Below are 137,293 nucleotides of genomic sequence, written 5' to 3'. Positions count from 1 at the left end.
GGCGGGGAGCGGCTTGGGGGCGGCGCAGGCGTGGGGGTTGGGTGCGTGCAGGGGAAGGGAGCGCGCAGGGACTGTGGAGGGCCGCCGCGAGCGTGGGGGCCGGAGGTGAGGATGGCAGCGGAGCCCCGGCTGAGAGGTTGAAGTTAGGGTTCGTTTTGAGAGGCAGCAAGAGGGTGGATGGGATCCCTTGGAAAAGTGGAGGCGAGGTCTAGGAGAGGTCCTAGGAAGGGTTGGGCCTGTGCGGGTGCGGGGAGCGTGGAGGCGGGCGGGCACCCCTTGCCCCCAGAGCGTGCGTGGGGGTTGCGTGGGTGCAGGGGAAGGGAGGCGGGAGGGAATGGAGAGGGACACGGAGAGCCTGGGGCCCTGCGGGGAGGTTGTGAGGGGCATTCTAGGGGACAGGTTCAAGGTAGGTGTTTGTGGCGGCTGCGGTGGTGGTGGTGGTGGGTGGTGGTGGTTTTTGTTGTGGGTTTTTGGTTTTTGTTTGGTTGTTGTGAAGGGGGAAGAGGGCGGAGGATGAGGACCCCTTAGCAAATGGGAGCGGAAGGATGTCAGGAAAGGAGCCCAGAGGGGTTCGTGTGGGAATGGGCCAGGGCAGCTGGGAGGGGCTTGTGGGTAGTGCCTGAACAGAGGGGAAGGGAGAGCTGAAGGGAGTGCTGAGGGCCAGGGCGAGCAGGGGGGGACTGAGGTAAGGCTGTCAGCGGAGTTCCAGCAGACAGGTTCAAGTGAGGATGTTTTGGTTTTGGTTTTTGGCTTGCTGTGTGTGTGTGTGTGTGAGTTTGATTGTTTGTTTGAGAAGGGGGTAGAGGGGTGGATAGGTTGGATGCCTTTGAAGTGATGGGGAAAGTTCCCAGGAAGGGGGGGGTGTAGGTGGGTGGGGGCAGGGAGGGGCGAGGGGGGCGGGACCCGGTTGTGCAGAGCGCCTGCGTGGGGGTTGCGTGCGTGCCGTGGCGTGCGTGGGGGTTGCGTGCGTGCCGGGGAAGGGAGTCCCCGGAGCGACTGCTGAGGGCCACCGCGGCGAGCGAGCGTGGGTGAAGGAGCTGAGGATGTGAGCAGGGCTGCAGCGGGCAGGTGCAAGGTAGGTTTGAGTTTTATCTTTGTGAGAAGGGAAGAGGGTGCCTAGGATGCTTGGGAAAAGGGGGATGGAAGGTCCCAGGAAGTGTTTGGGGGAAAGGTGCGTGTTTGGGGCGGGACGAGGGGGGCGGGGAGCGGCTTGGGGGCGGCGCAGGCGTGGGGGTTGGGTGCGTGCAGGGGAAGGGAGCGCCCAGGGACTGTGGAGGGCCACCGCGAGCGTGGGGGCCGGAGGTGAGGATGGCAGCGGAGCCCCGGCTGAGAGGTTGAAGTTATGGTTCGTTTTGAGAGGCAGCAAGAGGGTGGATGGGATCCCTTGGAAAAGTGGAGGCGAGGTCTAGGAGAGGTCCTAGGAAGGGTTGGGCCTGTGCGGGTGCGGGGAGCGTGGAGGCGGGCGGGCACCCCTTGCCCCCAGAGCGTGCGTGGGGGTTGCGTGGGTGCAGGGGAAGGGAGGCGGGAGGGAATGGAGAGGGACACGGAGAGCCTGGGGCCCTGCGGGGAGGTTTTGAGGGGCATTCTAGGGGACAGGTTCAAGGTAGGTGTTTGTGGCGGCTGCGGTGGTGGTGGTGGTGGGTGGTGGTGGTTTTTGTTGTGGGTTTTTGGTTTTTGTTTGGTTGTTGTGAAGGGGGAAGAGGGCGGAGGATGAGGACCCCTTAGCAAATGGGAGCGGAAGGATGTCAGGAAAGGAGCCCAGAGGGGTTCGTGTGGGAATGGGCCAGGGCAGCTGGGAGGGGCTTGTGGGTAGTGCCTGAACAGAGGGGAAGGGAGAGCTGAAGGGAGTGCTGAGGGCCAGGGCGAGCAGGGGGGGACTGAGGTAAGGCTGTCAGCGGAGTTCCAGCAGACAGGTTCAAGTGAGGATGTTTTGGTTTTGGTTTTTGGCTTGCTGTGTGTGTGTGTGTGTGTGTGAGTTTGATTGTTTGTTTGAGAAGGGGGTAGAGGGGTGGATAGGTTGGATGCCTTTGAAGTGATGGGGAAAGTTCCCAGGAAGGGGGGGGTGTAGGTGGGTGGGGGCAGGGAGGGGCGAGGGGGGCGGGACCCGGTTGTGCAGAGCGCCTGCGTGGGGGTTGCGTGCGTGCCGTGGCGTGCGTGGGGGTTGCGTGCGTGCCGGGGAAGGGAGTCCCCGGAGCGACTGCTGAGGGCCACCGCGGCGAGCGAGCGTGGGTGAAGGAGCTGAGGATGTGAGCAGGGCTGCAGCGGGCAGGTGCAAGGTAGGTTTGAGTTTTATCTTTGTGAGAAGGGAAGAGGGTGCCTAGGATGCTTGGGAAAAGGGGGATGGAAGGTCCCAGGAAGTGTTTGGGGGAAAGGTGCGTGTTTGGGGCGGGACGAGGGGGGCGGGGAGCGGCTTGGGGGCGGCGCAGGCGTGGGGGTTGGGTGCGTGCAGGGGAAGGGAGCGCGCAGGGACTGTGGAGGGCCACCGCGAGCGTGGGGGCCGGAGGTGAGGATGGCAGCGGAGCCCCGGCTGAGAGGTTGAAGTTAGGGTTCGTTTTGAGAGGCAGCAAGAGGGTGGATGGGATCCCTTGGAAAAGTGGAGGCGAGGTCTAGGAGAGGTCCTAGGAAGGGTTGGGCCTGTGCGGGTGCGGGGAGCGTGGAGGCGGGCGGGCACCCCTTGCCCCCAGAGCGTGCGTGGGGGTTGCGTGGGTGCAGGGGAAGGGAGGCGGGAGGGAATGGAGAGGGACACGGAGAGCCTGGGGCCCTGCGGGGAGGTTGTGAGGGGCATTCTAGGGGACAGGTTCAAGGTAGGTGTTTGTGGCGGCTGCGGTGGTGGTGGTGGTGGGTGGTGGTGGTTTTTGTTGTGGGTTTTTGGTTTTTGTTTGGTTGTTGTGAAGGGGGAAGAGGGCGGAGGATGAGGACCCCTTAGCAAATGGGAGCGGAAGGATGTCAGGAAAGGAGCCCAGAGGGGTTAGTGTGGGAATGGGCCAGGGCAGCTGGGAGGGGCTTGTGGGTAGTGCCTGAACAGAGGGGAAGGGAGAGCTGAAGGGAGTGCTGAGGGCCAGGGCGAGCAGGGGGGGACTGAGGTAAGGCTGTCAGCGGAGTTCCAGCAGACAGGTTCAAGTGAGGATGTTTTGGTTTTGGTTTTTGGCTTGCTGTGTGTGTGTGTGTGTGTGTGAGTTTGATTGTTTGTTTGAGAAGGGGGTAGAGGGGTGGATAGGTTGGATGCCTTTGAAGTGATGGGGAAAGTTCCCAGGAAGGGGGGGGTGTAGGTGGGTGGGGGCAGGGCGGGGCGAGGGGGGCGGGACCCGGTTGTGCAGAGCGCCTGCGTGGGGGTTGCGTGCGTGCCGTGGCGTGCGTGGGGGTTGCGTGCGTGCCGGGGAAGGGAGTCCCCGGAGCGACTGCTGAGGGCCACCGCGGCGAGCGAGCGTGGGTGAAGGAGCTGAGGACGTGAGCAGGGCTGCAGCGGGCAGGTCCAAGGTAGATTTGAGTTTTATCTTTGTGAGAAGGGAAGAGGGTGCCTAGGATGCTTGGGAAAAGGGGGATGGAAGGTCCCAGGAAGTGTTTGGGGGAAAGGTGCGTGTTTGGGGCGGGACGAGGGGGGCGGGGAGCGGCTTGGGGGCGGCGCAGGCGTGGGGGTTGGGTGCGTGCAGGGGAAGGGAGCGCGCAGGGACTGTGGAGGGCCACCGTGAGCGTGGGGGCCGGAGGTGAGGATGGCAGCGGAGCCCCAGCTGAGAGGTTGAAGTTAGGGTTCGTTTTGAGAGGCAGGAAGAGGGTAGATGGGATCCCTTGGAAAAGTGGAGGCGAGGTCTAGGAGAGGTCCTAGGAAGGGTTGGGCCTGTGCGGGTGCGGGGAGCGTGGAGGCGGGCGGGCACCCCTTGCCCCCAGAGCGTGCGTGGGGGTTGCGTGGGTGCAGGGGAAGGGAGGCGGGAGGGAATGGAGAGGGACACGGAGAGCCTGGGGCCCTGCGGGGAGGTTGTGAGGGGCATTCTAGGGGACAGGTTCAAGGTAGGTGTTTGTGGCGGCTGCGGTGGTGGTGGTGGTGGGTGGTGGTGGTTTTTGTTGTGGGTTTTTGGTTTTTGTTTGGTTGTTGTGAAGGGGGAAGAGGGCGGAGGATGAGGACCCCTTAGCAAATGGGAGCGGAAGGATGTCAGGAAAGGAGCCCAGAGGGGTTCGTGTGGGAATGGGCCAGGGCAGCTGGGAGGGGCTTGTGGGTAGTGCCTGAACAGAGGGGAAGGGAGAGCTGAAGGGAGTGCTGAGGGCCAGGGCGAGCAGGGGGGGACTGAGGTAAGGCTGTCAGCGGAGTTCCAGCAGACAGGTTCAAGTGAGGATGTTTTGGTTTTGGTTTTTGGCTTGCTGTGTGTGTGTGTGTGTGAGTTTGTTTGTTTGAGAAGGGGTAGAGGGGTGGATAGGTTGGATGCCTTTGAAGTGATGGGGAAAGTTCCCAGGAAGGGGGGGGTGTAGGTGGGTGGGGGCAGGGCGGGGCGAGGGGGGCGGGACCCGGTTGTGCAGAGCGCCTGCGTGGGGGTTGCGTGCGTGCCGTGGCGTGCGTGGGGGTTGCGTGCGTGCCGGGGAAGGGAGTCCCCGGAGCGACTGCTGAGGGCCACCGCGGCGAGCGAGCGTGGGTGAAGGAGCTGAGGATGTGAGCAGGGCTGCAGCGGGCAGGTGCAAGGTAGGTTTGAGTTTTATCTTTGTGAGAAGGGAAGAGGGTGCCTAGGATGCTTGGGAAAAGGGGGATGGAAGGTCCCAGGAAGTGTTTGGGGGAAAGGTGCGTGTTTGGGGCGGGACGAGGGGGGCGGGGAGCGGCTTGGGGGCGGCGCAGGCGTGGGGGTTGGGTGCGTGCAGGGGAAGGGAGCGCGCAGGGACTGTGGAGGGCCACCGCGAGCGTGGGGGCCGGAGGTGAGGATGGCAGCGGAGCCCCGGCTGAGAGGTTGAAGTTAGGGTTCGTTTTGAGAGGCAGCAAGAGGGTGGATGGGATCCCTTGGAAAAGTGGAGGCGAGGTCTAGGAGAGGTCCTAGGAAGGGTTGGGCCTGTGCGGGTGCGGGGAGCGTGGAGGCGGGCGGGCACCCCTTGCCCCCAGAGCGTGCGTGGGGGTTGCGTGGGTGCAGGGGAAGGGAGGCGGGAGGGAATGGAGAGGGACACGGAGAGCCTGGGGCCCTGCGGGGAGGTTTTGAGGGGCATTCTAGGGGACAGGTTCAAGGTAGGTGTTTGTGGCGGCTGCGGTGGTGGTGGTGGTGGGTGGTGGTGGTTTTTGTTGTGGGTTTTTGGTTTTTGTTTGGTTGTTGTGAAGGGGGAAGAGGGCGGAGGATGAGGACCCCTTAGCAAATGGGAGCGGAAGGATGTCAGGAAAGGAGCCCAGAGGGGTTCGTGTGGGAATGGGCCAGGGCAGCTGGGAGGGGCTTGTGGGTAGTGCCTGAACAGAGGGGAAGGGAGAGCTGAAGGGAGTGCTGAGGGCCAGGGCGAGCAGGGGGGGACTGAGGTAAGGCTGTCAGCGGAGTTCCAGCAGACAGGTTCAAGTGAGGATGTTTTGGTTTTGGTTTTTGGCTTGCTGTGTGTGTGTGTGTGTGTGTGAGTTTGATTGTTTGTTTGAGAAGGGGGTAGAGGGGTGGATAGGTTGGATGCCTTTGAAGTGATGGGGAAAGTTCCCAGGAAGGGGGGGGTGTAGGTGGGTGGGGGCAGGGCGGGGCGAGGGGGGCGGGACCCGGTTGTGCAGAGCGCCTGCGTGGGGGTTGCGTGCGTGCCGTGGCGTGCGTGGGGGTTGCGTGCGTGCCGGGGAAGGGAGTCCCCGGAGCGACTGCTGAGGGCCACCGCGGCGAGCGAGCGTGGGTGAAGGAGCTGAGGACGTGAGCAGGGCTGCAGCGGGCAGGTCCAAGGTAGGTTTGAGTTTTATCTTTGTGAGAAGGGAAGAGGGTGCCTAGGATGCTTGGGAAAAGGGGGATGGAAGGTCCCAGGAAGTGTTTGGGGGAAAGGTGCGTGTTTGGGGCGGGACGAGGGGGGCGGGGAGCGGCTTGGGGGCGGCGCAGGCGTGGGGGTTGGGTGCGTGCAGGGGAAGGGAGCGCGCAGGGACTGTGGAGGGCCACCGCGAGCGTGGGGGCCGGAGGTGAGGATGGCAGCGGAGCCCCAGCTGAGAGGTTGAAGTTAGGGTTCGTTTTGAGAGGCAGGAAGAGGGTAGATGGGATCCCTTGGAAAAGTGGAGGCGAGGTCTAGGAGAGGTCCTAGGAAGGGTTGGGCCTGTGCGGGTGCGGGGAGCGTGGAGGCGGGCGGGCACCCCTTGCCCCCAGAGCGTGCGTGGGGGTTGCGTGGGTGCAGGGGAAGGGAGGCGGGAGGGAATGGAGAGGGACACGGAGAGCCTGGGGCCCTGCGGGGAGGTTGTGAGGGGCATTCTAGGGGACAGGTTCAAGGTAGGTGTTTGTGGCGGCTGCGGTGGTGGTGGTGGTGGGTGGTGGTGGTTTTTGTTGTGGGTTTTTGGTTTTTGTTTGGTTGTTGTGAAGGGGGAAGAGGGCGGAGGATGAGGACCCCTTAGCAAATGGGAGCGGAAGGATGTCAGGAAAGGAGCCCAGAGGGGTTCGTGTGGGAATGGGCCAGGGCAGCTGGGAGGGGCTTGAGGGTAGTGCCTGAACAGAGGGGAAGGGAGAGCTGAAGGGAGTGCTGAGGGCCAGGGCGAGCAGGGGGGGACTGAGGTAAGGCTGTCAGAGGAGTTCCAGCAGACAGGTTCAAGTGAGGATGTTTTGGTTTTGGTTTTTGGCTTGCTGTGTGTGTGTGTGTGTGAGTTTGTTTGTTTGAGAAGGGGTAGAGGGGTGGATAGGTTGGATGCCTTTGAAGTGATGGGGAAAGTTCCCAGGAAGGGGGGGGTGTAGGTGGGTGGGGGCAGGGCGGGGCGAGGGGGGCGGGACCCGGTTGTGCAGAGCGCCTGCGTGGGGGTTGCGTGCGTGCCGTGGCGTGCGTGGGGGTTGCGTGCGTGCCGGGGAAGGGAGTCCCCGGAGCGACTGCTGAGGGCCACCGCGGCGAGCGAGCGTGGGTGAAGGAGCTGAGGATGTGAGCAGGGCTGCAGCGGGCAGGTGCAAGGTAGGTTTGAGTTTTATCTTTGTGAGAAGGGAAGAGGGTGCCTAGGATGCTTGGGAAAAGGGGGATGGAAGGTCCCAGGAAGTGTTTGGGGGAAAGGTGCGTGTTTGGGGCGGGACGAGGGGGGCGGGGAGCGGCTTGGGGGCGGCGCAGGCGTGGGGGTTGGGTGCGTGCAGGGGAAGGGAGCGCGCAGGGACTGTGGAGGGCCGCCGCGAGCGTGGGGGCCGGAGGTGAGGATGGCAGCGGAGCCCCGGCTGAGAGGTTGAAGTTAGGGTTCGTTTTGAGAGGCAGCAAGAGGGTGGATGGGATCCCTTGGAAAAGTGGAGGCGAGGTCTAGGAGAGGTCCTAGGAAGGGTTGGGCCTGTGCGGGTGCGGGGAGCGTGGAGGCGGGCGGGCACCCCTTGCCCCCAGAGCGTGCGTGGGGGTTGCGTGGGTGCAGGGGAAGGGAGGCGGGAGGGAATGGAGAGGGACACGGAGAGCCTGGGGCCCTGCGGGGAGGTTTTGAGGGGCATTCTAGGGGACAGGTTCAAGGTAGGTGTTTGTGGCGGCTGCGGTGGTGGTGGTGGTGGGTGGTGGTGGTTTTTGTTGTGGGTTTTTGGTTTTTGTTTGGTTGTTGTGAAGGGGGAAGAGGGCGGAGGATGAGGACCCCTTAGCAAATGGGAGCGGAAGGATGTCAGGAAAGGAGCCCAGAGGGGTTCGTGTGGGAATGGGCCAGGGCAGCTGGGAGGGGCTTGTGGGTAGTGCCTGAACAGAGGGGAAGGGAGAGCTGAAGGGAGTGCTGAGGGCCAGGGCGAGCAGGGGGGGACTGAGGTAAGGCTGTCAGCGGAGTTCCAGCAGACAGGTTCAAGTGAGGATGTTTTGGTTTTGGTTTTTGGCTTGCTGTGTGTGTGTGTGTGTGTGTGTGAGTTTGATTGTTTGTTTGAGAAGGGGGTAGAGGGGTGGATAGGTTGGATGCCTTTGAAGTGATGGGGAAAGTTCCCAGGAAGGGGGGGGTGTAGGTGGGTGGGGGCAGGGCGGGGCGAGGGGGGCGGGACCCGGTTGTGCAGAGCGCCTGCGTGGGGGTTGCGTGCGTGCCGTGGCGTGCGTGGGGGTTGCGTGCGTGCCGGGGAAGGGAGTCCCCGGAGCGACTGCTGAGGGCCACCGCGGCGAGCGAGCGTGGGTGAAGGAGCTGAGGACGTGAGCAGGGCTGCAGCGGGCAGGTCCAAGGTAGGTTTGAGTTTTATCTTTGTGAGAAGGGAAGAGGGTGCCTAGGATGCTTGGGAAAAGGGGGATGGAAGGTCCCAGGAAGTGTTTGGGGGAAAGGTGCGTGTTTGGGGCGGGACGAGGGGGGCGGGGAGCGGCTTGGGGGCGGCGCAGGCGTGGGGGTTGGGTGCGTGCAGGGGAAGGGAGCGCGCAGGGACTGTGGAGGGCCACCGCGAGCGTGGGGGCCGGAGGTGAGGATGGCAGCGGAGCCCCGGCTGAGAGGTTGAAGTTAGGGTTCGTTTTGAGAGGCAGCAAGAGGGTGGATGGGATCCCTTGGAAAAGTGGAGGCGAGGTCTAGGAGAGGTCCTAGGAAGGGTTGGGCCTGTGCGGGTGCGGGGAGCGTGGAGGCGGGCGGGCACCCCTTGCCCCCAGAGCGTGCGTGGGGGTTGCGTGGGTGCAGGGGAAGGGAGGCGGGAGGGAATGGAGAGGGACACGGAGAGCCTGGGGCCCTGCGGGGAGGTTGTGAGGGGCATTCTAGGGGACAGGTTCAAGGTAGGTGTTTGTGGCGGCTGCGGTGGTGGTGGTGGTGGGTGGTGGTGGTTTTTGTTGTGGGTTTTTGGTTTTTGTTTGGTTGTTGTGAAGGGGGAAGAGGGCGGAGGATGAGGACCCCTTAGCAAATGGGAGCGGAAGGATGTCAGGAAAGGAGCCCAGAGGGGTTAGTGTGGGAATGGGCCAGGGCAGCTGGGAGGGGCTTGTGGGTAGTGCCTGAACAGAGGGGAAGGGAGAGCTGAAGGGAGTGCTGAGGGCCAGGGCGAGCAGGGGGGGACTGAGGTAAGGCTGTCAGAGGAGTTCCAGCAGACAGCTTCAAGTGAGGATGTTTTGGTTTTGGTTTTTGGCTTGCTGTGTGTGTGTGTGTGTGAGTTTGTTTGTTTGAGAAGGGGTAGAGGGGTGGATAGGTTGGATGCCTTTGAAGTGATGGGGAAAGTTCCCAGGAAGGGGGGGGTGTAGGTGGGTGGGGGCAGGGCGGGGCGAGGGGGGCGGGACCCGGTTGTGCAGAGCGCCTGCGTGGGGGTTGCGTGCGTGCCGTGGCGTGCGTGGGGGTTGCGTGCGTGCCGGGGAAGGGAGTCCCCGGAGCGACTGCTGAGGGCCACCGCGGCGAGCGAGCGTGGGTGAAGGAGCTGAGGATGTGAGCAGGGCTGCAGCGGGCAGGTGCAAGGTAGGTTTGAGTTTTATCTTTGTGAGAAGGGAAGAGGGTGCCTAGGATGCTTGGGAAAAGGGGGATGGAAGGTCCCAGGAAGTGTTTGGGGGAAAGGTGCGTGTTTGGGGCGGGACGAGGGGGGCGGGGAGCGGCTTGGGGGCGGCGCAGGCGTGGGGGTTGGGTGCGTGCAGGGGAAGGGAGCGCGCAGGGACTGTGGAGGGCCGCCGCGAGCGTGGGGGCCGGAGGTGAGGATGGCAGCGGAGCCCCGGCTGAGAGGTTGAAGTTAGGGTTCGTTTTGAGAGGCAGCAAGAGGGTGGATGGGATCCCTTGGAAAAGTGGAGGCGAGGTCTAGGAGAGGTCCTAGGAAGGGTTGGGCCTGTGCGGGTGCGGGGAGCGTGGAGGCGGGCGTGCACCCCTTGCCCCCAGAGCGTGCGTGGGGGTTGCGTGGGTGCAGGGGAAGGGAGGCGGGAGGGAATGGAGAGGGACACGGAGAGCCTGGGGCCCTGCGGGGAGGTTGTGAGGGGCATTCTAGGGGACAGGTTCAAGGTAGGTGTTTGTGGCGGCTGCGGTGGTGGTGGTGGTGGGTGGTGGTGGTTTTTGTTGTGGGTTTTTGGTTTTTGTTTGGTTGTTGTGAAGGGGGAAGAGGGCGGAGGATGAGGACCCCTTAGCAAATGGGAGCGGAAGGATGTCAGGAAAGGAGCCCAGAGGGGTTAGTGTGGGAATGGGCCAGGGCAGCTGGGAGGGGCTTGTGGGTAGTGCCTGAACAGAGGGGAAGGGAGAGCTGAAGGGAGTGCTGAGGGCCAGGGCGAGCAGGGGGGGACTGAGGTAAGGCTGTCAGCGGAGTTCCAGCAGACAGGTTCAAGTGAGGATGTTTTGGTTTTGGTTTTTGGCTTGCTGTGTGTGTGTGTGTGTGTGTGAGTTTGATTGTTTGTTTGAGAAGGGGGTAGAGGGGTGGATAGGTTGGATGCCTTTGAAGTGATGGGGAAAGTTCCCAGGAAGGGGGGGGTGTAGGTGGGTGGGGGCAGGGAGGGGCGAGGGGGGCGGGACCCGGTTGTGCAGAGCGCCTGCGTGGGGGTTGCGTGCGTGCCGTGGCGTGCGTGGGGGTTGCGTGCGTGCCGGGGAAGGGAGTCCCCGGAGCGACTGCTGAGGGCCACCGCGGCGAGCGAGCGTGGGTGAAGGAGCTGAGGAGGTGAGCAGGGCTGCAGCGGGCAGGTCCAAGGTAGGTTTGAGTTTTATCTTTGTGAGAAGGGAAGAGGGTGCCTAGGATGCTTGGGAAAAGGGGGATGGAAGGTCCCAGGAAGTGTTTGGGGGAAAGGTGCGTGTTTGGGGCGGGACGAGGGGGGCGGGGAGCGGCTTGGGGGCGGCGCAGGCGTGGGGGTTGGGTGCGTGCAGGGGAAGGGAGCGCGCAGGGACTGTGGAGGGCCACCGCGAGCGTGGGGGCCGGAGGTGAGGATGGCAGCGGAGCCCCGGCTGAGAGGTTGAAGTTAGGGTTCGTTTTGAGAGGCAGCAAGAGGGTGGATGGGATCCCTTGGAAAAGTGGAGGCGAGGTCTAGGAGAGGTCCTAGGAAGGGTTGGGCCTGTGCGGGTGCGGGGAGCGTGGAGGCGGGCGGGCACCCCTTGCCCCCAGAGCGTGCGTGGGGGTTGCGTGGGTGCAGGGGAAGGGAGGCGGGAGGGAATGGAGAGGGACACGGAGAGCCTGGGGCCCTGCGGGGAGGTTGTGAGGGGCATTCTAGGGGATAGGTTCAAGGTAGGTGTTTGTGGCGGCTGCGGTGGTGGTGGTGGTGGGTGGTGGTGGTTTTTGTTGTGGGTTTTTGGTTTTTGTTTGGTTGTTGTGAAGGGGGAAGAGGGCGGAGGATGAGGACCCCTTAGCAAATGGGAGCGGAAGGATGTCAGGAAAGGAGCCCAGAGGGGTTCGTGTGGGAATGGGCCAGGGCAGCTGGGAGGGGCTTGTGGGTAGTGCCTGAACAGAGGGGAAGGGAGAGCTGAAGGGAGTGCTGAGGGCCAGGGCGAGCAGGGGGGGACTGAGGTAAGGCTGTCAGAGGAGTTCCAGCAGACAGCTTCAAGTGAGGATGTTTTGGTTTTGGTTTTTGGCTTGCTGTGTGTGTGTGTGTGTGTGTGAGTTTGTTTGTTTGAGAAGGGGTAGAGGGGTGGATAGGTTGGATGCCTTTGAAGTGATGGGGAAAGTTCCCAGGAAGGGGGGGGTGTAGGTGGGTGGGGGCAGGGCGGGGCGAGGGGGGCGGGACCCGGTTGTGCAGAGCGCCTGCGTGGGGGTTGCGTGCGTGCCGTGGCGTGCGTGGGGGTTGCGTGCGTGCCGGGGAAGGGAGTCCCCGGAGCGACTGCTGAGGGCCACCGCGGCGAGCGAGCGTGGGTGAAGGAGCTGAGGACGTGAGCAGGGCTGCAGCGGGCAGGTCCAAGGTAGGTTTGAGTTTTATCTTTGTGAGAAGGGAAGAGGGTGCCTAGGATGCTTGGGAAAAGGGGGATGGAAGGTCCCAGGAAGTGTTTGGGGGAAAGGTGCGTGTTTGGGGCGGGACGAGGGGGGCGGGGAGCGGCTTGGGGGCGGCGCAGGCGTGGGGGTTGGGTGCGTGCAGGGGAAGGGAGCGCGCAGGGACTGTGGAGGGCCACCGCGAGCGTGGGGGCCGGAGGTGAGGATGGCAGCGGAGCCCCGGCTGAGAGGTTGAAGTTAGGGTTCGTTTTGAGAGGCAGCAAGAGGGTGGATGGGATCCCTTGGAAAAGTGGAGGCGAGGTCTAGGAGAGGTCCTAGGAAGGGTTGGGCCTGTGCGGGTGCGGGGAGCGTGGAGGCGGGCGGGCACCCCTTGCCCCCAGAGCGTGCGTGGGGGTTGCGTGGGTGCAGGGGAAGGGAGGCGGGAGGGAATGGAGAGGGACACGGAGAGCCTGGGGCCCTGCGGGGAGGTTGTGAGGGGCATTCTAGGGGACAGGTTCAAGGTAGGTGTTTGTGGCGGCTGCGGTGGTGGTGGTGGTGGGTGGTGGTGGTTTTTGTTGTGGGTTTTTGGTTTTTGTTTGGTTGTTGTGAAGGGGGAAGAGGGCGGAGGATGAGGACCCCTTAGCAAATGGGAGCGGAAGGATGTCAGGAAAGGAGCCCAGAGGGGTTCGTGTGGGAATGGGCCAGGGCAGCTGGGAGGGGCTTGTGGGTAGTGCCTGAACAGAGGGGAAGGGAGAGCTGAAGGGAGTGCTGAGGGCCAGGGCGAGCAGGGGGGGACTGAGGTAAGGCTGTCAGAGGAGTTCCAGCAGACAGCTTCAAGTGAGGATGTTTTGGTTTTGGTTTTTGGCTTGCTGTGTGTGTGTGTGTGTGAGTTTGTTTGTTTGAGAAGGGGTAGAGGGGTGGATAGGTTGGATGCCTTTGAAGTGATGGGGAAAGTTCCCAGGAAGGGGGGGGTGTAGGTGGGTGGGGGCAGGGCGGGGCGAGGGGGGCGGGACCCGGTTGTGCAGAGCGCCTGCGTGGGGGTTGCGTGCGTGCCGTGGCGTGCGTGGGGGTTGCGTGCGTGCCGGGGAAGGGAGTCCCCGGAGCGACTGCTGAGGGCCACCGCGGCGAGCGAGCGTGGGTGAAGGAGCTGAGGATGTGAGCAGGGCTGCAGCGGGCAGGTGCAAGGTAGGTTTGAGTTTTATCTTTGTGAGAAGGGAAGAGGGTGCCTAGGATGCTTGGGAAAAGGGGGATGGAAGGTCCCAGGAAGTGTTTGGGGGAAAGGTGCGTGTTTGGGGCGGGACGAGGGGGGCGGGGAGCGGCTTGGGGGCGGCGCAGGCGTGGGGGTTGGGTGCGTGCAGGGGAAGGGAGCGCGCAGGGACTGTGGAGGGCCACCGCGAGCGTGGGGGCCGGAGGTGAGGATGGCAGCGGAGCCCCGGCTGAGAGGTTGAAGTTAGGGTTCGTTTTGAGAGGCAGCAAGAGGGTGGATGGGATCCCTTGGAAAAGTGGAGGCGAGGTCTAGGAGAGGTCCTAGGAAGGGTTGGGCCTGTGCGGGTGCGGGGAGCGTGGAGGCGGGCGGGCACCCCTTGCCCCCAGAGCGTGCGTGGGGGTTGCGTGGGTGCAGGGGAAGGGAGGCGGGAGGGAATGGAGAGGGACACGGAGAGCCTGGGGCCCTGCGGGGAGGTTGTGAGGGGCATTCTAGGGGACAGGTTCAAGGTAGGTGTTTGTGGCGGCTGCGGTGGTGGTGGTGGTGGGTGGTGGTGGTTTTTGTTGTGGGTTTTTGGTTTTTGTTTGGTTGTTGTGAAGGGGGAAGAGGGCGGAGGATGAGGACCCCTTAGCAAATGGGAGCGGAAGGATGTCAGGAAAGGAGCCCAGAGGGGTTCGTGTGGGAATGGGCCAGGGCAGCTGGGAGGGGCTTGTGGGTAGTGCCTGAACAGAGGGGAAGGGAGAGCTGAAGGGAGTGCTGAGGGCCAGGGCGAGCAGGGGGGGACTGAGGTAAGGCTGTCAGCGGAGTTCCAGCAGACAGGTTCAAGTGAGGATGTTTTGGTTTTGGTTTTTGGCTTGCTGTGTGTGTGTGTGTGTGTGTGAGTTTGATTGTTTGTTTGAGAAGGGGGTAGAGGGGTGGATAGGTTGGATGCCTTTGAAGTGATGGGGAAAGTTCCCAGGAAGGGGGGGGTGTAGGTGGGTGGGGGCAGGGAGGGGCGAGGGGGGCGGGACCCGGTTGTGCAGAGCGCCTGCGTGGGGGTTGCGTGCGTGCCGTGGCGTGCGTGGGGGTTGCGTGCGTGCCGGGGAAGGGAGTCCCCGGAGCGACTGCTGAGGGCCACCGCGGCGAGCGAGCGTGGGTGAAGGAGCTGAGGAGGTGAGCAGGGCTGCAGCGGGCAGGTCCAAGGTAGGTTTGAGTTTTATCTTTGTGAGAAGGGAAGAGGGTGCCTAGGATGCTTGGGAAAAGGGGGATGGAAGGTCCCAGGAAGTGTTTGGGGGAAAGGTGCGTGTTTGGGGCGGGACGAGGGGGGCGGGGAGCGGCTTGGGGGCGGCGCAGGCGTGGGGGTTGGGTGCGTGCAGGGGAAGGGAGCGCGCAGGGACTGTGGAGGGCCACCGCGAGCGTGGGGGCCGGAGGTGAGGATGGCAGCGGAGCCCCGGCTGAGAGGTTGAAGTTAGGGTTCGTTTTGAGAGGCAGCAAGAGGGTGGATGGGATCCCTTGGAAAAGTGGAGGCGAGGTCTAGGAGAGGTCCTAGGAAGGGTTGGGCCTGTGCGGGTGCGGGGAGCGTGGAGGCGGGCGGGCACCCCTTGCCCCCAGAGCGTGCGTGGGGGTTGCGTGGGTGCAGGGGAAGGGAGGCGGGAGGGAATGGAGAGGGACACGGAGAGCCTGGGGCCCTGCGGGGAGGTTGTGAGGGGCATTCTAGGGGATAGGTTCAAGGTAGGTGTTTGTGGCGGCTGCGGTGGTGGTGGTGGTGGGTGGTGGTGGTTTTTGTTGTGGGTTTTTGGTTTTTGTTTGGTTGTTGTGAAGGGGGAAGAGGGCGGAGGATGAGGACCCCTTAGCAAATGGGAGCGGAAGGATGTCAGGAAAGGAGCCCAGAGGGGTTCGTGTGGGAATGGGCCAGGGCAGCTGGGAGGGGCTTGTGGGTAGTGCCTGAACAGAGGGGAAGGGAGAGCTGAAGGGAGTGCTGAGGGCCAGGGCGAGCAGGGGGGGACTGAGGTAAGGCTGTCAGAGGAGTTCCAGCAGACAGCTTCAAGTGAGGATGTTTTGGTTTTGGTTTTTGGCTTGCTGTGTGTGTGTGTGTGTGTGTGAGTTTGTTTGTTTGAGAAGGGGTAGAGGGGTGGATAGGTTGGATGCCTTTGAAGTGATGGGGAAAGTTCCCAGGAAGGGGGGGGTGTAGGTGGGTGGGGGCAGGGCGGGGCGAGGGGGGCGGGACCCGGTTGTGCAGAGCGCCTGCGTGGGGGTTGCGTGCGTGCCGTGGCGTGCGTGGGGGTTGCGTGCGTGCCGGGGAAGGGAGTCCCCGGAGCGACTGCTGAGGGCCACCGCGGCGAGCGAGCGTGGGTGAAGGAGCTGAGGACGTGAGCAGGGCTGCAGCGGGCAGGTGCAAGGTAGGTTTGAGTTTTATCTTTGTGAGAAGGGAAGAGGGTGCCTAGGATGCTTGGGAAAAGGGGGATGGAAGGTCCCAGGAAGTGTTTGGGGGAAAGGTGCGTGTTTGGGGCGGGACGAGGGGGGCGGGGAGCGGCTTGGGGGCGGCGCAGGCGTGGGGGTTGGGTGCGTGCAGGGGAAGGGAGCGCGCAGGGACTGTGGAGGGCCACCGCGAGCGTGGGGGCCGGAGGTGAGGATGGCAGCGGAGCCCCGGCTGAGAGGTTGAAGTTAGGGTTCGTTTTGAGAGGCAGCAAGAGGGTGGATGGGATCCCTTGGAAAAGTGGAGGCGAGGTCTAGGAGAGGTCCTAGGAAGGGTTGGGCCTGTGCGGGTGCGGGGAGCGTGGAGGCGGGCGGGCACCCCTTGCCCCCAGAGCGTGCGTGGGGGTTGCGTGGGTGCAGGGGAAGGGAGGCGGGAGGGAATGGAGAGGGACACGGAGAGCCTGGGGCCCTGCGGGGAGGTTGTGAGGGGCATTCTAGGGGACAGGTTCAAGGTAGGTGTTTGTGGCGGCTGCGGTGGTGGTGGTGGTGGGTGGTGGTGGTTTTTGTTGTGGGTTTTTGGTTTTTGTTTGGTTGTTGTGAAGGGGGAAGAGGGCGGAGGATGAGGACCCCTTAGCAAATGGGAGCGGAAGGATGTCAGGAAAGGAGCCCAGAGGGGTTCCTGTGGGAATGGGCCAGGGCAGCTGGGAGGGGCTTGTGGGTAGTGCCTGAACAGAGGGGAAGGGAGAGCTGAAGGGAGTGCTGAGGGCCAGGGCGAGCAGGGGGGGACTGAGGTAAGGCTGTCAGCGGAGTTCCAGCAGACAGGTTCAAGTGAGGATGTTTTGGTTTTGGTTTTTGGCTTGCTGTGTGTGTGTGTGTGTGTGAGTTTGATTGTTTGTTTGAGAAGGGGGTAGAGGGGTGGATAGGTTGGATGCCTTTGAAGTGATGGGGAAAGTTCCCAGGAAGGGGGGGGTGTAGGTGGGTGGGGGCAGGGAGGGGCGAGGGGGGCGGGACCCGGTTGTGCAGAGCGCCTGCGTGGGGGTTGCGTGCGTGCCGTGGCGTGCGTGGGGGTTGCGTGCGTGCCGGGGAAGGGAGTCCCCGGAGCGACTGCTGAGGGCCACCGCGGCGAGCGAGCGTGGGTGAAGGAGCTGAGGACGTGAGCAGGGCTGCAGCGGGCAGGTCCAAGGTAGGTTTGAGTTTTATCTTTGTGAGAAGGGAAGAGGGTGCCTAGGATGCTTGGGAAAAGGGGGATGGAAGGTCCCAGGAAGTGTTTGGGGGAAAGGTGCGTGTTTGGGGCGGGACGAGGGGGGCGGGGAGCGGCTTGGGGGCCCGCGCAGGCGTGGGGGTTGGGTGCGTGCAGGGGAAGGGAGCGCGCAGGGACTGTGGAGGGCCACCGCGAGCATGGGGGCCGGAGGTGAGGATGGCAGCGGAGCCCCGGCTGAGAGGTTGAAGTTAGGGTTCGTTTTGAGAGGCAGGAAGAGGGTGGATGGGATCCCTTGGAAAAGTGGAGGCGAGGTCTAGGAGAGGTCCTAGGAAGGGTTGGGCCTGTGCGGGTGCGGGGAGCGTGGAGGCGGGCGGGCACCCCTTGCCCCCAGAGCGTGCGTGGGGGTTGCGTGGGTGCAGGGGAAGGGAGGCGGGAGGGAATGGAGAGGGACACGGAGGGCCTGGGGCCCTGCGGGGAGGTTGTGAGGGGCATTCTAGGGGACAGGTTCAAGGTAGGTGTTTGTGGCGGCTGCGGTGGTGGTGGTGGTGGTGGTGGTGGTTTTTCTTGTGGGTTTTTGGTTTTTGTTTGGTTGTTGTGAAGGGGAGGATGAGGACCCCTTAGCAAATGGGAGCGGAAGGATGTCAGGAAAGGAGCCCAGAGGGGTTCGTGTGGGAATGGGCCAGGGCAGCTGGGAGGGGCTTGAGGGTAGTGCCTGAACAGAGGGGAAGGGAGAGCTGAAGGGAGTGCTGAGGGCCAGGGCGAGCAGGGGGGGACTGAGGTAAGGCTGTCAGCGGAGTTCCAGCAGACAGGTTCAAGTGAGGATGTTTTGGTTTTGGTTTTTGGCTTGCTGTGTGTGTGTGTGTGTGTGAGTTTGATTGTTTGTTTGAGAAGGGGGTAGAGGGGTGGATAGGTTGGATGCCTTTGAAGTGATGGGGAAAGTTCCCAGGAAGGGGGGGGTGTAGGTGGGTGGGGGCAGGGCGGGGCGAGGGGGGCGGGACCCGGTTGTGCAGAGCGCCTGCGTGGGGGTTGCGTGCGTGCCGTGGCGTGCGTGGGGGTTGCGTGCGTGCCGGGGAAGGGAGTCCCCGGAGCGACTGCTGAGGGCCACCGCGGCGAGCGAGCGTGGGTGAAGGAGCTGAGGAGGTGAGCAGGGCTGCAGCGGGCAGGTCCAAGGTAGGTTTGAGTTTTATCTTTGTGAGAAGGGAAGAGGGTGCCTAGGATGCTTGGGAAAAGGGGGATGGAAGGTCCCAGGAAGTGTTTGGGGGAAAGGTGCGTGTTTGGGGCGGGACGAGGGGGGCGGGGAGCGGCTTGGGGGCGGCGCAGGCGTGGGGGTTGGGTGCGTGCAGGGGAAGGGAGCGCGCAGGGACTGTGGAGGGCCACCGCGAGCGTGGGGGCCGGAGGTGAGGATGGCAGCGGAGCCCCGGCTGAGAGGTTGAAGTTAGGGTTCGTTTTGAGAGGCAGCAAGAGGGTGGATGGGATCCCTTGGAAAAGTGGAGGCGAGGTCTAGGAGAGGTCCTAGGAAGGGTTGGGCCTGTGCGGGTGCGGGGAGCGTGGAGGCGGGCGGGCACCCCTTGCCCCCAGAGCGTGCGTGGGGGTTGCGTGGGTGCAGGGGAAGGGAGGCGGGAGGGAATGGAGAGGGACACGGAGAGCCTGGGGCCCTGCGGGGAGGTTGTGAGGGGCATTCTAGGGGACAGGTTCAAGGTAGGTGTTTGTGGCGGCTGCGGTGGTGGTGGTGGTGGGTGGTGGTGGTTTTTGTTGTGGGTTTTTGGTTTTTGTTTGGTTGTTGTGAAGGGGGAAGAGGGCGGAGGATGAGGACCCCTTAGCAAATGGGAGCGGAAGGATGTCAGGAAAGGAGCCCAGAGGGGTTCGTGTGGGAATGGGCCAGGGCAGCTGGGAGGGGCTTGTGGGTAGTGCCTGAACAGAGGGGAAGGGAGAGCTGAAGGGAGTGCTGAGGGCCAGGGCGAGCAGGGGGGGACTGAGGTAAGGCTGTCAGCGGAGTTCCAGCAGACAGGTTCAAGTGAGGATGTTTTGGTTTTGGTTTTTGGCTTGCTGTGTGTGTGTGTGTGTGTGTGAGTTTGATTGTTTGTTTGAGAAGGGGGTAGAGGGGTGGATAGGTTGGATGCCTTTGAAGTGATGGGGAAAGTTCCCAGGAAGGGGGGGGTGTAGGTGGGTGGGGGCAGGGCGGGGCGAGGGGGGCGGGACCCGGTTGTGCAGAGCGCCTGCGTGGGGGTTGCGTGCGTGCCGTGGCGTGCGTGGGGGTTGCGTGCGTGCCGGGGAAGGGAGTCCCCGGAGCGACTGCTGAGGGCCACCGCGGCGAGCGAGCGTGGGTGAAGGAGCTGAGGACGTGAGCAGGGCTGCAGCGGGCAGGTCCAAGGTAGGTTTGAGTTTTATCTTTGTGAGAAGGGAAGAGGGTGCCTAGGATGCTTGGGAAAAGGGGGATGGAAGGTCCCAGGAAGTGTTTGGGGGAAAGGTGCGTGTTTGGGGCGGGACGAGGGGGGCGGGGAGCGGCTTGGGGGCCCGCGCAGGCGTGGGGGTTGGGTGCGTGCAGGGGAAGGGAGCGCGCAGGGACTGTGGAGGGCCACCGCGAGCATGGGGGCCGGAGGTGAGGATGGCAGCGGAGCCCCGGCTGAGAGGTTGAAGTTAGGGTTCGTTTTGAGAGGCAGGAAGAGGGTGGATGGGATCCCTTGGAAAAGTGGAGGCGAGGTCTAGGAGAGGTCCTAGGAAGGGTTGGGCCTGTGCGGGTGCGGGGAGCGTGGAGGCGGGCGGGCACCCCTTGCCCCCAGAGCGTGCGTGGGGGTTGCGTGGGTGCAGGGGAAGGGAGGCGGGAGGGAATGGAGAGGGACACGGAGGGCCTGGGGCCCTGCGGGGAGGTTGTGAGGGGCATTCTAGGGGATAGGTTCAAGGTAGGTGTTTGTGGCGGCTCTGATGGTGGTGGTGGTGGTGGGTGGTGGTGGTTTTTGTTGTGGGTTTTTGGTTTTTGTTTGGTTGTTGTGAAGGGGGAAGAGGGCGGAGGATGAGGACCCCTTAGCAAATGGGAGCGGAAGGATGTCAGGAAAGGAGCCCAGAGGGGTTCGTGTGGGAATGGGCCAGGGCAGCTGGGAGGGGCTTGAGGGTAGTGCCTGAACAGAGGGGAAGGGAGAGCTGAAGGGAGTGCTGAGGGCCAGGGCGAGCAGGGGGGGACTGAGGTAAGGCTGTCAGCGGAGTTCCAGCAGACAGGTTCAAGTGAGGATGTTTTGGTTTTGGTTTTTGGCTTGCTGTGTGTGTGTGTGTGTGTGAGTTTGATTGTTTGTTTGAGAAGGGGGTAGAGGGGTGGATAGGTTGGATGCCTTTGAAGTGATGGGGAAAGTTCCCAGGAAGGGGGGGGTGTAGGTGGGTGGGGGCAGGGCGGGGCGAGGGGGGCGGGACCCGGTTGTGCAGAGCGCCTGCGTGGGGGTTGCGTGCGTGCCGTGGCGTGCGTGGGGGTTGCGTGCGTGCCGGGGAAGGGAGTCCCCGGAGCGACTGCTGAGGGCCACCGCGGCGAGCGAGCGTGGGTGAAGGAGCTGAGGAGGTGAGCAGGGCTGCAGCGGGCAGGTCCAAGGTAGGTTTGAGTTTTATCTTTGTGAGAAGGGAAGAGGGTGCCTAGGATGCTTGGGAAAAGGGGGATGGAAGGTCCCAGGAAGTGTTTGGGGGAAAGGTGCGTGTTTGGGGCGGGACGAGGGGGGCGGGGAGCGGCTTGGGGGCCCGCGCAGGCGTGGGGGTTGGGTGCGTGCAGGGGAAGGGAGCGCGCAGGGACTGTGGAGGGCCACCGCGAGCATGGGGGCCGGAGGTGAGGATGGCAGCGGAGCCCCGGCTGAGAGGTTGAAGTTAGGGTTCGTTTTGAGAGGCTGGAAGAGGGTGGATGGGATCCCTTGGAAAAGTGGAGGCGAGGTCTAGGAGAGGTCCTAGGAAGGGTTGGGCCTGTGCGGGTGCGGGGAGCGTGGAGGCGGGCGGGCACCCCTTGCCCCCAGAGCGTGCGTGGGGGTTGCGTGGGTGCAGGGGAAGGGAGGCGGGAGGGAATGGAGAGGGACACGGAGGGCCTGGGGCCCTGCGGGGAGGTTGTGAGGGGCATTCTAGGGGATAGGTTCAAGGTAGGTGTTTGTGGCGGCTCTGGTGGTGGTGGTGGTGGTGGGTGGTGGTGGTTTTTGTTGTGGGTTTTTGGTTTTTGTTTGGTTGTTGTGAAGGGGGAAGAGGGCGGAGGATGAGGACCCCTTAGCAAATGGGAGCGGAAGGATGTCAGGAAAGGAGCCCAGAGGGGTTCGTGTGGGAATGGGCCAGGGCAGCTGGGAGGGGCTTGTGGGTAGTGCCTGAACAGAGGGGAAGGGAGAGCTGAAGGGAGTGCTGAGGGCCAGGGCGAGCAGGGGGGGACTGAGGTAAGGCTGTCAGCGGAGTTCCAGCAGACAGGTTCAAGTGAGGATGTTTTGGTTTTGGTTTTTGGCTTGCTGTGTGTGTGTGTGTGTGAGTTTGATTGTTTGTTTGAGAAGGGGGTAGAGGGGTGGATAGGTTGGATGCCTTTGAAGTGATGGGGAAAGTTCCCAGGAAGGGGGGGGTGTAGGTGGGTGGGGGCAGGGAGGGGCGAGGGGGCCGGGACCCGGTTGTGCAGAGCGCCTGCGTGGGGGTTGCGTGCGTGCCGTGGCGTGCGTGGGGGTTGCGTGCGTGCCGGGGAAGGGAGTCCCCGGAGCGACTGCTGAGGGCCACCGCGGCGAGCGAGCGTGGGTGAAGGAGCTGAGGATGTGAGCAGGGCTGCAGCGGGCAGGTCCAAGGTAGGTTTGAGTTTTATCTTTGTGAGAAGGGAAGAGGGTGCCTAGGATGCTTGGGAAAAGGGGGATGGAAGGTCCCAGGAAGTGTTTGGGGGAAAGGTGCGTGTTTGGGGCGGGACGAGGGGGGCGGGGAGCGGCTTGGGGGCGGCGCAGGCGTGGGGGTTGGGTGCGTGCAGGGGAAGGGAGCGCGCAGGGACTGTGGAGGGCCACCGCGAGCGTGGGGGCCGGAGGTGAGGATGGCAGCGGAGCCCCGGCTGAGAGGTTGAAGTTAGGGTTCGTTTTGAGAGGCAGCAAGAGGGTGGATGGGATCCCTTGGAAAAGTGGAGGCGAGGTCTAGGAGAGGTCCTAGGAAGGGTTGGGCCTGTGCGGGTGCGGGGAGCGTGGAGGCGGGCGGGCACCCCTTGCCCCCAGAGCGTGCGTGGGGGTTGCGTGGGTGCAGGGGAAGGGAGGCGGGAGGGAATGGAGAGGGACACGGAGAGCCTGGGGCCCTGCGGGGAGGTTGTGAGGGGCATTCTAGGGGACAGGTTCAAGGTAGGTGTTTGTGGCGGCTGCGGTGGTGGTGGTGGTGGGTGGTGGTGGTTTTTGTTGTGGGTTTTTGGTTTTTGTTTGGTTGTTGTGAAGGGGGAAGAGGGCGGAGGATGAGGACCCCTTAGCAAATGGGAGCGGAAGGATGTCAGGAAAGGAGCCCAGAGGGGTTCGTGTGGGAATGGGCCAGGGCAGCTGGGAGGGGCTTGTGGGTAGTGCCTGAACAGAGGGGAAGGGAGAGCTGAAGGGAGTGCTGAGGGCCAGGGCGAGCAGGGGGGGACTGAGGTAAGGCTGTCAGCGGAGTTCCAGCAGACAGGTTCAAGTGAGGATGTTTTGGTTTTGGTTTTTGGCTTGCTGTGTGTGTGTGTGTGTGTGTGAGTTTGATTGTTTGTTTGAGAAGGGGGTAGAGGGGTGGATAGGTTGGATGCCTTTGAAGTGATGGGGAAAGTTCCCAGGAAGGGGGGGGTGTAGGTGGGTGGGGGCAGGGCGGGGCGAGGGGGGCGGGACCCGGTTGTGCAGAGCGCCTGCGTGGGGGTTGCGTGCGTGCCGTGGCGTGCGTGGGGGTTGCGTGCGTGCCGGGGAAGGGAGTCCCCGGAGCGACTGCTGAGGGCCACCGCGGCGAGCGAGCGTGGGTGAAGGAGCTGAGGACGTGAGCAGGGCTGCAGCGGGCAGGTCCAAGGTAGGTTTGAGTTTTATCTTTGTGAGAAGGGAAGAGGGTGCCTAGGATGCTTGGGAAAAGGGGGATGGAAGGTCCCAGGAAGTGTTTGGGGGAAAGGTGCCTGTTTGGGGCGGGACGAGGGGGGCGGGGAGCGGCTTGGGGGCCCGCGCAGGCGTGGGGGTTGGGTGCGTGCAGGGGAAGGGAGCGCGCAGGGACTGTGGAGGGCCACCGCGAGCATGGGGGCCGGAGGTGAGGATGGCAGCGGAGCCCCGGCTGAGAGGTTGAAGTTAGGGTTCGTTTTGAGAGGCAGGAAGAGGGTGGATGGGATCCCTTGGAAAAGTGGAGGCGAGGTCTAGGAGAGGTCCTAGGAAGGGTTGGGCCTGTGCGGGTGCGGGGAGCGTGGAGGCGGGCGGGCACCCCTTGCCCCCAGAGCGTGCGTGGGGGTTGCGTGGGTGCAGGGGAAGGGAGGCGGGAGGGAATGGAGAGGGACACGGAGGGCCTGGGGCCCTGCGGGGAGGTTGTGAGGGGCATTCTAGGGGACAGGTTCAAGGTAGGTGTTTGTGGCGGCTGCGGTGGTGGTGGTGGTGGTGGTGGTGGTTTTTGTTGTGGGTTTTTGGTTTTTGTTTGGTTGTTGTGAAGGGGGAAGAGGGCGGAGGATGAGGACCCCTTAGCAAATGGGAGCGGAAGGATGTCAGGAAAGGAGCCCAGAGGGGTTCGTGTGGGAATGGGCCAGGGCAGCTGGGAGGGGCTTGTGGGTAGTGCCTGAACAGAGGGGAAGGGAGAGCTGAAGGGAGTGCTGAGGGCCAGGGCGAGCAGGGGGGGACTGAGGTAAGGCTGTCAGCGGAGTTCCAGCAGACAGGTTCAAGTGAGGATGTTTTGGTTTTGGTTTTTGGCTTGCTGTGTGTGTGTGTGTGTGAGTTTGATTGTTTGTTTGAGAAGGGGGTAGAGGGGTGGATAGGTTGGATGCCTTTGAAGTGATGGGGAAAGTTCCCAGGAAGGGGGGGGTGTAGGTGGGTGGGGGCAGGGAGGGGCGAGGGGGGCGGGACCCGGTTGTGCAGAGCGCCTGCGTGGGGGTTGCGTGCGTGCCGTGGCGTGCGTGGGGGTTGCGTGCGTGCCGGGGAAGGGAGTCCCCGGAGCGACTGCTGAGGGCCACCGCGGCGAGCGAGCGTGGGTGAAGGAGCTGAGGATGTGAGCAGGGCTGCAGCGGGCAGGTCCAAGGTAGGTTTGAGTTTTATCTTTGTGAGAAGGGAAGAGGGTGCCTAGGATGCTTGGGAAAAGGGGGATGGAAGGTCCCAGGAAGTGTTTGGGGGAAAGGTGCGTGTTTGGGGCGGGACGAGGGGGGCGGGGAGCGGCTTGGGGGCGGCGCAGGCGTGGGGGTTGGGTGCGTGCAGGGGAAGGGAGCGCGCAGGGACTGTGGAGGGCCACCGCGAGCGTGGGGGCCGGAGGTGAGGATGGCAGCGGAGCCCCGGCTGAGAGGTTGAAGTTAGGGTTCGTTTTGAGAGGCAGCAAGAGGGTGGATGGGATCCCTTGGAAAAGTGGAGGCGAGGTCTAGGAGAGGTCCTAGGAAGGGTTGGGCCTGTGCGGGTGCGGGGAGCGTGGAGGCGGGCGGGCACCCCTTGCCCCCAGAGCGTGCGTGGGGGTTGCGTGGGTGCAGGGGAAGGGAGGCGGGAGGGAATGGAGAGGGACACGGAGAGCCTGGGGCCCTGCGGGGAGGTTGTGAGGGGCATTCTAGGGGACAGGTTCAAGGTAGGTGTTTGTGGCGGCTGCGGTGGTGGTGGTGGTGGGTGGTGGTGGTTTTTGTTGTGGGTTTTTGGTTTTTGTTTGGTTGTTGTGAAGGGGGAAGAGGGCGGAGGATGAGGACCCCTTAGCAAATGGGAGCGGAAGGATGTCAGGAAAGGAGCCCAGAGGGGTTCGTGTGGGAATGGGCCAGGGCAGCTGGGAGGGGCTTGTGGGTAGTGCCTGAACAGAGGGGAAGGGAGAGCTGAAGGGAGTGCTGAGGGCCAGGGCGAGCAGGGGGGGACTGAGGTAAGGCTGTCAGCGGAGTTCCAGCAGACAGGTTCAAGTGAGGATGTTTTGGTTTTGGTTTTTGGCTTGCTGTGTGTGTGTGTGTGTGTGTGTGAGTTTGATTGTTTGTTTGAGAAGGGGGTAGAGGGGTGGATAGGTTGGATGCCTTTGAAGTGATGGGGAAAGTTCCCAGGAAGGGGGGGGTGTAGGTGGGTGGGGGCAGGGCGGGGCGAGGGGGGCGGGACCCGGTTGTGCAGAGCGCCTGCGTGGGGGTTGCGTGCGTGCCGTGGCGTGCGTGGGGGTTGCGTGCGTGCCGGGGAAGGGAGTCCCCGGAGCGACTGCTGAGGGCCACCGCGGCGAGCGAGCGTGGGTGAAGGAGCTGAGGAGGTGAGCAGGGCTGCAGCGGGCAGGTCCAAGGTAGGTTTGAGTTTTATCTTTGTGAGAAGGGAAGAGGGTGCCTAGGATGCTTGGGAAAAGGGGGATGGAAGGTCCCAGGAAGTGTTTGGGGGAAAGGTGCGTGTTTGGGGCGGGACGAGGGGGGCGGGGAGCGGCTTGGGGGCGGCGCAGGCGTGGGGGTTGGGTGCGTGCAGGGGAAGGGAGCGCGCAGGGACTGTGGAGGGCCACCGCGAGCGTGGGGGCCGGAGGTGAGGATGGCAGCGGAGCCCCGGCTGAGAGGTTGAAGTTAGGGTTCGTTTTGAGAGGCAGCAAGAGGGTGGATGGGATCCCTTGGAAAAGTGGAGGCGAGGTCTAGGAGAGGTCCTAGGAAGGGTTGGGCCTGTGCGGGTGCGGGGAGCGTGGAGGCGGGCGGGCACCCCTTGCCCCCAGAGCGTGCGTGGGGGTTGCGTGGGTGCAGGGGAAGGGAGGCGGGAGGGAATGGAGAGGGACACGGAGAGCCTGGGGCCCTGCGGGGAGGTTGTGAGGGGCATTCTAGGGGACAGGTTCAAGGTAGGTGTTTGTGGCGGCTGCGGTGGTGGTGGTGGTGGGTGGTGGTGGTTTTTGTTGTGGGTTTTTGGTTTTTGTTTGGTTGTTGTGAAGGGGGAAGAGGGCGGAGGATGAGGACCCCTTAGCAAATGGGAGCGGAAGGATGTCAGGAAAGGAGCCCAGAGGGGTTCGTGTGGGAATGGGCCAGGGCAGCTGGGAGGGGCTTGTGGGTAGTGCCTGAACAGAGGGGAAGGGAGAGCTGAAGGGAGTGCTGAGGGCCAGGGCGAGCAGGGGGGGACTGAGGTAAGGCTGTCAGCGGAGTTCCAGCAGACAGGTTCAAGTGAGGATGTTTTGGTTTTGGTTTTTGGCTTGCTGTGTGTGTGTGTGTGTGTGTGTGAGTTTGATTGTTTGTTTGAGAAGGGGGTAGAGGGGTGGATAGGTTGGATGCCTTTGAAGTGATGGGGAAAGTTCCCAGGAAGGGGGGGGTGTAGGTGGGTGGGGGCAGGGCGGGGCGAGGGGGGCGGGACCCGGTTGTGCAGAGCGCCTGCGTGGGGGTTGCGTGCGTGCCGTGGCGTGCGTGGGGGTTGCGTGCGTGCCGGGGAAGGGAGTCCCCGGAGCGACTGCTGAGGGCCACCGCGGCGAGCGAGCGTGGGTGAAGGAGCTGAGGAGGTGAGCAGGGCTGCAGCGGGCAGGTCCAAGGTAGGTTTGAGTTTTATCTTTGTGAGAAGGGAAGAGGGTGCCTAGGATGCTTGGGAAAAGGGGGATGGAAGGTCCCAGGAAGTGTTTGGGGGAAAGGTGCGTGTTTGGGGCGGGACGAGGGGGGCGGGGAGCGGCTTGGGGGCGGCGCAGGCGTGGGGGTTGGGTGCGTGCAGGGGAAGGGAGCGCGCAGGGACTGTGGAGGGCCACCGCGAGCGTGGGGGCCGGAGGTGAGGATGGCAGCGGAGCCCCGGCTGAGAGGTTGAAGTTAGGGTTCGTTTTGAGAGGCAGCAAGAGGGTGGATGGGATCCCTTGGAAAAGTGGAGGCGAGGTCTAGGAGAGGTCCTAGGAAGGGTTGGGCCTGTGCGGGTGCGGGGAGCGTGGAGGCGGGCGGGCACCCCTTGCCCCCAGAGCGTGCGTGGGGGTTGCGTGGGTGCAGGGGAAGGGAGGCGGGAGGGAATGGAGAGGGACACGGAGAGCCTGGGGCCCTGCGGGGAGGTTGTGAGGGGCATTCTAGGGGACAGGTTCAAGGTAGGTGTTTGTGGCGGCTGCGGTGGTGGTGGTGGTGGGTGGTGGTGGTTTTTGTTGTGGGTTTTTGGTTTTTGTTTGGTTGTTGTGAAGGGGGAAGAGGGCGGAGGATGAGGACCCCTTAGCAAATGGGAGCGGAAGGATGTCAGGAAAGGAGCCCAGAGGGGTTCGTGTGGGAATGGGCCAGGGCAGCTGGGAGGGGCTTGTGGGTAGTGCCTGAACAGAGGGGAAGGGAGAGCTGAAGGGAGTGCTGAGGGCCAGGGCGAGCAGGGGGGGACTGAGGTAAGGCTGTCAGCGGAGTTCCAGCAGACAGGTTCAAGTGAGGATGTTTTGGTTTTGGTTTTTGGCTTGCTGTGTGTGTGTGTGTGTGAGTTTGATTGTTTGTTTGAGAAGGGGGTAGAGGGGTGGATAGGTTGGATGCCTTTGAAGTGATGGGGAAAGTTCCCAGGAAGGGGGGGGTGTAGGTGGGTGGGGGCAGGGCGGGGCGAGGGGGGCGGGACCCGGTTGTGCAGAGCGCCTGCGTGGGGGTTGCGTGCGTGCCGTGGCGTGCGTGGGGGTTGCGTGCGTGCCGGGGAAGGGAGTCCCCGGAGCGACTGCTGAGGGCCACCGCGGCGAGCGAGCGTGGGTGAAGGAGCTGAGGACGTGAGCAGGGCTGCAGCGGGCAGGTCCAAGGTAGGTTTGAGTTTTATCTTTGTGAGAAGGGAAGAGGGTGCCTAGGATGCTTGGGAAAAGGGGGATGGAAGGTCCCAGGAAGTGTTTGGGGGAAAGGTGCGTGTTTGGGGCGGGACGAGGGGGGCGGGGAGCGGCTTGGGGGCCCGCGCAGGCGTGGGGGTTGGGTGCGTGCAGGGGAAGGGAGCGCGCAGGGACTGTGGAGGGCCACCGCGAGCATGGGGGCCGGAGGTGAGGATGGCAGCGGAGCCCCGGCTGAGAGGTTGAAGTTAGGGTTCGTTTTGAGAGGCAGCAAGAGGGTGGATGGGATCCCTTGGAAAAGTGGAGGCGAGGTCTAGGAGAGGTCCTAGGAAGGGTTGGGCCTGTGCGGGTGCGGGGAGCGTGGAGGCGGGCGGGCACCCCTTGCCCCCAGAGCGTGCGTGGGGGTTGCGTGGGTGCAGGGGAAGGGAGGCGGGAGGGAATGGAGAGGGACACGGAGAGCCTGGGGCCCTGCGGGGAGGTTGTGAGGGGCATTCTAGGGGACAGGTTCAAGGTAGGTGTTTGTGGCGGCTGCGGTGGTGGTGGTGGTGGTGGTGGTGGTTTTTCTTGTGGGTTTTTGGTTTTTGTTTGGTTGTTGTGAAGGGGAGGATGAGGACCCCTTAGCAAATGGGAGCGGAAGGATGTCAGGAAAGGAGCCCAGAGGGGTTCGTGTGGGAATGGGCCAGGGCAGCTGGGAGGGGCTTGTGGGTAGTGCCTGAACAGAGGGGAAGGGAGAGCTGAAGGGAGTGCTGAGGGCCAGGGCGAGCAGGGGGGGACTGAGGTAAGGCTGTCAGCGGAGTTCCAGCAGACAGGTTCAAGTGAGGATGTTTTGGTTTTGGTTTTTGGCTTGCTGTGTGTGTGTGTGTGTGAGTTTGATTGTTTGTTTGAGAAGGGGGTAGAGGGGTGGATAGGTTGGATGCCTTTGAAGTGATGGGGAAAGTTCCCAGGAAGGGGGGGGTGTAGGTGGGTGGGGGCAGGGCGGGGCGAGGGGGGCGGGACCCGGTTGTGCAGAGCGCCTGCGTGGGGGTTGCGTGCGTGCCGTGGCGTGCGTGGGGGTTGCGTGCGTGCCGGGGAAGGGAGTCCCCGGAGCGACTGCTGAGGGCCACCGCGGCGAGCGAGCGTGGGTGAAGGAGCTGAGGAGGTGAGCAGGGCTGCAGCGGGCAGGTCCAAGGTAGGTTTGAGTTTTATCTTTGTGAGAAGGGAAGAGGGTGCCTAGGATGCTTGGGAAAAGGGGGATGGAAGGTCCCAGGAAGTGTTTGGGGGAAAGGTGCGTGTTTGGGGCGGGACGAGGGGGGCGGGGAGCGGCTTGGGGGCGGCGCAGGCGTGGGGGTTGGGTGCGTGCAGGGGAAGGGAGCGCGCAGGGACTGTGGAGGGCCACCGCGAGCGTGGGGGCCGGAGGTGAGGATGGCAGCGGAGCCCCGGCTGAGAGGTTGAAGTTAGGGTTCGTTTTGAGAGGCAGCAAGAGGGTGGATGGGATCCCTTGGAAAAGTGGAGGCGAGGTCTAGGAGAGGTCCTAGGAAGGGTTGGGCCTGTGCGGGTGCGGGGAGCGTGGAGGCGGGCGGGCACCCCTTGCCCCCAGAGCGTGCGTGGGGGTTGCGTGGGTGCAGGGGAAGGGAGGCGGGAGGGAATGGAGAGGGACACGGAGAGCCTGGGGCCCTGCGGGGAGGTTGTGAGGGGCATTCTAGGGGACAGGTTCAAGGTAGGTGTTTGTGGCGGCTGCGGTGGTGGTGGTGGTGGGTGGTGGTGGTTTTTGTTGTGGGTTTTTGGTTTTTGTTTGGTTGTTGTGAAGGGGGAAGAGGGCGGAGGATGAGGACCCCTTAGCAAATGGGAGCGGAAGGATGTCAGGAAAGGAGCCCAGAGGGGTTCCTGTGGGAATGGGCCAGGGCAGCTGGGAGGGGCTTGTGGGTAGTGCCTGAACAGAGGGGAAGGGAGAGCTGAAGGGAGTGCTGAGGGCCAGGGCGAGCAGGGGGGGACTGAGGTAAGGCTGTCAGCGGAGTTCCAGCAGACAGGTTCAAGTGAGGATGTTTTGGTTTTGGTTTTTGGCTTGCTGTGTGTGTGTGTGTGTGAGTTTGATTGTTTGTTTGAGAAGGGGGTAGAGGGGTGGATAGGTTGGATGCCTTTGAAGTGATGGGGAAAGTTCCCAGGAAGGGGGGGGTGTAGGTGGGTGGGGGCAGGGCGGGGCGAGGGGGGCGGGACCCGGTTGTGCAGAGCGCCTGCGTGGGGGTTGCGTGCGTGCCGTGGCGTGCGTGGGGGTTGCGTGCGTGCCGGGGAAGGGAGTCCCCGGAGCGACTGCTGAGGGCCACCGCGGCGAGCGAGCGTGGGTGAAGGAGCTGAGGACGTGAGCAGGGCTGCAGCGGGCAGGTCCAAGGTAGGTTTGAGTTTTATCTTTGTGAGAAGGGAAGAGGGTGCCTAGGATGCTTGGGAAAAGGGGGATGGAAGGTCCCAGGAAGTGTTTGGGGGAAAGGTGCGTGTTTGGGGCGGGACGAGGGGGGCGGGGAGCGGCTTGGGGGCCCGCGCAGGCGTGGGGGTTGGGTGCGTGCAGGGGAAGGGAGCGCGCAGGGACTGTGGAGGGCCACCGCGAGCATGGGGGCCGGAGGTGAGGATGGCAGCGGAGCCCCGGCTGAGAGGTTGAAGTTAGGGTTCGTTTTGAGAGGCAGGAAGAGGGTGGATGGGATCCCTTGGAAAAGTGGAGGCGAGGTCTAGGAGAGGTCCTAGGAAGGGTTGGGCCTGTGCGGGTGCGGGGAGCGTGGAGGCGGGCGGGCACCCCTTGCCCCCAGAGCGTGCGTGGGGGTTGCGTGGGTGCAGGGGAAGGGAGGCGGGAGGGAATGGAGAGGGACACGGAGGGCCTGGGGCCCTGCGGGGAGGTTGTGAGGGGCATTCTAGGGGATAGGTTCAAGGTAGGTGTTTGTGGCGGCTGTGGTGGTGGTGGTGGTGGTGGGTGGTGGTGGTTTTTGTTGTGGGTTTTTGGTTTTTGTTTGGTTGTTGTGAAGGGGGAAGAGGGCGGAGGATGAGGACCCCTTAGCAAATGGGAGCGGAAGGATGTCAGGAAAGGAGCCCAGAGGGGTTCGTGTGGGAATGGGCCAGGGCAGCTGGGAGGGGCTTGTGGGTAGTGCCTGAACAGAGGGGAAGGGAGAGCTGAAGGGAGTGCTGAGGGCCAGGGCGAGCAGGGGGGGACTGAGGTAAGGCTGTCAGCGGAGTTCCAGCAGACAGGTTCAAGTGAGGATGTTTTGGTTTTGGTTTTTGGCTTGCTGTGTGTGTGTGTGTGTGTGAGTTTGATTGTTTGTTTGAGAAGGGGGTAGAGGGGTGGATAGGTTGGATGCCTTGGAAGTGATGGGGAAAGTTCCCAGGAAGGGGGGGGTGTAGGTGGGTGGGGGCAGGGCGGGGCGAGGGGGGCGGGACCCGGTTGTGCAGAGCGCCTGCGTGGGGGTTGCGTGCGTGCCGTGGCGTGCGTGGGGGTTGCGTGCGTGCCGGGGAAGGGAGTCCCCGGAGCGACTGCTGAGGGCCACCGCGGCGAGCGAGCGTGGGTGAAGGAGCTGAGGAGGTGAGCAGGGCTGCAGCGGGCAGGTCCAAGGTAGGTTTGAGTTTTATCTTTGTGAGAAGGGAAGAGGGTGCCTAGGATGCTTGGGAAAAGGGGGATGGAAGGTCCCAGGAAGTGTTTGGGGGAAAGGTGCGTGTTTGGGGCGGGACGAGGGGGGCGGGGAGCGGCTTGGGGGCCCGCGCAGGCGTGGGGGTTGGGTGCGTGCAGGGGAAGGGAGCGCGCAGGGACTGTGGAGGGCCACCGCGAGCATGGGGGCCGGAGGTGAGGATGGCAGCGGAGCCCCGGCTGAGAGGTTGAAGTTAGGGTTCGTTTTGAGAGGCTGGAAGAGGGTGGATGGGATCCCTTGGAAAAGTGGAGGCGAGGTCTAGGAGAGGTCCTAGGAAGGGTTGGGCCTGTGCGGGTGCGGGGAGCGTGGAGGCGGGCGGGCACCCCTTGCCCCCAGAGCGTGCGTGGGGGTTGCGTGGGTGCAGGGGAAGGGAGGCGGGAGGGAATGGAGAGGGACACGGAGGGCCTGGGGCCCTGCGGGGAGGTTGTGAGGGGCATTCTAGGGGATAGGTTCAAGGTAGGTGTTTGTGGCGGCTCTGGTGGTGGTGGTGGTGGTGGGTGGTGGTGGTTTTTGTTGTGGGTTTTTGGTTTTTGTTTGGTTGTTGTGAAGGGGGAAGAGGGCGGAGGATGAGGACCCCTTAGCAAATGGGAGCGGAAGGATGTCAGGAAAGGAGCCCAGAGGGGTTCCTGTGGGAATGGGCCAGGGCAGCTGGGAGGGGCTTGTGGGTAGTGCCTGAACAGAGGGGAAGGGAGAGCTGAAGGGAGTGCTGAGGGCCAGGGCGAGCAGGGGGGGACTGAGGTAAGGCTGTCAGCGGAGTTCCAGCAGACAGGTTCAAGTGAGGATGTTTTGGTTTTGGTTTTTGGCTTGCTGTGTGTGTGTGTGTGTGAGTTTGATTGTTTGTTTGAGAAGGGGGTAGAGGGGTGGATAGGTTGGATGCCTTTGAAGTGATGGGGAAAGTTCCCAGGAAGGGGGGGGTGTAGGTGGGTGGGGGCAGGGAGGGGCGAGGGGGCCGGGACCCGGTTGTGCAGAGCGCCTGCGTGGGGGTTGCGTGCGTGCCGTGGCGTGCGTGGGGGTTGCGTGCGTGCCGGGGAAGGGAGTCCCCGGAGCGACTGCTGAGGGCCACCGCGGCGAGCGAGCGTGGGTGAAGGAGCTGAGGATGTGAGCAGGGCTGCAGCGGGCAGGTCCAAGGTAGGTTTGAGTTTTATCTTTGTGAGAAGGGAAGAGGGTGCCTAGGATGCTTGGGAAAAGGGGGATGGAAGGTCCCAGGAAGTGTTTGGGGGAAAGGTGCGTGTTTGGGGCGGGACGAGGGGGGCGGGGAGCGGCTTGGGGGCGGCGCAGGCGTGGGGGTTGGGTGCGTGCAGGGGAAGGGAGCGCGCAGGGACTGTGGAGGGCCACCGCGAGCGTGGGGGCCGGAGGTGAGGATGGCAGCGGAGCCCCGGCTGAGAGGTTGAAGTTAGGGTTCGTTTTGAGAGGCAGCAAGAGGGTGGATGGGATCCCTTGGAAAAGTGGAGGCGAGGTCTAGGAGAGGTCCTAGGAAGGGTTGGGCCTGTGCGGGTGCGGGGAGCGTGGAGGCGGGCGGGCACCCCTTGCCCCCAGAGCGTGCGTGGGGGTTGCGTGGGTGCAGGGGAAGGGAGGCGGGAGGGAATGGAGAGGGACACGGAGAGCCTGGGGCCCTGCGGGGAGGTTGTGAGGGGCATTCTAGGGGACAGGTTCAAGGTAGGTGTTTGTGGCGGCTGCGGTGGTGGTGGTGGTGGGTGGTGGTGGTTTTTGTTGTGGGTTTTTGGTTTTTGTTTGGTTGTTGTGAAGGGGGAAGAGGGCGGAGGATGAGGACCCCTTAGCAAATGGGAGCGGAAGGATGTCAGGAAAGGAGCCCAGAGGGGTTCGTGTGGGAATGGGCCAGGGCAGCTGGGAGGGGCTTGTGGGTAGTGCCTGAACAGAGGGGAAGGGAGAGCTGAAGGGAGTGCTGAGGGCCAGGGCGAGCAGGGGGGGACTGAGGTAAGGCTGTCAGCGGAGTTCCAGCAGACAGGTTCAAGTGAGGATGTTTTGGTTTTGGTTTTTGGCTTGCTGTGTGTGTGTGTGTGTGTGTGAGTTTGATTGTTTGTTTGAGAAGGGGGTAGAGGGGTGGATAGGTTGGATGCCTTTGAAGTGATGGGGAAAGTTCCCAGGAAGGGGGGGGTGTAGGTGGGTGGGGGCAGGGCGGGGCGAGGGGGGCGGGACCCGGTTGTGCAGAGCGCCTGCGTGGGGGTTGCGTGCGTGCCGTGGCGTGCGTGGGGGTTGCGTGCGTGCCGGGGAAGGGAGTCCCCGGAGCGACTGCTGAGGGCCACCGCGGCGAGCGAGCGTGGGTGAAGGAGCTGAGGACGTGAGCAGGGCTGCAGCGGGCAGGTCCAAGGTAGGTTTGAGTTTTATCTTTGTGAGAAGGGAAGAGGGTGCCTAGGATGCTTGGGAAAAGGGGGATGGAAGGTCCCAGGAAGTGTTTGGGGGAAAGGTGCGTGTTTGGGGCGGGACGAGGGGGGCGGGGAGCGGCTTGGGGGCCCGCGCAGGCGTGGGGGTTGGGTGCGTGCAGGGGAAGGGAGCGCGCAGGGACTGTGGAGGGCCACCGCGAGCATGGGGGCCGGAGGTGAGGATGGCAGCGGAGCCCCGGCTGAGAGGTTGAAGTTAGGGTTCGTTTTGAGAGGCAGGAAGAGGGTGGATGGGATCCCTTGGAAAAGTGGAGGCGAGGTCTAGGAGAGGTCCTAGGAAGGGTTGGGCCTGTGCGGGTGCGGGGAGCGTGGAGGCGGGCGGGCACCCCTTGCCCCCAGAGCGTGCGTGGGGGTTGCGTGGGTGCAGGGGAAGGGAGGCGGGAGGGAATGGAGAGGGACACGGAGGGCCTGGGGCCCTGCGGGGAGGTTGTGAGGGGCATTCTAGGGGATAGGTTCAAGGTAGGTGTTTGTGGCGGCTCTGATGGTGGTGGTGGTGGTGGGTGGTGGTGGTTTTTGTTGTGGGTTTTTGGTTTTTGTTTGGTTGTTGTGAAGGGGGAAGAGGGCGGAGGATGAGGACCCCTTAGCAAATGGGAGCGGAAGGATGTCAGGAAAGGAGCCCAGAGGGGTTCGTGTGGGAATGGGCCAGGGCAGCTGGGAGGGGCTTGTGGGTAGTGCCTGAACAGAGGGGAAGGGAGAGCTGAAGGGAGTGCTGAGGGCCAGGGCGAGCAGGGGGGGACTGAGGTAAGGCTGTCAGCGGAGTTCCAGCAGACAGGTTCAAGTGAGGATGTTTTGGTTTTGGTTTTTGGCTTGCTGTGTGTGTGTGTGTGTGTGTGAGTTTGATTGTTTGTTTGAGAAGGGGGTAGAGGGGTGAATAGGTTGGATGCCTTTGAAGTGATGGGGAAAGTTCCCAGGAAGGGGGGGGTGTAGGTGGGTGGGGGCAGGGCGGGGCGAGGGGGGCGGGACCCGGTTGTGCAGAGCGCCTGCGTGGGGGTTGCGTGCGTGCCGTGGCGTGCGTGGGGGTTGCGTGCGTGCCGGGGAAGGGAGTCCCCGGAGCGACTGCTGAGGGCCACCGCGGCGAGCGAGCGTGGGTGAAGGAGCTGAGGACGTGAGCAGGGCTGCAGCGGGCAGGTCCAAGGTAGGTTTGAGTTTTATCTTTGTGAGAAGGGAAGAGGGTGCCTAGGATGCTTGGGAAAAGGGGGATGGAAGGTCCCAGGAAGTGTTTGGGGGAAAGGTGCGTGTTTGGGGCGGGACGAGGGGGGCGGGGAGCGGCTTGGGGGCCCGCGCAGGCGTGGGGGTTGGGTGCGTGCAGGGGAAGGGAGCGCGCAGGGACTGTGGAGGGCCACCGCGAGCATGGGGGCCGGAGGTGAGGATGGCAGCGGAGCCCCGGCTGAGAGGTTGAAGTTAGGGTTCGTTTTGAGAGGCTGGAAGAGGGTGGATGGGATCCCTTGGAAAAGTGGAGGCGAGGTCTAGGAGAGGTCCTAGGAAGGGTTGGGCCTGTGCGGGTGCGGGGAGCGTGGAGGCGGGCGGGCACCCCTTGCCCCCAGAGCGTGCGTGGGGGTTGCGTGGGTGCAGGGGAAGGGAGGCGGGAGGGAATGGAGAGGGACACGGAGGGCCTGGGGCCCTGCGGGGAGGTTGTGAGGGGCATTCTAGGGGATAGGTTCAAGGTAGGTGTTTGTGGCGGCTCTGGTGGTGGTGGTGGTGGTGGGTGGTGGTGGTTTTTGTTGTGGGTTTTTGGTTTTTGTTTGGTTGTTGTGAAGGGGGAAGAGGGCGGAGGATGAGGACCCCTTAGCAAATGGGAGCGGAAGGATGTCAGGAAAGGAGCCCAGAGGGGTTCGTGTGGGAATGGGCCAGGGCAGCTGGGAGGGGCTTGTGGGTAGTGCCTGAACAGAGGGGAAGGGAGAGCTGAAGGGAGTGCTGAGGGCCAGGGCGAGCAGGGGGGGACTGAGGTAAGGCTGTCAGCGGAGTTCCAGCAGACAGGTTCAAGTGAGGATGTTTTGGTTTTGGTTTTTGGCTTGCTGTGTGTGTGTGTGTGTGAGTTTGATTGTTTGTTTGAGAAGGGGGTAGAGGGGTGGATAGGTTGGATGCCTTTGAAGTGATGGGGAAAGTTCCCAGGAAGGGGGGGGTGTAGGTGGGTGGGGGCAGGGAGGGGCGAGGGGGGCGGGACCCGGTTGTGCAGAGCGCCTGCGTGGGGGTTGCGTGCGTGCCGTGGCGTGCGTGGGGGTTGCGTGCGTGCCGGGGAAGGGAGTCCCCGGAGCGACTGCTGAGGGCCACCGCGGCGAGCGAGCGTGGGTGAAGGAGCTGAGGATGTGAGCAGGGCTGCAGCGGGCAGGTCCAAGGTAGGTTTGAGTTTTATCTTTGTGAGAAGGGAAGAGGGTGCCTAGGATGCTTGGGAAAAGGGGGATGGAAGGTCCCAGGAAGTGTTTGGGGGAAAGGTGCCTGTTTGGGGCGGGACGAGGGGGGCGGGGAGCGGCTTGGGGGCGGCGCAGGCGTGGGGGTTGGGTGCGTGCAGGGGAAGGGAGCGCGCAGGGACTGTGGAGGGCCACCGCGAGCGTGGGGGCCGGAGGTGAGGATGGCAGCGGAGCCCCGGCTGAGAGGTTGAAGTTAGGGTTCGTTTTGAGAGGCAGCAAGAGGGTGGATGGGATCCCTTGGAAAAGTGGAGGCGAGGTCTAGGAGAGGTCCTAGGAAGGGTTGGGCCTGTGCGGGTGCGGGGAGCGTGGAGGCGGGCGGGCACCCCTTGCCCCCAGAGCGTGCGTGGGGGTTGCGTGGGTGCAGGGGAAGGGAGGCGGGAGGGAATGGAGAGGGACACGGAGAGCCTGGGGCCCTGCGGGGAGGTTGTGAGGGGCATTCTAGGGGACAGGTTCAAGGTAGGTGTTTGTGGCGGCTGCGGTGGTGGTGGTGGTGGGTGGTGGTGGTTTTTGTTGTGGGTTTTTGGTTTTTGTTTGGTTGTTGTGAAGGGGGAAGAGGGCGGAGGATGAGGACCCCTTAGCAAATGGGAGCGGAAGGATGTCAGGAAAGGAGCCCAGAGGGGTTCGTGTGGGAATGGGCCAGGGCAGCTGGGAGGGGCTTGTGGGTAGTGCCTGAACAGAGGGGAAGGGAGAGCTGAAGGGAGTGCTGAGGGCCAGGGCCAGCAGGGGGGGACTGAGGTAAGGCTGTCAGCGGAGTTCCAGCAGACAGGTTCAAGTGAGGATGTTTTGGTTTTGGTTTTTGGCTTGCTGTGTGTGTGTGTGTGTGTGTGAGTTTGATTGTTTGTTTGAGAAGGGGGTAGAGGGGTGGATAGGTTGGATGCCTTTGAAGTGATGGGGAAAGTTCCCAGGAAGGGGGGGGTGTAGGTGGGTGGGGGCAGGGCGGGGCGAGGGGGGCGGGACCCGGTTGTGCAGAGCGCCTGCGTGGGGGTTGCGTGCGTGCCGTGGCGTGCGTGGGGGTTGCGTGCGTGCCGGGGAAGGGAGTCCCCGGAGCGACTGCTGAGGGCCACCGCGGCGAGCGAGCGTGGGTGAAGGAGCTGAGGATGTGAGCAGGGCTGCAGCGGGCAGGTGCAAGGTAGGTTTGAGTTTTATCTTTGTGAGAAGGGAAGAGGGTGCCTAGGATGCTTGGGAAAAGGGGGATGGAAGGTCCCAGGAAGTGTTTGGGGGAAAGGTGCGTGTTTGGGGCGGGACGAGGGGGGCGGGGAGCGGCTTGGGGGCGGCGCAGGCGTGGGGGTTGGGTGCGTGCAGGGGAAGGGAGCGCGCAGGGACTGTGGAGGGCCACCGCGAGCGTGGGGGCCGGAGGTGAGGATGGCAGCGGAGCCCCGGCTGAGAGGTTGAAGTTAGGGTTCGTTTTGAGAGGCAGCAAGAGGGTGGATGGGATCCCTTGGAAAAGTGGAGGCGAGGTCTAGGAGAGGTCCTAGGAAGGGTTGGGCCTGTGCGGGTGCGGGGAGCGTGGAGGCGGGCGGGCACCCCTTGCCCCCAGAGCGTGCGTGGGGGTTGCGTGGGTGCAGGGGAAGGGAGGCGGGAGGGAATGGAGAGGGACACGGAGAGCCTGGGGCCCTGCGGGGAGGTTTTGAGGGGCATTCTAGGGGACAGGTTCAAGGTAGGTGTTTGTGGCGGCTGCGGTGGTGGTGGTGGTGGGTGGTGGTGGTTTTTGTTGTGGGTTTTTGGTTTTTGTTTGGTTGTTGTGAAGGGGGAAGAGGGCGGAGGATGAGGACCCCTTAGCAAATGGGAGCGGAAGGATGTCAGGAAAGGAGCCCAGAGGGGTTCGTGTGGGAATGGGCCAGGGCAGCTGGGAGGGGCTTGTGGGTAGTGCCTGAACAGAGGGGAAGGGAGAGCTGAAGGGAGTGCTGAGGGCCAGGGCGAGCAGGGGGGGACTGAGGTAAGGCTGTCAGCGGAGTTCCAGCAGACAGGTTCAAGTGAGGATGTTTTGGTTTTGGTTTTTGGCTTGCTGTGTGTGTGTGTGTGTGTGTGAGTTTGATTGTTTGTTTGAGAAGGGGGTAGAGGGGTGGATAGGTTGGATGCCTTTGAAGTGATGGGGAAAGTTCCCAGGAAGGGGGGGGTGTAGGTGGGTGGGGGCAGGGAGGGGCGAGGGGGGCGGGACCCGGTTGTGCAGAGCGCCTGCGTGGGGGTTGCGTGCGTGCCGTGGCGTGCGTGGGGGTTGCGTGCGTGCCGGGGAAGGGAGTCCCCGGAGCGACTGCTGAGGGCCACCGCGGCGAGCGAGCGTGGGTGAAGGAGCTGAGGATGTGAGCAGGGCTGCAGCGGGCAGGTGCAAGGTAGGTTTGAGTTTTATCTTTGTGAGAAGGGAAGAGGGTGCCTAGGATGCTTGGGAAAAGGGGGATGGAAGGTCCCAGGAAGTGTTTGGGGGAAAGGTGCGTGTTTGGGGCGGGACGAGGGGGGCGGGGAGCGGCTTGGGGGCGGCGCAGGCGTGGGGGTTGGGTGCGTGCAGGGGAAGGGAGCGCGCAGGGACTGTGGAGGGCCACCGCGAGCGTGGGGGCCGGAGGTGAGGATGGCAGCAGAGCCCCGGCTGAGAGGTTGAAGTTAGGGTTCGTTTTGAGAGGCAGCAAGAGGGTGGATGGGATCCCTTGGAAAAGTGGAGGCGAGGTCTAGGAGAGGTCCTAGGAAGGGTTGGGCCTGTGCGGGTGCGGGGAGCGTGGAGGCGGGGGGGCACCCCTTGCCCCCAGAGCGTGCGTGGGGGTTGCGTGGGTGCAGGGGAAGGGAGGCGGGAGGGAATGGAGAGGGACACGGAGAGCCTGGGGCCCTGCGGGGAGGTTTTGAGGGGCATTCTAGGGGACAGGTTCAAGGTAGGTGTTTGTGGCGGCTGCGGTGGTGGTGGTGGTGGGTGGTGGTGGTTTTTGTTGTGGGTTTTTGGTTTTTGTTTGGTTGTTGTGAAGGGGGAAGAGGGCGGAGGATGAGGACCCCTTAGCAAATGGGAGCGGAAGGATGTCAGGAAAGGAGCCCAGAGGGGTTCGTGTGGGAATGGGCCAGGGCAGCTGGGAGGGGCTTGTGGGTAGTGCCTGAACAGAGGGGAAGGGAGAGCTGAAGGGAGTGCTGAGGGCCAGGGCGAGCAGGGGGGGACTGAGGTAAGGCTGTCAGCGGAGTTCCAGCAGACAGGTTCAAGTGAGGATGTTTTGGTTTTGGTTTTTGGCTTGCTGTGTGTGTGTGTGTGTGTGTGTGAGTTTGATTGTTTGTTTGAGAAGGGGGTAGAGGGGTGGATAGGTTGGATGCCTTTGAAGTGATGGGGAAAGTTCCCAGGAAGGGGGGGGTGTAGGTGGGTGGGGGCAGGGCGGGGCGAGGGGGGCGGGACCCGGTTGTGCAGAGCGCCTGCGTGGGGGTTGCGTGCGTGCCGTGGCGTGCGTGGGGGTTGCGTGCGTGCCGGGGAAGGGAGTCCCCGGAGCGACTGCTGAGGGCCACCGCGGCGAGCGAGCGTGGGTGAAGGAGCTGAGGACGTGAGCAGGGCTGCAGCGGGCAGGTCCAAGGTAGGTTTGAGTTTTATCTTTGTGAGAAGGGAAGAGGGTGCCTAGGATGCTTGGGAAAAGGGGGATGGAAGGTCCCAGGAAGTGTTTGGGGGAAAGGTGCGTGTTTGGGGCGGGACGAGGGGGGCGGGGAGCGGCTTGGGGGCGGCGCAGGCGTGGGGGTTGGGTGCGTGCAGGGGAAGGGAACGCGCAGGGACTGTGGAGGGCCACCGCGAGCGTGGGGGCCGGAGGTGAGGATGGCAGCGGAGCCCCGGCTGAGAGGTTGAAGTTAGGGTTCGTTTTGAGAGGCAGGAAGAGGGTAGATGGGATCCCTTGGAAAAGTGGAGGCGAGGTCTAGGAGAGGTCCTAGGAAGGGTTGGGCCTGTGCGGGTGCGGGGAGCGTGGAGGCGGGCGGGCACCCCTTGCCCCCAGAGCGTGCGTGGGGGTTGCGTGGGTGCAGGGGAAGGGAGGCGGGAGGGAATGGAGAGGGACACGGAGAGCCTGGGGTCCTGCGGGGAGGTTGTGAGGGGCATTCTAGGGGACAGGTTCAAGGTAGGTGTTTGTGGCGGCTGCGGTGGTGGTGGTGGTGGGTGGTGGTGGTTTTTGTTGTGGGTTTTTGGTTTTTGTTTGGTTGTTGTGAAGGGGGAAGAGGGCGGAGGATGAGGACCCCTTAGCAAATGGGAGCGGAAGGATGTCAGGAAAGGAGCCCAGAGGGGTTCGTGTGGGAATGGGCCAGGGCAGCTGGGAGGGGCTTGTGGGTAGTGCCTGAACAGAGGGGAAGGGAGAGCTGAAGGGAGTGCTGAGGGCCAGGGCGAGCAGGGGGGGACTGAGGTAAGGCTGTCAGCGGAGTTCCAGCAGACAGGTTCAAGTGAGGATGTTTTGGTTTTGGTTTTTGGCTTGCTGTGTGTGTGTGTGTGTGTGAGTTTGATTGTTTGTTTGAGAAGGGGGTAGAGGGGTGGATAGGTTGGATGCCTTTGAAGTGATGGGGAAAGTTCCCAGGAAGGGGGGGGTGTAGGTGGGTGGGGGCAGGGCGGGGCGAGGGGGGCGGGACCCGGTTGTGCAGAGCGCCTGCGTGGGGGTTGCGTGCGTGCCGTGGCGTGCGTGGGGGTTGCGTGCGTGCCGGGGAAGGGAGTCCCCGGAGCGACTGCTGAGGGCCACCGCGGCGAGCGAGCGTGGGTGAAGGAGCTGAGGACGTGAGCAGGGCTGCAGCGGGCAGGTCCAAGGTAGGTTTGAGTTTTATCTTTGTGAGAAGGGAAGAGGGTGCCTAGGATGCTTGGGAAAAGGGGGATGGAAGGTCCCAGGAAGTGTTTGGGGGAAAGGTGCGTGTTTGGGGCGGGACGAGGGGGGCGGGGAGCGGCTTGGGGGCGGCGCAGGCGTGGGGGTTGGGTGCGTGCACGGGAAGGGAACGCGCAGGGACTGTGGAGGGCCACCGCGAGCGTGGGGGCCGGAGGTGAGGATGGCAGCGGAGCCCCGGCTGAGAGGTTGAAGTTAGGGTTCGTTTTGAGAGGCAGCAAGAGGGTGGATGGGATCCCTTGGAAAAGTGGAGGCGAGGTCTAGGAGAGGTCCTAGGAAGGGTTGGGCCTGTGCGGGTGCGGGGAGCGTGGAGGCGGGCGGGCACCCCTTGCCCCCAGAGCGTGCGTGGGGGTTGCGTGGGTGCAGGGGAAGGGAGGCGGGAGGGAATGGAGAGGGACACGGAGAGCCTGGGGCCCTGCGGGGAGGTTGTGAGGGGCATTCTAGGGGACAGGTTCAAGGTAGGTGTTTGTGGCGGCTGCGGTGGTGGTGGTGGTGGGTGGTGGTGGTTTTTGTTGTGGGTTTTTGGTTTTTGTTTGGTTGTTGTGAAGGGGGAAGAGGGCGGAGGATGAGGACCCCTTAGCAAATGGGAGCGGAAGGATGTCAGGAAAGGAGCCCAGAGGGGTTCGTGTGGGAATGGGCCAGGGCAGCTGGGAGGGGCTTGTGGGTAGTGCCTGAACAGAGGGGAAGGGAGAGCTGAAGGGAGTGCTGAGGGCCAGGGCGAGCAGGGGGGGACTGAGGTAAGGCTGTCAGCGGAGTTCCAGCAGACAGGTTCAAGTGAGGATGTTTTGGTTTTGGTTTTTGGCTTGCTGTGTGTGTGTGTGTGTGTGAGTTTGATTGTTTGTTTGAGAAGGGGGTAGAGGGGTGGATAGGTTGGATGCCTTTGAAGTGATGGGGAAAGTTCCCAGGAAGGGGGGGGTGTAGGTGGGTGGGGGCAGGGCGGGGCGAGGGGGGCGGGACCCGGTTGTGCAGAGCGCCTGCGTGGGGGTTGCGTGCGTGCCGTGGCGTGCGTGGGGGTTGCGTGCGTGCCGGGGAAGGGAGTCCCCGGAGCGACTGCTGAGGGCCACCGCGGCGAGCGAGCGTGGGTGAAGGAGCTGAGGACGTGAGCAGGGCTGCAGCGGGCAGGTCCAAGGTAGGTTTGAGTTTTATCTTTGTGAGAAGGGAAGAGGGTGCCTAGGATGCTTGGGAAAAGGGGGATGGAAGGTCCCAGGAAGTGTTTGGGGGAAAGGTGCGTGTTTGGGGCGGGACGAGGGGGGCGGGGAGCGGCTTGGGGGCCCGCGCAGGCGTGGGGGTTGGGTGCGTGCAGGGGAAGGGAGCGCGCAGGGACTGTGGAGGGCCACCGCGAGCATGGGGGCCGGAGGTGAGGATGGCAGCGGAGCCCCGGCTGAGAGGTTGAAGTTAGGGTTCGTTTTGAGAGGCAGGAAGAGGGTGGATGGGATCCCTTGGAAAAGTGGAGGCGAGGTCTAGGAGAGGTCCTAGGAAGGGTTGGGCCTGTGCGGGTGCGGGGAGCGTGGAGGCGGGCGGGCACCCCTTGCCCCCAGAGCGTGCGTGGGGGTTGCGTGGGTGCAGGGGAAGGGAGGCGGGAGGGAATGGAGAGGGACACGGAGGGCCTGGGGCCCTGCGGGGAGGTTGTGAGGGGCATTCTAGGGGACAGGTTCAAGGTAGGTGTTTGTGGCGGCTGCGGTGGTGGTGGTGGTGGTGGTGGTGGTTTTTCTTGTGGGTTTTTGGTTTTTGTTTGGTTGTTGTGAAGGGGAGGATGAGGACCCCTTAGCAAATGGGAGCGGAAGGATGTCAGGAAAGGAGCCCAGAGGGGTTCGTGTGGGAATGGGCCAGGGCAGCTGGGAGGGGCTTGAGGGTAGTGCCTGAACAGAGGGGAAGGGAGAGCTGAAGGGAGTGCTGAGGGCCAGGGCGAGCAGGGGGGGACTGAGGTAAGGCTGTCAGCGGAGTTCCAGCAGACAGGTTCAAGTGAGGATGTTTTGGTTTTGGTTTTTGGCTTGCTGTGTGTGTGTGTGTGTGTGTGAGTTTGATTGTTTGTTTGAGAAGGGGGTAGAGGGGTGGATAGGTTGGATGCCTTTGAAGTGATGGGGAAAGTTCCCAGGAAGGGGGGGGTGTAGGTGGGTGGGGGCAGGGCGGGGCGAGGGGGGCGGGACCCGGTTGTGCAGAGCGCCTGCGTGGGGGTTGCGTGCGTGCCGTGGCGTGCGTGGGGGTTGCGTGCGTGCCGGGGAAGGGAGTCCCCGGAGCGACTGCTGAGGGCCACCGCGGCGAGCGAGCGTGGGTGAAGGAGCTGAGGAGGTGAGCAGGGCTGCAGCGGGCAGGTCCAAGGTAGGTTTGAGTTTTATCTTTGTGAGAAGGGAAGAGGGTGCCTAGGATGCTTGGGAAAAGGGGGATGGAAGGTCCCAGGAAGTGTTTGGGGGAAAGGTGCGTGTTTGGGGCGGGACGAGGGGGGCGGGGAGCGGCTTGGGGGCCCGCGCAGGCGTGGGGGTTGGGTGCGTGCAGGGGAAGGGAGCGCGCAGGGACTGTGGAGGGCCACCGCGAGCATGGGGGCCGGAGGTGAGGATGGCAGCGGAGCCCCGGCTGAGAGGTTGAAGTTAGGGTTCGTTTTGAGAGGCTGGAAGAGGGTGGATGGGATCCCTTGGAAAAGTGGAGGCGAGGTCTAGGAGAGGTCCTAGGAAGGGTTGGGCCTGTGCGGGTGCGGGGAGCGTGGAGGCGGGCGGGCACCCCTTGCCCCCAGAGCGTGCGTGGGGGTTGCGTGGGTGCAGGGGAAGGGAGGCGGGAGGGAATGGAGAGGGACACGGAGGGCCTGGGGCCCTGCGGGGAGGTTGTGAGGGGCATTCTAGGGGATAGGTTCAAGGTAGGTGTTTGTGGCGGCTCTGGTGGTGGTGGTGGTGGTGGGTGGTGGTGGTTTTTGTTGTGGGTTTTTGGTTTTTGTTTGGTTGTTGTGAAGGGGGAAGAGGGCGGAGGATGAGGACCCCTTAGCAAATGGGAGCGGAAGGATGTCAGGAAAGGAGCCCAGAGGGGTTCGTGTGGGAATGGGCCAGGGCAGCTGGGAGGGGCTTGTGGGTAGTGCCTGAACAGAGGGGAAGGGAGAGCTGAAGGGAGTGCTGAGGGCCAGGGCGAGCAGGGGGGGACTGAGGTAAGGCTGTCAGCGGAGTTCCAGCAGACAGGTTCAAGTGAGGATGTTTTGGTTTTGGTTTTTGGCTTGCTGTGTGTGTGTGTGTGTGAGTTTGATTGTTTGTTTGAGAAGGGGGTAGAGGGGTGGATAGGTTGGATGCCTTTGAAGTGATGGGGAAAGTTCCCAGGAAGGGGGGGGTGTAGGTGGGTGGGGGCAGGGAGGGGCGAGGGGGCCGGGACCCGGTTGTGCAGAGCGCCTGCGTGGGGGTTGCGTGCGTGCCGTGGCGTGCGTGGGGGTTGCGTGCGTGCCGGGGAAGTGAGTCCCCGGAGCGACTGCTGAGGGCCACCGCGGCGAGCGAGCGTGGGTGAAGGAGCTGAGGATGTGAGCAGGGCTGCAGCGGGCAGGTCCAAGGTAGGTTTGAGTTTTATCTTTGTGAGAAGGGAAGAGGGTGCCTAGGATGCTTGGGAAAAGGGGGATGGAAGGTCCCAGGAAGTGTTTGGGGGAAAGGTGCGTGTTTGGGGCGGGACGAGGGGGGCGGGGAGCGGCTTGGGGGCGGCGCAGGCGTGGGGGTTGGGTGCGTGCAGGGGAAGGGAGCGCGCAGGGACTGTGGAGGGCCACCGCGAGCGTGGGGGCCGGAGGTGAGGATGGCAGCGGAGCCCCGGCTGAGAGGTTGAAGTTAGGGTTCGTTTTGAGAGGCAGCAAGAGGGTGGATGGGATCCCTTGGAAAAGTGGAGGCGAGGTCTAGGAGAGGTCCTAGGAAGGGTTGGGCCTGTGCGGGTGCGGGGAGCGTGGAGGCGGGCGGGCACCCCTTGCCCCCAGAGCGTGCGTGGGGGTTGCGTGGGTGCAGGGGAAGGGAGGCGGGAGGGAATGGAGAGGGACACGGAGAGCCTGGGGCCCTGCGGGGAGGTTGTGAGGGGCATTCTAGGGGACAGGTTCAAGGTAGGTGTTTGTGGCGGCTGCGGTGGTGGTGGTGGTGGGTGGTGGTGGTTTTTGTTGTGGGTTTTTGGTTTTTGTTTGGTTGTTGTGAAGGGGGAAGAGGGCGGAGGATGAGGACCCCTTAGCAAATGGGAGCGGAAGGATGTCAGGAAAGGAGCCCAGAGGGGTTCGTGTGGGAATGGGCCAGGGCAGCTGGGAGGGGCTTGTGGGTAGTGCCTGAACAGAGGGGAAGGGAGAGCTGAAGGGAGTGCTGAGGGCCAGGGCGAGCAGGGGGGGACTGAGGTAAGGCTGTCAGCGGAGTTCCAGCAGACAGGTTCAAGTGAGGATGTTTTGGTTTTGGTTTTTGGCTTGCTGTGTGTGTGTGTGTGTGTGTGAGTTTGATTGTTTGTTTGAGAAGGGGGTAGAGGGGTGGATAGGTTGGATGCCTTTGAAGTGATGGGGAAAGTTCCCAGGAAGGGGGGGGTGTAGGTGGGTGGGGGCAGGGCGGGGCGAGGGGGGCGGGACCCGGTTGTGCAGAGCGCCTGCGTGGGGGTTGCGTGCGTGCCGTGGCGTGCGTGGGGGTTGCGTGCGTGCCGGGGAAGGGAGTCCCCGGAGCGACTGCTGAGGGCCACCGCGGCGAGCGAGCGTGGGTGAAGGAGCTGAGGACGTGAGCAGGGCTGCAGCGGGCAGGTCCAAGGTAGGTTTGAGTTTTATCTTTGTGAGAAGGGAAGAGGGTGCCTAGGATGCTTGGGAAAAGGGGGATGGAAGGTCCCAGGAAGTGTTTGGGGGAAAGGTGCGTGTTTGGGGCGGGACGAGGGGGGCGGGGAGCGGCTTGGGGGCCCGCGCAGGCGTGGGGGTTGGGTGCGTGCAGGGGAAGGGAGCGCGCAGGGACTGTGGAGGGCCACCGCGAGCATGGGGGCCGGAGGTGAGGATGGCAGCGGAGCCCCGGCTGAGAGGTTGAAGTTAGGGTTCGTTTTGAGAGGCAGGAAGAGGGTGGATGGGATCCCTTGGAAAAGTGGAGGCGAGGTCTAGGAGAGGTCCTAGGAAGGGTTGGGCCTGTGCGGGTGCGGGGAGCGTGGAGGCGGGCGGGCACCCCTTGCCCCCAGAGCGTGCGTGGGGGTTGCGTGGGTGCAGGGGAAGGGAGGCGGGAGGGAATGGAGAGGGACACGGAGGGCCTGGGGCCCTGCGGGGAGGTTGTGAGGGGCATTCTAGGGGATAGGTTCAAGGTAGGTGTTTGTGGCGGCTCTGATGGTGGTGGTGGTGGTGGGTGGTGGTGGTTTTTGTTGTGGGTTTTTGGTTTTTGTTTGGTTGTTGTGAAGGGGGAAGAGGGCGGAGGATGAGGACCCCTTAGCAAATGGGAGCGGAAGGATGTCAGGAAAGGAGCCCAGAGGGGTTCGTGTGGGAATGGGCCAGGGCAGCTGGGAGGGGCTTGTGGGTAGTGCCTGAACAGAGGGGAAGGGAGAGCTGAAGGGAGTGCTGAGGGCCAGGGCGAGCAGGGGGGGACTGAGGTAAGGCTGTCAGCGGAGTTCCAGCAGACAGGTTCAAGTGAGGATGTTTTGGTTTTGGTTTTTGGCTTGCTGTGTGTGTGTGTGTGTGTGTGAGTTTGATTGTTTGTTTGAGAAGGGGGTAGAGGGGTGAATAGGTTGGATGCCTTTGAAGTGATGGGGAAAGTTCCCAGGAAGGGGGGGGTGTAGGTGGGTGGGGGCAGGGCGGGGCGAGGGGGGCGGGACCCGGTTGTGCAGAGCGCCTGCGTGGGGGTTGCGTGCGTGCCGTGGCGTGCGTGGGGGTTGCGTGCGTGCCGGGGAAGGGAGTCCCCGGAGCGACTGCTGAGGGCCACCGCGGCGAGCGAGCGTGGGTGAAGGAGCTGAGGACGTGAGCAGGGCTGCAGCGGGCAGGTCCAAGGTAGGTTTGAGTTTTATCTTTGTGAGAAGGGAAGAGGGTGCCTAGGATGCTTGGGAAAAGGGGGATGGAAGGTCCCAGGAAGTGTTTGGGGGAAAGGTGCGTGTTTGGGGCGGGACGAGGGGGGCGGGGAGCGGCTTGGGGGCCCGCGCAGGCGTGGGGGTTGGGTGCGTGCAGGGGAAGGGAGCGCGCAGGGACTGTGGAGGGCCACCGCGAGCATGGGGGCCGGAGGTGAGGATGGCAGCGGAGCCCCGGCTGAGAGGTTGAAGTTAGGGTTCGTTTTGAGAGGCAGGAAGAGGGTGGATGGGATCCCTTGGAAAAGTGGAGGCGAGGTCTAGGAGAGGTCCTAGGAAGGGTTGGGCCTGTGCGGGTGCGGGGAGCGTGGAGGCGGGCGGGCACCCCTTGCCCCCAGAGCGTGCGTGGGGGTTGCGTGGGTGCAGGGGAAGGGAGGCGGGAGGGAATGGAGAGGGACACGGAGGGCCTGGGGCCCTGCGGGGAGGTTGTGAGGGGCATTCTAGGGGACAGGTTCAAGGTAGGTGTTTGTGGCGGCTGCGGTGGTGGTGGTGGTGGTGGTGGTGGTTTTTCTTGTGGGTTTTTGGTTTTTGTTTGGTTGTTGTGAAGGGGAGGATGAGGACCCCTTAGCAAATGGGAGCGGAAGGATGTCAGGAAAGGAGCCCAGAGGGGTTCGTGTGGGAATGGGCCAGGGCAGCTGGGAGGGGCTTGAGGGTAGTGCCTGAACAGAGGGGAAGGGAGAGCTGAAGGGAGTGCTGAGGGCCAGGGCGAGCAGGGGGGGACTGAGGTAAGGCTGTCAGCGGAGTTCCAGCAGACAGGTTCAAGTGAGGATGTTTTGGTTTTGGTTTTTGGCTTGCTGTGTGTGTGTGTGTGTGTGAGTTTGATTGTTTGTTTGAGAAGGGGGTAGAGGGGTGGATAGGTTGGATGCCTTTGAAGTGATGGGGAAAGTTCCCAGGAAGGGGGGGGTGTAGGTGGGTGGGGGCAGGGCGGGGCGAGGGGGGCGGGACCCGGTTGTGCAGAGCGCCTGCGTGGGGGTTGCGTGCGTGCCGTGGCGTGCGTGGGGGTTGCGTGCGTGCCGGGGAAGGGAGTCCCCGGAGCGACTGCTGAGGGCCACCGCGGCGAGCGAGCGTGGGTGAAGGAGCTGAGGAGGTGAGCAGGGCTGCAGCGGGCAGGTCCAAGGTAGGTTTGAGTTTTATCTTTGTGAGAAGGGAAGAGGGTGCCTAGGATGCTTGGGAAAAGGGGGATGGAAGGTCCCAGGAAGTGTTTGGGGGAAAGGTGCGTGTTTGGGGCGGGACGAGGGGGGCGGGGAGCGGCTTGGGGGCCCGCGCAGGCGTGGGGGTTGGGTGCGTGCAGGGGAAGGGAGCGCGCAGGGACTGTGGAGGGCCACCGCGAGCATGGGGGCCGGAGGTGAGGATGGCAGCGGAGCCCCGGCTGAGAGGTTGAAGTTAGGGTTCGTTTTGAGAGGCTGGAAGAGGGTGGATGGGATCCCTTGGAAAAGTGGAGGCGAGGTCTAGGAGAGGTCCTAGGAAGGGTTGGGCCTGTGCGGGTGCGGGGAGCGTGGAGGCGGGCGGGCACCCCTTGCCCCCAGAGCGTGCGTGGGGGTTGCGTGGGTGCAGGGGAAGGGAGGCGGGAGGGAATGGAGAGGGACACGGAGGGCCTGGGGCCCTGCGGGGAGGTTGTGAGGGGCATTCTAGGGGATAGGTTCAAGGTAGGTGTTTGTGGCGGCTCTGGTGGTGGTGGTGGTGGTGGGTGGTGGTGGTTTTTGTTGTGGGTTTTTGGTTTTTGTTTGGTTGTTGTGAAGGGGGAAGAGGGCGGAGGATGAGGACCCCTTAGCAAATGGGAGCGGAAGGATGTCAGGAAAGGAGCCCAGAGGGGTTCGTGTGGGAATGGGCCAGGGCAGCTGGGAGGGGCTTGTGGGTAGTGCCTGAACAGAGGGGAAGGGAGAGCTGAAGGGAGTGCTGAGGGCCAGGGCGAGCAGGGGGGGACTGAGGTAAGGCTGTCAGCGGAGTTCCAGCAGACAGGTTCAAGTGAGGATGTTTTGGTTTTGGTTTTTGGCTTGCTGTGTGTGTGTGTGTGTGAGTTTGATTGTTTGTTTGAGAAGGGGGTAGAGGGGTGGATAGGTTGGATGCCTTTGAAGTGATGGGGAAAGTTCCCAGGAAGGGGGGGGTGTAGGTGGGTGGGGGCAGGGAGGGGCGAGGGGGCCGGGACCCGGTTGTGCAGAGCGCCTGCGTGGGGGTTGCGTGCGTGCCGTGGCGTGCGTGGGGGTTGCGTGCGTGCCGGGGAAGGGAGTCCCCGGAGCGACTGCTGAGGGCCACCGCGGCGAGCGAGCGTGGGTGAAGGAGCTGAGGATGTGAGCAGGGCTGCAGCGGGCAGGTCCAAGGTAGGTTTGAGTTTTATCTTTGTGAGAAGGGAAGAGGGTGCCTAGGATGCTTGGGAAAAGGGGGATGGAAGGTCCCAGGAAGTGTTTGGGGGAAAGGTGCGTGTTTGGGGCGGGACGAGGGGGGCGGGGAGCGGCTTGGGGGCGGCGCAGGCGTGGGGGTTGGGTGCGTGCAGGGGAAGGGAGCGCGCAGGGACTGTGGAGGGCCACCGCGAGCGTGGGGGCCGGAGGTGAGGATGGCAGCGGAGCCCCGGCTGAGAGGTTGAAGTTAGGGTTCGTTTTGAGAGGCAGCAAGAGGGTGGATGGGATCCCTTGGAAAAGTGGAGGCGAGGTCTAGGAGAGGTCCTAGGAAGGGTTGGGCCTGTGCGGGTGCGGGGAGCGTGGAGGCGGGCGGGCACCCCTTGCCCCCAGAGCGTGCGTGGGGGTTGCGTGGGTGCAGGGGAAGGGAGGCGGGAGGGAATGGAGAGGGACACGGAGAGCCTGGGGCCCTGCGGGGAGGTTGTGAGGGGCATTCTAGGGGACAGGTTCAAGGTAGGTGTTTGTGGCGGCTGCGGTGGTGGTGGTGGTGGGTGGTGGTGGTTTTTGTTGTGGGTTTTTGGTTTTTGTTTGGTTGTTGTGAAGGGGGAAGAGGGCGGAGGATGAGGACCCCTTAGCAAATGGGAGCGGAAGGATGTCAGGAAAGGAGCCCAGAGGGGTTCGTGTGGGAATGGGCCAGGGCAGCTGGGAGGGGCTTGTGGGTAGTGCCTGAACAGAGGGGAAGGGAGAGCTGAAGGGAGTGCTGAGGGCCAGGGCCAGCAGGGGGGGACTGAGGTAAGGCTGTCAGCGGAGTTCCAGCAGACAGGTTCAAGTGAGGATGTTTTGGTTTTGGTTTTTGGCTTGCTGTGTGTGTGTGTGTGTGTGTGAGTTTGATTGTTTGTTTGAGAAGGGGGTAGAGGGGTGGATAGGTTGGATGCCTTTGAAGTGATGGGGAAAGTTCCCAGGAAGGGGGGGGTGTAGGTGGGTGGGGGCAGGGCGGGGCGAGGGGGGCGGGACCCGGTTGTGCAGAGCGCCTGCGTGGGGGTTGCGTGCGTGCCGTGGCGTGCGTGGGGGTTGCGTGCGTGCCGGGGAAGGGAGTCCCCGGAGCGACTGCTGAGGGCCACCGCGGCGAGCGAGCGTGGGTGAAGGAGCTGAGGACGTGAGCAGGGCTGCAGCGGGCAGGTCCAAGGTAGGTTTGAGTTTTATCTTTGTGAGAAGGGAAGAGGGTGCCTAGGATGCTTGGGAAAAGGGGGATGGAAGGTCCCAGGAAGTGTTTGGGGGAAAGGTGCGTGTTTGGGGCGGGACGAGGGGGGCGGGGAGCGGCTTGGGGGCCCGCGCAGGCGTGGGGGTTGGGTGCGTGCAGGGGAAGGGAGCGCGCAGGGACTGTGGAGGGCCACCGCGAGCATGGGGGCCGGAGGTGAGGATGGCAGCGGAGCCCCGGCTGAGAGGTTGAAGTTAGGGTTCGTTTTGAGAGGCAGGAAGAGGGTAGATGGGATCCCTTGGAAAAGTGGAGGCGAGGTCTAGGAGAGGTCCTAGGAAGGGTTGGGCCTGTGCGGGTGCGGGGAGCGTGGAGGCGGGCGGGCACCCCTTGCCCCCAGAGCGTGCGTGGGGGTTGCGTGGGTGCAGGGGAAGGGAGGCGGGAGGGAATGGAGAGGGACACGGAGGGCCTGGGGCCCTGCGGGGAGGTTGTGAGGGGCATTCTAGGGGATAGGTTCAAGGTAGGTGTTTGTGGCGGCTCTGATGGTGGTGGTGGTGGTGGGTGGTGGTGGTTTTTGTTGTGGGTTTTTGGTTTTTGTTTGGTTGTTGTGAAGGGGGAAGAGGGCGGAGGATGAGGACCCCTTAGCAAATGGGAGCGGAAGGATGTCAGGAAAGGAGCCCAGAGGGGTTCGTGTGGGAATGGGCCAGGGCAGCTGGGAGGGGCTTGTGGGTAGTGCCTGAACAGAGGGGAAGGGAGAGCTGAAGGGAGTGCTGAGGGCCAGGGCGAGCAGGGGGGGACTGAGGTAAGGCTGTCAGCGGAGTTCCAGCAGACAGGTTCAAGTGAGGATGTTTTGGTTTTGGTTTTTGGCTTGCTGTGTGTGTGTGTGTGTGTGAGTTTGATTGTTTGTTTGAGAAGGGGGTAGAGGGGTGGATAGGTTGGATGCCTTTGAAGTGATGGGGAAAGTTCCCAGGAAGGGGGGGGTGTAGGTGGGTGGGGGCAGGGCGGGGCGAGGGGGGCGGGACCCGGTTGTGCAGAGCGCCTGCGTGGGGGTTGCGTGCGTGCCGTGGCGTGCGTGGGGGTTGCGTGCGTGCCGGGGAAGGGAGTCCCCGGAGCGACTGCTGAGGGCCACCGCGGCGAGCGAGCGTGGGTGAAGGAGCTGAGGACGTGAGCAGGGCTGCAGCGGGCAGGTCCAAGGTAGGTTTGAGTTTTATCTTTGTGAGAAGGGAAGAGGGTGCCTAGGATGCTTGGGAAAAGGGGGATGGAAGGTCCCAGGAAGTGTTTGGGGGAAAGGTGCGTGTTTGGGGCGGGACGAGGGGGGCGGGGAGCGGCTTGGGGGCCCGCGCAGGCGTGGGGGTTGGGTGCGTGCAGGGGAAGGGAGCGCGCAGGGACTGTGGAGGGCCACCGCGAGCATGGGGGCCGGAGGTGAGGATGGCAGCGGAGCCCCGGCTGAGAGGTTGAAGTTAGGGTTCGTTTTGAGAGGCAGGAAGAGGGTGGATGGGATCCCTTGGAAAAGTGGAGGCGAGGTCTAGGAGAGGTCCTAGGAAGGGTTGGGCCTGTGCGGGTGCGGGGAGCGTGGAGGCGGGCGGGCACCCCTTGCCCCCAGAGCGTGCGTGGGGGTTGCGTGGGTGCAGGGGAAGGGAGGCGGGAGGGAATGGAGAGGGACACGGAGGGCCTGGGGCCCTGCGGGGAGGTTGTGAGGGGCATTCTAGGGGATAGGTTCAAGGTAGGTGTTTGTGGCGGCTCTGGTGGTGGTGGTGGTGGTGGGTGGTGGTGGTTTTTGTTGTGGGTTTTTGGTTTTTGTTTGGTTGTTGTGAAGGGGGAAGAGGGCGGAGGATGAGGACCCCTTAGCAAATGGGAGCGGAAGGATGTCAGGAAAGGAGCCCAGAGGGGTTCGTGTGGGAATGGGCCAGGGCAGCTGGGAGGGGCTTGTGGGTAGTGCCTGAACAGAGGGGAAGGGAGAGCTGAAGGGAGTGCTGAGGGCCAGGGCGAGCAGGGGGGGACTGAGGTAAGGCTGTCAGCGGAGTTCCAGCAGACAGGTTCAAGTGAGGATGTTTTGGTTTTGGTTTTTGGCTTGCTGTGTGTGTGTGTGTGTGAGTTTGATTGTTTGTTTGAGAAGGGGGTAGAGGGGTGGATAGGTTGGATGCCTTTGAAGTGATGGGGAAAGTTCCCAGGAAGGGGGGGGTGTAGGTGGGTGGGGGCAGGGAGGGGCGAGGGGGGCGGGACCCGGTTGTGCAGAGCGCCTGCGTGGGGGTTGCGTGCGTGCCGTGGCGTGCGTGGGGGTTGCGTGCGTGCCGGGGAAGGGAGTCCCCGGAGCGACTGCTGAGGGCCACCGCGGCGAGCGAGCGTGGGTGAAGGAGCTGAGGATGTGAGCAGGGCTGCAGCGGGCAGGTCCAAGGTAGGTTTGAGTTTTATCTTTGTGAGAAGGGAAGAGGGTGCCTAGGATGCTTGGGAAAAGGGGGATGGAAGGTCCCAGGAAGTGTTTGGGGGAAAGGTGCGTGTTTGGGGCGGGACGAGGGGGGCGGGGAGCGGCTTGGGGGCGGCGCAGGCGTGGGGGTTGGGTGCGTGCAGGGGAAGGGAGCGCGCAGGGACTGTGGAGGGCCGCCGCGAGCGTGGGGGCCGGAGGTGAGGATGGCAGCGGAGCCCCGGCTGAGAGGTTGAAGTTAGGGTTCGTTTTGAGAGGCAGCAAGAGGGTGGATGGGATCCCTTGGAAAAGTGGAGGCGAGGTCTAGGAGAGGTCCTAGGAAGGGTTGGGCCTGTGCGGGTGCGGGGAGCGTGGAGGCGGGCGGGCACCCCTTGCCCCCAGAGCGTGCGTGGGGGTTGCGTGGGTGCAGGGGAAGGGAGGCGGGAGGGAATGGAGAGGGACACGGAGAGCCTGGGGCCCTGCGGGGAGGTTTTGAGGGGCATTCTAGGGGACAGGTTCAAGGTAGGTGTTTGTGGCGGCTGCGGTGGTGGTGGTGGTGGGTGGTGGTGGTTTTTGTTGTGGGTTTTTGGTTTTTGTTTGGTTGTTGTGAAGGGGGAAGAGGGCGGAGGATGAGGACCCCTTAGCAAATGGGAGCGGAAGGATGTCAGGAAAGGAGCCCAGAGGGGTTCGTGTGGGAATGGGCCAGGGCAGCTGGGAGGGGCTTGTGGGTAGTGCCTGAACAGAGGGGAAGGGAGAGCTGAAGGGAGTGCTGAGGGCCAGGGCGAGCAGGGGGGGACTGAGGTAAGGCTGTCAGCGGAGTTCCAGCAGACAGGTTCAAGTGAGGATGTTTTGGTTTTGGTTTTTGGCTTGCTGTGTGTGTGTGTGTGTGTGTGTGAGTTTGATTGTTTGTTTGAGAAGGGGGTAGAGGGGTGGATAGGTTGGATGCCTTTGAAGTGATGGGGAAAGTTCCCAGGAAGGGGGGGGTGTAGGTGGGTGGGGGCAGGGAGGGGCGAGGGGGGCGGGACCCGGTTGTGCAGAGCGCCTGCGTGGGGGTTGCGTGCGTGCCGTGGCGTGCGTGGGGGTTGCGTGCGTGCCGGGGAAGGGAGTCCCCGGAGCGACTGCTGAGGGCCACCGCGGCGAGCGAGCGTGGGTGAAGGAGCTGAGGATGTGAGCAGGGCTGCAGCGGGCAGGTGCAAGGTAGGTTTGAGTTTTATCTTTGTGAGAAGGGAAGAGGGTGCCTAGGATGCTTGGGAAAAGGGGGATGGAAGGTCCCAGGAAGTGTTTGGGGGAAAGGTGCCTGTTTAGGGCGGGACGAGGGGGGCGGGGAGCGGCTTGGGGGCGGCGCAGGCGTGGGGGTTGGGTGCGTGCAGGGGAAGGGAGCGCGCAGGGACTGTGGAGGGCCACCGCGAGCATGGGGGCCGGAGGTGAGGATGGCAGCGGAGCCCCGGCTGAGAGGTTGAAGTTAGGGTTCGTTTTGAGAGGCAGGAAGAGGGTGGATGGGATCCCTTGGAAAAGTGGAGGCGAGGTCTAGGAGAGGTCCTAGGAAGGGTTGGGCCTGTGCGGGTGCGGGGAGCGTGGAGGCGGGCGGGCACCCCTTGCCCCCAGAGCGTGCGTGGGGGTTGCGTGGGTGCAGGGGAAGGGAGGCGGGAGGGAATGGAGAGGGACACGGAGAGCCTGGGGCCCTGCGGGGAGGTTGTGAGGGGCATTCTAGGGGACAGGTTCAAGGTAGGTGTTTGTGGCGGCTGCGGTGGTGGTGGTGGTGGGTGGTGGTGGTTTTTGTTGTGGGTTTTTGGTTTTTGTTTGGTTGTTGTGAAGGGGGAAGAGGGCGGAGGATGAGGACCCCTTAGCAAATGGGAGCGGAAGGATGTCAGGAAAGGAGCCCAGAGGGGTTCGTGTGGGAATGGGCCAGGGCAGCTGGGAGGGGCTTGTGGGTAGTGCCTGAACAGAGGGGAAGGGAGAGCTGAAGGGAGTGCTGAGGGCCAGGGCCAGCAGGGGGGGACTGAGGTAAGGCTGTCAGCGGAGTTCCAGCAGACAGGTTCAAGTGAGGATGTTTTGGTTTTGGTTTTTGGCTTGCTGTGTGTGTGTGTGTGTGTGTGAGTTTGATTGTTTGTTTGAGAAGGGGGTAGAGGGGTGGATAGGTTGGATGCCTTTGAAGTGATGGGGAAAGTTCCCAGGAAGGGGGGGGTGTAGGTGGGTGGGGGCGGGGCGGGGCGAGGGGGGCGGGACCCGGTTGTGCAGAGCGCCTGCGTGGGGGTTGCGTGCGTGCAGTGGCGTGCGTGGGGGTTGCGTGCGTGCCGGGGAAGGGAGTCCCCGGAGCGACTGCTGAGGGCCACCGCGGCGAGCGAGCGTGGGTGAAGGAGCTGAGGACGTGAGCAGGGCTGCAGCGGGCAGGTCCAAGGTAGGTTTGAGTTTTATCTTTGTGAGAAGGGAAGAGGGTGCCTAGGATGCTTGGGAAAAGGGGGATGGAAGGTCCCAGGAAGTGTTTGGGGGAAAGGTGCGTGTTTGGGGCGGGACGAGGGGGGCGGGGAGCGGCTTGGGGGCGGCGCAGGCGTGGGGGTTGGGTGCGTGCAGGGGAAGGGAGCGCGCAGGGACTGTGGAGGGCCACCGCGAGCGTGGGGGCCGGAGGTGAGGATGGCAGCGGAGCCCCAGCTGAGAGGTTGAAGTTAGGGTTCGTTTTGAGAGGCAGGAAGAGGGTGGATGGGATCCCTTGGAAAAGTGGAGGCGAGGTCTAGGAGAGGTCCTAGGAAGGGTTGGGCCTGTGCGGGTGCGGGGAGCGTGGAGGCGGGCGGGCACCCCTTGCCCCCAGAGCGTGCGTGGGGGTTGCGTGGGTGCAGGGGAAGGGAGGCGGGAGGGAATGGAGAGGGACACGGAGGGCCTGGGGCCCTGCGGGGAGGTTGTGAGGGGCATTCTAGGGGACAGGTTCAAGGTAGGTGTTTGTGGCGGCTGCGGTGGTGGTGGTGGTGGGTGGTGGTGGTTTTTGTTGTGGGTTTTTGGTTTTTGTTTGGTTGTTGTGAAGGGGGAAGAGGGCGGAGGATGAGGACCCCTTAGCAAATGGGAGCGGAAGGATGTCAGGAAAGGAGCCCGGAGGGGTTCGTGTGGGAATGGGCCAGGGCAGCTGGGAGGGGCTTGTGGGTAGTGCCTGAACAGAGGGGAAGGGAGAGCTGAAGGGAGTGCTGAGGGCCAGGGCGAGCAGGGGGGGACTGAGGTAAGGCTGTCAGCGGAGTTCCAGCAGACAGGTTCAAGTGAGGATGTTTTGGTTTTGGTTTTTGGCTTGCTGTGTGTGTGTGTGTGTGTGAGTTTGATTGTTTGTTTGAGAAGGGGGTAGAGGGGTGGATAGGTTGGATGCCTTTGAAGTGATGGGGAAAGTTCCCAGGAAGGGGGGGGTGTAGGTGGGTGGGGGCAGGGAGGGGCGAGGGGGGCGGGACCCGGTTGTGCAGAGCGCCTGCGTGGGGGTTGCGTGCGTGCCGTGGCGTGCGTGGGGGTTGCGTGCGTGCCGGGGAAGGGAGTCCCCGGAGCGACTGCTGAGGGCCACCGCGGCGAGCGAGCGTGGGTGAAGGAGCTGAGGACGTGAGCAGGGCTGCAGCGGGCAGGTGCAAGGTAGGTTTGAGTTTTATCTTTGTGAGAAGGGAAGAGGGTGCCTAGGATGCTTGGGAAAAGGGGGATGGAAGGTCCCAGGAAGTGTTTGGGGGAAAGGTGCGTGTTTGGGGCGGGACGAGGGGGGCGGGGAGCGGCTTGGGGGCGGCGCAGGCGTGGGGGTTGGGTGCGTGCAGGGGAAGGGAGCGCGCAGGGACTGTGGAGGGCCACCGCGAGCGTGGGGGCCGGAGGTGAGGATGGCAGCGGAGCCCCGGCTGAGAGGTTGAAGTTAGGGTTCGTTTTGAGAGGCAGGAAGAGGGTAGATGGGATCCCTTGGAAAAGTGGAGGCGAGGTCTAGGAGAGGTCCTAGGAAGGGTTGGGCCTGTGCGGGTGCGGGGAGCGTGGAGGCGGGCGGGCACCCCTTGCCCCCAGAGCGTGCGTGGGGGTTGCGTGGGTGCAGGGGAAGGGAGGCGGGAGGGAATGGAGAGGGACACGGAGAGCCTGGGGCCCTGCGGGGAGGTTGTGAGGGGCATTCTAGGGGACAGGTTCAAGGTAGGTGTTTGTGGCGGCTGCGGTGGTGGTGGTGGTGGGTGGTGGTGGTTTTTGTTGTGGGTTTTTGGTTTTTGTTTGGTTGTTGTGAAGGGGGAAGAGGGCGGAGGATGAGGACCCCTTAGCAAATGGGAGCGGAAGGATGTCAGGAAAGGAGCCCAGAGGGGTTCGTGTGGGAATGGGCCAGGGCAGCTGGGAGGGGCTTGTGGGTAGTGCCTGAACAGAGGGGAAGGGAGAGCTGAAGGGAGTGCTGAGGGCCAGGGCGAGCAGGGGGGGACTGAGGTAAGGCTGTCAGCGGAGTTCCAGCAGACAGGTTCAAGTGAGGATGTTTTGGTTTTGGTTTTTGGCTTGCTGTGTGTGTGTGTGTGTGTGTGAGTTTGATTGTTTGTTTGAGAAGGGGGTAGAGGGGTGGATAGGTTGGATGCCTTTGAAGTGATGGGGAAAGTTCCCAGGAAGGGGGGGGTGTAGGTGGGTGGGGGCAGGGCGGGGCGAGGGGGGCGGGACCCGGTTGTGCAGAGCGCCTGCGTGGGGGTTGCGTGCGTGCCGTGGCGTGCGTGGGGGTTGCGTGCGTGCCGGGGAAGGGAGTCCCCGGAGCGACTGCTGAGGGCCACCGCGGCGAGCGAGCGTGGGTGAAGGAGCTGAGGACGTGAGCAGGGCTGCAGCGGGCAGGTCCAAGGTAGGTTTGAGTTTTATCTTTGTGAGAAGGGAAGAGGGTGCCTAGGATGCTTGGGAAAAGGGGGATGGAAGGTCCCAGGAAGTGTTTGGGGGAAAGGTGCGTGTTTGGGGCGGGACGAGGGGGGCGGGGAGCGGCTTGGGGGCCCGCGCAGGCGTGGGGGTTGGGTGCGTGCAGGGGAAGGGAGCGCGCAGGGACTGTGGAGGGCCACCGCGAGCATGGGGGCCGGAGGTGAGGATGGCAGCGGAGCCCCGGCTGAGAGGTTGAAGTTAGGGTTCGTTTTGAGAGGCTGGAAGAGGGTGGATGGGATCCCTTGGAAAAGTGGAGGCGAGGTCTAGGAGAGGTCCTAGGAAGGGTTGGGCCTGTGCGGGTGCGGGGAGCGTGGAGGCGGGCGGGCACCCCTTGCCCCCAGAGCGTGCGTGGGGGTTGCGTGGGTGCAGGGGAAGGGAGGCGGGAGGGAATGGAGAGGGACACGGAGGGCCTGGGGCCCTGCGGGGAGGTTGTGAGGGGCATTCTAGGGGATAGGTTCAAGGTAGGTGTTTGTGGCGGCTCTGGTGGTGGTGGTGGTGGTGGGTGGTGGTGGTTTTTGTTGTGGGTTTTTGGTTTTTGTTTGGTTGTTGTGAAGGGGGAAGAGGGCGGAGGATGAGGACCCCTTAGCAAATGGGAGCGGAAGGATGTCAGGAAAGGAGCCCAGAGGGGTTCGTGTGGGAATGGGCCAGGGCAGCTGGGAGGGGCTTGAGGGTAGTGCCTGAACAGAGGGGAAGGGAGAGCTGAAGGGAGTGCTGAGGGCCAGGGCGAGCAGGGGGGGACTGAGGTAAGGCTGTCAGCGGAGTTCCAGCAGACAGGTTCAAGTGAGGATGTTTTGGTTTTGGTTTTTGGCTTGCTGTGTGTGTGTGTGTGTGTGAGTTTGATTGTTTGTTTGAGAAGGGGGTAGAGGGGTGGATAGGTTGGATGCCTTTGAAGTGATGGGGAAAGTTCCCAGGAAGGGGGGGGTGTAGGTGGGTGGGGGCAGGGCGGGGCGAGGGGGGCGGGACCCGGTTGTGCAGAGCGCCTGCGTGGGGGTTGCGTGCGTGCCGTGGCGTGCGTGGGGGTTGCGTGCGTGCCGGGGAAGGGAGTCCCCGGAGCGACTGCTGAGGGCCACCGCGGCGAGCGAGCGTGGGTGAAGGAGCTGAGGACGTGAGCAGGGCTGCAGCGGGCAGGTCCAAGGTAGGTTTGAGTTTTATCTTTGTGAGAAGGGAAGAGGGTGCCTAGGATGCTTGGGAAAAGGGGGATGGAAGGTCCCAGGAAGTGTTTGGGGGAAAGGTGCGTGTTTGGGGCGGGACGAGGGGGGCGGGGAGCGGCTTGGGGGCCCGCGCAGGCGTGGGGGTTGGGTGCGTGCAGGGGAAGGGTGCGCGCAGGGACTGTGGAGGGCCACCGCGAGCATGGGGGCCGGAGGTGAGGATGGCAGCGGAGCCCCGGCTGAGAGGTTGAAGTTAGGGTTCGTTTTGAGAGGCTGGAAGAGGGTGGATGGGATCCCTTGGAAAAGTGGAGGCGAGGTCTAGGAGAGGTCCTAGGAAGGGTTGGGCCTGTGCGGGTGCGGGGAGCGTGGAGGCGGGCGGGCACCCCTTGCCCCCAGAGCGTGCGTGGGGGTTGCGTGGGTGCAGGGGAAGGGAGGCGGGAGGGAATGGAGAGGGACACGGAGGGCCTGGGGCCCTGCGGGGAGGTTGTGAGGGGCATTCTAGGGGATAGGTTCAAGGTAGGTGTTTGTGGCGGCTCTGGTGGTGGTGGTGGTGGTGGGTGGTGGTGGTTTTTGTTGTGGGTTTTTGGTTTTTGTTTGGTTGTTGTGAAGGGGGAAGAGGGCGGAGGATGAGGACCCCTTAGCAAATGGGAGCGGAAGGATGTCAGGAAAGGAGCCCAGAGGGGTTCGTGTGGGAATGGGCCAGGGCAGCTGGGAGGGGCTTGAGGGTAGTGCCTGAACAGAGGGGAAGGGAGAGCTGAAGGGAGTGCTGAGGGCCAGGGCGAGCAGGGGGGGACTGAGGTAAGGCTGTCAGCGGAGTTCCAGCAGACAGGTTCAAGTGAGGATGTTTTGGTTTTGGTTTTTGGCTTGCTGTGTGTGTGTGTGTGTGAGTTTGATTGTTTGTTTGAGAAGGGGGTAGAGGGGTGGATAGGTTGGATGCCTTTGAAGTGATGGGGAAAGTTCCCAGGAAGGGGGGGGTGTAGGTGGGTGGGGGCAGGGCGGGGCGAGGGGGTGGGACCCGGTTGTGCAGAGCGCCTGCGTGGGGGTTGCGTGCGTGCCGTGGCGTGCGTGGGGGTTGCGTGCGTGCCGGGGAAGGGAGTCCCCGGAGCGACTGCTGAGGGCCACCGCGGCGAGCGAGCGTGGGTGAAGGAGCTGAGGACGTGAGCAGGGCTGCAGCGGGCAGGTCCAAGGTAGGTTTGAGTTTTATCTTTGTGAGAAGGGAAGAGGGTGCCTAGGATGCTTGGGAAAAGGGGGATGGAAGGTCCCAGGAAGTGTTTGGGGGAAAGGTGCGTGTTTGGGGCGGGACGAGGGGGGCGGGGAGCGGCTTGGGGGCCCGCGCAGGCGTGGGGGTTGGGTGCGTGCAGTGGAAGGGAGCGCGCAGGGACTGTGGAGGGCCACCGCGAGCATGGGGGCCGGAGGTGAGGATGGCAGCGGAGCCCCGGCTGAGAGGTTGAAGTTAGGGTTCGTTTTGAGAGGCTGGAAGAGGGTGGATGGGATCCCTTGGAAAAGTGGAGGCGAGGTCTAGGAGAGGTCCTAGGAAGGGTTGGGCCTGTGCGGGTGCGGGGAGCGTGGAGGCGGGCGGGCACCCCTTGCCCCCAGAGCGTGCGTGGGGGTTGCGTGGGTGCAGGGGAAGGGAGGCGGGAGGGAATGGAGAGGGACACGGAGGGCCTGGGGCCCTGCGGGGAGGTTGTGAGGGGCATTCTAGGGGATAGGTTCAAGGTAGGTGTTTGTGGCGGCTCTGGTGGTGGTGGTGGTGGTGGGTGGTGGTGGTTTTTGTTGTGGGTTTTTGGTTTTTGTTTGGTTGTTGTGAAGGGGGAAGAGGGCGGAGGATGAGGACCCCTTAGCAAATGGGAGCGGAAGGATGTCAGGAAAGGAGCCCAGAGGGTTTCGTGTGGGAATGGGCCAGGGCAGCTGGGAGGGGCTTGTGGGTAGTGCCTGAACAGAGGGGAAGGGAGAGCTGAAGGGAGTGCTGAGGGCCAGGGCGAGAAGGGGGGGACTGAGGTAAGGCTGTCAGAGGAGTTCCAGCAGAAAGCTTCAAGTGAGGATGTTTTGGTTTTGGTTTTTGGCTTGCTGTGTGTGTGTGTGTGTGAGTTTGTTTGTTTGAGAAGGGGTAGAGGGGTGGATAGGTTGGATGCCTTTGAAGTGATGGGGAAAGTTCCCAGGAAGGGGGGGGTGTAGGTGGGTGGGGGCAGGGCGGGGCGAGGGGGGCGGGACCCGGTTGTGCAGAGCGCCTGCGTGGGGGTTGCGTGCGTGCCGTGGCGTGCGTGGGGGTTGCGTGCGTGCCGGGGAAGGGAGTCCCCGGAGCGACTGCTGAGGGCCACCGCGGCGAGCAAGCGTGGGTGAAGGAGCTGAGGATGTGAGCAGGGCTGCAGCGGGCAGGTCCAAGGTAGGTTTGAGTTTTATCTTTGTGAGAAGGGAAGAGGGTGCCTAGGATGCTTGGGAAAAGGGGGATGGAAGGTCCCAGGAAGTGTTTGGGGGAAAGGTGCGTGTTTGGGGCGGGACGAGGGGGGCGGGGAGCGGCTTGGGGGCAGCGCAGGCGTGGGGGTTGGGTGCGTGCAGGGGAAGTGAGCGCGCAGGGACTGTGGAGGGCCACCGCGAGCGTGGGGGCCGGAGGTGAGGATGGCAGCGGAGCCCCAGCTGAGAGGTTGAAGTTAGGGTTCGTTTTGAGAGGCAGCAAGAGGGTGGATGGGATCCCTTGGAAAAGTGGAGGCGAGGTCTAGGAGAGGTCCTAGGAAGGGTTGGGCCTGTGCGGGTGCGGGGAGCGTGGAGGCGGGCGGGCACCCCTTGCCCCCAGAGCGTGCGTGGGGGTTGCGTGGGTGCAGGGGAAGGGAGGCGGGAGGGAATGGAGAGGGACACGGAGGGCCTGGGGCCCTGCGGGGAGGTTGTGAGGGGCATTCTAGGGGATAGGTTCAAGGTAGGTGTTTGTGGCGGCTCTGGTGGTGGTGGTGGTGGTGGGTGGTGGTGGTTTTTGTTGTGGGTTTTTGGTTTTTGTTTGGTTGTTGTGAAGGGGGAAGAGGGCGGAGGATGAGGACCCCTTAGCAAATGGGAGCGGAAGGATGTCAGGAAAGGAGCCCAGAGGGGTTCGTGTGGGAATGGGCCAGGGCAGCTGGGAGGGGCTTGAGGGTAGTGCCTGAACAGAGGGGAAGGGAGAGCTGAAGGGAGTGCTGAGGGCCAGGGCGAGCAGGGGGGGACTGAGGTAAGGCTGTCAGCGGAGTTCCAGCAGACAGGTTCAAGTGAGGATGTTTTGGTTTTGGTTTTTGGCTTGCTGTGTGTGTGTGTGGGTGAGTTTGATTGTTTGTTTGAGAAGGGGGTAGAGGGGTGGATAGGTTGGATGCCTTTGAAGTGATGGGGAAAGTTCCCAGGAAGGGGGGGGTGTAGGTGGGTGGGGGCAGGGCGGGGCGAGGGGGGCGGGACCCGGTTGTGCAGAGCGCCTGCGTGGGGGTTGCGTGCGTGCCGTGGCGTGCGTGGGGGTTGCGTGCGTGCCGGGGAAGGGAGTCCCCGGAGCGACTGCTGAGGGCCACCGCGGCGAGCGAGCGTGGGTGAAGGAGCTGAGGACGTGAGCAGGGCTGCAGCGGGCAGGTGCAAGGTAGGTTTGAGTTTTATCTTTGTGAGAAGGGAAGAGGGTGCCTAGGATGCTTGGGAAAAGGGGGATGGAAGGTCCCAGGAAGTGTTTGGGGGAAAGGTGCGTGTTTGGGGCGGGACGAGGGGGGCGGGGAGCGGCTTGGGGGCGGCGCAGGCGTGGGGGTTGGGTGCGTGCAGGGGAAGGGAGCGCGCAGGGACTGTGGAGGGCCACCGCGAGCGTGGGGGCCGGAGGTGAGGATGGCAGCGGAGCCCCAGCTGAGAGGTTGAAGTTAGGGTTCGTTTTGAGAGGCAGCAAGAGGGTGGATGGGATCCCTTGGAAAAGTGGAGGCGAGGTCTAGGAGAGGTCCTAGGAAGGGTTGGGCCTGTGCGGGTGCGGGGAGCGTGGAGGCGGGCGGGCACCCCTTGCCCCCAGAGCGTGCGTGGGGGTTGCGTGGGTGCAGGGGAAGGGAGGCGGGAGGGAATGGAGAGGGACACGGAGAGCCTGGGGCCCTGCGGGGAGGTTGTGAGGGGCATTCTAGGGGACAGGTTCAAGGTAGGTGTTTGTGGCGGCTGCGGTGGTGGTGGTGGTGGGTGGTGGTGGTTTTTGTTGTGGGTTTTTGGTTTTTGTTTGGTTGTTGTGAAGGGGGAAGAGGGCGGAGGATGAGGACCCCTTAGCAAATGGGAGCGGAAGGATGTCAGGAAAGGAGCCCAGAGGGGTTCGTGTGGGAATGGGCCAGGGCAGCTGGGAGGGGCTTGTGGGTAGTGCCTGAACAGAGGGGAAGGGAGAGCTGAAGGGAGTGCTGAGGGCCAGGGCGAGCAGGGGGGGACTGAGGTAAGGCTGTCAGCGGAGTTCCAGCAGACAGGTTCAAGTGAGGATGTTTTGGTTTTGGTTTTTGGCTTGCTGTGTGTGTGTGTGTGTGTGTGAGTTTGATTGTTTGTTTGAGAAGGGGGTAGAGGGGTGGATAGGTTGGATGCCTTTGAAGTGATGGGGAAAGTTCCCAGGAAGGGGGGGGTGTAGGTGGGTGGGGGCAGGGCGGGGCGAGGGGGGCGGGACCCGGTTGTGCAGAGCGCCTGCGTGGGGGTTGCGTGCGTGCCGTGGCGTGCGTGGGGGTTGCGTGCGTGCCGGGGAAGGGAGTCCCCGGAGCGACTGCTGAGGGCCACCGCGGCGAGCGAGCGTGGGTGAAGGAGCTGAGGATGTGAGCAGGGCTGCAGCGGGCAGGTCCAAGGTAGGTTTGAGTTTTATCTTTGTGAGAAGGGAAGAGGGTGCCTAGGATGCTTGGGAAAAGGGGGATGGAAGGTCCCAGGAAGTGTTTGGGGGAAAGGTGCGTGTTTGGGGCGGGACGAGGGTGGCGGGGAGCGGCTTGGGGGCGGCGCAGGCGTGGGGGTTGGGTGCGTGCAGGGGAAGGGAGCGCGCAGGGACTGTGGAGGGCCACCGCGAGCGTGGGGGCGGGAGGTGAGAATGGCAGCGGAGCCCCAGCTATGTATAAATTTCTAAGGTATCTCCAGACTCTTCTCCATAGTGGCTGTACCAGTTTACATTCCCACCAGCAGTGCAGGCGGGTTCCCTTTTCTCCACAGCCCTTCCAGCACTTGTTCTTTGTGGTTTTATTAATGGTCATTCTGATTGGTGTGAGGTGATATCTCATGGTTGTTTTGATTTGTATTTCTCTTATAATCAACGATGTTGAGCATTTTTTCATGTGTTTGTTGGCCGTCTGTGTATCTTCTTCGGAGAAATGTGTATTCAGGTCTTTTTCCCATTTTTCCATTGATTGATTGGTTTTTTTGCTGTTGGGTTGTATAAGTTGCTTATATATTCTAGAGATTAAGCCCTTGTCAGTTGCATCATTTGAAACTATCTTCTCCCATTCTGTAAGTTGTCTTTTTGTTTTGGGTTTCCTTTGCTGTTCAAAATCTTTTCAGTTTGATGAGGTCCCATGGGTTTATTTTTGCTCTAATTTCTATTGCTTTGGGAGACTGACCTGAGAAAACATTCATGATGTTGATGTCAGAGAGTGTTTTGCCTATGTTTTCTTCTAGGAGTTTGATGGTGTCCTGTCGTATATTTAAGTCTTTCAGCCATTTTGATTTTATTTTTGTGCATGGTATGAGGGTGTGTTCTAGTTTCATTGCTTTGAATGCAGCTGTCTAGGTTTCCCATCAATGCATGCTGAATAGACTTTCCTTTTCCCATTTTATGTTCTTGCCTCCCTTGTCAAAGATTAATTGACCATAGGTGTCAGGGTTTATTTCCGGATTCTCTATTCTGTTCCATTGGTCTGTCTGTCTGTCTGTTTTGATACCAGTACCACACTGTTTTGATGACTGTGGCTTTGTAGTATTTCTTGAAGTCTGGGAGAGTTATGCCTCCTGCTTGGTTTTTGTTTCTCAGGATTGCTTTGGCGATTCTGGGTCTTTTGTGGTTCCATATAAAATTTTGGATTGTTTGTTCTAGTTCTGTGAAAAATGTCATGGGTAATTTGATCGGGATTGCAATGAATCTGTAGATTGCTTCTGGTAGAATGGCCATTTTCACAATATTGATTTTCCCAATCCAGGAGCATGGAATATCTTTCCATTTCTTTACATCTTCTTTGATTTCTTTGATTAAGGTTTTATAGTTCTCGGCATATAGGTCCTTTACCTCCTTGGTCAGGTGTATTCCGAGGTATTTGATTTTGTTTGGTGCAATTTTAAAAGGTATCGTACTTTTGTATTCCTTTTCTAATATTTCATTGCTGGTATACAGAAATGCAACTGACTTCTGAATGTTAATCTTATATCCTGCCACTTTGCTGAATTTATTAATCAGTTCAAGGAGTTTTGGGGTTGAGTCCTTAGGGTTTTCTAGGTATAGAATCATGTCATCTGCATACAGTGACAGTTTTAACACTTCTCTTCCTATATGGATGCCTTTTATTTCTTTTGTTTGTCTAATTGCTGTGGCTAAGACTTCCAAAACGATGTTGAAGAGCAGTGGTGAGAGTGGGCATCCCTGTCTTGTTCCAGATTTGAGTGAGAAGGCTTTCAGTTTTTCCCCATTGAGTATTATGTTTGCTGTGGGTTTATCATAAATGGCTTTGATTATATTCAGGAATGTTCCCTCTATACCCACTTTGGCGAGGGTCTTGATCATGAATGGATGTTGAACTTTGTCAAATGCTTTTTCTGCATCTATTGAGATGATCATATGATTTTTGACTTTTTTTTTGTGAATGTGGTGTATGATGCTGATTGATTTGCGTATGTTGAACCATCCTTGTGAACCTGGGATGAACCCTACCTGGTCATGGTGTATAATTTTTTTGATATGTTGTTGGATTCGGTTGGCTAAGATTTGGTTGAGAATTTTTGCATCTATACTCATCAATGATATTGGCTGATAGTTTTCTTTTTTGGTGGTATCTCTGTCTGGTTTTGGAATGAGGGTGATGGTGGCATCATAGAATGTCTTTGGCAGTATTCGTTCTTCTTCAACCTTTTGAAAGCGTTTAAGGAGGATGGGCACCAATTCCTCTTTATATGTTTGATAAAATTCGCCTGTGAATCCATCTGGTCCTGGACTTTTATTTGTAGGGAGTGATTTTATGACCTCTTCCATTTCATTTCTAGTGATGGGTCTGTTCAGTTGGTCTGTTTCTTCTTGATTCAGTTTTGGCAGGCTGTAAGATTCTAGAAAATTGTCCATTTCTTCCAGATTGTCAAACTTGTTGCCATATAGTTGTTCATAGTATTCTCTTATGGTTTTTTGTATTTCTGCAGTATCCGTTGTGATTTCTCCTTTTTCATTTATAATTTTGTTTATTTGGGTTCTTTCTCTCCTCTTTTTAGTGAGTCTGGCCAGGGGTTTGTCAATTTTGTTCACCGTTTCAAAGAACCAGCTCTTGGTTTTATTAATTTTCTCTATTGTTTTTTGAATCTCTATTTTATTGATTTCTTCATTGATCTTTATAATTTCCTTCCTTCTGCTGACTTTAGGACTTTTTTGTTGTTCTTTTTCTAATTCGTTTAGGTGGAGGGTTAAGTTGTCCATTTGGGATCTTTCTTCTTTTTTGAGAAAGGCCTGTATTGCTATAAATTTCCCTCTGAGCACTGCTTTCGCAGCATCCCATAGATTTTGAGAGGTTGTGTCTTCATTATCATTTGTTTCAAGGTAGTTTTTAATTTCCTTCTTGATTTCTTCATTGACCCATTGGTTTTTAAGTAGCATGTTGTTTAGTGTCCATGGAGTAGGTTTTTTCTCTTTGCTTTTCCCATGGTTGATTTCTAAGTTCATGGCATTGTGGTCAGAGAAGATACTTGAGATAATTTCTATGCTCCTAAATTTATTGAGATTCGCTTTATGTTCCAATATGTGATCGATTCTTGAGAATGTTCCATGAGCATTTGAAAAGAATGTGTATTCTGATTTTTTTGGATGTAGTGTCCTGAAGATATCAATGAAGTCTAACTTTTCTATTGTTTCCTTTAGGATCTCTGTTGCTTTATTGGTTTTCTGTCTAGAGGGTCTGTCCATTGATGTGAGGGGGGTGTTTAGGTCTCCTACTATGATTGTATTCTCATCAATATCTCCCTTTATGTCTGTTAATATTTGTTGTATGTATCTGGGTGCTCCTATGTTTGGGGCATATATGTTGATGATAGTAACATCCTCTCCTTGGATGGATCCCTTAATCATTAAGTAGTGTCCTTCTTTGTCTTTCTTTATGTCTTTTGTTTTAAAGTCTATTTTGTCTGATATGAGCGTTGCGACTCCTACTTTTCTGTCATGTCTATTGACGTGAAATACTTTTCCCCACCCTTTCACTTTCAATCTATATGTATCTTTTGTCCTAAGGTGAGTTTCTTGTAGGCAGCATATTGAAGGTTTTTGCCTTTTTATCCACTCAGCCACTCTGTGTCTTTTGATTGGGGCATTCAGTCCATTGACATTTAAGGTGATAATTGATAGATGATTATTTATTGCCATTTGAACCTCGTGTTCCAGTTGATTCTATGGTTCTCCATTCTTCCTTTCTTTTTTTTTTTTTTTTTTTTTGTTGGATGGTCTCCTGTTATTATCTGCTTGAGTGTATTTTTTTTTTTCATTTTTTGCAAATGCAATATTTGGTTTTGGCTTGTGGTTGCCCTTCCCATAATTGTGTGTTTTAGCCTGATGGTCCTGTAAGTTCAAACACTTCATTACTATATTAAAAATTAAGAAGAGAGACATACATACAAACAAAAAGGGTTATTTACCTCCTAACATCCCTTGCCCACATTTTGTGGTTTTGATGACTCTTTTATTTTTTTCTTTTTAATTTTATTTTGTTTGAAGTATGTTCATGATTAAATCTGTATGCTGGCTTATTTGAGTGACTGCTCTCTGATTGCAATTTCCTCAGTCCTAGTTCTTCCTCTTCTTCTTTTTTTTTTCTTTTCTTTTTTCTTCCCTTTCCTTCCTTTTTGGTTTAGAGAAGCTCTTTCAAAATTTCCTTTAACCTGGGTTTTGTGTTGCTGTATTCTTTAAGTTTTTGTTTGTTGGGAAAAATTTTTATTTCCCCTTCTATTTTAAATGATATTCTTGCTGGATAAAGTATTCTAGGTTGCATATGTTTTCCTTGTAGCACTTTAAATATCTCTTGCCATTCCCTCCTGGCCTGTAGTGTTTCTGTAGAGAAATCAGCTGATATTCTTATGGGGGTTCCCTTGTAGGTAACATTCTGTTTTTCTCTTGCTGCCTTTAGGATCCTCTCTTTATCACTAACTTTTGCCATTTTTATTATGATGTGTGTTGGTGTGGGTCTGTTTGGGTTCAGTTTGTTTGGGGCCCTCTGTGCTTCTTGTATCTTGAACCCAGTATCCTTTAGATTTGGGAAGTTTCCATCGATAATTTCTTCAAATATATTTTCCATTCCCTTATCATTTTCTACTCCTTCTGGAATTCCTATTATGCGTAGATTGGCCCGCTTTATATTATCCCATAGGTCTCTTATATTGCTTTCCAGTTTTTTGATTCGGTTTTCTCTCTGCTGACCAGATTGAGTGATTTCCATTATTCTATCTTCCATATCACTGATGTGTTGTTCTGCATTATTCATTCTGGTTTTTACTGCCGTTAGTTCAGTTTGCGTCTCTGCAAATGAATGTTCTAGTTTCTCTTGGCTCCTCCTTATATTTTCTAGTTCCTTTCTGAGGGTATCTGCGTTACTGTTCATATCTTCTCTTAATTCCTTCAGTATTTTCCCTATTTCTCTTTTGAACTCCAGGTCTGTCAGACTGCAGAGATCTGTTTCATTGTTGACTGTTTGAGGTGAGTTCTCCTGTTGGTTTGACTGGGGGTGGTTTCTCAGCTTCTTCATCTTGCTTGTTGTTTTCTTTCTCCTTTTGGAGTTGTACTCTCCGTGATCGGGTAGTGTTTGCCTTGTCACTACCGTGGAATATTTCCTGAGGGCTGGCGTTGTTGGTCAATCTTTTTTAAGGCAGTGTGGCTTTTCTGGAGTGTTGATGGGGCTAACAGTGTTTCTTTGAAGCAATGGAGGACTTCCTGAGGGCAGACAGGACTGGGAGGTCCACCCCACGATGGTAGCAGATTTCACTTGGTCATGCAGAGCTTGCTCTGGTGTTTTTAGGCTGTGGGGTTCTTGCAGGGAGTTGGCGGTGTTGGGCAGCTGCTCTTCAGGGGTGCATCACCCCCTGGGGGCTGGAGAAGCTATCTGGGTCACTGAGAACCTGAGAGGCTCTTCCCTAGGGCAGCCCAACTCAGAAGGACAGCCTGAGAATGTAGGTGAATCTTTTCACAGTCTGGCTGAGCTTGTTGCAGCTTTTCTGGGCCGCAGGGGCCCTTCCAGGGGGCTGGTGGTGCTGAGCAGTTATTTCACGGGAGTGGGGCATCCCCTGGGAGCTTGGGCGGGTAGCAGGGCCCTTGGAGACCCAAGAGGCTCCTCCCCAGGGCAGCCCGACTCAGAAAAACCGTCTGAGATCTTTTCCCAACTCGGCCAGGCTTGTTGCAGCTTTTCTGGGCTGCAGGGGGTCCTGCCTGGAGCTGGCAGTCCTATGCAGCGGGTCCACTAGCTCTCAGCACCCCCTGGGGGCCTGGGCGGGTAGCAAGGCCCTTGGAGACCCAAGAGGCTCCTCCCCGGGGCAGCCCGTCTCAGAAAAACCGTCAGAGAATTAGGCCGATCTATTCACAGTCTGGCTAGGCTTGTTCTAGCTTTTCTGGGCTGCAGGCCTTTTCTAGGGTGCTGGTGGTGTTTGGTGCTGCTCTGCAGAAGTGTAGCCCCTCCAAAGGGCAAGCAGGCCTGTGCAGGGACAGCCCCTGTGGTGGTAGGCTTCAGGCAATTGTTGAGACCAGCCCTCCTGGATGGCAGGTTGCCCCAGGTCCAGCGAGAGCATAGGGGGTGGTGGGGGCGGGGGGGATGCACTGGGAAGCGCAGCTTTCTGCTAGCTAGCGGACCTGTAAGCTTGCTGTGGTGTGGGGGGTATTCTATGGGGACCCACCCCTTCTTCTCTCCCCTCCCCAGCACGGGTGCAGACCAGGCTCTTCTCCCAGGTTCCCTCTGAGGCGGCTTTCCACTTCCCCGCCCTTAGAGTATTGCTCCCTTCCTCTGCGACAGCTTTGTTTTCTAGTCTCCCAGGCAGTCTCTGCCCCTTCAAATGGTTTAGAGACCTCCCAAGCAGTTTCCGCTCTGCCCCGCCCCCTAGCCCGGGGACTAATCTCTGGAGCCAAGGTCTTGGTACCCAGCCCCCACCCAGGCGTCCCCCGGCCTCCTCTCGGGGACTAACCTTCAGAGGCGAGGTCTCGGTGCCCAGCCCCCAACCAGGCGTCTCAATTTTTGGTGACTTTGCCCGTAGTTCAGATGGTCCGTTGGGTTCTTGATGGGTTTTTCCGTACTCCAACTTACTGACTGCTACACTCTTCTCTGCATCTGGAGATTCCTCCGGTTCGTTTGATCTTTCCCCCGTGTAGGTGACTTTCCAGGGTGCGGGATCCCTTTCTCCTCCGCAGTTCCCTTTCGGGAGCGCCCATCCCGCTCGGATTCACCTTCTCTCACTCTCCTCTTTTCTCCCATTCTGCCCAATAATTTCACGAACTTCTTGCCGTTATTGGAGTTTAGGTTCCTCTGCCAGCGATTGGTTGCTGTTCTGTGTGAGTCATTTCTTCTGTAGATGTGCTTTTTTTGTTGTGTTTGTGTGAGAGGGCGAGCGTGTCCCCCTACTCCTCCGCCATCTTGTCCTCCCGTATCGGATTTTTCTTATTCTTTAGCTCACCTTTAGTGCTTTACCCTAAGGAATAATCATACTTTGCATCTCTGCAGAAAGTTTTGTAGCAACCTAAGACTGTAAAATAAGACTTTGGCTAAAAAATGGTCTGTATCAATAAAACGGAAATTTATGTAGTGATGTATAATGATATTTTAGAAAATAATGTCAGGTTCATGATGCATTGTTATGGAAAAACAAAGGTTACAATAAAACACTATGTAAAGCAAGACCTGTTATTTTAAACATACAAATCAGAAAATAGAGGCTAGCATACAGAGAAGACTAGAAAGAAATTTATCAAAATATTAATAGTGATTATCTATGGGTAGTGGATTTCCTAGTATTTTTTTTGTTTTGTTTTCCCTGTGCAACTAGATACTCCAAATGAACATTATGTTATCATTATAATTAATAAATTATTAAAAAATGCTGCCTTGAACATTGATAATATTTATTTGTGACAGTGTTATTTTACTGTTAGCTTATTTAATATTCTACTGTATCTTTTGGCTCCTAAAGTAACTCTTCCTTGAGAAAGTTAATTGAGCTGTTAGGTATGTAAACTTAGTATCTCAGGCTGTGTATAACTTCAGTTCAGGTCCTTTATATTGGTGGGTAAATTTAACCTTTGATAGACTTATCTATTGTCTTACTCAAAGTAGTTTCTTCAATAAAATTAGAATTTTCTATTTTACTTTAACCGATCATTTGGGAACTAGAGTAAAGTAATCCTTACTGAAGTTATCTTTAATTTTACTTTTCTAAAAGGAGTTGAATAAAGTCACTACTCAACTGGCTCAGGTCACTACACATTTGCAGGATAAGCAAGAATATGGCAGTCAGGTGAAAAGTCATCTTAAAGAATATAAAGAGAAACATCTCTCTTTAGAACAGAAAACTGAAGAATTAGAAGGTCAAATTAGGGTTTGTATAAAGGAAACTGAATTTCGCCATATTTTCTGTTCCTGTAGCAATGTAATTGATGACTCAGATGGAATCTAAGATTTCAAACTTTCAAACAAAGGTTAAGCTGTGATGTAAAAGTTTTAAAAATTAAAAAAAAAGAAAGATTTCTCATCATGGTGCAGGGGTTAACAAATCCGACGAGGAACCAAGAGGTTGCGGGTTCGGTCCCTGCCCTTGCTCAGTGGGTTAAGGATCCGGCGTTGCCATGAGTTGTGGTGTAGGTCGCAGATGCAGCTCGGATTCCATGCTGCTGTGGCTCTGGCGTACGTAGGCCAGCAGCTACAGCTCCGATCAGACCCCTAGCGTGGGAACCTCCATATGCCACGGGAGCTGCCCAAGAAATAGCAAAGAGACAAAAATAAATTAAATAAATAAATAAATAAATAAATAAATATATAAATGGAGTTCCCATCGTGGCGCAGCAGAAATGAGTCCAACTAGGAACTATGAAGTTTCAGGTTCAATCCCTGGCCTTGCTCAGTGGGTTAAGGATCTGGCGTTGCCATGAGCTGTGGCGTAGGTTGCAGATTTGGCTTGGATTTGATGTTGCTGTAGGCTGTGACATTGCTAGGTGTAGGCTATAGCTCTGATTTGACCCCTAGCCTGGGAACCAAAAAAAATTACCTGTGCTTTTTCTTGTTTGATTTTTGAATTCCATCTTTACTTTTAACTTCTTTGTTAAAGGAGGGCTTTTGCAAATAGCAGTTAACATATATACTGGTTCCATGGTATGTGTAAATATTTCAAAGAGACAGCCAACCAGGGATCTACTCTGTAATTATGAGGAACTTATTTTTTGTTTTGCTATATCATTCCTGTCTCTTTCCCTCTTTATTCCAGTATAATATTCAGGGATGGCATATTTCTTCCTATTTTAAACTTTACATGTATACTCTTTGGGTTTTGTTTCTAATTTAATATCATTTAAATTTATTATAATTTACACTATGGTAAACTTCTTTCTTTAATACAACTCCAGATGAAAGTTTGGAGCTAAAGAGATTAAGTGGCTACACATATGAGAGAAGGATTTGACCTGAGTCCCTTGTCCTTTAAATTAAAACTGCTGTAAGTTAAAAATTTCTCAAGTTACTATATATATAAGTTATACCTCCACTGTCAGATAAAGCACTTCTGTACAACTGTAGAATCCTGGGCTTTGAATTTGTATACATCCACATCCACATCAGTATAACGTGGAAGAAGAAAATTACATTTTCAGATCTTCTCTGCATTCCTTTTTTTATTTTCTTTATGGTCAATAACATGGCATGACAAATTACTCGACATAATGGTTGAAAAAAACAAAAAACTAATTTTTTAGATGAAGCCGTCTCATGAGAAGTCTATTTAAGTATCTTTTAAAAATAGTTATTTAGAACCAATAATATTTATTGTAACCTATCACAACATTGGATATTAGATATTTTTTCTAATCATTGTTTTAGGACATATTCCATCTGTTACATAGAATTAACATAGTTACATTGAGTGTCAAATATAAGCATTGAGTAAGAACTACAGGTACCTAGATTGGCTTATAAAATATTTAGGGCACAAAATTTTTTACTGCTATACAAGAAAATGCCTTGCTCATAGATTTTTGAACTATGTACTTAACAGTTTGACTTTTTTTTGGCTTCACCTATGGAATGTGGAAGGGCCTCAGCCAGGGATCAAACTTGCACCACCGCAGCAACCTGAGCTGCAGCAGTGACAATGCCGGATCCTTAATCTGCTGAGCCATTAGGGAACTCCTGACTTTTGTGAATTTGTAAAAGTGCCCACAGTTATATCTACATGAATGACACAAAAATCACACTGTGAAGAACAATGATCTCTAGATGAAGAGATTGAAGAAGCAAAATCAGAAGTTTAATTGGTTTTATGTTTACGGTCAATAGGTGTTAATGAGAAGGATGACATGACAACTGCATTTTAGTTGTGAATAGTTCTAATTATCTCAGTATTATTAACTGTGATTATAAAGGAGTACATATTTTAAGTGGGCCCATGTGTGAACCTGTTACTTAGTTTTTTCGGACTTTAGTTCATAAATTTTACGCAGGTAACAAATATAATTATTTTAAGTTTTTCTCTTAGAGTTAATTTTGAAAATTAAAAACTCAGTGACTGCTTCTCCTATAGGAAGCCTGCTGCTAGGTTTTCTTAAATATTCCATGATAAATGGCAGCTTTATTCAGTGAAAGCTTCAGAGTGTATTTTTTATTATAACAGATATTTTTGGCTATTTTTGTGTGTTATGTCAACACCAGTTTGAATGTAAACAAAAGTGGTATAATGTTATAGTAGATAATTGACATTAAAGTTGTTATTATATTTCTTCAATAGAAATTGGAAGCTGATTCACTTGAAGTTAAAGCAAGCAAGGAGCAAGCTTTGCAGGATCTACAACAGCAAAGACAACTGAACACAGATTTAGAGCTTAGAGCTACAGAATTGAGTAAACAAGTTGAAGTGGAGAAAGAAACATAAGCTTAATGACTTAAGGGGGAGCATTGTAAACTAAGAATTAACATATTTTTAAGATTTCAATTTTATCATCACATCTTTAAGGATTTACTTGATTCTATAAACTGCTTATATTAACATGAATAAAAATAAATCCATATAATATGGTTAAATAGGAGGGCTTGTTACCAGTCACATTTCAGCAGACTTTGTCTTTAAATGCCAAATATTCCATTCCGACTGTGTTGACGGACTTGATCTGTGGCAAGAGCATGAAGATTTTTGACTCTCAGTAGTAAAGATGGAAGTTGGGTGCGTGGGAAAGTTACCTTTCAGAGAAATGAAATAAAACCCATCAATAATTAAGTTGTTTTACACCTTCATGGTTGCATCCTTGTTTTGGGAGGGATGACAAAATTTTTTTGTTCTCATATCTAGTACATTGGGTCCTGATACTGTGAATTTGAGGATATACAGGTGCAAATGGCATTTTTTCTCACTGATAACATCATAGTTTCCAGTGCTGACGTTTGGAGAGTACACCTGATCCTTTGTATCACCCACTAACTTGGTTGTCACCTCTGGAAGCCAGTCATGTGTCTTTGAAGGTGACCTCTGAGTTGCTTCTTGTTCTCTTTCCCAAGGACACTTATGGGATCAGTGGTTCTTTCCACTTCTACTAAGGTTTTTTTTGTTTGTTTTTTTGTTTTTTCCCTTTATACTTTATGCGAACATTTCCTATGTTGGGTCCTGCCTTTCTAGAGTACTACCTAAGAAAGGCAAGCTAGGTAAACATATCTAGAGTTTGACTAAACCCTCAACCTTGGTTGAAAGGCTCAGCCCACATAACAGGGCACAGGGCCCACCTTTCTCAAGGGCCACTGATGCTATTCAAGCCCACCAACTTCCATCTTATATTTTCATTCCTCTGCAGTTTAATATATTTTCAAATATCTTTTGTGTTTTCTTCTTTGATCATGGTTAGTTAGAAGTATTTTGTTTACTTGTCAAATATTTGGGATTCTTGTAGATATCTTACTGTTACTGGTTTCTCATTTAATTCCACTGAGGTCAGAGAACATACTCAGACTTTTCAAACTGTTTTATTTAGGGCCCAGTATATGGCTTATCTTGGTTAATTTTCCATGGGTACACATATGTGTTGTTGGGTAAAGTATTCCATAAATATCAATTAGGTTGAGGTAGTTGATAATATTGTTCTAATCTTCCATATCCTTGCCATTTTTTCCCTTCTGGTCATTTCTGTCAGTTTCTGAGAACGGAGTGTTAAGGTTTCCCAGATCATGTGTGGTTTTTTTTTTTTCATTTTGATTTGTTTTGTTTTTTTATTACTAAGTGACTTTAAAAAAACAGCTAAGTTTTGCAGTCACTATGAAGGCCTTTATTTCTATTGCTGTCTTTGATTCACATAGTCATATGATTTTATAATAATTATTTGTGGGAAAGTTAAATAGCATAGTGAATAAATATATCAAGTCCTAATTTCAAGGTTGCTTGACATGGATTTTAATTATATTAAAATGGTAAAGTAATAATTAGTACAATGACTTTTCTGTTTAGACCTTTAAAAATCAGTGCGGTACAGGATCCTATGAATGTAGTTCACTTTTCTAGCTACTTTTTAGAAAGTAAAAGTAAGTTTCTGGGACTAAAAGTTCGAAATTTTCAAGGTATATGTGCAGCTCTGGTATTGTATTAATACCTAACTTCAATTATGTGGCTGATATAGCTTTTAATAATCTCTCTTTAACATATTGTTCAATTTATAGTAAGTACATTGATGGTAAAATACACTAGAAAGAGGATACATTCTAGAAATACTACTTTGCATCTGGTTTTATTTTCTCTTTAGAAACTTGTTGATCTTTAATATGTGCTTTTCCTTTGATATGCATATAAACATAATTGTATTCATTTTATGAAAAGAGAAGTCTTTAACTCTTACAGCAATATGTGCATTTCCTTATTCTTATAAATTTTTACTGATTTAGCTACAGAAAGCATTTTTTTAAGGGGCAAATAATAACAAATCTCTTACATAATCTGCTAGGTTCTAAGATTACAATAAATCTTTTGTCCTTCCTCTATCTGAAATGAGATATTCTTCTATTTTTTTCCTACTTACCTTATGTGTTTTGAAGTTTAAGTCGTTTCAAAGATATAATGTGTTTTATGTTTTCAAGGAAGGAGGCAAATTTCTGTATGTTCAGGGGCTAATAGGTTCTTTAGAGTACAGGGAAAACTTTTCTGGCTGTCGTAGGCTAGGTTTGCTCTATGCACAGTTTTCTTTGGGGATTAAGTCAGGGGCGTTAGATGGTCTTGACTTTACCACTAATTTATTTACTTGAGGTAAATCTTCTTTATCTGTTAAATAGTCAGAACAGATGTTCTATGGCATTTTTTTGGTTGTGTGGTTTTATTATTTTTTGACTAAATTTTTTTTGCTTTTTTTAAAAAAAAAATTACAGTTAATTTATAATGTTGTACCAACTTCTGCTGTACAGAAAAGTGACCCAGTCATATACATGTATATATACATACACACACACACATATATACATATTACTTTTCTTATATTATCTTCCAAGATATAGTTCCCTGAGACTTGATATAGTTCCTGTGTTATACAATAGGACCTCATTGCTTATCCATTCTAAATGTAATAGTTTGCTTCTACTAACCTCAAACTCCCAGTCTGTCCCATTTCCCCTTGGCAACCACAAATCTGTAAGTCTGGGAGTCTGTTACTCTTTTGTAGATAGGTTCATTTTGTGCCATTTTTTTGAGGGGGGAGGGGCTGCCCATGGAGCTCCTGGGCCAGAGATCAGATTTAAGCTGCAGCTGAGACCTATGCCTCAGCTGCACCAATGCTGGATCCTTTAACCCACTGTGCTGGGCCAAGGATTGAACCTGCATCCTACCAATTCCATTGCGCCACAGTGGGAACTCCTGTGCCGTATTTCAGATTCTGCGTTTAAATGAAATAGGGTATTTGTCTTCCTCTTTTTTCTTAATTTCACTTGGTATGAGAATCTCTTGTTCCATATGTGTTGCTACAAATGGCATTACTTCATTCATTTTTATGGCTGAGTAGTATTCCATTGTATATATGTACCATATCTTCTTAATCCATTAATCTGTAGATGGACATTTAAGTTGTTTCCATGTCATGGCTATCGTGAATAGTGCTGCAGTGAACATGGGAGTGCATTTATCTTTTTGAATGAAAGTTTTGTCTCGATATATGGCCAGGAATAGGACTGCTGGGTCATATGGTAGTTCTGTATTTAGTTTTCTGAGGAATCTCCATATTATTGAACCTCCATGGTGGTTGTACCAATTTACATTCTCACCAACAGTGTAGGAAGGTGCCCTTTTCTCCACACCCTCTCCAGCCTTTGCTATTTGTAGACTTACTAATGATGGCCATTCTGACTGGTGTGAGGTGGTACTGGCTTGATACATTAAATTATTATTTTTACTTCTTAAGGATACAAAAAAGTTTAAAAAAGTAATAATTTATTTTGAATGGTAAATTAGAGGTGATAAATTATGCATTATTAAATTTTTTCTTAAATAGCATATCCAGTACAAAGTTGGATCTACAGAAGAAATCTGAAGCACTTGAAAATATTAAGCAAGTGCTTACCAAGCAAGAAGAAGGAAAAAAAAATCCTTAAACAAGAAAATAGAAAATTTAAGTCAAAATGCAAAAATGCAGCAGGAAGAATTGAATAACAAAATTCAAGCAGCAGTGACAGAACTACACAAAGTGAAGATGGAGAAAGAAACTCTAGTAACAGAGCTTTCTGGAGCAAAAGAGGAATTATCAAAAGTTTCTGATTCTTTGAAGAACTCCAGAAGTGAATTTGAAAAGGAAAGTCAGAAGGGAAAAGCTGCTATATTAGATATGGTTAGTTGTTTATATTTACTTTTTTTTTAAGCAGAAGTGATAATATTTAAAATGTACTGATTCTTCTGCCTAATTCATATTTGACATTTTCTTTTTTGCTTTATAGGGCCACACCCATGGCATGTGAAAATTCCCACAGGAGGGGTTGGATTGGAGCCACAGCTGCAGGCCTACAACACAGCCACAGCAATGTGGGATCTGAGCTGCATCTGTGACCTACACAACAGCTCATGGCAATGCCAGATCCTTAACCCACTGGGTGAGGCAAAGGCCAGGGATCAAACCCGTACCGTCATGGTTACTAGTTGGATTCATTTCTGCCAAGCCACAATGGAAACTCCTAAAAAAAAGATTTTCATGTTACTTTTATGTTCCTTTCTGTTTGGAGAAAACATCTATCTGTACACATTCCCTCTTAAAGTATATGTGATTATTTTTATTTATCATTTCAACACTTTCTTTTTAAGAATTTCCTTGCTTCCTTTTTTTTGAAGCATATTATTCTACGTTTAAAATAGCATAATTTGGAATTACCTGGTGGCTCAGGGAGTTAAGGATCCAGCATTGTCATTGCTGTGGCTTGGGTCATTGCCGTGGTGTGCATGGGTTTGATCCCTGGCCAGAGAACTTTTGCACACCACAGATGTGATCAAAAAAACCAAACCATATCCACAACCACATAAGTTATTTAATTTAATTAATTCTGTGACAAAAAATGTGGCTTCCAAACCAAAGTTTTCTAAAATCTTGCCCAAATACTATCTAAATTATTTATTGTGACTCTTGGTTGATGATTGAAACACTTAGCCTTTTCCTGTTCCTCCTTCCTTACTGCTATAATACTTGCCTGTTTTTATTAATGAAATGGGATTATTTTGTCCCATCTTCAATGATCAGCAATTCTGGTTTATTTCCTTCTAACGACCTTATAAGCTTGTAAACCAAAAGTCTTATTTTACTACAGATATTTTCGGCATAATATAGTTTCCATTTTTTTAGGAGAAAACCTGCAAAGATTTAAAGCATCACCTTGAAGTACAGATAGAATGCGCACATAAGGAACAGAATGAACTGAAAAACTCACTTGAAAAAGAGGAGCTAAGATTTTCTTTTTCTGTAACAAAATATGTTATAGCATAATAAGGTATTTATATTTTCAAAATATTTTCAGTGATAATTAGGTCAAAAGAAGGTTTATTTCATTTGTGTTCTACCCACTACTAAAAAGATTTAACCTAGTTTTTGATAAGAGGCCTAAAATAAAAGTAGTTAATTAAAGATGGAAAATTGAGTAATCTAACTATAGAGTTATAATTAGATAATTTAGATTAAGGCAGACTACTATGGATAAAAAAAAGTCTTGATAGGCTTTCCATAGAAATGAAATTTTAAGGGCAATTTCATGGACATTGATATTAATATATTTGATAATGGTTGTTTAACAATGAAGAGATTTGTTGGCGTTCCTGTCATGGCTCAATGGTTAACAAACCCGACTAGTGTCTATGAGGATGCAGGTTTGATCCCTGGCCTCGCTTCGTGGGTTAAGGATCCAGCGTTGCCATGAGCTGTGGTGTAGGTTGCAGATACAGCTTGGATCTGCTGTTGCTGTAGCTGTGGTGGAGACAGGCATTTACAGCTCCGATTTGACCCCTAGCCTGGGAATCTCCATGTGCCACAAGTGCGGCCCTAAAAAGACAAAAAAAAAAAAAAAGATTTTCTGTGGTTAATACTTCTGTTGTTCTCCATCAAAAGAAGCAAGAGTATAATATACATTAAGCGAGTATAATAATATGTTGCTATTTTTTCTGAAGGCATACCTCCAGCAGCCAGAGTCCAGGCATGTACCTTTCTAGAGATCTGATTTGATAAAGTAGTAAAACCTGGTCCTGACACATCTGTAGTGTTGTGTTCTGGTTGTTGCTTGAAAGAAGACACCTGGGTTTTAGATGCCAACATGTAACTGGCAAAATTATGGTGGTTTAGTGTATAAGTTCTGAATCCAGATTGTCCAGATTTATATCCTGGTTGTGCCACTTAATAGCTGTGCTGTCTTGCCTTGTCTTAGGCTGACAACTTGATCTCTCTGTGTTCCAGTTTTCTCAGTAGAAGATAAGGCTAATAAGAGAATGTTCACTATAGAATTATTTTGAGAAATAAATTGGTTAATATATTTCAAAGTGCTTAGAAAACCAGCTTAACAAAATAAATGGTCAAATGTTAGCTATTACTTTGTCATTGGTTATCATAACCAGTGGTACTTGTTAATCATTATTGTTATACTACCTGATTCCTGCTTTGCACAAAATATTTCCCTTTGTGTTGGAGATAAGCTGAAGCACTGAATTTTTTTCAAAAGTTACTCAGAATACGGTCAAATTGCTCAAATTATGTTCATAGTGAAATATGCATAAAACATGAAACATGACCTTAGCTAGAAATGTCGGAGAATGTGTAGTTCTCCTTGGCCACAGAGGAACCTCTCTTAGCTTCTATATGATGTCTAATTTTGAACAGAACTATATCCTAGTAGATTGTAAAAAGAAGGTATTAACAAAATATTCCTCAGATCTCTAAATGACAAATTGTGTGCGGTATAGTTTAGTTTCATCAAATACTAAACATATTTGCCAAAATTATTTTGGTTTTATTGCAGTTAATATGAAGCTATCCTTTCTGATGGTGGCTAACAGGCTCAGGTAGCATTTGCATATCCTTGAAAGGCAGTAGACATTTCAGCAATCTAGAGATGAATGCTGTTTTTCCCTATGTTATGATGTAAAGGAATAGTCCATTTCCAAGCTCTATCCAAATATATAAGTTAAAAAGGAAAGGAGGATTACACAAATATTGAAGATTAATTCAGCATGCCATCTAATAGTGTATAGTGTCAGTCATGAAAGCTCTGTGAGGACAGGGATTTTTCTTTTGTGGTTTACTAGTGGATTGTTTATGGCCATCAGACCCAGTAGTTTCTACTTAGAGTAGTGCTTAGCTTGAAGTAGGGTGAATGGATAAAAGAATGCTAAACAGATTTTTATTTTCTTTTAGACTTCTCATCAGTTGAAATTGGAGTGCAATTCAATGCAGGGACAACTAATGCAGGCCCAGAAGAGTTTAAAACAAAAGGAAAAAGAAGAACAACGACTTCAGGGTAACAGAAATGAGTTAAAGCAACTGACTGAACAGAAGAAAAAGCAAATTGAAGCACTCCAAGGAGAGATTAAAAGGTAGTGATATTTGTTTTCTTTTTATGGGAAGCAAAATTGTGCATTGAAAATAGTAACATGATAATTAACACAGATGAGGTGCAACAAAGAAAAATTTATACATGCTCAAATTTTTTGAAGTTAAAATACACAACTGTACTTCTATGATTGACTAAGTCTGGATTTCCATTCACTGTAATCATGTTGTTCGATAATTCTTATAACACTAATCATTTGTTTGACAGACAAAACTTTTTGTAAAATAAGATACAACAACATTGAGAAAAATGTATAAACATCTCTAGTGTATTAGAAAATTTTAAAGGAATTTAGCAATAAATTATCCTTATTAAGGGAAATAATCAAGATAAAAAATCACAATGTGAGATATATTTATATCTACTATAACGTATATAATGTAGGTTTCATATGGTTATAATTGTTTGATACTTTTAAGTTAAATCATAATGGTTTTTATTTCCAAACCTATGATAAGTTATTATTAAGCATCTGTTCTTCATTCTTAAATATGTTTTAATATTTGTCCAGACCAAGAGTTGATAAAAGTGGAATGAACTTAGTGTTTGAACAAAATGAGGTTTTCCTCATGGTTGTTCTATGTTAATTCATGCAGGGAGAAGGGAGATATAAAATCCTTAATATGTAGAACCAAATACTTCATAGCATTAAGAGCTGGCTTGTCATATTACTAGAGGAAAAAAAATAACCCCACAAATACATTCTTTTATGTGGACCTCTGTTTTACAACCATTATTATGGCTGCTTTACAAAAGAGTAATTTTCTAATGACCCTTTATTCTTTTTTTGTGTGTTATCATATGTAATCAGAAGTCAGGATATAATTATCACAATATGTATTTTGGTTTATGATTTGATATCTTGAGTTCATTTGTTTTTTCAAAATCCATTAGCCTCAAGAGTTCCCATTGTGGGTCAGGGGTTAAAGAATCTGACTAGGAACCATGAGGTTTCAAGTTCGATCCCTGGCCTTTCTCAGTGGGTTAAGGATCTGGCAGTTGTGGTGAGCTATGGTGTAGGTTGTAGACGAGGCTCAGATCTGGCATGGCTGTGGCTGTGGCATAGGCTGGCAGTTGCAGCTCCAATTAGACCCCTAGTCTGGGAACCTCAATATGCCTTGGGTGCAGTGCTAGAAAAAGACAAAAACAAACAAACCAAAGAAATCCATTAGTCTCATATTAAAGTATTCCTTAGATCATTTTTATAGCACCTGATTTAATAAGTAAAAAGTCTTAACAACTATTAGCACATTTTCTTTCTTTTAAATTACTAGCTACAACAAGATTTCTTCCAGATTTATGGTTAATGTATATTTCTTCTACTTTGCATGGCTTTACTAGATACCACCTTAAGAATTATGAGATTTAGAGGAAGTGTTGTTATCAGTAGTTGTCTTACATGGGTCTGTTAAAACAAATATACCATAGACTAGGTGGCTTAACACAATAAGCATTGATTTCTCAGAGTTCTGGAGACTGGGAAACTTAGAATAAAGGTACTTGGCATAGCTAGTGTCTGATGAGGGTCCACTCTGGCTTGTAGACAGCTGTATCCTGATATGACTGAGACCAGTTATCTCATTCCTTCTTAGAAGGGCACTAATCCCATTCACAAGGATTCCACCCCCATCATCTAATGATCTCCCAAAGATCCACTTCTACATACCATTACATTGGGGATCTAGGCTTAAACGTGCATTTTGGAGACATTCATTCACAGTAAGTAGTTCACTTATGCTAGTGCATGGATGCCAGAAAAAGGGACACAATTTTTAACCCTGAGGGAGTGCTGGGTGGATATCCAGTCTCTAAATTAGTTTTGGAATTTGGAGTAACTAGAGAATCATTGAGAGGCAAGAGTAGTTTGGCTTTATTGAGGAGCAGCATAATATCCTGGAAAGAAGGTAAATTTTAGAGTCAGGCAGATCTGAATTTAAATTTCATGTTATACGTATTATTAGGTTTATGGTCACAGGGAAGTGATTCATCTTTCTGAATTAATATAATGGGGTCATAGAGTTGTTGTCTACTCTGCCAGTGTCATGTTGCAAACAAAATAGTTGTGGGATAGTATATGGAAGTAGGCAAGCTGTGATCCAAGACTGTCAGTGCACACGGCAAACCACGCAGTGATGGTCTGTGGAAACTTATTAGTGGGCCACAGGGAAATAGGAAAAACAGGGATAAAGTTTAGGGTATAGATGTGTATGTGTACATACACTATATATAAGACACACATGCATATACTTCCTTTTTTTTAATGTGATTGTTTGGGAACCACTGAACAAGGATCCAGCACGGCTGTAAGTTATCGGTTCCTACAGCAACTTTATTTGAAACCTAATGTGGGAATACAGATTGAATAGGATATGGCCCCTATTCTTAAGTAGCTTATAATTTAATGAGGAAGCTGGTATGTAAGGACAAAGAAAATTGTAATAAAAAAGAGAAAAAAATAGAGCTCAGTAGAAGTTTTGGCTGGCTTTTTAGAGGAGCTGGCATTTCAACTGGATCTTTAAAGATGATTATAATTTTGAAAAGTTAAAAAAAGGAAGAAGGAGTTCCCATTGTGGCTAAGTGGTAACGCACCTGACCAGTACCCATGAGAATTCGGGTTTGATCCCTGGCCCTGCTCAGTGGGTTAAGGATCCAGCATTGCCAGAAGCTGTGGCACAGATGCGGCTTGAATCTGGTGTTGCCATGCCTGTGGTGTAGGCTGGCAGCCTCAGCTCCGAATTGTCCCCTAGCCTGGGAACTTCTATATGCCATGGGTTCTGCCCTAAATAAATGAAGAAAGCAGATATTTCAAGGAGGAAGCAATACTAGCAAAGTTTTTGAAACTTAAAAAGATGTCATTATAGGAGGTTCGCTATTGGAATACATGGTAAGTGGAGAAGTGAGGGGAGATAAGGCTACAGAATTGGGTGAAGTAAGATCAGAGTAGATGGATAACTGTTTCTACATTAAATACTTGATATTGGAAGGTTAAAGGTTTTTAAGAAGGGGGAAATGTGATCATACCTGTTTTAGTACAAAAACTGATCACTGTGTGAAGGGTAAATTGCAAATGACGGACCCTCCTGTATTCTCCTTTGGAATGTTGGATTTAATTCCATTAAAATAATTATCAAACTGTTACATTGACCTGTTGTTTTTTTTAACCTACCCACTAATAAATTTGAATTTCCAAAATCAGAGAACTGTGTTTTCTAACAAATAAGCTATCAGTGATTTAAAAAGAATGAATGGATGAATCAATGAATGAGCCTGTCATTTGGAGTTGATAAAATGAAGGTCCAAATATAAGCCCCAGAGGGCAATGATGATCATTGTTAAGACTTTGTAGAGTACTTTGGTGAATAAAGAGAAAGAAATCTGGATTTGTGGGGGGGTGATGTTAAAGTAGTAGTCTACCAAAAAAAAAAATGCAGTATAGTCTTCAACATGAAAAATAATGTCATAATGAAGAATCATTGGAGGGGATATGGGGTATTATCTGATAATGTATGGGTGATCAATGCCCTGCCCCCCCTTAGGCATCCCCTTCCCCACCATCTCCCAGCAATCTGCTTCCTAACTCAGTTGCACCTATCTCTTTTTATTTATTTTTTTTGGCTGCACCCATGGCACTCAGAAGTTGCTGGGCCAGGCACTGAATCTGAGCTGCAGCTGCAGCCTATGCCACAGCTGTAGCCATGCGAGATTGCTTCACCCACAGCACCACAGTGGGACTCCTCTATCTCCTTTTCTTATTTCCCAACTTCCATAATCTTTGTCCAGGTTTTGTCTTATATGGACTATTATAAGATCCTCTTAGTGGAGTTTTGGGCTCTATTTGTCCACTTCCCATCTATTTGTCATTCATTCATTCAAGAAATATTACTAGGTATGTATTTTATGCCATGGGCACATTTCTGGGTGTTGGAGATGTGGCTGTGAGCATACAAGTAACCTGTTCTCATGGATTTACACCTTCTTGAGGGGGGAAGAGGCTTCACAAAAGACAGTGATGGATTTAGCCCTGCTAAAAGGCTGGGTGATCAAAGAAGCTTCTCTGAAGAGGTTTGAGCTGGTACATGAAATACACGAGCCATACATACAGTGCTCAGGAGAACAAGTACAGAGATCTTTGGCTACAGCAAGCATGGTAGTTTCTAAAAACAAGTATAGTAGGAGAGAGGAAGAGTCATATGAGCTGAGCTCAGCGAAGCAGACAAAGCATAAACATGCAAACTTGTAGATTATAACAGAATGATATATTTTATTTGAAGGACAATTAGAATCAATTAGGAAATTTTGAGCAGAAAATGATGGGATATGACTGAAGGGAGATAAAGGAGCAAGCAAGGAGGGCACTGAAAAACTATTGCAGTAGTCCAGAAAGTCCATGATGATGGCATGAACTAAAGTGTTACAAGTGAATGATTTGGAAGTGTCTTTTGGAAGTTAAATCATCAGGGCTTGCTGATAGATTGGATGGTGAGAGATGCTGGAAAGAAGAGTCAGGAATAACTCTAGGTTTCTGGCTTGTGAAGGTGGATGGATGGCCATATTTATTGGGGGAAATAGTAGCTTTTTGAGGAGGAGGATTGTTGTCAGGAGTCAAGAATTCTGCTTGAGGTAGATATCTATCAGTCAGTCAAGGGAAGATGTCTGGGAAGTCCTTTGATATAATGAGCTCAAAGTTCAGGCAGAGGTTGGAGCTAGAGACTTAAATTCAGAAGTCAACTGTAAATAAAGTACTTAAAGCTATGAGTCTAGTTAGGATATTCTAAAGAGAGACTGTTTATAGAATAAAAGCAGCCTAGGGATGGAACCCTGGGGTCTTGTACTACAGAGCGATCAAAGGCAGTAGTAAGAGATTTTAGGAAGGAAGAATAACCAGTGAGGTAATAGGTTAACCTAAAACACAAGATGTTTTGGAAACCAGGTTCAAGAAATGTTTCTAGCAGGGACCATCATCAGCTATTTTAAGGACTGCTGGAATGTTCAGTAAGATGTGGACAAGAACATGAATATTGGATTGTGGAACAAAAAGGTTGCTGATAAATTCAACAGCAGGTTCATGGAAGTAGTAAGTTTATTTTAAAAGCCAAGTGCTTCTTCTCATACTATACATACATATCTTCTAATTACATCATAATTTGTGCACATCTCTTGAATCTTCTTAAAGACTGAAAACAAGTTTAGAGGAGTTGGACCTTTGCAGGATTTTCATTTCTTTTTCTGCCTTGATGTTAATGAACATGCCCTTAGAAATTTCTTGGGTCATTCTTGAATTTTAGGGAGCAGAAACAATACACTTGAGCTCAGTAATGGCTTTGAAATTCTTTCATGCAGAAAATTCCTCTAGTTCAACCTTAACTTTCAGCATCTTCTAAAGCATGCATAGCACTCTATCTTGCATCAGAAAGTAGTTGTTACTCTCAGTCTCCTGAGACCTTGGTACTTGACACTTACCAGTGAAAATATTTTTTTCTTTACTTAATTCTTTTTTTAATTGGGACTTGTCAGATTTTGTAATTCTTTAATTTTGTATTTCTAAGTAAGATACTCTTTATTACAGTGGAATTTTAAGACATAACTTTAGTTTGTTCTCAGGAATCTTAGTTATTGGATTTCATTCTGTATTTGTAACTGGATTTTTGTATGCATACTGTTTTAAATAACTTGTATGTTTCAGATAGAACTTGAGAATAAACTACAGCAGCAGTCAACACAAGCAGCACAGGAACTTGCAGCAGAGAAAGAGAAAATATCAGTGTTACAAAATGCCTATGAAAAAAATCAGGAAACTCTAAAGCAGCTTCAGTCTGATTTCTATGGGAAGGAATCTGAACTTCTTGCCACAAGCAAGATCTCAAGGTATCATAAAAACTCACTATGTTATTGATAAATATTAAATGATTGATCTGAACCCAGATGGGCAGGGAATGTTAGTATTTGTGGAATATCATACTTGTTTTCTTTTGAATTATTTTTGGAGAAATATGCTTTTTAAAAAATAAGTTGTGGGAATTCGTGTCGTGGCTCAGTGGTAACAAACCCAACTAGTATCCATGAAGGTGAGGTTTTGATCCCTGGCCTTTCTTAGTGGGTTAAGGTTCCAGTGTTGCCATGAGCTGTGGTGTAGGTCGCAGATGCAGCTTGGGTCCCGTGTTGCTGTGGTGTAGGCTGGCAACTGTAGCCCTGATTTGTCCCTTAGCCTGTGAACTTCCATATCCATGGGTGCAGCCCTAAAAAGGCAAGGAAGAAAAGGAAGGAAGAAAGGAAAAGAGAAAAGAAAAAGAATTCTACTGCAGTGCCTTGGGGAGGCATGGGTTTGATCCCTGGCCTGGAGCAGGGGGTTCAAGGACAGCTGCCACTCAGATTCAATCCCTGACTTGGGACCTTCCATATGCCATGGGTGTGGCCATTTAAAAACAACCACAAAACCCCATACAAATGTATCTTTTAATAGTGAAACAATTTGGAAATATGTTAACTGTCGTATTAGCTTATCAAAGGACTTTGCTGCCTATGTAAAAAAAATAACTTATAAAGGACTGCTGTTAGAAAATCCAAGGAGTTTTCAATGTAAACCACTTGTGAAAATGGAAGCAATTTTATTGTTGCTTCTCAAGAAAGACTGACTTTAATTTTATGGATTTGTTAACTTCCCAAGACTATTGGAATGCATAATGGTTAAAATCGGGAGATTATAACTCAAAGTAAATTTAACCTTAATTATCTAAACATATCTGGATACCTTGTCCTTGGCAATACTATTTGATTAGATAAAGTATCATTAAAATGAATGATATACAAAAAAGGTAAATAATTTTTATGTAGCATTAAGTTATCAGTTCTCTACAGGAGATGGAACATTTCTATTCTCTCAAAGAAGACTTAGCCAGTCCTCTTTTTTGTCGTGGTGAAATATTATGCTTTTTGATCCTTTAATGTGTATGGTTTTTTGTTTGTTTGTTTCTTTGTATAAAGTGCCTTATTGACAAATTTTGTCAAATCACAGAATATTTATAATATACATAAATATACTATGTTTTATTCATAAGCTGTTTTAGGGAAGGCTTTATGAAGGAGGTAGGACTTGACCAGGTCCTGAAGGATCTAAGAATTTGAATACCCAGAGTCCTGAGAGAGATCCGTTCACTCAGGGGCACATTTGAGAAAAGGTGCTGCAGCAGGAACCAGCAAAGCTGGGAGTCAACATAATTGTCTTGCCAGAGTGATGGTTGGTGTCTGGAAGTTTAAAAGGTTGGGTTCAAATTGTGAAGTATCTTAGATGCCTAGCAGGGATGACTGGAGTTTATATTTGGGGGAGAGGAGAAGAGTCATCTAAGCAGAGGAATAAAATGAAAAAAAAAATTTGTAGGCAACTTAACCTGGAAGTTGTTTAAAGACAGCTTAGTTTGGACCTGAGGTAAATTAGTGCCATGGAGATTAAAGAGGCTGTCTCCCTTCCTCCTCCATAAACTCCAGCAGTCTAGGTGTGAATTGATTATGACTGGGGTTAAAAAGGTTGGAACAGAAGAGATTAATGGGAGAGAGACAATGAAACAAAAAGGATGAATAACATATAGGTAGAGAGGAGGTGAAGGAATTGTTGGTGACTAATGATCTGACAAAGAAACAGGAGATTGGGTAAAAGAATTTTCATAGGGCCAACAATAGATATTTTATATATATCAAGTTCAAAATCAACAAGTTGTTTTAAGGAAAAAAATACCACCTCGACATTTAGAAAGCATCTTACTTGCTGTATTCTCTAAGTAGCTTTAAATTACTATTTTTTTTCCCTTTAGAACACTATTGAAAGTTGGGGAGGGTTGGTGGAAGAGTTTGGACTTTATCCTAAAAGAAGGAGGATTTGCAAGGATTTGTATTTTATTTAGGCCAATAACTGGCAGCAGGATAAGGATGGATTGTAGGGGAACCTGGGTGAATGTGGGGATGAGACAGAGGAGACTGTGCCATAGTCCAAGTGAAGATGATGGTGGCTTGAGCTGGTAGGAGGAAGGAAGGGAAATGCAGATGAACTGGAAGGACTATTTGGTGACAGAGAAGATGATATCTAAAGACTGACTGTAAAAGATCTACAGAAATCACACTTTTTCTTCATATGTATGTTATTTACGCATGAGAATAACAACAAGTCTTAGATCTTTTAAATCAGTATTTTTTCATTAAGCCAACTATTTTTGTCTAAAATGTTATGTCTTGTTCTAATTTTATACCTGAAAGAATGCAAATGTAAATATGGGAAGAAGAGAAAGACAGAGGGCTAAGGCTGCCATGGAGTTTTACAACTGCTGAGAGGCCATGAATAGATCTTTCTTCCAAAGCTTCCTTCTGCCTGTGAGACTGAAGCCCTGCTTGGCTGGTGACAGGCCTAATGTTTGCACAATAACAGAACTGTGACTGGATCTCAGCTCTTCTGATTCATGATTCTTTTACCATCATTTCACTAAATTTTTTTTTAATAGAAGTATTGACATTTAATTCCTTCCAAAGTGAGAAGTTATCTGAACTACTTAATAAAAGGAATTCCTAGGAACATTCAAATCAAATTTATAGGTCAGAATAAAGGATGGTTATTGGCCATTCTTTTGCTTCCGTGATTTTTTCAATTTTATGATTCTTATTTTTTCCATTATAGTTGGTTTAGTGTTCTGTCAATTTCTCCCACACAGCATCGTATTTGTTAAATAATCTTGTGTACAAGAGAGAAAAGGAAGAAGTTCAGAACCATGTAACATGACACCCAAGTCAGGGGTGCCATCTGTGGGCATGTGGTGTATCTAGACACCAGTGAAATGCAAGTCCGGCTGGCTTGATCTATGCCTTTAGCCCCATCTGCTGGATTATTAATGAAATACTAAAGTTTGTGACTGGGTATTCCAAATTGGCCATGCTGTAGGTTATTCTTTCTTGTCAAGAAAGTTCATAGAAATGGAATTTAACTATAGATTTTGTACCGTGAATGAAGTGAGAATTCTAGGATAGTAAGTTTAAAATTAAATATAAACCTTGTTAGCCTAATACTATTCCTTATATCATTTCATCAGATATCAAGAATAAGTAACAACTAAAATTTCTAAAATTTTATTTTGAAAAAAGAAAAATTTTTGGACCAAAAAAAGCTACCACAGAATAATGCAGAAATTCCTTTTTGGCTACACTACTATGTGTTTAGGGTATTCCAGGATCAGGTTTGGTATTTGTTCTACTCAGGAATTTGCTTATTCTGGTGGGAGTCAGTGGGTTAAAGTAGCCCCAGTAAAACCACTAAATGAGAGAAGGAGTTCTCCAACGTAAAAAGATCCTGAGCAGATGAAAATATCCTGGCCTGCAGCCAGGAAAAGGAATATATAGCAGTGTATTGCTGAATGACACAAATGAATATTTAGAGGCAAAGTCGAAGAGTATGTCTTGGCATCTTCAGAAAATAGTAGCACAGATTTTGAGCTTGATTTTAAAAGATTTAGTCATTAGGTTTTTGTGAGAGTTTACAATGTTATAGGCAGCTATTTAAACCACAGGCATTTTGGAGTTTGTATATTATCTTGCTCAAGGGCATAACATACTATCTTTTTAGAGTGTACTGCTTTCTACTGTGCATATGTTAACTGTTATGTTTCTATAGAAATTTACTAAACAATGACATATAATAATCTGGGGAAATTTTTTTATAAGTCTGTGAAAGAGACGCTTTCTCTAGCATAGGAGGGCTTGATTTCAAACAGGAATCAAATTGGAAACCAAAATAAACTGATTCGAGAACTGAAGACTGCCAGGACTTCTTTGGAGCAAGATTCAGCCAAGAAAGAAGAGCAGTTGAAGGAGCAGTAGAAACCACTACAAGATGTTCAGAAAGAAAAGGTATTTTATTTTCTAACTAAATCTAGAATCTTCAGAGTTACAATGGCCATAGAGATCATCTAGTCAAACCTCTTAACCAGTAAAGGCATCACCTTATATTCAACAGCTAAGATGGGCATCAAGGTTATAAATAAGAGACTCTTGGTGACTGTAATTCTAATCCTAGGAGGTTATTCTTTACAGCTTCCTTGCCATTTCTTATTGCTCTTTTTAGTTATACAAAGGAGTCTGTTTTTTTATATCATAGACCCTTGGTTATTCAAAAAAAGATACTATAGCTCCTCAATTATTTCTCATATAACATGTTATCCTCTGGATATAGAAATCAGGTATGAAAGGTCTAGGAATAATTGAGTGTGTTAAGAATTCTTAATATTAATAACCAGCTTTTTTCTAAGAGGAAGTGTGGGTTTATTTTATATAAATGATGCTAAGTTATAAAGTTGAAAGTACTGGTTATATGACCAGTACACATAATGATCAGTTATATTTCTATATAAAAGATAAATGCAGATTCTAAGAAACATTTGATTTTTGGTTTCATAACTGAGATCATGTATTTCCATCAGTGGATAGAATATTCTTAAGTGTACAATTTATGAAGGTATTTGTGTGTGTGTGTGTGTGTGTGTGTGTGTGTGCGCACTTGTATGTATATCTGTTAATTGTGCAGTTCCTGGAAATTATCTTCAACTAAAAACTAGGGGGATGTTTTTGTGGGGATGGGACCGGTGAAGCTGGAATGAAATTTATGACTTATGCCACAAGTTTAGAAAATTCTGACAGAACTATAGTTTACAGGCCTTTAATTACAAGGGCATGAGATCATGCAGCTCTTGTTTTAGTTTTGGTTCTACTTCTAATAGATTATTGAACTTTTCTAAGCCTTTGTCCCTTTACCTATAAAATGAGGATTAAAAGGAGCTATGTGGTATAGAGATTAGATTAGACATATAGTTCTCCTCTTTAGGTGCCTTATGTAAAGATAGTGAGAGTAATAATATTAATAAGCATAAGAAGGTGTTTTAGCTCAAGTTTGGCCAGACACTATTTACTTTATAGTATTAACTATTTAGTCCTTATAACATTATTATTGTTCATATTGTATAAACAAGGACACAGGAACAAGAGAAGGTAGGTAATTTGCTCAAGTTAACTTAGGTTAAAGGGGCAGAGACAGTCATAAACAGTAGCAGTCATTTTTGTTAATTTTCAGTTAAGTAGTTAAAATTATTTTTTTAATAAGTTATTTTTCTATAGTCACTGAAAAAGAACTAGTAAATGAAAAATCTAAATTGGCAGAGATTGAGGAAATTAAATGTGGACAAGAAAAATAAATTGCTAAATTGAGTGAAGAACCTAAGTCTCACAAGCAAGAAAGCATAAAGATATGTGAAGATAATCATTGTTTTTCCTCTGTATTTTTTAGTGCTTGTTAAAAAAAAGTGTATATATATACACACACACACATTTATTTATTAAGAACATACTTTGTGGGAGTCCCCACCATAGCCCAGTGGGTTAGGAATCAAACTGCAATGGCTCGGGTTGCTGCAGAGGTGTCAGGTTTGATTCCAAGAGCAGTGGGAATTGCCTTGGCTTAGGTCACAACTGCAGCTCAGATTCAATCCCTGGCCTGGGAACTTCCATATGATGTGGGTGCAGCCATAAAAAGAAAAAAACAACATACTTTATGCCAGGAACCATTGTTTTGTTATTTTTGACAAATATTCTTGCTCTCAGTGCTTTTGTGTTGCAGAATATCTATACATATATTGAAACTGTTACTTCTGTTTTCAGATGACTAAATAATGAGAAGTAACCCTAAAAATTTAGATTTTATTGAGATGCTAATCAAGAAAGCTATCAATTAAAAGAATTATGTGCGTTCCCATCATTGCTCAGTGGTTAACAAATCCAACTAGGAACCACGAGTTTGTGGGTTCAATCCCTGGCCTCGATCCGTCATTGCCGTGAGCTGTGGTGTAGGTCACAGATGTGGCTCAGATCCTGTGTTGCTGTGGCTGTGGTGCAGGTGGGTGGCTACAGCTCTGATTAGACCCCTGGCCTGGGAACCTCCATATGCTGCAGGAGTGGCCTTAGAAAAGGCAAAAAGACAAAAAATAAAAGAGTTATAGATAGCAAACTTCAAAATATCTAAGTTTAGAATTAAGATTTTAAGAGATTCTGTTTTTATAATTGTTTTTCTTCCTAAAATACTTAAATCTCTTTTTTTTTTTTTTTGTTTGGGGCAAGGAGTAGCAAATTTGTTAGGACTGAGAAGATTGTGTAGTAGTGCCCCAAAGAACCATTTCACTGAAGGTGGAATTTAGGTGGTATATATACACAATGGAATACTACTCAGCCATAAAAACGAACGACATAATGCCATTGGCAGCAACATGGATGGAACTAGAGAATCTCATCCTGAGTGAAGTGAGCCAGAAAGACAAAGACAAATACCATATGACATCACTTATAACTGGAATCGAATATCCAGCACAAATGAACATCTCCTCAGAAAAGAAAATCATGGACTTGGAGAAGGGACTTGTGGCTGCCTGATGGGAGGGGGACGGAGTGGAAGGGATCGGGAGCTTGGGCTTATCAGACACAACTTAGAACAGATTTACAAGGAGATCCTGCTGAATAGCATTGAGAACTTTGTCTAGATACTCATGTTGCCACAGAAGAAAGGGTGGGGAAAAATGTAATTGTAATGTATACATGTAAGGATAACTTGATCCCCTTGCTGTACAGTGGGAAAAAAAGCAGATGAAAAAGGAAGAAGTTGAACTGAGGAAAGAATTTATGGAGAAGGGAGCTAAACTGGTCAGTACGTTAATGGTGGGAGGTGTGTTTTTTTAATTTTTTTTTTAAGGTACAGTTCATTCATAATCATGTGCCAATTGCTGCTGTACAGCAAAGTGACCCAGTCATCCATATATACACATTCCTCTTCCTGTAGTATCATCCATCATGTTCTATCCCAAGATTAGATATAGTTCCCTTTGCTGTACAGTACAATGGGAGGTTTTGTAATTGATTTTGTAAATTAATTCAGTGAGAGAGGATTTTTCTACTTAAAAGTTATAATTCAAGTGCTCAACTGACACTTTACTGTTCAATTTAAGACTGATGTGATTGACTTAAATAGCTGACATGTGATAGGAAATATAATTTTTGGCTTATGTAAGTGAAAGTTCAGTAGAACATAATTAAAAAAAAAAAAAAAACCTTTTAGTGCCAGTAAAACAAACTAACCTCTAACTATGTAGTCTGCGGTAGATGGCATGAACGTTAGTTATATTGAACTCATTTTTTTGGTCACAGTGAATGCTGATAAGGGGAAGTGGAGATTTCAGTTGGGAATTGTGATGACCAATTGTGTGACCAAAAGTCTACTTTCCCCTCCCTAACTTGCGTGTGCCAAATGGGAAGCATCTGGCTTTCCTCTAGTGAATGAGGTCCAAATAGCCCCAGATAACTTGACTGTGGAATGTTTTCATTGAATTGCAATTTCAGGTTCACACAGTGATTTGAAGTATTGTGTTTTTGGCATGTTGATGGAGACCAAGGGATGCATGTGTAATTTAAGACATAAGAAAAGTCGAGCTTTATCTCCAGGGCACCTTGCTATCCCTGATTATGGTTATTCTTCTGCTGTAGTGGAAAAAAGGAAAATCTTAAATTGATTTACTTCAGCTTGATTTTATAAGAAACCTGCTGAACATCATTTCAGCATTGTGGCCTTTAAGCCAGTTCAAAATACACAGATATTTGTGGAATCCATTCTACTAGTGTCTTCTTTCCCAAAGAAGTAGTAGTAGTTATGCAGCTGGTATTTTAAATTCGACAAATTTATTTTTTTTACTTTATTTTTGTAATAGATTTTTTTTACTCACCGTTTTTCCTATTCTCAGCATTCTGAAAGAAAAGAAAAAGAAGTAGCAGTGCAGAAGCATGAGGAAAACTAGGCTAAACATACCATGCAGATAGCTGCATTAAATGAAAACCTGGGCACTGTAAAGAAGGAGTGGCAGTCCAGTCAGCAGTGAGTCAGTGAGCTCAAGAAGCAGATGGGGGAGTTCCCGTCGTGGCTCAGTGGTTAACGAATCTGACTAGGAACCATGAGGTTGTGGGTTCGATCCCTGGCCTTGCTCAGTGGGTTAAGCATCCGGCGTTGCCATGAGCTGTGGTGTAGGCCGCAAATGCAGCTGGGATCCCCCGTTGCTGTGGCTTTGGCCCTCCATATGCTGCGAGGTGTGGCTCTAGAAAAGAAAAAAAAAAAAAAAGCAGATGGATGACTTACAGGGAAAAATCATGGTATTGGAAGCAACAGTTCAGAATAATCATGATGAAAGAAGGGCACTACCAGAAAGGTGACTGATGTCTAATAAAAATAATTTATTTCCATTCTAAGTGATAAAGACTTACATATTGCACATTGAAAAAAACTGAAGTCTTGAGAATAGTGCTCCAACAGGTATTTAAGTAGCCATTTAGAAACTACTCATTACAACAGATGGTTGAAATTCATGTATTATGCTTCAGACTGCTAAAGTAGTTCATTATCTGTGTTGGGGGGTCTTTAATTATTTTTTTAATGTTTTTGTGATTTGTTCTAGGTGTCTTAAAGGAGAAGGTAAAATAGAAAAGCTTCAAACCAAAGTACTAGAGTTGCAAAGAAAGCTGGATAATAAAACTGCAGCAGTGCAGGAGCTGGGCAAAGAGAATCAGTCCCTTCAGGTAAGTCGCCTGGTGATGTGCAGCAGTTTTTTAGTCTAGAATTTACCTCTTAGTAAAAAGCATATTTTGAACATTAAAAAATCTCATATATACATACTTTTAAATGGCTGCTGTCTGTGTAATAATATTGTAGGTGTTATGGGTAATTAAATACAAGATTTAAAGACTTCAGGGATTCCAAGGATTATAGAGACATGTCATTCATGAATTGTCAGTATTAGGAGAAGTCAAGAACACAAAGGCATGAATGAGTTGCTGTGTGTTAAAGAAGTGATCTGAATATATATGCTTGGAGTCTCAAGGAAGGATTGCTCCCTAGGGTTAGAATAAATGGGAAATTACCAAAGGTTAGAAATTTCCAGTGCTTTTGAGAGATAAAATTTGCTTTGCTTTATTGTCATTCAGACTTAAGATTGTAGCACTTTTTGATAATGGAAGATGACCAAATTATTTCTGATTTTCAAAATGTTATCCATTTGAAAACTTGGGCACCAATCATTCTTAAAAGTGTGGAATATTATAATGTGCTGAAACTTTTTAAAATAGATCAGACCTACACAAACACTGAATAGAAAGTGGGCTAACGACAATGAAGTACAGAGCTGAAGCACCTGTGGGAAAGGCTTTTCAGTCACAGTGAGATGGGATTTTATTCCACAGTTGACTGTTTTAACCATCAGAATTGTCCTGCATTTGATAGACTTTAAAAGTTTTGCCATTTATTAACTTTAACTTATAACTACGTAGAACAATTAAATTTATGCAGTCTAGTTTCTGATTAGCATATATTTTAACTTTAAATTCATTTGTTGCCTTCCTACTGATTCACTTTCTAGAATAATCATTTTCTGAACCACAGCATCATTATTAAACTCATACATTTTATCATCATTGAGTTATTTTAAAGGAAGAAAAAGCAGAGATTAAAAAAATCATTTTAAATAATACCATCATGTGATGTTTCAAATTTATATTCTGATTGTAGAAATGATGCCTGAAATATTTGGCAAGTAGAAATAGTTTTTCACCTGATAGGACTGTTTTATTAACACTTTAAAAATGCCTCGCATGGTTTTTTGAAAATTCTAAGATCAATCTCATATTGAAATTTTTAGTGTAGTATATAACTAGTAAGCATTCAAATTAATCAAAGGATTAAATCAGCATTGAGATTTGTTATTAAATAAACCTTGAAATAGTATACTTTCAAAGTGCAGTTGGCCTATTCTTGTAGTCTCATAATTTTGATATAGTTGTTATGCTTGAAAATGTTTATTTTTTTGTTGTTGTTTACAGCATCACTGCAGACAATGTGGAAATATCTTCTGTGCTGAGTGTTCAGCCAAAAATGCCTTAACTCCTTCTTCTAAGAAGCCTGTTTGTATCTTTGATGCATGTTTCAGTGACTTCCAAGGATAATGGGTTGTCACAACTTCAGAGTAATAATACACTAACATTCAATTTTTAATAAATGCACTTCATAGAGGTCTTGGACTACTACTATTTGATTTGGACAGTGGTTGCAATACTAAACCAAATTAGAATTTATATCTTTTGGAATGTTATCAAGTAAAACTCTTCTATTTTTGTGAGACTTGGGCTCATCTTTCATTACGTTTTTCTGTTTCACCCTGGAACAGCTTACACGCCAAGTTTAGAATTAGCCAATGAAATATAAATAAACTTTGGATGGAAAATAGGAATGTATTTTTTAATTATAATTTCATTGTTCACAAATGACACAACTACATTTCCATAGCTTACTTCTCCCAAATTTACACAAAGGTACGTGAGTACTGTTACCATATAATATGTGCCGCACAATGACACATATTTTCTTTGTGAAGTTTGGCATAGAACTATAAAGCTTTCTTTTTTCTTATATAATCTGTATGCTGCCTTATTTGAGTGACTGCTCTCTGATTGCGTTTTCCTCAGTCCTAGTTCTTTCTCTTCTTCTTTTTTTTTTTCTCTTCTTTTTTCTTCCCTTTCCTTCCTTTCTTTTTGGTTTAGAGAAGCTCTTTCAAAATTTCCTTTAACCTGGGTTTTGTGTTGCTGTATTCTTTAAGTTTTCGTTTGTTGGGAAAAATTTTTATTTCCCCTTCTATTTTAAATGATATTCTTGCTGGATAGAGTATTCTAGATTGCATATTTTTTCCTTTTAGCACTTTAAATATCTCTTGCCATTCCCTCCTGGCCTGTAGTGTTTCTGTAGAGATATCAGCTGATATTCTTATGGGGGTTCCCTTGTGGGTAACATTCTGTTTTTCTCTTGCTGCCTTTAGGATCCTCTCTTTATCACTAACTTTTGCCATCTTTATTATGATGTGTGTTGGTGTGGGTCTGTTTGGGTTCAGTTTGTTTGGGGCCCTCTGTGCTTCTTGTATCTTGGACCCAGTATCCTTTAGATTTGGGAAGTTTCCATCGATAATTTCTTCAAATATATTTTCCATCCCCTTATCTTTTTCTACTCCTTCTGGAATTCCTATTATGCGTAGATTGGCCAGCTTTCTATTATCCCATAGGTCTCTTATATTGCTTTCCAGTTTTTTGATTCGGTTTTCTGTCTGTTGACCGGATTGAGTGATTTCCATTATTCTATCTTCCATATCACTGATTTGTTCTTCTGCATTATTCATTCTGGTTTTTACTGCCGTTAGTTCAGTTTGCGTCTCTGCAAATGAATGTTCTAGTTTCTCTTGGCTCCTCCTTATATTTTCTAGTTCCTTTCTGAGGGTATCTGCGTTACTGTTCATATCTTCTCTTAATTCCTTCAGTATTTTCCCTATTTCTCTTTTGAACTCCAGGTCTGTCAGTCTGCAGAGATCTGTTTCATTGTTGACTGTTTGAGGTGAGTTCTCCTGTTGGTTTGACTGGGGGTGGTTTCTCAGCTTCTTCATCTTGCTTGTTGTTTTCTTTTTCCTGGTGGAGTTGTACCCTCAGTGGCCGGGCAGTGTTTCCCTTGTCACTGCCGTGGAATATTTTCTGAGGGCTGGTGATGGTATGCAGCTGATCCTCTAGAGCTTGGCACCCCCTGGGGCCTTGGGCGGGTAGCAGGGCCGCTGGAAATCCAAGAGGCTCCTCCCCAGGGCAGCCCGACTCCGAAAAACCATCTGAGAATTAGGCAGACTTATTCACAGCCTGGCTAGGCTTGTTCTAGCTTTTCTGGGCTGCAGGCCTTTTCTCGGGGGCTGGTGGTGATTGGTGCTGCTCTGCGGAAGTGTAGCCCCTCCAAAGGGCAAGCAGGCCTGTGCAGGGACAGCCCCTGTGGTGGTAGGCTTCAGGCAATTGTTGAGGCCAGCCCTCCTGGATGGCAGGTAGCCCCAGGTCCAGCGAGAGCATAGGGGGTGGTGGGGGTGGGGGGGAAGCACTGGGAAGCGCAGCTTTCTGCTAGCTAGTGGGCCTGTAAGCTTGCTGTGGTGTGGGGGGTATTCTATGGGGACCCACCCCTTCTTTTCTCCCCTCCCCAGCACGGGCGCAGACCAGGCTCTTCTCCCAGGTTCCCTCTGATGCAGCTTTCCACTTCCCCGCCCCTAGAGTATTGCTCCCTCCCTCTGCCACAGTTTTGTTTTCTAGTCTCCCAGGCAGTCTCTGCCCGGTCAAAAAGTTTCTAGACTTCCAAGCAGTTTCCGCTCCGCCCTGCCCCCCCAGCCCTGGGACTAACCTCTGGAGCCGAGGTCTTGGTGCCCAGCCCCCACCCAGGCATCTCAATTTTTGGTGACTGTGCCCATAGTTCAGATGGTCCGTTCGGTTCTTGATCGGCTTTTCCGTACTCTGACTTACTGCTATTCTCTTCTCTGCATCTGGAGATTTCTCTGGTTCGTTTGATCTTCCCCCCGTGGAGGTGACTTTCCAGCGTGCGGGATCCCTTTCTCCTCCTCAGTTCCCTTTCGGGAGCGCCCATCCCGCTCGGATTCACCTTCTCTCACTCTCCTCTTTTCTCCCGATCTGCCCAGTAATGTCACGAACTTCTTGCCGTTACTGGAGTTTAGGTTCCTCTGCCAGCGATTGGTTGCTGTTCTGTGCAAGTCATTTATTCTGTAGATGTGCTTTTTTTGTTGTGTTTGTGGGAAAGGGTGAGCGTGTCCCCCTACTCCTCTGCCATCTTGTCCTCTCTCCCCCATAATTTCTACTAATCTGTCCTCCACCTCGTTTATTCATTCTTCTGCCTCCTGTATCCTGCTGTTAGCTGCTCCTCGTGAATTTTTTATTTCAGTTGTTGTATTTTGCATCTCTTCTTGTTTGAGTTTTATATCTTGTATCTCTTTGCTCAGTGTTTCCTGTTAACTACCCATCTTTGCCTCCAGTTTATTTCCAATGTCTTGCATCATCTTCAGCATCAACAGTCTAAAGTTTTTTCCTGGAGGCTGAGACTCTCCTCATCACTTAGCTGATATTCTGGGGGTTTTCCTTTCTCCCTCATCAGAGTTATAGTTCTCTGTCTTTTCATTTTTATAGGTTTTTGGTGCAGTGACCTTTTGACAGGGAATAGAATTGTAGCCTCTGTTCCTTCTGGTGTCTGCCCCCCTTGTGGCTGAGGTTGGTATGGAGCCTTGCTGTAGGCTTCCTGATGGGAAGGGCTGATGCCTGCCCACCGGTTCGTGGGGCTGATTCTGATTCTCCTCCCTCTAGTGGGTGGGGCTTTGTCTCTGGATGGGATTAGAGGTGTCTGTGTGCCTGAGGGTTCTTTAGGCAGCTTGTTTACTGAGGGATGGGGCTGTGATCCTACCTGGATTGCTGTTTGCCCTGGGGCTTCTCAGCACTGACTGGTGGGGCCAGATTTTGCCAAAATGGCCACCCTCCAGAGAAAGGCATGCTGCTGAATATTCCTGAGAGCTTTGTTCCCAATGTCCCTCCCTCGCAACAAGCCACATTCACCCCTGTTTTCCCAGGATGTTCTCCAAGAACTGCATTCAGTTTTGACCAGATTCCTATGGAGACTTTGCTTTGCCCTGGGACTCGGTGCACGTGAAAGTCTGTGTGCGCCTTTTAAGAGTGGGGTCTCCTTTTCCCCCAGTCCCGTGGAGTTCCTGCACACATGCCCCACTGGCCTTCAATGCCAGATGCTCTGGGGCTCTTTCTCCCAGTGCCAGATCCCTGCATGTGAGGATTTGATGTGGGGCTCAGAACTCTCACTCCTGTAGGTCTCTGTGAACCAGTTAGTTTCCAGTCTGGGGGGCTTCCCCCCTGGGAGGTATGGGGTTGTTTGTATCACAAAATCATCCCTCCTACCTCTTGATGTGGCCTCCTCTTTCTCTTCCGGAGTAGGATGTCTTTTTGAAGGTTTCTGGTCCATTTGGGTGAAGATTGCTCAGCCTTTAGTCGTGACTTTTGTTGTTTTTAGGAGAGAAGTTGAGCTCCAGTCCTCTTCCGCCATCTTAATCCCATCTCCTACATCCAACTTTCAAAAACCTGAAATGTGCCCATGACATCACTACCATGGACACTTACTGCACCACAGACAATGCATGTCTGTATTACTAATTTGCCTGCAAAAACTCCAGACTGGATTCTTGGCTGCATTGTTGAAAGAAAGAAAATAGCCGTTAACAGTGATTTCCCAAACAGAATGGTTTTACTCTTTGGGAAGATAAAACCCTTTGACTCAGTTCCTGCGGTGATTTACTAACATGCCTTTGGTGTGCCTGTTGGTCCTAGGTGGAGTGGGGAACACACACCTCGTTCCTGTCTTCAAGCAACCTAGGATCTATTCTGCAGACAAAACATGGATCCATCCAAAAGGTAAGTCACAAGTAATGATGGTGTGTTGTGAATTTCTGCAAGGAGTGGAAGAGCCCACAGAGTTCTCAGCTTAAGACTCAGTTGTCTTCCCAGCTCTCTGAAGTCTTTCCTCACAGCAGCCCAGACACCCTGTGATGATCTCTGCCCTGACCATTCTCATTCACGTTCATTGGACTGTCCCCAGGTTTAACAGATAAGAACAAGATAGGCCCAGTTACATTGGCATTTCAGATAAACAACAGATATATTTTAAGTATACGGATGCCTCATGCAATATTTGAGACCTACTCAAAAGTATTCCATGTTTCCCTGAAATGCAGATGGATATATACCACATCTTTCTTGGCTCATCCTTCTGTAGATGCTTGGGTTGTTTTCTTGTCCTGGTGATTGTAACTCTGTTGTGATGAAATAGAGGTGCGTATGATCGTCAAGCGAGTGTTTTCGATAAATTGCCAGAAGTGGAATTGCTGGGTCACACTGTAGTTCTGATTTTAATTTTTTGAGCAATCTCATGCTGTTTTCCACTGTGGCTGCACCAGTAATGTTCCTTTTTCTCCACATGCTCTCCAACATTTATTGCTTGTGTGTGTGTGTGTTTATAATAACCATTCTCTAAGGGATGAGGTTGAAACATTATTGTGGTTTTGGTTTGTAGTTCCATTAGTGTGGTTTAACCTCTTGTCATAAGCCTGTTGGCCATTTTCTGTTTTCTTTGGAAAATGTCTATTCAGATCCTCTGCCCCAGTTTTTTGTTTGTTTGTTTTTTGTTTGTTTTGTGCCACACCCAAGGCACACAGAAGTTCCCAGGTAAGGGACGGAACCAGCAGCGCCCCATGGCACCGTAGTAACAATAGCAGATTTTTTGTATTTTTGCCACGTTCTTGGGCCGCTCTTGGGGCATATGGAAGTTCCCAGGCTAGGGGTTGAATCGGAGCTCTAGCCGCTGGCCCACACCACAGCCACAGCAATGCCAGATCTGAGCCGTGTCTGCGACCTACACCACAGCTCACAGCAACGCCAGATCCTTAACCCACTGAGCAAGGCCAGGGATCAAACCCACGACCTCATGGTTCCTAGTCAGATCCGTTAACCACTGCGCCACAATGGGAACTCCATTCCGCTGGTTTAATTTTCCCTTTCTATCACTTGCCTTTGAGGTCAGAGCCAAGTGTAAGCAGACAGATGTCCATGTGCTTACCACCTATGTTTTCTCCTAGACATTGTATGGTTTCATTTCTTCCATTTGAGTCTTTAGTCCATTTTAATTTGGGGATGTGTTGTAAGGTAGGGGTCTCGTTCCATTCCTTGCATGTGCCTGTGCAGTTCTTCCAGCACCATTGATTGAAGAAACTGTCCCTTGTCCATTGTATGCTCTGTGGTCCTTTGTTGGAAATGACTTGTCTGTGTCTGTGTTGGTTTTCCTTCTGGGCTGTCAGTGTTGTTTCACTGGTCTGTCTGTTTTGTTTTTGTGCCAGTCCTGATCTGTTTTGCTATCTATAGCTTTGTAGTGTAGTTTGAAATCAGGAAATGTAATCCTTCCAGCTTTGCTGCTCTTTCTCAAGATGGTTGTAGCTGATGGGGATCTATTGTGGTTCCATACAAATTTTAGAAGGGTTTCTCCTAGGTCTGTGCAATGTGCAGTTGGGATTTTGGTGGAGAGTGCATTGAGTCTCTGTTGCTTTTGGTAATCTGGACATTTGAATGATGTGAATTCACTCATAAACATGAAATATCTTTCCATTAATTTGTGCCTTTAATTTCTTTCCTCAACAGCATATAGTTTAGAGTGTACAAGTCTTTACCTTGCCTGGTTAAATTTATCTCTAGGTACTTTAGTTTTTTCTTTTACTTTCATTTTATTTATTTTTATCTATTTATTTATTTATTTTATTTTATTATTATTATTTTTTTTTTTTTTGCTATCTCTTTGGGCGGCTCCCACGGCATATGGAGGTTCCCAGGCTAGGGGTCGAATCGGAACTGTAGCCACCGGCCTATGCCAGAGCCACAGCAATGCGGGATTTGAGCTGCGGCTGCAATCTACACCACAGCTCATGGCAACGCCAGATCGTTAACCCACTGAGCAAGGGCAGGGACCAAACCTGCAACCTCATGGTTCCTAGTCAGATTCCTTAACCACTGGGCCTTGACGGGAACTCCTAGGTACTTTATTTTTGATGCAATCATAAATACGATTTTTTGGTTTGTTTCTGTTTTAAATCTTCTATGTCTTTGTTTAGTCTTTCTTGTAATGTGTTGATCTTTGCCTCCAGTTTTTGTCTGAGCTCTTGGATCCTCTTCACAATCATTATTCTAAAGTCATTTTGCATGGAGGTGGGTGTGGGGGTTGTCTTGTTCCTTCATCTGGTTCATATTTCTCTGCCTTCTCATTTTGTATGCTTTTTGCATGATCTCCTTTTTGTAGGTTAGAGGTGTGTAGCCTGTCTTGCTTCTAGTGTCTGCCTTCTTGTAGGTAAAATAGAGGCGTTTATGGCCAGCTTCCTGATGGGAGGGACAGGTGCCTGCCCACTGGTAGGTGGAGCTGAGCCTTGTCCCTCTAGGGGGTGGACCTTTGTCTGTGGGTGTGATGTGGAGCACTTTAGGTACCTGTTTGTTGATCAGTGGGTCTGTGTTCCCAGCCTGTTTGTTGTTTGGCCTGGGGCTTCTCAGCCCTAACTTGTGGGACCAGATTGTTCCAAAAGGGCCACCTCCAGGGGAGCTCATGCCAACAACTATTCCTGGGACCTCTGCCTAGACTGTCCTGCCCTACAGTGTTTCCCAGTCACCCCCTCCTTTCCCAGGAGACCCTCCATGATTGGCCAGGTCATTCTGACCCAGATTCTTCTTGAGTGCCTGCTTAGCCCTGGGACCCAGTGCACATGAAAGCCTGTGTGCACCCTCCAGGAGTGGAGTTTCTGTCTCCCCCAGTCCTGTGGAGCTCTTGCACACAAGCCTCACTGGCCTTCAATGTCATGTGTCCCAGGGGCTCCTCCTTCCCGTGCCAGACTCCCTGGCTTAGGCACCTGCTGTGGGGTTCAGAAGTCTCCTGTGGGAAAGCCTCTGAAATAGAGTTCTTTTCCAGTTTGTGGGCTGCCCATGCAGGGGGTATGGGATTACTTCTACCATGAATGAGCACCTCCTGCTGTCTCAGTGTGGCTCCTTATTGCCTTTGGGTGTAGGATATCTTGTTCTTGGTAGTTTCCAGTCTATTTTGTTGATGGTCATTCAGCACATAGTTGTAATTTTGGTGTTTTCATGAGAGGAGGGGAGCTTGAGTCCTCCTACTCTGCCATCTTGTCTATTTCTTTCTTTCTTTTTTTTTTTTTTTTGTCTTTTTATCTGTTCTGTGGAGGTTCCCAGGCTAGGGGTCTAATCAGAGCTGTAGCTGTGGGCCTACACCAGAGCCACAGCAATTCAGGATCCTCAACCCACTGAGCGAGGCTAGGGATCGAACCCACAACAGCATGGTCCCTAGTCAGATGCGTTAACCACTGAGCCACAACAGGAACTCCGTGTCTGTTTCTCTTCTTGGGGTTTTGTTTTGTTTTGTTTGTTTTTAGGGCTGCACTTGCAGCATGTACAAGTTTCCAGGTTAGGGGTTGAATCAGAGCTGTAGCTACCAGCCTACACCACAGCCACATGGGGTCTGAGCTGCATCTGCAACTACACCACAGCTCAAGGCAACACAGGATCCTTCACCCACTGAGCAAGGCCAGGGATTGAACCTGTGTCCTCATGGGTACTGTTGTGTTTTTTAACCATTGAACCATGACAGAAACGCCTGTTTCTCTTTTTGATGTTTTGTTATTATTGTATAGAAATGCCACTGATATGTACGTTGATTATGTAAACTGAAACATAACTGAATGTATTCATTCAAACAGTTTTTTGCTAGAGTATGTAGGATTTTCTATTATAGTATCATGTAATCGGCAAAAAGGACACTTTTACTTTTTTCATTTATGATTCAGATTCCTTTTATTTCTTTTTCTTGTCTAATTGTTAGTAGGACTTCAAATCCTATGTGGAATAAAAGGGGCAAGAGTGGGCATCCTTCTCTTGTTCATCATCTTAGAGGAGAAAAAGCGTTCAGCTTGTCACAGTTGAGTGGAATGTTAGCTGTAGGTTTGCAGTTGATGGCCTTTATTAAGTTGAGGTCCATTCCCTTTATACTTGCTTTGTTGAGACTTTAACATAAGTGGATGTAGAAGTTTATCTCATGGGTTTCTTTGCATCTATGGAAATAATCATATGGTTTTTACCCTTTTTGTTTTTCGGTTTTAGTTTTAGGAATGCACCCACATCATACAGAGGTTCCCAGGTTAGGGGTCTAATCAGAGCTAGAGCTGCAGGCCTACACCACAGCCAAGCAAGTTCTGTTTCCCTTCCCAGATGATGGAAGATTTTAGGCATTATTTCTTCCATTAATTTTTCTGTTCTGTTCTCTTTCTCTTCTTCTGGAACCACCCCTGTAATGCAAATGTTATTCTGCTTGATGGTATCCCATAGGTCCTTTAAAGTAGCCTAATTTTTTAAAAATTCTTTTTTCATTTTGCCTCTCTATCTGATTGAGTTCCATTGTTTTGTCAGGCAGGTCTCTGATTAATTCTCCTTCATCCAGTCTGCTGTCAAAGCCCTCGAGTGTGTTTTTCAGTTCATTAATAACTTCTCTTTGGTTCTTTCCTCTGCTTCCTGTCTCTTCATTGAAGATCTCTTTGTGTTCATTCCTTCTTCTGAGTTCAGTAAGCATCTTTATGTCCATGACTTCTGACTCTTTCTCAGGTCGATGGCTTATTTCCACTTCATTTTGTTCTTATTCTGTGATTTTGCCTTGTGTTTGTTTTGTTTTTTTTTTTAGAAAGATATCCCTGTGTTTCATTTTGCCTAATTTTCTGTGTGTGTTTCCATGCATTAGGTCCATTTGCCATCTCTCCCAGTCTTGAAGGAGAGGATATACTTGGGAGCTGTCCTGTAGGGCCCAGAGGCGCCATCCCACTTGGCCACAAGAGCCAGGCACTCAAGGAGTGTCTCCTCTGTGGTCTGTGTGAACCCTCCTGTTGTGGTGGGGGCCCAGCTGTGATTCTCTTTGCTGGGAAGTGGGGAAGCACCGGTCTGGGACACAAGGTGCCTAGCTGCGGTGGGTGCGAAGCCCTGATTTTTTCATGTTCTCTCTGCTTGAAAGCCCTTGTGTCCTGATGTTTAATTTCGAACATAGTTCCTCCATTGTTCCAGAGCTGGCTTTTCTCCCATGTGGACTAAGGGGGGCGATCTAGGGCCCTGGTCCTCAGGAAGGCTTTGCAGCCTCTCTGGGTTGCTTTCTTCCCTTTCCCTTGCTTCAGACAGTGTTGCTACAGCCACAGCTGAGCAGCATGTCCACAACTGCCATACTTATACACACACCAGCCCTTGCCAAGCAGAAGTGTGGGAATGGGGTTCCTCTCAGTCAGCAGGAAGGGGAGGCTGTTTCTCAGAGCCCATTTCCCTCCTAGCCATGGAGATGCACCTGCGAATGAGCTCCAGTGCTGAGCAGGTCAGCTTCCTTTTCTCAGAGAGTCAGGGGGCTGTGTGTTCATGTTTTCCTCTGTGGGACTGAATATGAAGGTGAAAAGTAGGATTTCTTTTTTTGTCTTTATGCTATTTCTTTGGGCCACTCCCACAGCATATGGAGGTTCACAGGCTAGGGGTCTCATCAGAGGTGTAGCCCCTGGCCTACGCCAGAGCCACAGCAGCACGGGATCCGAGGCACATCTGCAACCTACACCACAGCTCATGACAACGCCAGATCATTAACCCACTGAGCAAGGCCAGGGACCATACCCACAACCTCATGGTTCCTAGTCGGATTTGTTAACCACTGAGCCATGACGGGAACTCCTGAAGTTTGCTTTTTAAATAAATTTAAGTTAAATATGTGTCCCTTTGAAGAATTCATTCCTACTTACAGCAAAGTATGCCTAAGGGTCATGTTTAAAAACATGTTCCCTGAGACTTTTTCTACCTGTATAGAATCCAGTAGTAAAGAAAAGAAAAGGAATACCGCCATGAACTACCACATGAGGTAAAATGAGGTAGGATGTATTGTTTGATGAGAACCTCAGTAGTGTATCTTAATTGTGGAATTTCATCCAAAAAAAACGGAACCAAAACTCTCATAAGATTCAGCAAATCCATTGCTAGGGCTTCTGATGAAAACGAACATCCTAATTTGAAAAGATAGGAGCAGCTCTGTCCACTGAAGTGTCCCTTAGACTTTTTCTCTCACATAACTTCTTTTCACAACAGCGAGTGATAATGTGTAGACCAGCCAGGTCATGGCAGCAGCCTGTGTCCACTGAGGGATGAGTCAAGAAGATGTGGTGTCCATATGCAGTGCAGTGGTATTCGGCCAGAAAAGAGAGTGGCCTCTTGCCATTTGCTGCACCTTGGGTGAGCCTAGAAAGTATTATGCTGAAGGCCACAGTCAGACAAATCAGGATACTATGTGATGTCCCTGATTTGTGCAGTCTAATACCCAAAACCAATGATCAAACACACCAAAGAGTAACAGACTCATAGATACAGGGAGGAAAAGAGGACTCCCATCTCCCTTGTTGTCCTATCAGAAGAGCGATGCATTTGGTCTCTCAATTTTAGATACTTGGGGAGAATCAGCCATGGCAGAGTTGTCTCTCACAGCCTCCCATACCTTACACCCTCCCTGCTTGGCTTGAAATATTGCAGTGCTCTCAGTTTTCTCCAGGAATTGTCTCATGTTCCATGTGGGCTGGTGCTCAGTTTGCTCTCGAGCCAGATTTCATGACACTGTCCCAGGCACTGGTGTGATGAGGGGTTGAATTTTGAGAAGAATACATTTCATCCTAGAACTTTGAGTTAGCTAAAGTTTGTTGCTTAGAAAATTATGAGATATGTGTTTTAAGGCAACCCACTGTTGAAAGTAGGGTGAGTCCTTGTTTCCTAACTGTTCAAGGCATAGTAAGTTTTGTACGTATACAATGACAGGGACACTGTTAATGAAGAACCAGTGGAAAGATAATGAAGTGTACAGATTGTTGCATCCAGAGAAAAATTCTACACACGGTCATTGAGTGAAGACTTTTGCAACTTGATGAACATATGCTTAGTGTGTGGCATTTTACAATTTAATTTCTATAACTACTCCTTTTCTTCTGGACAAATGTTACCTATGGAGTGTAAAAATGTCTGGTGCCTCAACTACCAGAAATGAGTGGAAATGGTATTTCCATCAAAAAATGGGAGCCCTTTTAAATCTCACCATGGTAGGATTTTGCAATTCCCCTAAACGTTGAAGACCCATTATATTTGGGGAGGTCTTTTTCTCTCCAGTAATGTCTTTTCAAAACAGAGAGTAATACTGTTTGATTGTAGGATGCAGTTTTTGAAATAAAATGTTGACCCTGTCCAGGGAAACGGCCACTAGGCTATATAGAGCAGGTGGACCCAGAGGGGGCAGAGTTGCCTTCCCTCTGAAAGTTCCAGGCCTCTGACCAGTTTCCACGGCAATGGAATGCTGCCCACGGAGCCTTGTGGTTCAACTGCCAGTCTGTGAGAAGAGACGTGTGTGTTGGCCACAGCTGGGAGGCTCTCCCCTTCACTGCTCAAGTGTCAGATGATGGGCAACCTTAGCTGTTGTTGCGGAGGTATGTTGCTACTGTTCTAAAGGCTGTTTCCTCAGATGGGTGGTTCATTTTGACTAAACATATTATCTCCATCTTTATCTCCATTGCCACCAGTCTCATCAGTCTCTCAAGCCATAGGTCTGTTATACAGGCTTGCTGTATGACTAAGGTATATCTTAATGCTCCGAGTGAGCCAACTGCCTCAAGTATTTTCCTAAATGTGAGAAAAGACTCGTGTCTCGTGGCAGTTTGAAACACGTTCTCCCAGAGCACAGAGACGGCAAACATGCCCCTCTGCCTTTTTCGAAGCACGAGGCCCTCGCTGTCAGCCCTGCAGTAGACATTCAAAAGAGGGACGTTACAGCGCCACTCTTCTCAGTGTACATGTCGATGTCTTAATGCACATGCTAGCAGTCCAAAGGCAGAGGAATTTCGATGGAGCAAGAAACGGGGATTTTTCAGGTTGGATTTCCCCGGGTTGATGAGGACTAGCCCACTGGCTCTTTGGGTGTTAGCTGGTAGTGTGGTGACAAGGGCCAGTGCCAGCAGGTTAGTGGGGTGAACATTGGGTAAGGAAAGGAAGGAAGGTCTCTCTGGTGATCCTCAGAGAGACCCAGGGTGGGGTCTTCAAGCTGAGGTCTGGAGGGGGTCTCTCTAGGAGGAGCACTGTCCCTGCCACTCTCAGGTCTAGAGAAGGATGAGGAGTGTCCAGAGTATAGAGTGGGTTTGGGTGACAGAAGACTTGCACTCTGGCCCATTGTCAGCCAGACCTTCGTCAAGGTTGCTCAGACTGGTGCTCTGATGCAACGTCAGTGAGACCTGGAGAGTCACAGATTTCCTTTCCTAACCCCGCCCCCCAGCAGGCACTCATCCGGATGGCCACCTCCCCAGTGAGTCCACAGGACTTGATCATCCAGGTGTGGTCTGCCGCAGGAAAGCTGATTCTTGCTAGAGCCGTCATGTGAACTTGAAGGTGTTTTGATCCCTGAGTCAAATTGGGGATCCAAGCAGACCGCTGTTCACATGAGGTGGTCAGCTGGTCACTGTGAAGGGCTGCCAAGGGAAGATTGGGGGAGGATGGGCCGAGTTGGGGTTTGTCTAGTCCTCCAGAGGAGCTCTTTTTGGATAAATGTTTGTATTTTGGGTTGTGGGTCAGAAGATAGAGGCAAAATGTTGGGTAAAGAATTGGACTGCTCTCCTGGCTCTGATATGTTCTCCAGGATCACCCCAGGACATCTTGGGGGCAGCAGGATTCAACAGAGAGAGAGAGAGAGAGAAAGTGGAGTTCTGGATTCAAGCAAGAGTCCAGGGCATGATCTCAGCGCCAAGCAGGCTTCAGTGGTTCAGGGGGATGTGTGACCTGAGGGAACCAACTGCACTCTTGTCCCAGATCTGCTCACACATGATTGGCGCGACTCTTGAGAAGATGCTCTAAGTTTCAGTGCTGTCCACTGGAAGATAGGGGTTCGAGCCCCTGTTTTGAACCCTCTTCCTCTAAAGTGGCATGATGTGCAGATCAGGGAACGTGACAGGAGACATTCTCCCTGAGCCATAAAGCCCCCTTCCCATGGAAAGGCCTTCTCCTGTTTGGTTCTTCCTCACTCTTTAATTATTGTCTGTATCTGGTCTATTTGGAATGTGGGTCTTTTTCTCTCACCTGTCTTGTGTTCTCAAGCAGAGAGTAACGCTGTGTGGTTCTGGGATGCATTTTTTGAGACAACATGTTGACCCTGCACTGCCATCCCTGTCCGTAGAAAGACACATTAGTCTAGACAGAGCAGGTGGGCCCAGAGGGGGCAGAGTTGCCTTCCCTCTGAAAGTTCCAGGCCTTGACTGGTTGCCACAGCAATAGGATGATACCCACGGGGTCCTGCGGTCCAACTGCCACTCTGTGAGTGGAGAGGTGTGTGTTGGGCCACAACTGGGAGGCTCTCCCCTTCACCCCTCAAGAGTTGGACGATGGGCAACCTGAGCTGTTGTTGGGGAGGTATGTTGATACTGATCTAAAGGCTGTTCCATCAGATGGCATAGTTTACCCTGATGGAAAATGTTCTCTGATTTTTTTTTTCATTTCCACCACTTCAATTTGTGTACAGAGATGTAAATCTCTTATACAGCCATTTTGTATTACTCTTAAGATTTTTAATTATTTCTTCCTGGTTGGGCGCCTCAATTTTTTTCTTAATTTATACAATACTCCTTCCTATTTCCCATGTACAAACCTTCTCCCATCACACTAACCCTGGTAATACCCTACTCTGCCTTTATTCAGTGCAGAGGGACCCTGATTCCATTCTTCAATACACATGATGGAAATGGGCATTTATAGCTCCACTCTTCTGAATGCACATATCAACGTCTGAAGCCACATAATTGCAATTTTTTTTTGTCCCTTTTGCTATTTCTTGGGCTGCTGCCACGGCATATGGAGGTTCCCAGGCTAGGGGTCGAATCGGAGCTGTAGCCGCCAGCCTACACCAGAGCCACAGCAACTCGGGATCCAATCCATATCTGCAACCTACACCACAGCTCAGAGCAATGCCGGATCTTTAACCCACTGAGCAAGGGCAGGGACCGAACCTGCAACCTCATGGTTCCTATTTGGATTCGTTAACCACTGCTCAACAACGGGAACTCCCAATAATTGTATTTTAAATGTAGAAATTGATTGTAAGGAGTGAAACTTGGATTTTCAAGTAGGATTTCCATGGGTTGATGATGATAAGCTCCCTGGGTAGTTGGCTATTCGCTGGTAGTGTGCTGAGAACACACAGTGCTGGTAGGTTCGTGGGGTGACCATTTGGTAACTGAGGGAAGGAGGGTCCGACTGGTGATCCACAGAGGGAGACTTAGGGTCAGGTCTTCAAGCTGAGAGTCTCTAAAGGGTCCCTTTTAGAGGATAGAAGACTATCCCTGCCACTGCAGGGTCTGAAGAAGGATGAGGAGTTTCCAGGGTACAGATTGGGTTTGGGTGAAGAATGACTTGAGCTCCTGCTCATTCTCAGCCAGACCTTGGTCCAGGCTGCAGAGGAGGAGCTCAGACTCCTATTGCTGTACAGCAGCAAGGGGTACAACATTGTCAGTCAACAGTATTTTCATCACAACAATTTTTTAAAGAAAATTGTGTGAGACATTGACAGTCAGAGATTTTAATTTACTAAACAGTCAGAGCACTGGCCCAGATGGTCTCCTCCCGAGTGAATTCCCAGGAACCTCTTATCCAGGCATGATTAGCTGAAGGGAAGCTCATTCTTGGCATTCAGTCGAGACTGTTCTAAGCTCTGAGCCATCTTGGGAGTGAAACAGACCCCTAGTCGCTGGAGGTTGTCAGCTGGTTGTCATGAAAGTGTAATGTGATGCAGTGGATGACATGAAGATTTGGGGGAGAATGCCTGGGTTGGAGTATCCACGGAGCCAGGGCAAAGCCTCGGTCCTTCAGAGGGGCTTTGTTTGGAGGAAAATGTTGGATTCAGATCAGGGATTAAAGCATGGAGACAAAGGGCTGGATAAGGGTTTGGACTGATGTCTTGGTTCAGCATCTCCTGCAGGGAAGGCATCAGAGCTTGCCCACTAAAACCTTGGGATGGGAGGACTTGTGGGAGAGTGAGAAGATCTCTTGATTCAAGGGTCCAGGGCATGGTCTTGGCCCTGAGCAGGTGTCCGGCCTTCAGGGTTCAGGGATTTCTGTCCTCAAGGAACCAACTACATTCTTGGCCCACATCCATCCTTCAACATTGCCGTGATTCTTGGCAAGTTAGTCTAAAGTTCAATGCCCTCTACTGTCAAATCAGGCTTACACTCTCTGGGTTGCACCCCCTTCGCCTGCAACCGGGCCAACTTGGGGATGAGAGGAGATGATGAGAGAGACGCTACATGACCTGGAAAGCTTCCTTCCCGTGATGTTCTTCCATACTCTCTTGCTGTGGAGCTATTCAAACCCCCTCTTTTGATCCAACCAGCCCCAAGACTCAAGCTTATGCAGGTAGTCATTCAATGAAACCAATCCCAAATGTTAACAAGAGATCCGTGGATAAACCAAAGGCAGTATGAATCCACATAGGAATAAAATTCTACCGGAGAAAAAATTGTAATTATGTTAAATATGTTGCTACATGGATGATCCAAAATGAAACACACTTTTAACAATAGTGAAGTCAGACAGACACAGGAAAAGAAATATTGAACAATTCAACAGATAGGCGGTAAGTAGATTAGGCAGATTGTCAAAGGTGGAAAGTAGAGAGGGCTAAGACTTGGCAGCAGGGCTGAAGGGGGAGTCATTGCTGAATGGGTGCAGAGGTCCTATAAGTTATGATGAGAAAGGTTGTTATGGACAGTGGTGCAAAGTACATGGCTTGTGAAGGCATGCCCGACCCCTGAATTTCCTATTGCCAAAGTATTCCAAAGAGAAGCATTATGTATCTAAGAAAAGAAAAGAGGTGAAACATCCCAGAGGATGGCGTGTGAACACAGGAGCACCCTGTGGGAAGAGTAGGGAAGCTGAAATGATCTCCTGCCCTTTCAGAAGATGGAGGAATGTGGCTGGAGAGGAAAATGGGCAGGAGGATTCACGAGACTCTGTCATGGCAGCAGAGCCTGCATGCTCGTGTTGGCCATTTCTCAGATGGAGAATATGCCACGGAGAGGTTCCCTTTAGCAAGAGAGGCAGAGGCTCCCTTTCTCAGGTCTTTCAAGGTGCTCTCTGCCGTCCTTCAAAACGTTTACCCGGGAGGATGGGCCAAGAGAAGCTCCATCCATGCTTCATCCCACCCCCACCCCTTGACTCCCAGCCCATGTCCAGTCAGGTGTGGCACCCAGAGTACCTCCTGATCAGCACCACCGCCTTGCTGACAGTGACTGTGTGTCCCCCTAGAAACACACGACAATGTTGTGGAGGCCAGTGGGAGTGAGAAGACCGAAGAGGAGGCCCCAGCCAGGGAAAATGAGGAGGAGGAAGGCTCGCCCAATAACAAGGTGGAGGAGGAGGCCACAACAAGTGGAAATAACGAGGAGGAGTCCCCAGCCAGCGACAGGGCCGAGCAAGAAGCCCAGACTGCCCCCAAGGTAAGCTCACTTTTCATGATCTGAGATTTAAAAAGGTGCCTCCTTTCTTCTTGGATGTGCCTACTTCAGAAATGGAAATCGGAGGAAGTCCATTATAGAGGATATATGCAGATTCCTCTTTGAAGGGATGTTGAGTCAAAGTTTGGTACCAACCAATAACTCCTTGCAAGGGGCATTGGCAAAAGTGACCCTATCAGTTCTGCAGTGTATGGTAGGGAGCATTTTTCTTTGAAGAAGACCAAAATTTTTTTAAATGAACATGACCTTGAGAGATCTTCCTTGAAAAGCTGGTGCCTTTTCCAAAGGTGTCTTTGCTGTCTTCTTTTGGGGAAACAGACTCAACTCTGCCTTCTGTCTGTGTGCCTGCGGTCCGCAACCACAGGAAGACCTGTGGCCACAGTGCAGAGGATGCTGTGACACTCACAGTGTTTTCTTTTCTCTCATCACAGGTGGATGGGATGGATGATGAAAGCCGTAAGTATTCTGGAACCCGGCTCTGCTGAGGAGAAGTCCAGGTGTTGAGGAAGGGCGGGGGGTGCTTTCCTGCCCCTTTGGTTGCAGAGACACCCTGATTCTGGGTTCCTCCTGGGAAAGGGGGTGAAGGATGGGGTGAAAGAGACTGACTTCCCACAAAAGGGCCATCCCAAGTCCTCGGGTCCCTGGAGGAAAGGAGGCTCTTTGTATGGTGGGGGTAGGTGTCCGGGAACATTGGGGGGTGTGCGTGTGAGGGCCTGTTGGTGTGATTGTGAACCAGTGTGAGTGGGTGTGTTTTGTGGGGAGTCACTTGTGCCTTAGCACCACATAGCTGTCCAGTTTCTCGTTGAACAGTCTCATGATGACCGCAGGCTAACTGTCCATTCCCTCATTCTCCCTGCACCCGCTGGGAGCAAGGTTTGGGGAAAAGGCTTTCCTTCCTCTGTTGGTCTTTCGTTTCCTCTTTTCTTCCCCCTCTGCTTGGTGCAGACTTTCATGCTGTTGTTTCAAATATGTGCCGTGAAGTCGAGCCTCTTGAGGTTGTAAGTGTCCCGAGGGAGTGTTGTGAACGCTGTGCTCCCCCCGCACCTCCTGCCCACTCGGGGCAGCCACCCTTCCAGCCTCTGCTCAGGAGTGGTCTTTCAGACACCTCATGTGCATGACATCAGAGAGTCTTTGTCCTTCTGTGTCTGACTGGCTTCACTTGAAGTGATGTCCTCCAGCGAGTTCCTGTTGAGGCTCAGAGCTCATGAACCTGACCAGTACCTATGAGGACACGGGTTCGACCCTTGACCTTGCTCAGTGGGTTAAGGATCTGACTTTTCCCTGAGCCACGGTGTAGGTTGCAGACATGGCTCAGATCCCAAGTTGCTGTTGCTGTAGCATAGGCAAGCAGCTGTAGCTCTGATTCAGCTCCTAGCCTAGGAACCTCCAAATGCCTCAAGCGAGGCCCTAAAAAGACCAAAAGAAATGATATTGAGATTTTGATATGTGTTGTAGTGTACCTGCTGTTTTTTCATGTAGTATGAAATGTCAATGATATTCCGTCTTCCAATCTATTTTTTTTAGTTTTCTGTATTTTTCAGGCCTTGCTCATGACATAATGAAGTTCCCAGGTGAGGGGTCAAATCTGAGCTATTTATGCCAAACTACACCAGAGCCACATCCACACCTACAACACACGTCTGTGACCTACACCACAGCTCAAATCAACACTGGACCCTTAACCCACTGAGTGAAGCCAGGGATTGAACCTGCTTCATCATGGATATTAGTTGGGTTCATTCCTGATGAGCCACAATGGGCACTCCTCCTTCCCCTCTGTGAACATGGAATGTCATTTGAATTCTTTGTGACTTATTCAATTCTTTCAGCAATGTTTTGTAGTTTTCAGTGTAAAAGTTGTTTCCTTTCTTAGAGCCCTGAGCCTGCTTTCCAGCTACTCCAGCAGCACCATGAGAAGGACGGGCTCGTGAAAACATTGGCGTGTCCCTCACTGCCTCTGCACTGAGCTCTGATTATGGCAGCACAGGTGTTGTGGGCCATACACAGCACCTCTGCTTACCCGTGGGTTCTGCTAGGAATCGGTCTAGAATGTCACCGTTGCCATCTCTCTTTGGGGGTCTGCAGGGCCTCCCAGAATTCCTGGCACAGGTTCATGAGCACAGGAGATACATACAGATGAATGATCAGGTCAGACCAGCCAACTGGTCTGCAGTAAAGCATGTCCGGGGAGGGGAGGTCATATCTTGCTCATCTTTGAATCTCCACCCTGAACACGATGCCTGATGTGGCAGTCACTGGCAGATCACCTCTTTATACTTCATGGAATTCTGTAATAAATAGTGCAATCCATTCATATAAAACACAGCACCGTTCAATTGCTTACTCAGCTATCCCCTTTTCAGTGTGTGTAGAGGTGGAATTTCAGGTGTGTCAGTTTAGAGGTAGGAGCTATAAAGGGCCATAGAAGGAAGAAGTTGAAAGGTCATTCCTTCAGCACGTTGCTGTCCTTCGAATGTTGGCATCTGTGCTCACCTTGTGTGGAAGGGTCTCAGTCCATGGAGCAGAGGGAAGGTCTGGGAGCCTGGAGGAAAACCCAGGGTGATGCTCTGTAACCTGCAGTCACCTCAGGGAAGCAGGAGGAATGGGAGGGTCACTCTTTCTAACTCAATTCCCCACGTGGTGTATTTCTACAGAGTCAGTGGTGGAGAGCCTGAGCAGCCGCCAGGATGAGGAGGCTGCAGGTAGGGAAGAGCACGCAGCTGGGATCCAGTGGGAGAGGGTTCCTGGGAGCACCTGGGTTCCGCCTGCTGCCGGGAGAGGGAGGAAGTGGGGGATAGGACTTGGCGGGTGGGTGGGTGGGTGGCCTAATGAGTGGCACTCTGCTGTGGTGTTTTCCCCTGTGAAATGGATACCACGAAGAAGACTTGGGTCCCTGGTCTTTGTTGTGCTGTGTTTGTATTCCTCTCTCCTTTTCTTTGAGAGGGAGAATCGATTTTCCCTCCCAAAGCTGCTCCTTCCTGCTTTGGTCTCTGCCCGTTGTGCAAGTTTGCTTTGTGATTGGCACCGTGAGGGCCCAGTGCACAAGAGCTGTTGACTTGGTTTCCTTTATTGGCCTTGAGGGACCTGAAGTGGTGGCACCCAAAGCTCTCCTAGGCCCTTGACCCTGGAGACCAAGTTGGTCGAGTGAGTGTCAGGTGGTGGGTGAGAAGGCAGCTCTCTGGCTCTGCATGTTTGGGATTTCTGACCTCCCTGTCCTATTGTGTCCTCACGGTGTGTCCTGAGGGAAGGGGCGTTCCCAGAGTTGGATGCCCAGAACAGGGAACTGAGGCACAGACAGATCTACATCTCCTTTTGTGGCATGTGTTTCTTCTACAGGGGATGTGAGGAGTTCCCTAGTGTCCTAGAGGCTAAAGATCGAGTGTTCGATCCCTTCCGTGGTGCAGAATCAAGTGCCTGGGTTGGGAACCACTGCATCCCCTGGGAGTGGTGACAATCAATCAGTCAACCAATGGGATTGACATCAGACCATTCTGCATGGTCATTATCTAGGTTGTCTCCGCTACCCAGAGGCATTTTCACACGAAACCTGTGTGGGGAGGTAATGTTTTGAAGTGCACCCCAAAGAGCAAGATCTTTCTAAGTAGAACTTGGATTCTGAAGGCTCTTCTGGGCGGCCGGGTGTTATGGGCTTTGAGGGCTTGGCCTGGGAGTCAATTATTAGTCATTTCCCTGTTATCTTCTGCAATCAGGATGTCACTCGTTCTCTCTGTTGTCATGTATTTTCCAGAATCTTGCTTTGGAAACCTAGGATCTTGCTTCAGGAGTCTGAGGGCAATTTTGTTCTTTACCACCTTGGCTGGAATAATCCCATGGTGGCCACACAACAGGGTGCACCCTGCCAATGAGCCAGATGAAGGTACTGTGGAACCTGACTCAATACATCCAGGCCTGAACAATGATTCTAGTTCATTCCGTGTTCCAAATTTCAGAACAAACTCTACAAATGCTACGCCACATCTTTCTTTTATTCCATGATGCAAATTCAAACGAACTAACTCGGAGTTCCCATCGTGGCGCAGTGGTTAATAAATCCGACTAGGAACCATGAGGTTGTGAGTTTGATCTCTGGCCTTGCTCAGTGGGTTAAGGATCCAGGGTTGCCGTGAGCCATGGTGTAGGTTGAAGATGTGGCTCGGATCCTGAGTTGCAGTGGCAGTGGTCACTGTAGGCCACTACAACTCTGATTAGACCCGTATCCTGGGAATCTCCATATGCTGAGGGAAGCAGGCCTAGAAAAGGCAAAATGACAAAAAAAGCAAAAAATAAATTGAATAACTCAGTTGGTAATTTCCCAACTATGGAAATAATGATTCATTTAAAATCGACATTTGGTTCCTGGTTAATAGCAAAGGTGACCTCACTCATTTTATGACATTTGCTGATATTTAACATTTCCAGTTGTAATAGATCCCTGCATGGAACCACATTTCCCAATTTGAAAACAATACTAGAAATGATTTAGAACAAGATTATATTAACAAGAAATGGTGGATATTACAGAAAGCTCCTCTAACCCATTCCTCCAATTTCCACCAATGACAACGTCCAGCACTGAATGGGGAACTCATGGTACACTGAGCAGCAAAAGATTCCTATAATTTTAATTAATGAAAAGTTCCCCATTTACATTCACATTCAGTTTTTGGGCTGTGCCAGTAGTTGAGGTTGGACACATGCAAAATATTAGGAGGCCCCAGTATGTTACCATAGAGAACGTGTACACTCCCATTTGTAGAAGGACGTTATTCCCAACAGCAAAGAGATGAAACCAATCACAAATGACAGGAGATCAGGAGAGAGATCAAATGCGATATGTGAACAGAAGAGAACAGTATTCTACCGGAAACAAAAGTAAAATTTTAAATAGGATACCAAGAGGATGATCCAAAAAAAAAAACTAAGTACTGTTTGACCAAAAGTGAGGAGTTCCCATCATGGCGTGCCAGCAGTGAAACCGATTAGGAAGCATGAGATTGTGAGTTTGACCCCTGGCCACAATCAGGGGGATAAGGATCTGGTGATGCCGTGAGCTGTGGTGTAGGTGGCAGATGCAGCTGGGATCCTGCCTTGCTGTGGCTCTGACATAAAATGGCAGCTACGGCTCCTATTAGACCCCTAGCCTGGGAACCTCCATATGCCATGCGTGTGGTCCTAAGAAGCAACAAGTATCAATAGAAAAAAAAAATAGAGAAATCAGGCAGCACAGAGAAGGAAATATCGTGCAACTCAACATATAGGCGGTAACCAGACTCGGCAGAGTGTCAGAGATGGAAAGTAGAAATGGCCAAGACCTGGCAGCAGGGCTGAAGGGGGAGTCATTCCTGAATGGGTGCAGAGGTCCTATGAGTTATGATGAGAAAAGTTGTTATGGACAGTGGTGCAAAGTACATAGCATTGGGAAGGCCTGCTCTCCCCGTGAGTTTCCTATTGCCAAAGTATTCCAAAGAGAAGCATTATGTATCTAAGAAAAGAAAAGAGGCGAAACATCCCAGAGGATGGCGTGTGAACACAGGAGCACCCTGTGGGAAGAGTAGGGAAGCTGAAATGATCTCCTGCCCTTTCAGAAGATGGAGGAATGTGGCTGGAGAGGAAAATGGGCAGGAGGATTCACGAGACTCTGTCATGGCAGCAGAGCCTGCATGCTCGTGTTGGCCATTTCTCAGATGGAGAATATGCCACGGAGAGGTTCCCTTTAGCAAGAGAGGCAGAGGCTCCCTTTCTCAGGTCTTTCAAGGTGCTCTCTGCCGTCCTTCAAAACGTTTACCCGGGAGGATGGGCCAAGAGAAGCTCCATCCGTGCTTCATCCCACCCCCACCCCTTGACTCTCAGCCCATGTCCAGTCAGGTGAGGTGCCCAGAGTACCTCCCGAGCAGCACCACCGCCTTGCTGACAGTGACTGTGTGTCCCCCTAGCAACCCTCGATGATGTTGTGGAGGCCGGCGGGAGTGAGAAGACGGAGGAAGAGGCCCTGGCTGGGGCAAATGAGGAGGAGGTGGGGCCGGGAACTGAGAAGGTGCAGGAGGAGGCTGCCTGCATTGACGAGGCAGAGGAGGAGGCAGGCCCATCCCTTGAAAATGACGAGGAGTCCCCAGCCAGCGACCTGGTTGAGCAGGAAGACCAGCTTGCCCCCAAGGTAAGCTCACCTTTCTTGATCGGAGATTTAAAAAGGTGCCTCCTTTCTTCTTGGATGTGCCTACTTCAGAAAAGGAAATCTGAGCAAGTCCATTATAGAGGATATATGCACATTCCTCTGTGGAGGAATGTTGAGTCAAAGTTTGGTACCAACCAATAACTCCTTCCAAGGGGCATTGGCAAAAGGGACCACATCAGTTCCCAAGTGTACATAGGGAGCATTTGTCTTTGAAGAAGCCTGAATGTTTTGTTTTGTTGTCTTTTTGCCTTTTCTAGGGCCACTCCTGTGGCATATGGAGGTTCCCAGGCTCAGGGTCAAACCAGAGCTGTAGCCACCGGCCTGCGCCAGAGCCACAGCAACGCGGGATCCGAGCAACGTCTGCAACCTACACCTCAGCTCACGGCAATGCCGGATCCTTAACCCACTGAGCAAGGCCAGGGATCAAACCCGCAACCTCATGGTTCCTGGTCGGATTCGTTAACCACTGCGCCACGACGGGAACTCCAAAGAAGCCTGAATGTTTTTTAAATGAACGTGGACTTGGGAGGTCTTCCATGAAAAGCTGGTGCCTTTTCCACAGGTGTCTTTGCTGTCTTCTTTTGGGGAAACAGACTCAACTCTGCCTTCTGTCTGTGTGCCTGCGGTCCGCAACCACAGGAAGACCTGTGGCCACAGTGCAGAGGATGCTGTGACACTCACAGTGTTTTCTTTTCTCTCATCACAGGTGGACGGGATGGACGATGAAAGCCGTAAGTATTCTGGAACCCGGCTCTGCTGAGGAGAAGTCCAGGTGTTGAGGAAGGGCGGGGGGTGCTTTCCTGCCCCTTTGGTTGCAGAGACACCCTGATTCTGGGTTCCTCCTGGGAAAGGGGGTGAAGGATGGGGTGAAAGAGACTGACTTCCCACAAAAGGGCCATCCCAAGTCCTCGGGTCCCTGGAGGAAAGGAGGCTCTTTGTATGGTGGGGGTAGGTGTCCGGGAACATTGGGGGGTGTGCGTGTGAGGGCCTGTTGGTGTGATTGTGAACCAGTGTGAGTGGGTGTGTTTTGTGGGGAGTCACTTGTGCCTTAGCACCACATAGCTGTCCAGTTTCTCGTTGAACAGTCTCATGATGACCGCAGGCTAACTGTCCATTCCCTCATTCTCCCTGCACCCGCTGGGAGCAAGGTTTGGGGAAAAGGCTTTCCTTCCTCTGTTGGTCTTTCGTTTCCTCTTTTCTTCCCCCTCTGCTTGGTGCAGACTTTCATGCTGTTGTTTCAAACATGTGCCATGAACTCGAGCCTCTTGAGGTTGTAAGTGTCCCGAGGAGTGTTGTGAACGCTGTGCTCCCCCCGCACCTCCTGCCCACTCGGGGCAGCCACCCTTCCAGCCTCTGCTCAGGAGTGGTCTTTCAGACACCTCATGTGCATGACATCAGAGAGTCTTTGTCCTTCTGTGTCTGACTGGCTTCACTTGAAGTGATGTCCTCCAGCGAGTTCCTGTTGAGGCTCAGAGCTCATGAACCTGACCAGTACCTATGAGGACACGGGTTCGACCCTTGGCCTTGCTCAGTGGGTGAAGAATCCCGCATTGCGGTGAGCTGCGGCAGAGGTCCCAGACGCGGCTGGTATCCAGCTTGGCTGTGGCTGTGGTGTCGGCCGGTGGCCACAGCTCTGATTTGCCACCTCGCCTGGGAATTTCCATCTGCTGCGGGGGCAGCCCTCAAGCCCAAAAGTGAATCAGTCAATAATGTCCTGGAGTTCTCTGTGCATTGCTGCAATGGGTAGGGTTTCCTTCTTCTGTGACAACGGAATACCTTGCTATGGTCTGTATCCACCCCGTTGTCTTTCTCAGTCTGTGTGCCCGTGGACACTGGGGCTCTGTTTCTGTTGGGCTCTTGTGTATGGCGCTGCCGTGATCCTGGGATGGCAGGTCTCTTTACCCGACACTGATGGATCTTCCTTTACATGTCCATGCAGCAGTGGGATTGCAGGGTCCTGCCGTGGTGTTTCCCGTCCTGGCTGGCCCCGTTGACATTCCCTGCTACAGTGTCCAGAAGTCCCAGGCAGTCACATCTTCCCAAACATCTGTTCAGGTTTGAAAACACTCCGTGTCCTACCAGGTGGGAGGTGATACCTCGTGGTGCCTTTGCTTTGCCTTTCCATTGTGATAGGCGACTTTGGGAAACATGCCCTCTGTGTGCTGCTCTCTGTGGTCTTCTTGGACGGTGGGTCTCTCCCAGGCTTCCACTCATCTACAACTGAGGCATTTGCCTTTTGATTCAATTGATTTGTAGTTGTTTCCCATATATTCCAAATATGAGCCCCTGTTTCAAATACAAGATTTACAAATATCCTCTTCTGTAGGTTGTCTTTCCATTCAGTGGATTGTTAGACACTGTCCTTTCTGTTTGTTTCTATTTTAATGGAGGTACAGTGTTGTTTCACTCTCTGCTGTGGAGCAGCGTTCCCCAGTCGTGTGTGTCCATTAACGTATGTTCCTTTTTTGATATTATTGCCGTCTGAGATCAGGTCGATTACAGGAGATTGGATCTCGTTCTCCGTGTGCTGCAACAGGAGGACCTTGTTGTCTCTCCATTCTCAATGCCGTAGTTGGCATCAACTGCCCCCAAACTCCCAGTCCGTGCCCTTCACAACCACAAGTCTGTTCTCTGCATCCGTGGGTTCTGTGGACAGGTTCCTTTGTGCCGTGCTTTAGATTCCACCTCTAAGTGAGATCAGGTGGTATCCGTCTTTCTCTTTGTCACGTACTTCACTTTGCACGAGAATCTCCCGATCCATCCCTATTGTTTTGAGTGGCATTGGTTTCTTCTTCGATTTTCTGGCTGAGTCGTGAATTCCATCATCTATGTGGACCACATCGTCATGAGCCATTCATCTGTCTGTGGACATGAGGTGGCTTCCCTGTCTTGGCTGTTGTGAACAGTGCTGCCATAAACATAGAGGGGCATATGTCTTTTTCCTGGATACATTTGTCCTGATATTTCCCAGGGTGCTCGGCTTGCTAGGTCGCATGCCCTGCTGTGTTCAGTTTTCGCAGGACCCTCCATGGTGTCTTCCATAGTGGTTGTACCAGTGTACGTTCGCATCGGCAATGCTGGGGCGGGGGAGCCTTTTCTCCACCCGTATCTGCGACCGACACCAGAGCTCTCGGCAACGCTGGATCCTTAACCCCCTCAGCGAGGCCAGGGATCAACCCCGCAAGCTCGTGGTTCCTAGTCGGATTCGTTTCCGCTGTGCCCTGACGGGAACTCCTGGGTGGTTTCTTTGCTGTTGTTGTTGTGGAGGTGTGTGAGTTTTCTTTATATATGTTTTGGAGGTGAACCTCACGGGCAGTGGTCCCTTTCTCCTCAGTGCTTCTGTAGAGCTGCTGTCCACAGTGTGCCAGCCACTGGCCAGAAGGAGCCATTTCTGCTTAATTGAGTTCAGTCAGTAGTTAGGTCTGCCTCTTGCAGTGAACAGAATAAAGCAGCCTATGGTTCACTCCCAGGGGCCACCACACAAGTGTGTCCATGCAGCTGGAATTTCAGGTGTGTCACCCTGGAGCTGAGGCCTCCAGATGGACTCGTAGAAGGGAGATGTGTAAGGCTCCATCCCTCAGCAGCCCACGATCTCTGAAGGTTTGCCACTGTGGCCAATGTTTTATGGAAGCTTCTGAGGCCGTAGAGCAGAGGGAAGTTCTGAGCACACGGAGGACAAGCCAGGGTGGTGCTGTGTGGCCGCAAACAACCCTAAGTAGGGGATACGTGTGGGGGACAGGCTCTAACACCTTGATTCCTTATGTCTGTGTCTCTGCAGTATGTTTCATGGAGAGTCTGAGTGAGAGCAACCATGATGAAAGTGATACAGGTAAGAACAGCTCTCAGGTAGGAGCCAATGGGAGAGGGATCCCGGGACACTTGGGTGACGCCTGCTGCTTGGAGTGTGGGGCAGGTGAGTCTGAAACTTAAAAACAGAAAGAAATTGATGTAAAGATGTTCACCGCCTACTTTAATAAGGAGAGGGAGCAGATATGAGATGCCTGAATGTTGGCATCTGTGCTCACCTTGTGGGGAAGGGTCTCAGTCCATGGAGCAGAGGGAAGGTCTGGGCACCTGGAGGAAAAACCAGGGTGATGCTCTGTACCCGTAGTCACCTCAGGGAAGCCGGAGAAACGGGAGGGCCACTCTTTCTAACTCCTTGATTCCCCTGATGGTGTGTTTCTACAGACTCAGTGGTGGAGAGCCTGAGCAGCCGCCAGGATGAGGAGGCTGCAGGTAGGGAAGAGCACGCAGCTGGGATCCAGTGGGAGAGGGTTCCTGGGAGCACCTGGGTTCCGCCTGCTGCCGGGAGAGGGAGGAAGTGGGGGATAGGACTTGGCGGGTGGGTGGGTGGGTGGCCTAATGAGTGGCACTCTGCTGTGGTGTTTTCCCCTGTGAAATGGATACCACGAAGAAGACTTGGGTCCCTGGTCTTTGTTGTGCTGTGTTTGTATTCCTCTCTCCTTTTCTTTGAGAGGGAGAATCGATTTTCCCTCCCAAAGCTGCTCCTTCCTGCTTTGGTCTCTGCCCGTTGTGCAAGTTTGCTTTGTGATTGGCACCGTGAGGGCCCAGTGCACAAGAGCTGTTGACTTGGTTTCCTTTATTGGCCTTGAGGGACCTGAAGTGGTGGCACCTGAAGTGGTGGCACCTTGACCCTGGAGACCAAGTTGGTCGAGTGAGTGTCAGGTGGTGGGTGAGAAGGCAGCTCTCTGGCTCTGCATGTTTGGGATTTCTGGCCTCCCTGTCCTATTGTGTCCTCACGGTGTGTCCTGAGGGAAGGGATGTTCGCAGAGTTGGATGAGTTAAAGGAGGCATACTTGGAGTTCCAGTGGTTAAGGAATCCAACTAGGAACCATGAGATTGCGGGTTCGATCGCTGGCCTCACTCAGTGAGTTAAGGATCCAGTAATGCCGTGAGCTGTGGTGTAGGTGGCAGATGCAGCTGGGATCCTGCCTTGCTGTGGCTCTGACATAAAATGGCAGCTACGGCTCCTATTAGACCCCTAGCCTGGGAACCTCCATATGCCATGCGTGTGGTCCTAAGAAGCAACAAGTATCAATAGAAAAAAAAAATAGAGAAATCAGGCAGCACAGAGAAGGAAATATCGTGCAACTCAACATATAGGCGGTAACCAGACTCGGCAGAGTGTCAGAGATGGAAAGTAGAAATGGCCAAGACCTGGCAGCAGGGCTGAAGGGGGAGTCATTCCTGAATGGGTGCAGAGGTCCTATGAGTTATGATGAGAAAAGTTGTTATGGACAGTGGTGCAAAGTACATAGCATTGGGAAGGCCTGCTCTCCCCGTGAGTTTCCTATTGCCAAAGTATTCCAAAGAGAAGCATTATGTATCTAAGAAAAGAAAAGAGGCGAAACATCCCAGAGGATGGCGTGTGAACACAGGAGCACCCTGTGGGAAGAGTAGGGAAGCTGAAATGATCTCCTGCCCTTTCAGAAGATGGAGGAATGTGGCTGGAGAGGAAAATGGGCAGGAGGATTCACGAGACTCTGTCATGGCAGCAGAGCCTGCATGCTCGTGTTGGCCATTTCTCAGATGGAGAATATGCCACGGAGAGGTTCCCTTTAGCAAGAGAGGCAGAGGCTCCCTTTCTCAGGTCTTTCAAGGTGCTCTCTGCCGTCCTTCAAAACGTTTACCCGGGAGGATGGGCCAAGAGAAGCTCCATCCGTGCTTCATCCCACCCCCACCCCTTGACTCTCAGCCCATGTCCAGTCAGGTGAGGTGCCCAGAGTACCTCCCGAGCAGCACCACCGCCTTGCTGACAGTGACTGTGTGTCCCCCTAGCAACCCTCGATGATGTTGTGGAGGCCGGCGGGAGTGAGAAGACGGAGGAAGAGGCCCTGGCTGGGGCAAATGAGGAGGAGGTGGGGCCGGGAACTGAGAAGGTGCAGGAGGAGGCTGCCTGCATTGACGAGGCAGAGGAGGAGGCAGGCCCATCCCTTGAAAATGACGAGGAGTCCCCAGCCAGCGACCTGGTTGAGCAGGAAGACCAGCTTGCCCCCAAGGTAAGCTCACCTTTCTTGATCGGAGATTTAAAAAGGTGCCTCCTTTCTTCTTGGATGTGCCTACTTCAGAAAAGGAAATCTGAGCAAGTCCATTATAGAGGATATATGCACATTCCTCTGTGGAGGAATGTTGAGTCAAAGTTTGGTACCAACCAATAACTCCTTCCAAGGGGCATTGGCAAAAGGGACCACATCAGTTCCCAAGTGTACATAGGGAGCATTTGTCTTTGAAGAAGCCTGAATGTTTTGTTTTGTTGTCTTTTTGCCTTTTCTAGGGCCACTCCTGTGGCATATGGAGGTTCCCAGGCTCAGGGTCAAACCAGAGCTGTAGCCACCGGCCTGCGCCAGAGCCACAGCAACGCGGGATCCGAGCAACGTCTGCAACCTACACCTCAGCTCACGGCAATGCCGGATCCTTAACCCACTGAGCAAGGCCAGGGATCGAACCCGCAACCTCATGGTTCCTGGTCGGATTCGTTAACCACTGCGCCACGACGGGAACTCCAAAGAAGCCTGAATGTTTTTTAAATGAACGTGGACTTGGGAGGTCTTCCATGAAAAGCTGGTGCCTTTTCCACAGGTGTCTTTGCTGTCTTCTTTTGGGGAAACAGACTCAACTCTGCCTTCTGTCTGTGTGCCTGCGGTCCGCAACCACAGGAAGACCTGTGGCCACAGTGCAGAGGATGCTGTGACACTCACAGTGTTTTCTTTTCTCTCATCACAGGTGGACGGGATGGACGATGAAAGCCGTAAGTATTCTGGAACCCGGCTCTGCTGAGGAGAAGTCCAGGTGTTGAGGAAGGGCGGGGGGTGCTTTCCTGCCCCTTTGGTTGCAGAGACACCCTGATTCTGGGTTCCTCCTGGGAAAGGGGGTGAAGGATGGGGTGAAAGAGACTGACTTCCCACAAAAGGGCCATCCCAAGTCCTCGGGTCCCTGGAGGAAAGGAGGCTCTTTGTATGGTGGGGGTAGGTGTCCGGGAACATTGGGGGGTGTGCGTGTGAGGGCCTGTTGGTGTGATTGTGAACCAGTGTGAGTGGGTGTGTTTTGTGGGGAGTCACTTGTGCCTTAGCACCACATAGCTGTCCAGTTTCTCGTTGAACAGTCTCATGATGACCGCAGGCTAACTGTCCATTCCCTCATTCTCCCTGCACCCGCTGGGAGCAAGGTTTGGGGAAAAGGCTTTCCTTCCTCTGTTGGTCTTTCGTTTCCTCTTTTCTTCCCCCTCTGCTTGGTGCAGACTTTCATGCTGTTGTTTCAAACATGTGCCATGAACTCGAGCCTCTTGAGGTTGTAAGTGTCCCGAGGAGTGTTGTGAACGCTGTGCTCCCCCCGCACCTCCTGCCCACTCGGGGCAGCCACCCTTCCAGCCTCTGCTCAGGAGTGGTCTTTCAGACACCTCATGTGCATGACATCAGAGAGTCTTTGTCCTTCTGTGTCTGACTGGCTTCACTTGAAGTGATGTCCTCCAGCGAGTTCCTGTTGAGGCTCAGAGCTCATGAACCTGACCAGTACCTATGAGGACACGGGTTCGACCCTTGGCCTTGCTCAGTGGGTGAAGAATCCCGCATTGCGGTGAGCTGCGGCAGAGGTCCCAGACGCGGCTGGTATCCAGCTTGGCTGTGGCTGTGGTGTCGGCCGGTGGCCACAGCTCTGATTTGCCGCCTCGCCTGGGAATTTCCATCTGCTGCGGGGGCAGCCCTCAAGCCCAAAAGTGAATCAGTCAATAATGTCCTGGAGTTCTCTGTGCATTGCTGCAATGGGTAGGGTTTCCTTCTTCTGTGACAACGGAATACCTTGCTATGGTCTGTATCCACCCCGTTGTCTTTCTCAGTCTGTGTGCCCGTGGACACTGGGGCTCTGTTTCTGTTGGGCTCTTGTGTATGGCGCTGCCGTGATCCTGGGATGGCAGGTCTCTTTACCCGACACTGATGGATCTTCCTTTACATGTCCATGCAGCAGTGGGATTGCAGGGTCCTGCCGTGGTGTTTCCCGTCCTGGCTGGCCCCGTTGACATTCCCTGCTACAGTGTCCAGAAGTCCCAGGCAGTCACATCTTCCCAAACATCTGTTCAGGTTTGAAAACACTCCGTGTCCTACCAGGTGGGAGGTGATACCTCGTGGTGCCTTTGCTTTGCCTTTCCATTGTGATAGGCGACTTTGGGAAACATGCCCTCTGTGTGCTGCTCTCTGTGGTCTTCTTGGACGGTGGGTCTCTCCCAGGCTTCCACTCATCTACAACTGAGGCATTTGCCTTTTGATTCAATTGATTTGTAGTTGTTTCCCATATATTCCAAATATGAGCCCCTGTTTCAAATACAAGATTTACAAATATCCTCTTCTGTAGGTTGTCTTTCCATTCAGTGGATTGTTAGACACTGTCCTTTCTGTTTGTTTCTATTTTAATGGAGGTACAGTGTTGTTTCACTCTCTGCTGTGGAGCAGCGTTCCCCAGTCGTGTGTGTCCATTAACGTATGTTCCTTTTTTGATATTATTGCCGTCTGAGATCAGGTCGATTACAGGAGATTGGATCTCGTTCTCCGTGTGCTGCAACAGGAGGACCTTGTTGTCTCTCCATTCTCAATGCCGTAGTTGGCATCAACTGCCCCCAAACTCCCAGTCCGTGCCCTTCACAACCACAAGTCTGTTCTCTGCATCCGTGGGTTCTGTGGACAGGTTCCTTTGTGCCGTGCTTTAGATTCCACCTCTAAGTGAGATCAGGTGGTATCCGTCTTTCTCTTTGTCACGTACTTCACTTTGCACGAGAATCTCCCGATCCATCCCTATTGTTTTGAGTGGCATTGGTTTCTTCTTCGATTTTCTGGCTGAGTCGTGAATTCCATCATCTATGTGGACCACATCGTCATGAGCCATTCATCTGTCTGTGGACATGAGGTGGCTTCCCTGTCTTGGCTGTTGTGAACAGTGCTGCCATAAACATAGAGGGGCATATGTCTTTTTCCTGGATACATTTGTCCTGATATTTCCCAGGGTGCTCGGCTTGCTAGGTCGCATGCCCTGCTGTGTTCAGTTTTCGCAGGACCCTCCATGGTGTCTTCCATAGTGGTTGTACCAGTGTACGTTCGCATCGGCAATGCTGGGGCGGGGGAGCCTTTTCTCCACCCGTATCTGCGACCGACACCAGAGCTCTCGGCAACGCTGGATCCTTAACCCCCTCAGCGAGGCCAGGGATCAACCCCGCAAGCTCGTGGTTCCTAGTCGGATTCGTTTCCGCTGTGCCCTGACGGGAACTCCTGGGTGGTTTCTTTGCTGTTGTTGTTGTGGAGGTGTGTGAGTTTTCTTTATATATGTTTTGGAGGTGAACCTCACGGGCAGTGGTCCCTTTCTCCTCAGTGCTTCTGTAGAGCTGCTGTCCACAGTGTGCCAGCCACTGGCCAGAAGGAGCCATTTCTGCTTAATTGAGTTCAGTCAGTAGTTAGGTCTGCCTCTTGCAGTGAACAGAATAAAGCAGCCTATGGTTCACTCCCAGGGGCCACCACACAAGTGTGTCCATGCAGCTGGAATTTCAGGTGTGTCACCCTGGAGCTGAGGCCTCCAGATGGACTCGTAGAAGGGAGATGTGTAAGGCTCCATCCCTCAGCAGCCCACGATCTCTGAAGGTTTGCCACTGTGGCCAATGTTTTATGGAAGCTTCTGAGGCCGTAGAGCAGAGGGAAGTTCTGAGCACACGGAGGACAAGCCAGGGTGGTGCTGTGTGGCCGCAAACAACCCTAAGTAGGGGATACGTGTGGGGGACAGGCTCTAACACCTTGATTCCTTATGTCTGTGTCTCTGCAGTATGTTTCATGGAGAGTCTGAGTGAGAGCAACCATGATGAAAGTGATACAGGTAAGAACAGCTCTCAGGTAGGAGCCAATGGGAGAGGGATCCCGGGACACTTGGGTGACGCCTGCTGCTTGGAGTGTGGGGCAGGTGAGTCTGAAACTTAAAAACAGAAAGAAATTGATGTAAAGATGTTCACCGCCTACTTTAATAAGGAGAGGGAGCAGATATGAGATGCCTGAATGTTGGCATCTGTGCTCACCTTGTGGGGAAGGGTCTCAGTCCATGGAGCAGAGGGAAGGTCTGGGCACCTGGAGGAAAAACCAGGGTGATGCTCTGTACCCGTAGTCACCTCAGGGAAGCCGGAGAAACGGGAGGGCCACTCTTTCTAACTCCTTGATTCCCCTGATGGTGTGTTTCTACAGACTCAGTGGTGGAGAGCCTGAGCAGCCGCCAGGATGAGGAGGCTGCAGGTAGGGAAGAGCACGCAGCTGGGATCCAGTGGGAGAGGGTTCCTGGGAGCACCTGGGTTCCGCCTGCTGCCGGGAGAGGGAGGAAGTGGGGGATAGGACTTGGCGGGTGGGTGGGTGGGTGGCCTAATGAGTGGCACTCTGCTGTGGTGTTTTCCCCTGTGAAATGGATACCACGAAGAAGACTTGGGTCCCTGGTCTTTGTTGTGCTGTGTTTGTATTCCTCTCTCCTTTTCTTTGAGAGGGAGAATCGATTTTCCCTCCCAAAGCTGCTCCTTCCTGCTTTGGTCTCTGCCCGTTGTGCAAGTTTGCTTTGTGATTGGCACCGTGAGGGCCCAGTGCACAAGAGCTGTTGACTTGGTTTCCTTTATTGGCCTTGAGGGACCTGAAGTGGTGGCACCTGAAGTGGTGGCACCTTGACCCTGGAGACCAAGTTGGTCGAGTGAGTGTCAGGTGGTGGGTGAGAAGGCAGCGCTCTGGCTCTGCATGTTTGGGATTTCTGGCCTCCCTGTCCTATTGTGTCCTCACGGTGTGTCCTGAGGGAAGGGATGTTCGCAGAGTTGGATGAGTTAAAGGAGGCATACTTGGAGTTCCAGTGGTTAAGGAATCCAACTAGGAACCATGAGATTGCGGGTTCGATCCCTTGCCTCACTCGGTGTCTTAAATATCCAGCATTTTTGTGAGCTATGGTGTTTGTCGCAGATACAGCTTGCATCCTGTATTTCGTGGCTGTGGTTTCGACTGGCAGCTGCAGCTCCCATTTTGTCCCTAGCCTGGGAACCTCCATATCCTGTCAGAGTTGCCCTAGAATAAAGAAAAAGACAAAAATAGTATAAAATAAAATAAATGAGAAGTCATCTGGGGTTGCTGCATAGGATCCAGTACCCTTGAGTCCTGTCCACCTGCACAGCTGACCCCAGGCTGCTGTCATGACTCTCCTCCCCTCTGGGAGAGGTCCATGTCCAGCTGCCCAAAGAGACCACCCCTGGCCAGCAGGAATTTGGGGGACTGTGTGAAGGAGCTGCTGGCCTTGCTTCAGACCCTTTCTCTCCTGGCCCTGTGACCTCATCTCCTGGGATTGACCATGTCCCAGACAGAGCCTCTGGCAGCAGGACCAGGTGGTCACAGCTCCTGTTGGATCCCCCTCTTCCCATCAGACTGCTATCCCCTGATCCCCAAATCCCAGTCATGTTGACCCTGTGTCCCTTCCTAGCCTGGCCCTGGTCTCCTCCCTCCCAGGTCCCCGAGGCTCAGGCCAAATGGAGGCAGGTGGTGAGCATTCACATCGGGTCTGTACTGAACCAATCTCAGCCTGAGAGAAGTGACACAGGGTCCTTTCCCTCTGAGTTTGTGTCAGCCTCTCTAAGGCCTCCCTCATGTCGGGGCTCCAGAAAACAATCAAGATGAAGGCATCTATCCCTCAGTGCTCATGTACGAAGAGTGGCTCACCTGGCCCAGCCCTGCATCCTTGTGGATGCTTAGTGCTCCTGGCATCACACAGAAGACATGGCAGGATCCCAACCTGAGTGGGAATTTCCAGGGTCTGGGTCTTCCCTCAGTCTCTGTAAGGCCCAGGGATGGCCTGGGCCATCCCATGCCACCCATTCTCAAACTGAGGTTGGAACTTCTGTAAATTCTTTGACATAGATGACAAGTTCAAATGCAGCAACCCCTGAGGCAATTCAGTTCTGTCTTCTCTTGGGAAAAGTGAAAGGCTAGGATTCAAATTTGTTGTATTCCTTTCAGTGACTTTTCACTGTGTCATCTAATAACATGAATGTAACTTGTTTTAGTACACTTTCAAAAGCATTGTCTTCTCAGAGTTCCTGCTGTGGCTCAGTGGGTTAAAAACACGACATGGTGTCCATGAAGATGCAGGTTCAATCCCTGGCCTCGCTCAGTCAGTTGAAGAATCTGGCATTGCTGCAAGCTGTGGCATACATTGCAAAGGCGATTCAAATCCCACCTTGTGGCATCTGTTTTAGGCCTGCAGAGGCAGCTTGTCCCTGACCCCTAGCCCATGAACGTCCATATGCTGCAGGTGTGGCTGAAAAAAGAAAAAGAGAATACCTTTCTTCTATATACTTTTCATGCAGCAATAGAATAAAAAGATAAATTTATATTTCTACTACCACATCTTCATGATTTTTTGAAACTCTTAATACTGAAAAATATTTATTGAATTTCTTTTGCTATAGATTATTTACTGTATTGTGTTAGTTTCAGGTGTACAGCTTCAAATTCTTTTTCTTTACAGGTTATGAGAAGATATTGCATAGAGTTCCATGTGCTACACAGTGAATCCTTGTTGCTTCTCTATTAATCTCACACTCCCAATTGATCCCTTCCCTTCCTTTCCCTTTCCCCTTTGCTAATGGAAGTTTGCTTCCCATGTCTGTGCGTTGTTTCAGTTTTGTAAAAAAGCTGGATTGTAGTCATGTTTCAGATTCAGCATAGAAGTGTTAGAACTTTCATCTTTGTCTAACTTACTTCACGTAGTATGATAATCTCTAGGTCTGTCCATGTTGCTGCAAATTGCATGGCTTCATTCTTTCTTATGGCTGAGTGTGACTCCTATATATACATGAAGTATTTTTTGAAGAAGTGAGGTATTTTTGTACCTATTTCTGCTGTACAGCAAAGGGACCCAGTCACACCTATTTATACATTATTTTTCTCTTCTTATGTTCCATTGTGTTCTCTCCAAAGAGACTGAATACAGTTCCCTGTGCTACAGCGTAGGGCCTCATTGCTTATCCATCCTAAATGTAAGCGTTTGCATCGACCAACCCCAAATTCCCAGTCCATCCCACTTCCTCTCCCCTCCCCCTTGGCTCCCCACACGTCTGTCCTCTAGATCTGTGAGTCTGTTTCTGTTCTGGAGATATGTTCCTTTGTGCCCTATCTTGGCTTCTGCATGGAAGTGATGTCATGTGGTATTTGTCATTGTCTTTCTGACTTGTGCCACATACCATGATAACTTTAGTGGCATCGCTGTTGCTGCCAGTGGCATTGTTTCTTTCTTGTACACAGCTGAGTGGTACGACATTGTATATGTGTACCCCATCGTCTTCATCCATCCATCTGTTGGTGGACATTTAGATTGCTTCCATGCCTTGGCTCTTGTGAATTGTGCCATGAACATACAGGGGCATGTGTTTTTTGAGGGGGGTTTGGGTTTTTTTTTGTTTTTCATTTTTTTGTGTTTTTACCATTTCTTGGGCCGCTCCCGTGGAATATGGAGGTTCCCAGGCTAGGGGTCAAATCGGAGCTGGAGCTGCTGGCCTACACCACAGCCACAGCAATGCAGGATCCGAGCTGTGTCTGCAAACTACACCACAGCTCATGGCAACGCCGGATCCTTAACCCACTGAGCAAGGCCAGGGATTGAACCCGCAACCTCATGTTTCCTAGTTGGATTCGTTAACCACTGAGCCACGATGGGAACTCCACAGGAGCATGTGTCTTTTTGAGTGAAAGTTTTGTCTGGATAGATGCCCAGGTGTGGGATCGCTGGATCATATAGGGTAGTACTGTAGTGAGTTTTCTGAGGAACCCCCATACTCTTTTCCAGAGTGGTCACACTGATTTCCACTGCCACCAACAGTGTAGGAGGGTTCCCCTTTCTCCACACCCCCTCCAGCATTTGTTATCTATCAACTTAATGACGGCCATTCTAACAGGTGTGGGGTGGTCCCTCGCTGCAGTTTTGATGTGTAGTCCCCTCGTACCAAGCAAGGTTGAGCATCTCTTCATGTGCCTATTGGCCATCCCTAAGCCTCATCTGGAGAAATGTCTCTTTAGGTCTTCCGGCTCTTTTTGCATTGAGTTGTTTGGTTTTTGTGGTGGTGGATGAGTTGTATGTGTTGTTTCTCTATTTTGAAGGTAAAGCCATTGGTGGGTGAATCATGTACAAATATTCTCTCCTAGAATAGATTTACAAGGAGATCCTGCTGAATAGCATTGAGAACTATGTCTAGATACTCATGTTGCAACAGAAGAAAGGGTGGGGGAAAAACTGTAATTGCAATGTATATATGTAAGGATAACCTGACCCCCTTGCTGTACAGTGGGAAAATAAAAAAAAAAAAAACAAATATTCTCTCCCATTCTGTGGAGTTTTTCTTTTTTAAAAAAAGGTCTCCTTTGCTGTGCAAACGCTTTTGAGCTTAATTAGTTCCTACTGATTTAGTTGTGTTTTTATTGTCATTATTCTAGGAGGCATATCAAACAAGATCTTGATGCGATTTATGTCCAAGAGCATTCTGCCTGTTGTTCTCTAGGGGTTTTCTAGTATCTGGCCTTACATGGAGGTCGCCCAGCCATTTGGAGTTTATTTCTGTGTATGGTGTTAGTGAATGTTCTCACTGCACTTTTGACAGGTACCTGTCCGGTTTTCCCAGCACTACTGATGGAAGACAATGTCTTTCCTCCAGTGTATGTTCTTGCCTCCTTTGCCATAGAGCAGTTGACCCTTGGTGCTTGGGTTTATTTCTGGGCTTTCTGACTGATCAGTGTTGCTGCTTTTTCGCCAGGATCATAGAGTTGAATGACTGTAGCTTTGTAGTATAGTCTGAATACAGGAAGACTGATTTCTCCACTTCTTCCCCCCCCCCTTGAAAAGCACAAGCGAGAATGGCCAGGAGGTAGAAAGCATTCTCAGGGTAAAAGGAGGTCTTCAGGCCTCTGTCCATTTCTGCCACGCAGGTCTCATGGTTAGTGGTATAAAGCATGGGCTGCAGGGGCTGGTTACCCCTTCCCTTGGGTTATCAGATGTCCTGCTCCTCCCAGGGCCCCACTGGGAGGGACTACATCCTTGTCTCCTGGAGCCTCCCCTTTCCGCTGCATCTGTTTCACTGTGCAGGGATCAGTCCCTTGAAGGCTGCCCAGCCCAATGCACAGGGAACTCGCTCCTGGAGGACAATTGTATTCCCTCTTTGCTAACAGAAAACCTCCTCAGCTAAGCACAGCATAGACGGCAGTGCCACGGGGATCTGAGCCCTGGGGAGTTCCAGGCCCTGAGGAGCCTGACGGACCCACACATCCACCCAGGGGAGCCCTCCTTCCATCTGACTCTGCACCTCCTCGGTGATGGCATCCCTGTGTTTGTGTTGCAGACTCCTCTGGGACACCTTGAAGCCTCAGCCTGGGACTGGAAGAGTCCAAAAGTTTCCATCTTGACCAGGATACAAGATTGACCTCACTCTTCATCTATTACGAGCCAACTTTAGTATAAGCTTAGTTCTTTATTGTCTAGATTTAGTATTAAGTTCTGATACATGTTTACTACTTGGTATATAAGATTTTGGTAGAATGTAAGATTGTGTATTAAATAATTGTTACCTATCCATTTGCTTTTTTTAAAACTAGTTTTCGATAAAATAAACACAGGTATAGGAAAGCCCCCTTAAGCAGAGGTAGAACTTAATGCACTGGAGTCAGGCAGTCACCCTAGTGTCCACCCCCTGTCCTGTCACCCGCATCAGTCCTGACTGAAGAAGGGGACTGTGGATTTAGTCCTGACCAACTGCCCTCAAGCCAGTTTCTTTCCAAGGATTCTGTGGCCTCATGTCGGTTTGTACCTTTGACCATGGGAACTCTGTCACGCTCCCTCTTTCAGGATGACATGGTTGGCTGAGCCTTGCATGCCCAGACCCTGGCTGCTGGAACATCCATATCTCACCTTTTCCCTCCTCATGTCTCTGACATGTTTCTTTATATCCCATGCCTGGAGTTGGTATTTTTAAAACATGTAGAGTGACACCGAATGAGACACAGATAAAAACTGTAAAAGTAATTTTAATAAAGTACACTTTGATTGCAAAGCAAGTGTGTTTTGTGTTAATGGATCCCTTGGGAGGATAAAGAATGGCATACCCAAGTATGGAAGGCAGAGATAGGAAACATGAGAGAAGGCATGAACGTGCAGATTTTTCGGCAAAGGCCAAGAGAAACATTTCTTTGTCCACAGAAGGAAGATGCGGTGCTGCAGAATTGGGTGGCAAGAGTATTTTCTCTATTCCAAAATCTGAGAGTGAATCCCAAGGTTAACACTTGTCCCCTCCCCAGAATGCGTTGTCACACCTTTCCATTGTCCACGCATCGTCGTGCTCTGCTCTCCCTGCCTTGTAGGACTCTGGGTTCTGCATGATCAGGGTTGCACCTGAAACAACAAAGAAAGAGAGGGAAAGACCAGCTGTCTTTGCCTTGGCTTCTCAAACCCCTCGGGCTCTCCTGGGCTTCCTGGCTTTCCGTGTCTAAAGATGCTCCTAGTGGGAAGCTGAGTCCTGGTCATTCAGATAGGACGTGGGATGGCCAAACTGGGTTCACCCCTGGGAACAGACTTTGCACACTTCCCCAGGTTGTAATGCACATCCCGGCCCCAACCCCACCTACCCCCATGCTCCAGTGCTTCTACTGGGCGACCACAAAAAGAGGAGGCTTTTTCCACCGTCCACCAGCAACAAAAACAGAGGAGACAGAGACCAAAAGGAAGACAGACAGGGAGAGAGAGAGAGGGCTGAGCATAAAATGGGGAGAAAGTGGAAACAAGAGTGAGAGAAAGACACCAAAAATTCAGAGAGAAAGAGAGGGAAGAGAGGCAGTTGACATAGTGGCCTTAGCATCGGGCTCAAGTCACCCCTAGTGACCAAAGCTGTCACAAGTCTGAGCTATCTCAAGGTGTTTTTC

General features: G+C 52.6%; 1 protein-coding gene across 9 annotated transcripts; it reads left to right on the top strand.

Moving 5' to 3' along the window:
• Nucleotides 1–53,725: 53,725 nt before the first annotated feature.
• Nucleotides 53,726–136,428, top strand: LOC146398936 (uncharacterized). 9 transcript variants are annotated; one of them, XM_084980864.1, is made up of 22 exons: nucleotides 63,282–63,428; nucleotides 77,486–77,818; nucleotides 78,818–78,962; nucleotides 80,870–81,048; nucleotides 86,749–86,930; nucleotides 90,812–90,947; nucleotides 95,576–95,696; nucleotides 96,993–97,135; nucleotides 101,355–101,438; nucleotides 113,952–114,142; nucleotides 114,592–114,616; nucleotides 116,815–116,862; nucleotides 117,909–118,037; nucleotides 120,094–120,314; nucleotides 121,039–121,063; nucleotides 124,111–124,161; nucleotides 124,521–124,568; nucleotides 126,132–126,352; nucleotides 127,077–127,101; nucleotides 130,149–130,199; nucleotides 130,559–130,606; nucleotides 135,721–136,428. In XM_084980864.1, the coding sequence occupies exons 8-22, from the start codon at nucleotides 97,087–97,089 to the stop codon at nucleotides 135,738–135,740; spliced, it is 1,236 nt and encodes a 411-aa protein (XP_084836990.1). In that variant the 5' UTR covers nucleotides 63,282–63,428; nucleotides 77,486–77,818; nucleotides 78,818–78,962; nucleotides 80,870–81,048; nucleotides 86,749–86,930; nucleotides 90,812–90,947; nucleotides 95,576–95,696; nucleotides 96,993–97,086; the 3' UTR covers nucleotides 135,741–136,428. The 9 variants fall into 9 exon arrangements, 8 of the variants coding, with proteins under 8 accessions (XP_084836995.1, XP_084836998.1, XP_084836992.1 ...); XR_014818290.1 differs by lacking the exons at nucleotides 63,282–63,428; nucleotides 78,818–78,962; nucleotides 96,993–97,135 and adding exons at nucleotides 62,104–62,227; nucleotides 132,861–134,985; XM_084980866.1 differs by lacking the exons at nucleotides 63,282–63,428; nucleotides 96,993–97,135 and adding an exon at nucleotides 62,104–62,227.
• Nucleotides 136,429–137,293: the final 865 nt, after the last annotated feature.

The sequence above is a fragment of the Sus scrofa genome, chromosome 10 (assembly GCF_054392235.1).
Source record: "Sus scrofa isolate SSC_HxYL_T2T_F1_AM1 chromosome 10, Sscrofa_HxYL_maternal_Yorkshire_Landrace_v2.0, whole genome shotgun sequence".
NCBI classification, from domain to species: domain Eukaryota; kingdom Metazoa; phylum Chordata; class Mammalia; order Artiodactyla; family Suidae; genus Sus; species Sus scrofa.
The sequence above is the reverse complement of the archived record's forward strand: the minus strand, read 5'-3'. Positions and strand labels throughout refer to the sequence as shown.

Excerpts from the sequence above, each read along its gene's own strand:
- LOC146398936 (XM_084980864.1), top strand. The coding sequence starts at position 97,087 with ATGCATGTTTCAGTGACTTCCAAGGATAATGGGTTGTCACAACTTCAG. Across the intron at positions 120,315-121,038 it reads AAGACCAGCTTGCCCCCAAG|GTGGACGGGATGGACGATGA; the intron begins GTAAGCTCACCT and ends CTCTCATCACAG. Across the intron at positions 127,102-130,148 it reads CGGGATGGACGATGAAAGCC|TATGTTTCATGGAGAGTCTG; the intron begins GTAAGTATTCTG and ends GTGTCTCTGCAG.